At 42.0% G+C, this 144,179-nt stretch overlaps 4 protein-coding genes, 1 long non-coding RNA gene and 1 pseudogene across 32 annotated transcripts in view; 2 read left to right on the plus strand and 4 right to left on the minus strand.

Moving 5' to 3' along the window:
- Positions 1-625: 625 nt before the first annotated feature.
- On the plus strand, positions 626-19,971 carry ZNF559 (zinc finger protein 559). Its single transcript, XM_063599832.1, is given in 7 exon segments — positions 626-1,048; positions 1,512-1,597; positions 15,357-15,445; positions 16,060-16,186; positions 17,945-18,027; positions 18,540-19,314; positions 19,317-19,971. Coding segments are annotated over 7 exon segments (1,806 nt in total). The 5' UTR covers positions 626-998; the 3' UTR covers positions 19,913-19,971.
- A 153-nt stretch (positions 19,972-20,124) lies between these two features.
- Positions 20,125-59,053, plus strand: ZNF177 (zinc finger protein 177). Of its 20 annotated transcripts, XM_063599834.1 has the most exons (12): positions 20,125-20,645; positions 28,678-28,889; positions 32,523-32,587; positions 34,674-34,750; positions 41,685-41,771; positions 48,438-48,580; positions 53,171-53,278; positions 55,124-55,209; positions 55,815-55,941; positions 56,380-56,472; positions 56,930-57,012; positions 57,534-59,053. In XM_063599834.1, the coding sequence occupies exons 8-12, from the start codon at positions 55,177-55,179 to the stop codon at positions 58,641-58,643; spliced, it is 1,446 nt and encodes a 481-aa protein (XP_063455904.1). In that variant the 5' UTR covers positions 20,125-20,645; positions 28,678-28,889; positions 32,523-32,587; positions 34,674-34,750; positions 41,685-41,771; positions 48,438-48,580; positions 53,171-53,278; positions 55,124-55,176; the 3' UTR covers positions 58,644-59,053. The 20 variants fall into 20 exon arrangements, with proteins under 20 accessions (XP_063455904.1, XP_054959374.2, XP_063455903.1 ...); XM_055103399.2 differs by lacking the exon at positions 53,171-53,278; XM_063599833.1 differs by lacking the exon at positions 34,674-34,750.
- Positions 20,131-27,788, minus strand: LOC129394713 (UBX domain-containing protein 2A-like; annotated as a pseudogene).
- On the minus strand, positions 53,969-84,118 carry LOC106634069 (uncharacterized). 3 transcript variants are annotated; one of them, XR_008622063.2, is made up of 5 exons: positions 83,758-84,118; positions 64,078-64,327; positions 62,164-62,371; positions 60,380-60,597; positions 53,969-55,446 (listed from the first exon to the last, which is right to left on the minus strand). It is a non-coding gene; the product is annotated as an uncharacterized LOC106634069 (long non-coding RNA). The 3 variants fall into 3 exon arrangements; XR_010110820.1 differs by lacking the exon at positions 83,758-84,118 and having other exon boundaries at positions 60,380-60,738; positions 64,078-78,369; XR_010110819.1 differs by lacking the exon at positions 83,758-84,118 and having other exon boundaries at positions 64,078-78,362.
- A 5,303-nt stretch (positions 84,119-89,421) lies between these two features.
- ZNF266 (zinc finger protein 266) lies at positions 89,422-112,398 on the minus strand. 4 transcript variants are annotated; one of them, XM_008961904.5, is made up of 9 exons: positions 111,931-112,018; positions 111,619-111,682; positions 110,896-111,056; positions 96,878-97,031; positions 96,029-96,111; positions 95,317-95,443; positions 94,642-94,722; positions 92,480-92,568; positions 89,422-91,547 (listed from the first exon to the last, which is right to left on the minus strand). In XM_008961904.5, the coding sequence occupies exons 4-9, from the start codon at positions 96,900-96,902 to the stop codon at positions 90,102-90,104; spliced, it is 1,851 nt and encodes a 616-aa protein (XP_008960152.2). In that variant the 5' UTR covers positions 96,903-97,031; positions 110,896-111,056; positions 111,619-111,682; positions 111,931-112,018; the 3' UTR covers positions 89,422-90,101. The 4 variants fall into 4 exon arrangements, with proteins under 4 accessions (XP_008960152.2, XP_063455911.1, XP_063455910.1 ...); XM_063599841.1 differs by lacking the exons at positions 110,896-111,056; positions 111,619-111,682 and adding an exon at positions 112,109-112,398; XM_063599840.1 differs by lacking the exons at positions 110,896-111,056; positions 111,931-112,018 and having other exon boundaries at positions 111,619-111,659.
- Positions 112,109-144,179, minus strand: part of ZNF560 (zinc finger protein 560) — a 64,868-nt gene continuing 32,797 nt past the window's right edge. For 2 of the 4 annotated variants that reach the window (XM_055103412.2, XM_063599838.1), the window contains one exon: positions 141,727-144,179. This exon is cut by the window's right edge and continues 912 nt beyond it. In XM_055103412.2, the coding sequence (XP_054959387.2) occupies positions 143,331-144,179 (849 nt within the window). In that variant the 3' untranslated portion in view covers positions 141,727-143,330. Of the gene's footprint in view, positions 116,835-122,146; positions 122,757-122,976; positions 123,084-123,290; positions 123,397-141,726 lie in introns of those variants that run through there. The other 2 variants (XM_063599839.1, XM_055103411.2) reach the window with 2 other exon arrangements.

Here is a 144,179-nt window from a genome sequence, read left to right on the forward strand (position 1 = left end):
CGTCCTAATTCTTGTGTTTTTTGTCTTTTTTATAGGAATAGGGTTTTGCCATGTTGCCCAGGCTGGTCTCGAACTCCTGAGCTCAAGTGGTCTGCCTGCCTCAGCCTCCCAAAGTGCTGGGATCACTGGCGTGAGCCATCAGGCCCAGCCTCTATGTGCTAATTTTTGAACAAATTCCAATAGGAGCATTCTAGTCTCTGAGTGTGAGATGACCAAAAATCAAGCCCTTGTGAGGCTGAATAGAGTCGGGAGGCAGGGAACTTAAGGCTGTTTCAGGCCGACTTCCTAGAACTAAATTGAAAGGAAAACCCTCACTTTCCTCGCCTAAATAACAAAAGGACTAGAGGCTACTCCCTTTGACCTTTTCTGCCGGCAGATAGGAAATTGGCTGTCTGCAACAAATCAGACTGATGGCCGGTTGAGTCTTCATTTGCATAGAAGTGTAACTGTAACTTCGTAACTTCACCCTAGCCTTTGATTGGTTGCTTTTTGCAACCAATCAGATGTTTGCACAGGAGTGTGACCTTTGTAACTTCAGACTCTGGTTGGCTGCTTTCTGCAACCAATCAGACTGAACGCGGGCTACCGCTTCATTTACAGGAGGTGAGCATGAAGTGGCCAATGGGAAAATTCTAGGAGGTATTGGGACTCATGAAGATTCTGTTTCGGAGCCCTTGAGCTGCCGTTTGGCCAGTTCCCACACTGTGGAGTGTGCTTTCGTTTTTAACAAATCCCAGCTCTTGTTCTTTTGTTGCTTCATTCTTTCTTTGCTTTGCTGGGCGTTTTGTCTAATTCTTTGTTCAAAACGCCAGTAACCTGGACAGCTTGCAGTCAAGACCCCCTACCGGTGACACTTGCGCTCTTCGGGGAGGTAAACAGCATTTCCTCTCAGCTCTGGGTTGGAAAAAGCCGCAGCAGCTGATGGGCCCGGGAACCCGAGGCCCCGCCCCCTAGGTGGTCCTAGCCTTTGCGCGTGCGCGGCGTGTCTGCGTGGGCGCATGCGCATAACGGCCGCCATCTTAACAGCGCGTTCCCGTTGGCGTCTGAGGTAAGTTTTTGTTTCTGGGCGGCGTCCGGCGGTGCCCCGGTGCAGCCACGCGGGAGTAGAAGGGTGGAAAGGGGAGGTGCCCAGTGAAATGGAGCCTGTCCTGTGCACTGTCGGGCATTTCGAGCATCCTGTGGGCTCTCCCAAGTCGCGGCCCCTCCTCTGAGAGCCACAGTCAGGTCTGTCCTCAGGGGTCGAGGCGGCTGCACTGGGGCCTCGGCCCGGGAGGAGGCGGGGGGCACGGCCTTTCCATTTTCCCTGCTCCCCTCTGCAGAAGCCTCATAGGGCTCGGCGCGGCGGCTCACGCCTGTCATTCCCAGCGCTTTGGGCGGCTTAGGTAGGAGGATTACTTGAGGCCAGGAGTTCAAGACCAGGCAGGGCAACATAGGGAGACCCCCCCCCCCAACCATCTCTAATGGAAAAAAAAAAAGTCTCCACATCCAGCGTTGTGCCTTTTCTCTATAAGGAACAGCATCTCTGCCTTCCTGTTCACGGTGACCTTCGCTTGGTGTCCTCCTGGCCTCAGCAACCTGACAATTCTGTCGTGTCGCGGTGAGCACTTCATGCACTTGTTCTGGCTGTGGGTGTCGGGTCTTGAAGTTTAAGTTGTGTCGAGGTGGAAAGAAACCTTTTCAGGTTGTTCGAGAGCACATGGATCTGATACCTTCGAATGCATGAGTGGATGAATGCACATAACTGTAAAATTTACCACCGAGGAAAAACACAGGACTGCTCAACTGTGGTTCCAGGCCATCACCTAGATCTCACTCTAGCGCCCTGTAGATTCCCCCAGAGGTTCAAAACGAGGGCATCCCCAGGAACACAGTGCAGGCTGATTTACTAGCAGGAGGGATTGAATTGATAATGAATGCGAAGATAACTTTTGACAGGTGGGTTTTCTCCCAGTTACTCATTTGAAAGTCTTACCGAGGGCGGGGCAAGGTGGCTCACACCTGTAATCCCAGCGTTTTGGGAGGCTGAGGCTGGAGGATCGCTTGAGCCCAGGAATTTGATGCCAACCTGGAAAAAATAGGGCAAGCCTCTGTCTCTACTAAAAATAAAAAATTAGCTGGGCATGGTGGTGTCTGTGGTCCCAGCCACTTTGGAGGCCGAGATGCGAGGATCACTTGAGCATGGGAGGTCGAGGCTGCTGTGAGCCATTATTGTGTCACTGCATTCCAGCTTAGGCAACAGAGTGAGACCCTGTTTCAAAAAAAAAAAAAACAAATACTGATCTAGAGAACATCTGTAGCTCGAGTAAAACAAATGTCTTTAGTCCGGGCGTGGTGGCTCACGCCTGTAATCCCAGCATGTTGGGAGGCTGAGGCTGCCGGATCACGAGGTCAGGAGTTTGAGACCAGCCTGGCCAAACATAGTGAAACCCCGTCTTTACTCAACATACAAAAAATTAGCCGGGCGTGGGCGCCTGTAATCCCAGCTACTCAGGAGCCTGAGGCAGGAGAATCGCTTGAACCCGGGAGGCAGAGGTTGCAGTGAGCCAAGATTGCGCCCTTGCATTCCAGCCTGGGCAACAGTGCGAGACTCCGTCTCCAAAAAAAAAAAAAAAAAAAAAAAGTCTTTAACCCTTAACTACATTCACTAGTTGTTAAGATTTGTTTCATTTTTTTGTATATGTACTTTATCATGAGCCATTTAAATTGGAAGTGAGTGAACTTTCCCCTTTTATCTTAAGCGTGTATCTCAAATACCTCCTGAAAGTGAAGACAAGCTTAAAACAAGACTTCATTGTCCATCCCCACCCCCAAATCAAATCAGATTTCCCTAGCTGTCCAAAAGTCACCATAGTCACCATTATAGTTGCCAGGTTGTTTGCATGTTTTTAGATCTGTTAAATCTGTTTTTTAACTAGACTATTCACCTGATTTTTTTTTTTTTTTTTTTTTTGAGACGGAGTCTGTCTGTCCCAGGCTGGAGTGCAGTGGTGTGATCTCAGCTCACTGCAACCTCTGCCTCCTGCGTTCAAGCGATTCTCCTGACTCAGCCTCCCAAGTAGCTGGAATTACAGGCGTGTGCCACCACGCCCGGCTAATTGTATTTTTAGTAGAGACAGGGTTTCACCATGTTGGCCAGGCTGGTCTTGAACTCCTGACCTCGTGATCTGCCGGCCTTGGCCTCCCAAAGTACTGCGTGAACCACCATGCCCCGCCATTCACCTGAATTTTTAAAAATAAAATTTTGGCCTTTGAAGATTTCAGGAGCATTATCTTGTAAAATGCTGCCGTTCTCATGCAATGATGTTTTCCTGTGATTTTATTTGATTTACCTATGTCCTGTATTTCTTGTAAAGTGGATGTTGGGGTTACAGTGGTACTGTCTAATACAAATATAATGCAAGGCACAGATGTAATTTTTAAAAATTTTAGTAGCCAAATTAGAAAATGTTAAATGTATGTGTGATATCATTTTTAATATATTAAAAATGCAGCATATCCAGTTATCAATATGTTTTTGAAATTAGTGACTAATGTAGTCAGTTTAAAACTGAGACATTTCACACTTCTTTTGTACTAAGTCTTTGGAATCCTGCATGTATTTTACACTTACAGCTAATTTTTATTGGAAATTCTTGATCTGTATTTAGAGTTTATAAAATTAACTATTGAAAAAGTAGATTAACAAACCCAGGTTGTTCCAAACATACTTAAAAGTTTTTCAATAACAATTTTATTTTTAAAGTTGAATTAAAAGTAAATAAAATTAAGAATTCATTTCCTCAGTTGCACTAGCCACATGGGGCTAGTGGCTGTTGAGTTAGACTGGCCAGATCCAAGGCTTCCATTTTCTAGGTAATGTACTGGGCTTCATATTATATCCTATCAGTAGTCACATACTACAAGTTTGTTAGTGATACTACGCATTTGGTCAAGGTACTCATCTCTGTATAGTCATGTTTTTCTTACAGTAATCTATAAGTGATACTTTGGCCACAGGGGAATATTCTGTTCCCCAACAGCCTTTCACCCAGTGGTTTTTTTGGTTTTTTGTTTTTGTTTTTGTTTTTGTTTTTTTTGACAGAGTCTCACTCTGCCGCCCAGGCTGGAGTACAGTGGCGTGATCTTGGCTCACTGCAACCTCCGCCTCCCCGGTTCAAGTGATTCTCCTGTCTCAGCCTTCTGGGTAGCTGGGATTAGAGATGTGCGTCACCACGCCTGGCTAATTTTTGTAATTTTAGTAGAGAAGGGGTTTCACCCATGTTGGTCAGGCTGGTCTCGAACTCTTGACCTCAGGTGATCCTCCCGCCTCGGCCTCCCAAAGTGCTGGAATTACAGGCATGAGCCACCGCGCCTGGCCTCACCCAGTGGCTTTTAACATCACTCAGTCATCTTCTCCTGAACCTGTTTTTACATTGAGAGGTTAACAATTTTTTTTCCTAGTTCTGTCGTTCTTCCTCCATTCTTTAGCTGACAGCCTTAGGTGAAGAGGAGCTTTCTTTCACCACTTTCACTGCCCTCTATACTTTTTTTCTTTTTTGGAATGTCACAACTTATTCTAATTTTTTTTCTTTTCATTCACTGTATTATAATCAATTCCTGTCATTCGTATTGATGCTCAAACTGTCCCAAGTTTGACCAACGGTAATTTTTAAATTTGGCTCTGTGTCTTGTGACACAACTCTACTAATCTGAGTGCAAAATCAGACCCCAGTTCACTTTGTATTTTCCTCTTACAGACCTGGAATCAATGATTGCTCCAAAAAGTCATGTTCCTTTTAGACACTAAGGTCTGTGTGATAGGCCCACAGTGGACATCTATGGCCTTACAGTGGACATCTAGAATATGTATTTTCTTACATCATACATTTATACTCATATTCCTATTACAAACTTAAGAGGTTTTTTGTTTTTCCTTATGTTTGTATCTCTTATCTCTTATAATAAAGACCTTGACTCCTAATGACACTGATATATTATTTGTTGTAGCAACATTACCAGATGACTAGTATTACTACCATTACTTTATTTAGTATTGAGTTTCTTTATATTTCTTTTTGTCCTTACTAAGGATATAAAGTTAAAACATTTGCTTGAACTCAGTTTTTTTCTCTGTGTGGTTATATTATGAATTTGACATACTATTAGGCTTGTTTGTCTTTTTTTTTTTTTTTTTTTGAGACGGAGTTTTTGCTCTTGTCCAGGCTGTAGTGCAGTGGCGCAATCTCGGCTCACTGGAACCTCCACCTCCCGGGTTCAAGTGATTCTCCTGCTTCAGCCTCCTGAGTAGCTGGGATTACAGGCTCCTGCCACCACGCCTCACTAATTTCTGTATTTTAGTAGAGACGAGCTTTCACCATGTTGGCTAGGCTGGTCTCAACTCCTGACCTCAGGTGGTCTCAACTCCTGACCTCAGGTGGTCTCAACTCCTGATCTCAGGTGATCCACCTGCCTCAGCCTCCTAAAGTGCTGGGATTACAGGCATGAGCCACTGCGCCTGGCCTAAATGCATCAGCATTTTGATAGTCTCAGCGCAAAGTAGGGCTGTATAAAGGGGTCAGCATCCATATCTGGGTGCAAACAACACGGTGTCGCATTTCCTTGGAAACAGTAAATTTGAGTAGATGTGGAATGTTGTGTCAGAAATCTTTTCTTTGAAACTCAGCACCTGGGTTGTAAATGGATACTTCTTCTTGGTGTCAAAATATTACATAAGCCCTCCAGGTGAAAGTGGGATATTTCAGTCTTTCTGATATTTCTTACTGATAGAATTTCAAACAGCAAATTTCTAATAACTGATTTTAGAGAACAGAGTTTCACAGTGTGTAAAAAAGCAACAGTAACTCAAAGAAAAAAGTCATTAGAACTGCTTTGTTCTTTTTGTGGTGATTGTGCAGCTGTGTTTTTTTGTTTTTTGGGCTGGGGGTTTGAAGTTTTAAACTTTTCTTTATTATTCTTGTGCTTACCCAATACAGCTGTTTAAAAATCATAGTTTATTATTCCTGTTTCGTAAATGGAATGACCTTGAGCATATGTGGTGCCATAGTTTTTAATTTCTTTTATATTTATATACAATATGATTGATTTTTGTAGTTAGAGAGTCTTTGTTTTTCAAGGTCACTATTTTCTTATTACTATTTTGTCTGGGTGATCCAGTCATTGTTGAAAGTGGAGTATCGAAGTCCCCTACTGTTATCATATTGCTTTTTCTTCTTTCAGATCCATTAATATTTGCTTTATGTATGATGAGCTCCCTAAATATATTGGTGTATATGTACTTAAAACTTCTGTATCCTTTTGATAAATTGGTCCGTTTATTATTATATAATGACCTTTGTCTCTTGTCACAATTTTTGTCTTAAAGTCTATTTTGTGTGATGTAAGAATAGGGGCTCCTGCTGTCCTTTGGTTATCATTTGCATGGAATATCTTTTTCTAACCCTTGACATTTAGTCTGTGCCCCTTAAAATTAAAACGAGTCTCTTGTAGCCAGGAGATAGTTGGATCTTGTTTAGTTTGTTTTGAGACAGAGTCTCACTCTGTTGCCCAGGCTAGAATGCAGTGGCGTGATCTTGGCCTACTGCAACCTCCGCCTCCCGGGTTCAAGCAATTCTTCTGTCTCAGCCTCCTGAGTAGCTGGGACTGTAGGCATGTGCCACCATGCCTGGCTAATTTTGTATTTTTAGTAGAAACGGGGTTTCACCATATTGGCAAGGCTGGTCTAGAACTCCTAACCGTGGCGTCTCCCTGTTTCGGCCTCCCAAAGTGCTGGGATTACAGGTGTGAGCTACCGTGCCCCACCTGTTTGTTTGTTTTAACCATATTCAGCCATTCTGTGTCTTTTCATTGGGGAATTTAATCCATTTAAAGTAATTGTTGATAGATGATGACTTGTTATTACCATTTACTTCATTGTTTTCTGGCTGTTCTGTAGTTTTTATTCCTGTCTTCTCTTGCAGTCTTCCTTTGATTGATGACTTTTTGAATATTCCATTCTCCTGGTTTGCAAGGTTTCTGCTGATAAATCAATGGGTAGTATTATGGAGGTTCCTTTGTATGTAGTAAGTCATTTTTCTCTTGCTGCTTTCAAAATTCTCTGTCTTTGACTTTTGACAAGTTCACTATAATGTGTCTTAGTTTAGATCTCTTTCAGTTGAACCTTGTTGGGGGCTTTGAGATTCATGAATATGGGTGCCTCTGTCTCCCTAGATGTGGAAAATTTATAGCTATTCTTTATATAGGCTTTCTACTCATTTCTCTCTCTGCTCCCTCTGTAACTTCTTTAATGTTTCTGTTCACTTGGCAGAGTTCCACAGGTTCTTTAGGCTTTCTTCACTCTTTTTCATTGTTTTTTCTTTTTGTTCCTCTGACTGACTATAATCTATTTTTTATTTTGTTGATTCTTCTGTTTGATGATGTCTGCTCTTGGACCCCTCTAGTTAATATTTTAGTTCAATTATTGTACTCTTCAACTCCAGTATTTCTCTTTTGTTCTTTATCATTTCAATCTCTGGGTTGAATTTCTCACTTCATTCATGTATTATTTTCCTGACCTATAGTTATGTATCTCTGCTGTCATTTAACTCACTGATCTTTAAGATGATTGTTATGACTTCCTTCTCAGGTTATTCACAGGTCTCCATTTCTTTTGGGTTGGCTACTGAATATTTGTTTTCTTTGTGTCATAGTTTCTTCTTGATTCTTCATGCTATTTGTAGGTTTGCTTTGCTGTCTGTGCACTGAAGTAGTAGGTATTTCTCTCAGTCTTTATGGCTTAGTCTTGACTGGGAAAGACGTTCATCCATTAGCAGTGCTCCATATGAGACAAGATCAGGACTGACCCCTACAGAAGTATACCATAAGGTTGATGACAAGCACACCTTCTCTTCTCTCTCTCTCCACAGAAAAGCCTCTGTTTGTGATTTTTCTCAGTCATACAGAGCAGATGTAAGAGGATGTCTGCTTCATTTCTTTCTCAGATGATCAGCACCTCAGTATGAGGCAAGATGGCTACTGGCCCCTTGGAGAACCCTCTGAGAGGTCAGGAGGTCAAGTAGCCAATCTCACTTCTTCCCATGAAGAAATAATGTGCCACCATGTCCAGCTAATTCTTTAGTTTTCTGTAGAGATGGGGTCTTGCTATGTTGCTCAGGTGGGATGCAAGTGATTCTCTTGCCTTGGCCTCCCCAAGTGCTGGGATTACAGGTGTGAGCCACTACGCCTAGCTTCCTTTGGAATTATTTTTAACTTCATTTTAATTTTAAGGGGCACAGACTAAATGTCAAGGGTTAGAAAAAGATACTCCATGCAAATGATAACCAAAGGACAGCAGGAGCCCCTATTCTTACATCACACAAAATAGACTTTAAGACAAAAATTGTGACAAGAGACAAAGGGCATTATATAATAATAAAGAGACCAATTTATCAAAAAGATATAAAGTCAGCGCAACTGAGCTGAGCTGGTTTTGGGGAAGGGCTGATGAGGGTAAGTTGAAAATTGTTCTTACAGGTATACATGCAACTGTTCTCAGTTTGTGCTCCTCTGGGGTTGCTTGCAATTATTAGCTTGATTATGGATTTCTCTTCAAGGTATTTTGGTTCCAGTATTGTTACTATGTGTTTCCATGAGTGAACAGAGAGGTAGGGCTTCCTACTCTGCCATTTTACTGACATTCTCTATGATATATTACTTATTGAATCTTAAAATACAAATAAAGTAGTTCTGAATTGCTAATTCAGACCCCTGTGGAAAACAGATTTATTAACTGAGTTATTTTTGTGTCATTCTTTTATATTTAGGCTTAGATTATATGTTCAAAATACTGTTTTCCAAATTCACTTAGATGAGTTATTTTTATCTTTCAATATGGTTTTGTTATTCATTTGTAATACAGTTAAAAAGCAATCGTTTTTGTCACCTTAAAGTATAATGTTAGCTTTGGCGTTTTTGTAGATGCCCTTTATTAGGCTGAAAATTTTTCTTGGGCTTATTGAACTTCATTAAAAACAATCACGGTTAATGAATTTTGTCAAATTCCTTTTCTGCATCTCATGAGATCATCTGATTTTCTGGCCTGCTAATATGTTGCATTAAATTAATTTACATTTGAATATCAATCTGGCATTTCTGGGATATGTTCTAACTTGATGTATTATCTTTTCATATATAGAGGTATACATATGTATGTGTGTGTGTATATATATATATCACTGTATTCATTTTGCTAAAATTTTATTGAGGGTTTGTATTAACTCTCTGCTCTGCAACCAGCCTGTGATAGCTGAGGGCCCAGAGTGCCTTAAATGGATTTATCTTCACCCCTTTGCCCTGCCACTTGCCTTGGGGGGATGGTTGCCTCGGTCATCAGGGAGGCTACATGCACCTCAGTGATCCTGCCTTATCCCAGCCTTTGATATACTATGGTCTAATATTAGGTGAAGACTTGGTGAAAGTCTGTGGATGGATTCATCACTGTGAATTCTGTAACTGAGATGTCTCAGAATTCTAATGTGGTCAATCAGTCCACACTCTGCTGTCAAATTTTGGTAAGATTTAATGATGATTTCTTTATACCTTCATGTGTGGCAGATTCTTTCTCTCATCACTCATCCAAGATTGAGAAAAATCATGGGTATCTTCTTTCTTAGCAAAGCTTATTATTTAGGTGTATCTGCATTCTTGGCTCTCTGAGGTATTTTTAAAAGGTATGATTTTGTTAGTTATGTGGCTTGTGTTTTAAGAGAGAAGGATCAACCCTTGGAAGTTCTACATTCTAATATGAATGTATGAGAAAATGTATCTTGGTTTTTGTTTTGTTGGATTTTTGAGACAAGGTCTTACTCTGTTGCCCAGGCAGGAGTACAGTGGTGAGATCACGGTTCACTGCAGCATTGACCTCCCTAGGCTCAGGTATTGCTCCCACCTCAGTCTTCTGAATAGCTTGGAGTATAGGTGAGTGCTACCATACCTGGTGAAGATTTGTATTTTTTGGTAGAGACAGGGTTTCACCGTGTGTTGCCTAGGCTGGGCTCAAGCAATCTACCTACCTCAGCATGCCAAAGTGCTAGGATTACAGGCATGAGCTGCCATGCCCAGCCAGAACATTTAAAAAATAGATATTTGTAGAGTTATGCATCCAGGAGGATTTTTAGAAATGGGACTTCTAAGTCAAAGGGTAAATACATATATAATTTAACTATATCCTGCCAAATTCTCTAGTGTTTTTTCTTTTAATGAAGTTAAAAATAATTCCAAAGGAAGCTAGGCGTAGTGGCTCACACCTGTAATCCCAGCACTTGGGGAGGCCAAGGCAGGAGAATCACTTGCGTCCCACCTGAGCAACATAGCAAGACCCCATCTCTACAGAAAACTAAAGAATTAGCTGGACATGGTGGCATATGCTTCTTCTCCTAGCTACTTGGGATGCTGAGGCAGGAGGATTGCTTGAGCCCAGGAGGTCAGGGCTGCAGTGAGCCAAGATTGTGCCTACTGCACCTCATCCTGGGCAACAGAACAGGGCCCTGTCCCCCACCCCCACCCAGAAACAAGCCTGAGAATAACAGGAGATAATTCCTACGTATATAACTGACCAAAAAAAAGGCTAATATCCAAAATACATTAAGAACTCTTACACGTTAATTCCAAAAATTCAAACAATCCAATAGAAAAATTAAGAGGCTTGAGCAGGCTGTTCGCAAAACTGACTGTACTATGGATAATAAACATGAAAAATTGAAGTTTTTATCCTCATCAATAATCAGGCAAATGGAAATTAAATCTGCCACTACACATATATCAGAATGGCTAAATCCAAAAAGAGTTACAATACGAGATGTTGAAGAGAATTTAGAGAAACTAGAGTTTGTGTATACTTTTAGTGTGTAAAGTAGAAATATGTTTTGAAAAACAGTTTGGCATTGTGTTCCAAATTTGAATGTAAGGATATACCCTTAAATGTGACCATATAACATCATTATTTGAAATAGCCCAGAATTAAGCAACTCAAATGTCTGTCTATAAGAATACATGAATAAACCATGCTATACTGGTTAAGTGTCAGAAATACTTGGGACCAGAAGTCATTTGGATTTCAGATTTCTTCAGATTTTGGAATATTTGCATTATACTTCAGAAATTTAAAATGTTCCAGTGAGCATTTCCTTTGAGTGTCATATCTGTGCTCAAAAAGGTTTTTTGGAGCATTTTGGATTTTAGATTTTCAGATTAGAGATATTCAACCTGTATTATGGAGTGCTTTTCGGTAAAAGGAAAAGAACTATATGTGTAACAGTATGGATGACTCATAAACATAATATTGAATCAAAAAAGCTAGACATAAATGAATAGATGATTTCATTTATAAAGTTTAAAAACAGACAAAATTAACCTATACCGTTAGAAGTGAGAATAGTTTCCATTTGCGAAGAGGGGCAATGATTTAGATGTGTCATGTGTGCATCAAGGTGTAGAAATTAATGATGCATTTTACCTTTGTAATTCTACTCTTTTGTGAATATATATTTCAATTAAATGTTTAAAAAATTCAGATGTCATTTCCAAGTGTTTGAAAGAGATTAGCAAAATGAGTATAAAGAAAACATAACACTAAAAGCAACATTTAATGGGAAAAAAAGTAAAACTGATGAGTAAACCCAAGAGATAGGTTTTTTAGAAGTATAAAATTGGCTGGTCATGGCCGGGCGGGGTGGCTCATGCCTGTAATCCTAGCACTTTGGGAGGCTGAGGCCGGCGGATCACGAGGTCAGGAGGTCGAAACCATCCTGGCTAACATGGTGAAACCCCTTCTCTACTAAAAATACAAAACAAATTAGCCAGGCATGGTGGTGGGCGCCTGTAGTCCCAGCTACTCGGGAGGCTGAGGCAAGAGAATGGCGTGAACGCGGGAGGTGGAGCTTGCAGTGAGCCGAGATCATGCCACTGCACTCCAGCCTGGGTGACAGAGCGAGACTGTGTCTCAAAAAAAAAAAAAAAAAAAAAAAATTGGCTGGTCATGGTGGCTCACACCGGTAATCCAGCACGTTGGGAGGTCAAGGCGGGAGGATCGCTTGAGCCCAGGAGTTCAAGATCAGCCTTTCCAACATTGTGAGGAACCCCTTCTCCATTCCAGCCCCACCACCAATCTCTGCCAAAAAAATTTTTAATTGGCCGGGTGTGGTGGTGGCTTTTGCCTGAAGTCCTGGCTACTCAGAAAGCTGGGGCAGGAAGATTGCTTGAGCCCAGGAGTTCAAGGCTGCTGTGAGCTTGATCCTACTATTGCACTCCAGCCTTGGGAACAGAGTGCGGCCCTGTCTCCCCCATACCCCCAGAAAAATATAAAATAGACAAACTTTTGCACAATGTGTGATTCAGCATTTCATCCACCCCATACATTTTCTTTTTTCTTCTTTTTTGTTGAGACAAGGTCTGGCTCTATCGCCCAGACTGGCATGCAGTGGCATGATCTCGGCTCACTGCAACCTTTGCCTCCCAGGCTCAAGCCACCTTCCCACGTAGCTGGTACTACAGACACGTACCACCACACCTGGGTAATTTTTGTGGTTTTTGTAGAGACGGGGTTTTACCATGTTACCCAGGCTGGTCTCAAACTTGTGAGCTCAAGTGATCTGCCTGCTTTGGCCTCCCAGAGTGCTGGGATTACAGGCATGAGTCACACCCCAAATATTTTCTACCCTCTGCTAGGACCTATGAATATTAAAAGAAAAACTTCAGATAAATGTAATAGTTAAGCATTAAAGGATTCGTGAATCAGGCAGCACTCCAAAACCAGAAGGGTTCAGGGGGCTCTGCTGTAGCAGCATGCACAGTTGGCTTTTGTAGACTGAATGTGAAAGCAAAGTAAAGAAATTACTTAATTGGCTACAGCTAGGCAATAGCCTTAGCAGTATTCTGAGTTTCTTTAGTGAACCATTATTATTACTCTATTGCTTTGGATAAAAAGTTGAGTGTCAACTTTTTTAGGCAAGCCAGATGTCAGTTTTCAAGTGTCTTATGGTTATTTTCTTATATTTTCTTGCCAGAACCAGTTCTGAGTCTGTAAATATACATTTATATGTGTGTGTGGTAGGGGAGGTGGAGGATGATATTACTTATCCATTCATCTATTTTTTTCCATAGCACTTGTCACCAATTGACATAATACATATTTATGGCTGGACACAGTGGCTCACACTTATAATCCTAGCACTTTGGGAGGCCGAGGCAGGCGGATCACCTGAGGTTGGGAGTTTGAGACCAGCCTGACCAACATAGGGAAACCCTGTCTCTACCAAAAATACAAAATTAGCTGGGGATGGTGGCGCATGCCTGTAATCCCAGCTACTCGGGAGGCTGAGGCAGGAGAATGGAGTGAACCTGGGAGGCAGACCTTGCTTGCAGTGAGCCAAGATCGTGCCACTGCACTCCAGCCTGGGCGACAGAGCGAGACTCCATCTCAAAAAAAAAAAAAAACAAAAAAAAACTTATGTGTTTATTATCTGCTTAGCCCTTTAGAATGTGAGATACTTAAGGTCTAGGACATTTTTTGTATAGTTGACTGCTCTATCCTAAGTGTCTAGTACATTACCTCACAAAGATAAGGTCCTTCATAAATGTTTGCAGAGTGAATGAAAGCGTGAGCCAGAGATAAGGACTTGAAGGGAAGCCACCTGGCCTACATGACTGCCAGCTGGAGGAGCTAAAGATGTCTAAATTCAATAAGCCATTTGTGTTGGGGGTCCTCAAGACCACCACCCTCACGCTCAATGATGGAAGCACTCACAGGACTCAGAAGCTATTAAACCTACAGTTATGGTTTATTACAATAAAAGGGTACAGATTAGAATCTGCAAAGGGAAGAGATGAATGAAGTCTAGAAGAAACCAGGCTTCTCTCCCATGTAGTCACATGGACAGTGCTTAATTCTCCTAGTAAAAGTGTGTAGTATTCCTGCAAACTGTTGCCAACTAGGGAAGCTCACCTGAGCTTTGGTGTCCAGGATTTTTACTGAGGGTTAGTCCCGTAGGCATACAGCACCTGAATGACTTACTTCATACACTTATGCCCAGCCCCTCAACAGTTCAAACTCATGCATTATTACCAGAAGCCTCAGGCATACAAAAACAGGCCTTCAGCATAAATCATATTGTTAGCATACACAATCTGGTCACACTAGTATAGTTTGGCTCAATAGCTCAACCATAGAAAAATATACACTTACCAGGGAAGATATTCCATAAGCTAAAAGGTCATCTCTCACAAACTGAGCCAAGTGTCAGTCCTGAAGACAGATCTTTCTCAAGAGAGTGCAGGGTTTGGGCAACCCAGGCCTGTTGAGTTAACCTTTCCGTACATCATTTCATGACGATCTCATGGTCACGTTGGAGAATAAGAAGAACCTCAGGAGTTTAGGTTTGTGAGTCAGAGTAACCTGTATTCATATCCTGGCTCACACTTTCTAATTGGTGATGTTGGGTTAATTAGTGTCTGAGCTTAGGTTTCCTCAACTAATATGATAGTAACAAAAACTGCTTTGATAATTATATGAACTTATCCTACCACTGTTTCTGGCACATGGGTACTAGGTAAATGGGATTTGTTATTATTTATGTCCACGTGGCATAATACTCTAGTGGCACTCACATGAACAACTTCATCTTCTGCAGAGAGATGGCTAATGAATGGCGCTTGATGACAGATGAGTAATGCCTGTTGCTTAAAGATTGACAGTATGAGGCAAGACTCCCACTACTACTTAATCAAGAGGAATTGAGATTGATTTACCCATAAGTTCAGACAGTGTCTCGAAGAGACTTTGGGAACAAGATATTCAGGCACATTTCACTGTTAGACTCACAGGATGCTGGCCATTGATCTTTCCCTTTGTGGTAAGTCCGTATTGATGGTCCTTCGAGACCCTGCTTTAACCAGTCTGTGAACGGCTTGTCTTGTGATTAGGGTTTAGGGTCTAAGTGGCCCTGCTTTTGAGATACCTAGAAGAGGCTAAAGTAGATATGAATATTCTGTGGTCTAAATCCTGGGATTTGGGAAGGAGGAGTAAGTATGCAGGCTTTTGTGGAAGAAGTTCTGCTTAATCACATGATGAGTTTCGTTTTTGGCAAATAAGGAAAATGTTAACTTCTCTGGACTTTGTATTCCTTATAAAATGGGATTGTTAAACTCTCTCTCCTGGTCATCAAAGCCTGAAGCATATTTTCTGGCTTCAGGTGAGACAGGCTGCTCAGGCATTTTATTATAACGTGTGTGTGTCCACTTAGCATTGGTATGAGGTGGCTTCTTGCCTTGTGAGTATGGAAGCTATCAGCAGCCTGGATTCTCAGGTTTTATTTCTTCTTCTCAAGATCATCTTTCTCAAGATGTTTTCTGTCTTCATGAGTCAAAATTTGAAGAGGAAAGGATGGTGGCTGGGTGGTTGACAAATTACTCTCAGGTAAGTAGGAAATTGCTTTTTCTGTAGAAGCATATGCTTCTTGCTACCATGTAGATGTGTTTTCTCCTAGTGGAACAGAGCCCCTGCAAGCAAAGAGGGTCTGCTTAGGGACCACATCTCTCATCAAACTTCTTCGGACCACAGGGCCTCTCACATGGTTGACAGGTTTCACAGGGAAATGATTGTACTATCCCACTGTTTACTAATTCAGTCTGACTGTCATCCATGCTGATATGCTTTCATTTTGCTGTGATAGACAGGGAGAGAATGCACATGTGCTTCTCGGAATTTGTGCTGTCACTGGAGCATTTATTTGAGTGTCTATAATGTATTCAGGGTTGTGCTAAAACCTGTCAGTAGAGAACAATAAGAAGAAGTCACAATCTAGTTGTGCTGAGATATATTCAGTTAGGTGAAAGAGGTGCTCTTCAAGCCATATGACTAGATGAGATCACCGGTGAATATGTACAGACAGGGGAGAAGAAAGTGAGGACCATCAAGTGATAGGAGACCAAAGAGTCTTGTCAAGGCATGCCAAGACAAGGTCCCTCATTCTCCAGTCAACATAGTGGAGAACGTACTTGCCTGACGCCAGCATGTGTGTGATGGTTTAGGACTCAGTGACCTTTGAGGATGTGGCTGTGGACTTCACCCAGGAGGAGTGGACTTTGCTGGATCAAACTCAGAGAAACTTATACAGAGATGTGATGCTGGAGAACTATAAGAATCTAGTTGCAGTAGGTAAGGCTGGTACCATTCTTTTCATTTAGTTTTTTTCTGGAACAAATATGTCTTAAGTAACTATGTTCTAGACTCTGCTTGTTAATGGGCTGCATTGGTAAACAGGCGAAACATTGTTTCCATCTCATAGACCTTACTGCCTTGTGATTTTTGTGATGAAATTGAAGATCTGTTCATTGTTCTAGCTTTGTTTTCTCCATGGATAAAAGACTTAGAGCTTCTTGAATATGTATATGAGCTTAAGCCTGGGTTTCATGGGAAGGATTGCTAGTCCTTTTGGTGCACAGTGAATGAGAAAAGAGTATTTGAAGTTTAGGTTCACTTGAAAGTTTTTGTCATGAACATTGTGTTGTAATTTAAGTTATATCTGAGAGGGTTCAGAATGCCCAGACAGCAAAATCTTAGCTCTTAACATGGAAGCATTTGTTATCCCTTGCACATTCTTTACATTTTTTTTTTTTTTTTTTTTGAGACAGAGTCTCGCTCTGTCACCCAGGCTGGAGTGCAGTGGCGTGATCTTGGCTCACTGCAAGCTCTGCCTCCCGGGTTCACGCCAGTCTCCTGCCTCAGCCTCCCGAGTAGCTGGGACTACAGGCGCCCACCACCACGCCTGGCTATTTTTTTTTTTTTTGTATTTTTAGTAGGAACAGGGTTTCACCGTGTTAGCCAGGATGGTCTCGATCTCTTGACCTTGTGATCCGCCCACCTCGGCCTCCCAGAGTGCTCAGATTACGGCATGAGCCACTGTGCCCAGCCATCCCTTGCGCATTCTAACATCATTCATCTTTCCCTGAGACCAGGGTACTAGCTATTCAAACATAGTTTGACTTTTCAGGTGAAACAAGAAGAGTTAAAGACAGCGCAGAAAATTCTCCAAGATGAGAGAAAAGACAGATGTGATTATTTGTGAGAAACAGCCCTGATCTATGAGAGGTGCAGTCTGTTTATAAATATTAAGTAGGAAGGTTTTGAAAGTGTACTTTTTTGGGGAGAATATCAAGGCCAATTGGTTTCCGAGGTTCCTTGGGTACCTTAACTTCTCTTTCACTTTATCCATCTTGGAAACTTTCTTTTGCTCTAAGATCTGTCTCACTTCTCCTTTAAATTTATGATTTGCATTTAGCTCTGTATCCATTTCCTTTCAACTTTGTTTCCCTGGCTGTACCTCTTTTTTGTTCACTATAAAGTCTCAATGTTTAGAGAACCATTTCTTTTTTTCTCTCTCTGTCTCTAAAAAAAAAAAAAAAGTCTTGCTCTATCGCCAGTCTGAAGTGCGGTGGCGCGATCTCAGCTCACTGCAACCTCTGCCTTCCGGGTTCAAGTGATTCCCCTGCCTCAGCCTCCTGAGTAGCTGGGACTACAGGTGCATGCCACCTTGCCTGGCTAATTTTTTTTTTTTTTTTTTTGTATTTTAGTAAAGATGGGGTTTCACCATATTGGCCAGGACTCAATCTCCTGACCTCGTGATCCACCTGTCTTGGCCTCCCAAAGTGCTGGGATTACAGGCGTGAGCCACCACGCCCAGCCTAGAGAACTGTTTCTTAGTGAATCACCTACCAACTTGACCTCAGTACCTTACTGTTGCTAGACTCTTACTACATCCAAATTTCTCAATTTATGTTTCCCGTTCTTTAAAAAAACAAACTATATTTCAAGCCAGTGTTTGAAACTACAGTACATACTAGTCTTGCATTTTTAACACCCTTTTTAAAATCATTATTTCTCTAAGAACTTAAAATTTTTTTCATCTTATTTCAGATTGGGAGAGTCATATTAATACCAAATGGTCAGCACCTCAGCAGAATTTTTTGCAGGGGAAAACATCCAGTGTGGTGGAAATGGTAAGATTCAGAAGGTATAATTTATTGTCTTCCATGTTAGAGGAAGATTGGAAATTCCTTAAAATGGAAAAGCAGCACAATAACCTTGAGACATTTGAGACTAGTGTTTTTCACCCAAAAATAATCTGTCTCTTGGAGAGACTATGGATCATGAGTTTGACAAACACTCTAAACATCCCTCAGAATATATTTGTTTACATATTTCCTTCAACATTCCCATATAGGTATCTCAGATGTTTTTGATAAATAATTCACTCTTGGGCCGTTATCAGCTAAGCTCTATTTAGAAGCCCTCTGAAAGTAAAGAATATAACAGAACTTCCTGCAGTCACTTTGTTCCACTTGAAAACATTCAGGTCTGAATCATGCCTTGCAATGAAAATGGCAGGAACAAACAGTTTCAATTATACTAACTTATTTTCCATGTGTAACAGAATTCAGAGTAAAAGGGAGAATCTGAATGAAATAAATTTGGAAAACTTGTATGAACCATCATTAATTTTCACCAACAGGAGAGAAACCATTTTGGAGAGGAACTGTTTGACTTTAACCAATGTGAAAAAGCCTTGAGTGAACACTCATGCCTTAAGACTCACAGGAGAACTTACTTTAGAAAGAAAACCTGTGAGTGTAATTAATGTGAAAAAGCCTTCAGAAAACCCTCTATCTTTACTTTACACAAGAAAACTGATATCGGAGAGGAACTTCCTAACTGTAATCAATGTGAAACAGCCTTCAGCCAACATCTACATCTTGTTTGCAAGAAAACTAGCCAAAATCTACATCTTGTTTGCAAGAAAACTCACACTCAAGAGAAACCATATAAATGCAGTGACTGTGAAAAAGGCTTACCTTCCTCCTCACACCTCAGAGAATGTGTAAGAATTTATGGTGGAGAGAGACCATATACTCATAAGGAGTATGTCAAAACCTTTTCTCATTCTACAGCCCTTTTTGTACACATGCAAACTCAAGATGGAGAAAAATTCTGTGAATGTAAAGCATGTGGGAAACCCTTCACTGAGTCTTCATATCTTACTCAACATTTAAGAACTCATAGTAGAGTGTTACCTATAGAACATAAGAAATTTGGCAAAGCCTTTGCTTTTTCCCCAGATCTTGCTAAACATATAAGACATAGAACTAGAGGAAAACACTATGTTTGTAATGAATGTGGCAAAGAATTTACTTGTTTCTCAAAACTCAACATTCACATAAGGGTTCACACTGGAGAAAAACCGTATGAGTGCAACAAATGTGGGAAAGCCTTCACTGATTCATCAGGTCTTAAAAACACAGGTGAACTCACACTGGAGAAAAGCCTTATGAATGTAAGGAATGTGGGAAAGCTTTTGCTAACTCTTCACATCTTACTGTACATATGAGAACTCACACTGGTGAGAAGCCTTATCAATGTAAGGAATGTGGAAAAGCCTTTATTAATTCCTCTTGCTTTAAAAGTCACATGCAGACTCATCCTGGTGTAAAACCCTATGACTGTCAACAGTGTGGGAAAGCCTTCATTCGATCCTCATTTCTTATTCGACATTTGAGAAGTCACAGTGCAGAAAGGCCTTTTGAATGTGAGGAATGTGGGAAAGCCTTTAGATACTCCTCGCACCTTAGTCAACATAAAAGAATACATACAGGGGAGAGGCCATATAAATGTCAAAAGTGTGGGCAAGCCTTCAGTATCTCATCAGGCCTTACAGTACACATGAGAACTCACACTGGTGAATGGCCCTTTGAATGTCAGGAATGTGGGAAAGCCTTTACTCGGTCCACATATCTTATTCGACATCTAAGAAGTCATAGTGTGGAGAAACCATATAAGGAATGTGGGCAAACCTTTAGTAATTCCTCATGCCTTACTGAATGTGTGTGAATTGGGGCTGATACTTGGAAAGAATGTGGTAAAGCCACTACTTCCTCACACTTACTGAACATGTACTCATTCATAGTGGCAATGTACACAGTCATAAGGAATGTGGGAAGCCTTCCTTGGTGTCTCAGATCTTAACAATTCCAATAGAAGAGAAGACATATGAATGTAAGGAATGTGGGAAAATCTTGGCTCCTTCCATAGGCCTTACTGTTCATGTGTCTGTGCATCCTAGGAAACAAACTGAACGTAGGAAACCTGTCGATGCTTACATCTTACTGAGTCTGTTTGAACTCATGCTGGAGAGAAATGCTATGAATGTGAGGAAGGTGGAAAAGCTTTCATTATTTTCCTCGGGCCTTACTGAGCTTGTGAGCACATTGGATATAAATGCACGTCCTTTGGCTGTAAGGAATGTGTTGAAACCTTTCGCTCTGCCTTATACCTTAATATTCAGCTGTGATCTCACAAGTGTGAAAAATCTTATGAATGTAAAATGTGTGGAGATTCTTCTTTGTTTTTAGCTTCCACTTTGGGAACATGTCAAAGCACACATTGAGAAGTCCCATGAGTGAAAGAGATGTTGGAGTGAAAGAGATGTTGGAAAGCCCTTGAACTTGGTCGTTAGGAAACATCCACACTGAAGAGGAACCTGACTGTATGGAAGGTCAAAAAGGCTGTATTAATTTACATGCAAAAAGTCACACTAGAGGAATGCCATATCAGAATGCTTTTGGTAAATATACATGTTTTAAAGAGGTTATATATCATTAATAAAAATATCTAGCTGGTCTGAAGATCCTGAGTTATCTCAATTGTTCATGGTTACAGATGGAACTCTTTATTATTGAGGAGTTCCACTCTTTCCCCCATTTGTCACTACTACACTTCCCTAGTCTTTAAAACAATTTTAGGCTGGGTGCAGTGGCTCATTCCTGTAATCCCAGCACTTTGAAAGGCCGAAGCGAGTGGATCATTTGAGGTCAGGAGTTCGAGACCAGCCTGGCCAACGTGGTGAAACCCCATCTCTACTAAAAATACAAAAAATTAGCCAGGCATGGTGGTATGTGCCTGTAATCCCAGCTACTCGAGAGGTTGAGGCAGAATTGCTTGAACCCGGGAGGCAGAAGTTGCAGTGAGCTCAGATCACGCCACTGCACTCCAGCCTGGATGATATGGTAAGACTATCTCAAAAAAAGAAAAAAAAATTAAAATATCCTCAGAGGGTTTTTTAATGAAAAACTTAGTTATAAGGAATTGAGGAACATTTAGGGGTACAAATTTTCACTTATTGCATACAAGAAAATTGGTACTGGCCAGGCATGCTGGCTTACACCTTAATTCCAGCAATTTGGGAGGCCAAGGCAGAAGGATCACTTGAGCCCCGGAGTTCAAGACCAGCCTGGGCAATATAGTGAAACCTCATCTTGACAAAGAATAAATAAGATTAACTGGGTGTACTGGTTTGTGCCTATAGTCCCAGCTATTTAGGAGGCTGGGGCAAGAGGATTGCTTGAGCCTGGTCAGGGAGGCAGAGGTTGCAGTGAGCCCTGATCGTGCCACTACACTCTAGCCTGGGCAACAGGATGAGACCCTGTCTCAAAAAAAAAAAAAAAAGAAAATTGACGCCAGCAAAGAAAACCAAATAAATTATTTAAGTTTGCCTTTCTATGTGTCTTTAAAGACTAATGATGTTGAACATCACTTTCATATGCGTATGAGTCTTTGGTGAAGTGTACATTTAATGATCTTTTTTCACTGTTGCTGAGAATCTTTGGTTTGAATTATTGAGGCAGGTTCTTTCAGTAAGTTTGAGATATAATTGCCATGTAATAAACTGCACATGTTTTTAGCATACACTTTAAGTTTGGACACATACACATATGTGTACATACACACCATCAAGATAATGAACATACCTATCAAACCAGATGGTTTCCTCATGCCCTTTTATAATTTCTTCTCCTCACCCTTCCCTGCCTGTCACTCTCCTGATCCACTGATTTGCTTTCTCTTAGAATAGACGACTTTATATTATGTACAGTTTTTATATAAATGGAATCATATAGTCTGGCATCTTTCAGGATAATTTTTTCAGATCCATTTATGTTGTAGAGTCCATTTCACTGCTGAATAGTATTCCATTGCAAGGCATACCACAAGCTATTTATCCATGTGTTATTTCTACCTTTTGGCTATTGCAATTAAAACTGCCTTGAACACCCATATGCAGATTATTCTTTAAACATGTGCTTCTGTTTCTTTAAATAGTTAAGAGTGGAATGATCAGATCATATGTTAGTGTATGTTTAAGTTTTTAAGAGACTGCTTAACCTTTCTCAAGTAGTTATGCCATTTGACATTTCCATGAGCAGTATATAAGAGTTGCAATTCTTCTGCATCCTTGCCAATTATTGATATGGTCAGTCTTTTTTATTTTGACCATTTTAATAGGTGTGCAGTAGTATCTCATGGTTTTAATTTGCATTTCCCTAGTGACTAATGATGTTTTACATGGTTTCACGTGCTTACTGGCCTTCTTTAAGCCTTTGGGGAAGAGTCTGTTCAAATCTTTTGCCTGTTTATATTGGCTTTATTTTTTATTTTATTTATTTTTATTTTTCTTTATATAGAGACAGGGTTTTACTCTGTCTCCCAGGCTGAAGTGCGTGGCACGATCATGTGGTTTTGCAATATTTATTGAATTTTGAGAGTTTAAAATTTGTAATATATTTAATATTAAACCTATTAGTGTATTTGATATTAATACTTTATATTTAATATAATGTACATTTAAATATATAATAAAACATTTCATTTTAACAGAGGTAACATAAATACACTTCCCAATTTATGGAGTTTGACTTAGTATTGTTTTTAATTTACAATGGTGCAAACATATTATGCATTCAATACGTTTCTCAATTTATGATGGGGTTACAAATTGTCAACTTATGATAGTTTCAACTTACAATAGGTTTATCAGGACATAGCCCTGTCATAAGTTGAGGAGTATCTGTATTACAATATATTTAATATGTTGTACTTGTGGTTACAAGTACATGATGCACTTTGAGTTAAAATCTTTATATGGCACAAAGATTGGATCAAAATTCGGGGTTTTTTTTTTTCTTTGTATCTAATTGTTCTAGCATCATTTGTTGAAAGGACTATCCTTTCTCCACTTAATTGCCTTTGCTTCTTTCTTGAAATATTGGTTGTCTTTATACGTGTGTCTGCTTCTCAACTGTTCTGTTCCATATAGCTACTTATCTTTTATTCCAAGACTACCCTCTCTTGACAACCATAACTTTTGAAGTCCGATAGAGTTTAGTCTTCCAGCTTTTTCTTTTCAGAGTTGTCTTTACTATTTTAGGTCAGAGGTTGGCAAAGTTTTTTGTAAAAGACCAGATTGTAGAGATTTTAAGCTTTACATGCTATATATAGTTTCTGTTGCATATTATTTTTTCTATTACAGACCTTTTAAAATATAAAAATAGTTCTCACATTCCATTCAACCTATACAGTTACAGACTGTGAGCCACATTTGGTCTTGATGTGGCTGTACCTTGTTGACTTACATCTGTTACAGGACTTTCGTATTTCCATATAAAGTTTAGAATCAGGTTGTCAATTTCTACCACCACCACCCCACACCCCCAAAGTAATTCACTAAGATTTTGATTATCATTGTGTTGAATCTGCAGATTAATCGGTGTCTTCACAATATTGAGCATTTCAACCCATGAACATAATATATCTCTCCACTTATTTAGGATTTATAATTTTTTTCTCAGTAGTGTTTGTGTTTTTCAGTGTTTGGGTCTTCCTAGGCATTTTTTCTCTGACACTATTGCAAATGGTATTTTAAAAATTTCAATTTCTCTGCTAGTTCACTACTACTATAGAGGAACAGTTTTTTTTAACATATATTCATCTTGTATGCTGCACCCTTGTTAATTTGTTCTGGAAGATTTATATTAACATTATACTTAGAATATATTAACATTATAATAAGCTACATAATTTTATTTTTTTTATTTTTTAAATTAAAAAAAATAGAGATTGGGGTCTCGCTATGTTGACCAGTCTTGAACTCCTGGCTTCAAGCGATCCTCCCATCTTGGCCTCCCAAAGTGTTGGGATTACAGGCGTGAGCCACTGCACCTGGTCACAATTTTATTCTTAAATGAAAATAGATCTTTGATGTCATCGCCAGATTCATATTTGTTTTTTGTTTTCTTGAGATGGAGTTTTGCTCTTGCTGCCCAGGCTGGAGTGCAGTGGTGCCATCTTGGCTCACTGCAACTTCCACCTCCCGGGTTTAAGTGATTCTCCTGCCTCAGCCTCCCGAGTAGCTGGGATTACAGGCACCCGCCTCCAAGCCCAGCTAATTTTTGTATTTTTAGTAGAGACGAGGTTTCGCCATGTTGGCCAGGCTGGTCTTGAATTCCTGACCTCAGGTGATCCACCCACCTCGGCCTCCCAAAGTGTTGGGATTACAGGCATGAGCCATCACGCCCGGCTACCAAATTAATATTCAAATATATGTTGTCATTACAGAGTGATAACTAAGGACACTTTGAGGTTTAGGCATAGCTGTGGTAAAAACAGCTCTCTCCAGCTTTGCATCTAAGTTGTAAAATAATTACATTGATGCTTTTGAACCTGCCATGTATAATTTTTCAATGTATTAGCCATTTAATAACTGAGACAGCTAACATTTAAATAAATCCCTGTTTGGGAATGGTATTTGAACAAATAATATTGTGAACATATTTGCCAATTTATACTATATTAAGATTCTAAATAATACAGCTATTTAATATATCTTGATAATTAGTATTTGAAATAAATATATTTCTCTGAGTAGCCTTTTGTAGCCTTTTGGAAAAAGTGCACAGAATATAGTTTCCAGTCATATGCTACTTTTCTAACTTGCACTTATCTAAACATCTCATCAGGAGAGAGTTCAATAGTACCCGAACCAAAAGTCCAGTGAATCTGACTTACCCAGTCCCCAATTTGGTTTGCATGTCTGCTTACAACCATCATTTCTCTGCAGATTTTCCACTTAGTCTATCAAAAATCAATGGTGCAGCAGTTTTTTGGAGTCTCTGACGACAAAACTCTGTAAATCTGCTTCTTCCAGTGTGAGTGTCTCATCTAACAATCTGAGGATAGGACAAACTGTTGCCAGGGACAGGGGAGGACTTCTTTTGAGATCCTTGGTAGTTTTCAATGAAGTCTTTGATATGGCTTACCCTTCCTACTTGGTGACCCTGTCCTGAAAAGAGCTGGAAGACAGGCTTCGTAGACATACATATTTCATTTTTCTTGTCTTCAACTTTAACACCCACCTCTTCTTTATCAAAAATTCCCTGTAATTCTGAAGGTAATTCCCCCTTTTTGATGGAGTTCAGAAACTGCTGACTTGCACCATTTGAATAACTTCTGAAATAATTGTTGACGGTGAATCCATTTTTCCATAATTTTATGTTTACGTCTACCTGTTTCTTTTGTTAAGTGGGAGACAAGCATTTGGAACCAACCTTCTGAGCTTCCTCAAAAAGGCTATCAACAAACTATTCACAATTTGTTTATTGATCGTATCACCAAGACCTTGATTGTCAGGTCCTGTTTCACAAACCCAGTCTTTTATACTTTCGAGATTATCTACGTCTTTCATTCTCTTTTGCGTTACTCCGAGCACAGCCTTCAAGCCTAGGCCTCACTCAGCTCAGGAGCCACCAGCACTGTTTGGCTGCGAGCTCCGTTTGGCTGGAGCCCTTCAGACCCGGAGCGCCTCGCCCGAGACCACCTCCGGTACCCTGGCTGCGCTGCTGATATCCCGCCGGCCTCTCTGTCTCCACCAAGCGCCAAGCGTTCACCCACGCCTGCTGCCTGCAAGACCTGAGGAACGCGCATGGGCTTTTTTTTTTTTTTTTTTTTTTTTAAGACAAGTTTCACTCTGTATCCCAGGCTAGAGTGCAGTGGCATGAGCTTGGCTCACTGCAACCTCTGCCTCTCGGGGTCAAGCGATTCTTGTGCCTCACCTTCTGGAGTAACTGGGACTACATGCGTGCACCACCACACCCAGCTAAATTTTTCTGTATTTTTAGTAGAGCCAGGGTTTCACCATGTTGCCCAGGCTGGTCTAGAACTCCTAGGTTCAGGCGATCCACCTGCCTCGGCCTCCCAAAGTGGTGGGATTATAGACGTGAGCCACCGCACCCAGCTTCTGGCAGCTTTTTAGTAGGTTGTATCAGATTTTCTACTAGGACAATTCTGTTGTCTGCATATAAAATTTTTTACTTCTTCCTTTCCAATCTGTATGCGTTTTGTATTTTTCTTGTTACATTAACTAGAACCTGCAGTGTATTGTTAAATAGAAATTGAGAGACCAGACATTCTTGTCTTGTTTCTGGTCTTGGGAGTAAATCATTGAATCTTTTACCATTTAGTAACTATCTTTTTATAATCTTTTTTTTGATAACACCTATTGGGTGGGAAACAGTATTTGTAGTTTTTTATTTTTATTTCCCTGGTGGCTAAAGATTTTTATTATTTTTTTTTTCTGGGCTTAGCTCACCTGAAAACTAAAGATATTGATCATCTTTTCATCAGTTTGTTGACTATGTATCTATCTTCTTTGGGAGAATGTCTATTTAGATCCTTTGCCATTTTTAAATTGAGTTCTTTTTATTATTGGGTTTCAAGAACCCTATAAATTCTAGGTACAAATACCATATCAAATAAATCGTTTACAAGTATTTTCTTTCATTCTTTGTGTTGTCCTTTCACTTTCTTGATGATATCCTTTCGAGTGTAAAAGTTTTAAGTTTATTTTTTTCTTATGCTTTTGGTGTCAAATCTAAGAAACCATTGCCTAACCCAAGGTCGTGAAGTCTTTTATATTTTCTTCTAGGATTTTTATAGTTCTAGCTCTTAAAGTTAGTTCTATGATCCATTTTGAACTAATATTTGTGCATGCTGTGAACAGTGTATCCAGCTTCATTCTTCTTCATGTAACACCCAGTTACCCTAGCATATGTGTTGAAAAGACTGTTTATCCCATTGAATTGTCTTGGCACTCTTGTCAAAAATCAGTTGATCATAAATGTAAAGGCTTATTTATTTGTTTTGAGACTGGGTCCTGCTCTGTTAACCCAGATTGGAGTGCAGTGGTGTGATCTTGGCTCACTGCAGCCTTGACCTCCCAGGCTCAAGTGATCCTCCTCCTTGAGCTTCCCAAGTAGCTGGGACTACAGGTATACACCACCACGCCTGGCTAATTTTTGTATTTCTTGTAGAGACAGGGTTTCATTTTGTTGCCCAGACTGGTCTTGAACTCCTGGGCTCAAGCAATCCTCCTGCCTCTGTCTCCCAAAGTGCTGGGATTACAGATGTGAGCCACTGTGCCCAGCATTAAGATTTATTTCTAGACTCTCAGTTCACCTCCATTGTACATGTCTAACCTGTCCTGATTACTGTAGCTTTAGAGTAATTTTTGAAATTGGGAAGTGCGAGCCCTTCTGTGATCCTTTTTGCAATGCACGGGTTAAGGTTACTTTTGGAGGGGGTAGAAGGGATACGAATGTTTTAATTTTTTTTTGCAGGACAGTTGGTTGAAAACAGTCTTTTCTCTATTGGATTATTTGTACCTTTTTTGAAAATGAAATTGATGACTTATGTTTAAATCTATTTCTGGGATCTATTCAGTTCAGCTAATCTATATGTCTGTCCTTTTGCTAATACTACACTTTTTTTTTTTTGAGACAGAGTCTCACTGTATCACCCAGACTGGAGTGCAGTGGTACCATCTCAGCTCACTGCAGCTTCCACCTCCCAGGTTCAAGCAGTTCTTGTGCCTCAGCCTCCCGAGTAGCTGGGACTTGTGCCTGAGCCTCCCAAGTAGCTGAGACTATAGGTGCGTGCCACCACACCTGGCTAACTTGTGTTTGTAGTAGAGACAGGGTTTCACCATGTTGGCCAGGTTGGTTTCAACCTCTTGGCCTCAAGTGATCCACCCACCTCAGCCTCCCAAAGTGCTGGGATTACAGGCGCGAGCCACCGCATCTGGCCTGCGGATACTATACTTTTTTGATTATGGTAGCTGTCTAGTAAATCTTGAAAGCAAGTGGTGCGAGAGTTCCAACATTGACCTTAATTTTCAGAATCATTTGGGATGGTCCGTGTTTTTTGTTTTTTCACATAAAATTTTTTTTTTTTTTTTTTTTTTTTTGAGATGGAGTCTCGCTCTGTCACCCAGGCTGGAGTGCAGTGGTGCAATCTCAGCTCACTGCAAGCTCTGCCTCCCGGGTTCATGCCATTCTCCTGCCTCAGCCTCCTGAGTAGCTGGGACTACAGGCGCCTGCCACCACGCCCGGCTTTTTGTATTTCTTTTTTTTTGTATTTTTAATGGAGATGGGGTTTCACCATGTTAGCCAGGATGGTCTCGATCTCCTGACCTCATGATCCACCCACCTTGGCCTCCCAGAGTGCTGGGATTACAGGTGTGAGCCACCACACCTGGCCTTTTCACATAAATTTTAGAGTAAACTTACTGGTTTCCATAAAAAGCCTGCCGGGGTTTTTTTTTTTAACTGAGATTTGGTTTAATCTAAAGATGAATTAGAGAATTGGCGTCTTAATACTGGCTGTTCTGAACCATAGACACAGTATATCTCTGCCGTGGTCTGAATGTTTGCATACCTGCAAAATTTATATGGTTGAAATCCTAATCCCCAGTCCAATGATATTGGCAGGCGAGGCCTTTTGGAGATGATTAGGCTAATGAGGGCAGAGCACTAATGAATTAGATTGGTGCCTTTATAAAAGAGATTCCAGAGAGCTTGCTCATCTCTTCTGCCTTGTGAGGACACAGCAAGAAGTCACCATCTGTGAACCAAGAAGTGGGACCTCATCAGACACCAAATCTGCCGACACTTCAATCTTGGACTTCCCATTCTCCAGAACTGTGAGCAATACATTTCTGTTGTTTATAAGCCATCTAGTCTATGGTATTTTGTTCTAGCAGCCCAAACGGACTAAGACAATCTCCCCATTAATTTAGGTCTTATTTCTTTCAACAGTTTTTTGTGGTTTTCTGTATTGCACCATTTCATTGATGGTATTATAAATGCTAGTTTTAAATTTTCAATTTTTTAGTGCTAGTATATAAAATTATTTATATTTATATATAATTTATATTTAACCTTGAATCCTGCAAACTTTTTATAGTTATCTATTCCTGTAACTTTTTGGAATATTCTACATAAACAAATCTTATGCTCTGTATTAAGGCAGTTTTGCTTTCTCTCTGATATCTGTCCCTTTTATTTCTTTATATTTTCTTAATGTACTGGCTAGGGCCTCCAGTAGTGTTGAATGAGAGTGGTGAGAACACACATCCTTGTCTTATTCCCAACCTTAGGCAGAAAGCGTTCAGTCTTCTACCATTAAGTATGATGTTAGCTGTGGGTTTCTTTGAAGACAGCTTTATTAGGTTGACGAAGTTCCCTTCCACTGCTTGTTGACTGAGAGATTTTATTTCATTTTTTATTTTTTTAGCATTTATTTATGCATTTTAATTTTTTTCTTTTCTTTTCTTTTTTTTTTTTTTGAAACAGGGTCTCACTCTGTTGCCCAGGCTGGAGTCCAGTGATGCAATCATAACTCACTGCAGCTTCTAACTTTGGGCTCAAGTGATCTTCCCACCTCAGCCTCCCAACTAGCTGGGACTACAGTAGTTCACTGAGAGATTTTATTATGAAAACCTTTTATCATAGAACCATTTCTTAAGACCTCAGAGACCTTTAGTTTGGTGTTTGATAGAGTCTTATGAATAGATATCGTATGTAGAAGTTCAAATAAGGTGCGTTTCCATTAACCAAAAGAGCATCTCAGCATCCCTTTTGGGCATTGTTCCCTGCATTCTCACAGACAGTGGTCCAAGATAGAGAAGGGCCTAAGAGATTTTAGCCATGACTTTTGTCTAATGACACAAATCCAATAAAATTAATGGAGATAAATGGGAAAAGGTTTTTTATTGCAAAAAAAAAAAAAAAGTTGGCAAAAGCAAGGTCAACTTTGTCCAAACAAAATGGAAAGAAGTAGTACAAAATATAAAGAGACCTTTGAACCCCCAAACTGCAGATAGCAAACAGATGAAATAGGCCTATAAAACTACTCAGTTGAAAATGTTTACTTTTTATGGGAAAGCAAGTATGATTCAGAGTACAGAACTTCAGAAGACTCACTCCTGTGGAGCTGCACTGGTGCTTGAGAAACAGATAACATGTTCCTGCCTGAATTTAAGAATTGCTGTGGGTCAGGGGCTGCTGTGGAATCCCATTTCTCCCCACCCATGCCTTTTTAATAGGAATGTCTATTTTAACTATCCCATTCCTGTCCCAAACTCTGTATTGGTTTTGTGGGGAACAGATAACTTGTCTCTTTAGCTTACAAATGTTCAAATCTAGAGGAGCAGGAGTATATTCAAGAAACCAAACCCAAGGATGATTTTTATTTATGTTTTATTGTTATTTTTAAATATTTATTTTTATTTATTTATACTTTGAGACAGAGTCTCACTCTGGCACCCAGGCTAGAGTGCAGTGGCACAATGATCTTGGCTCACTGCAATCTCTGCCTGCCAAGCTCAAGCAATCCTCTACCTCAGCCTTCTGAGTAGCTGGGACTATAGGCACATGCCACCATGCCCAGCTATTTGTTTGGTTTTTTTTTTTTTTTGGTAGAGACAGGGTTTCATCATTTTTCCCAGGCTGGTTTCAAACTCCTGGGCTCAAGCTGTCTTCCTGTCTTGGCCTCCCAAAGTGCTGGGATTACAGGTATGAGCCACTGTGCCCAGCCACTTTTCAAAACATTTTTTGAGACAGGGTCTCATTCCATCACCCAGGCTGAAGTTCAGTGATGCAGTCATAGCTCACTGCATCCTTGAATTCCTGGGCTCAAGTGATCCTCCTGCCTCAGCCTACTGAGTAGCTGAGACTACAGGCACATGCCACCACACCCGGCATGTGTTTGTGGGGGGTAAGAGGGGTCTTTTTTGCTGTTCTTGCCAAGGTTGGAGTGCAGTGGCACAATCATAGCTCACTGCAGCCTTGACCTCCTGGGCCCAGGTGATCCTCCTGCCTCAGCCTCTTGAGTAGCTGGGACCAGAGGCATGTGCCACCACGCCTGACTAATTTTTTATAGAGAGAGGGTCTCTCTATGTTGACCAGGCTGGTCTTGAACTGCTGGACTCAAGGGATCCTCCTACCTCAGCCTCCCAGAGTGCTGGGATTACAGACGTGAGCCACTGCTCTTGGCCGTCTTTTCTGGATTGCACCTTATTTGGATGACCAGATCCTGGACATAAAACCAGAGTCTACTACCACGGGCATGAGACTTTGGTGTGGCCTTAGGAAGTAGTGAGAGTTTCTTGTACGTGGGAAGTATAAATATTAATAATTTGTAGCCACATGCAGACTCCGATGGTTTTAAAACACGGCCCTAAAATTCTTTGATACTTTTACCTCCCCCTTGTATCTGCACTGACCTTTGACTGCATTTCCCAAAGGAGTACAACATAAATGATTCCATGAGATTTCCAAAGCAAGGCCACGAAGGGCCATGCGGTTCCCTTCTGGCTGGAACATTCCCTCTTGAGATGCTTCCTCCTCTCAGAGTGCTTCCTCTTGGGAACTAGCAGCTATGCTGTAACAGGGAGGGGTTACATGTAGATGCTGCCATCAACAGCCACCAGCTGCTGTCTGTTTTTTAGCCATTTCAGGGAAAACATCAGATACAAGAGTGATAATAGAATCCAGATGATTCCAGCCCCCAGCCTTTGGATTCAGCATCAGCTGTGTGAGACTTGCCAGCTAGGCCCTGGACATTGTGAGGCAGAGAAAAGCTATTCATTCCTCCTGTATTCTGTCCAAATTCCTGCCCCATGATCTGTTAACATAATAGAGTAGTAGTGGTTCTGTACCAGCAGTTCTCAACCTTTTTTATCTTGAGACTCTTTTATACTCCAAAAATTGAACACCCCAAAAAGCTTTTGCCAATGGGCATTCTATCTGTGAATATTTAACATTTTAGAAATTAAGGCAGGCCAAGCATGGTGGCTCTTGCCTGTAATCCCAGCACTTTGGGAGGCTGAGGCCGGCGGCTCAACTGAAGTCAGGAGTTTGAGACCAGCCTGGCCAACATGGTGAAACCCCGTCTCTACTAAAAATACAAAAAAACTAGCCAGCATGGTGGTGTGTGCCTGTAATTCCAGCTACTCAGGAGTCTGAGGCAAGAGAACTGATTGAACCCAGGGGGCAGAGGTTGAAGTGAGCTGAGATCATGCCACTGTGCTCCAGCCTCCAGCCTGGGTGACAGAGCAGGACTTCATCTCAAAATAAAAGGAATTGGGGCAAATTTTAAAAATATTTTAGTAATATACATAACATGCTTTTTAAAAATAACTTTTCCACAATGGCAACAAAATAATGTGGAAAGAGCGGCATATTGCATGCTTTTGCAAATCTCTTTAATGTCTTAAGAGCTTAATAGATGACAGCTGAATTCTCATACTTGTTTCTACATTTTTTGCCATTAGTTGCTTTGATTAGAAAGTTTGGCTTTGCTGAGATACGTAGTTGGAAAAGAGAGAAGCATTTTCAGGTAATTTTGGATTTTCTTTGATATTACACCAAAACTCAAGAAATGGTAGTTTCTGAAAGATTAGTTGCAATATGGAATGAAATCCTGTTAAGGAATTGTTTCTATTCTGTTACATTAAAATCCATTTGTTTGTCTTGCACTATTTTTTTCTTTTCCTTTTATTTATTTATTTATTTATTTTTGAGACAGAGTCTCGCTCTGTCGCCCAGGCTGGAATGCAGTGGCGCAATCTCGGCTCACTGCAAGCTCTGCCTCCCAGGTTCACACCGTTCTCCTGCCTCAGTCTCCCGAGTAGCTGGGGCTACAGGCTCCTGCCACCGCACCCAGCTAGTTTTTTGTATTTTTAATAGAGATGGGGTTTCACCGTGTTAGCCAAGATGGTCTCAATCTCCTGACCTCGTGATCCACCTGCCTTGGCCTCCGAAAGTGTTGGGATTACAGGCGTGAGCCACTGCGCCCGGCCTTTTTTTTTTTTTTTTTTTTTTGAGATGGAATTTTGCTCTTGTTGCCCAGGCTGGGGTGCAGTGGTGCGATCTCCACTCACTGCAGCCTCCGCCTCCTGGGTTCAAGCAATTCTCCAGCCTCAGCCTCCTGAGTAGCTGGGATTACAGGCACCCACCACCACACCTGGTGAATTTTTGTATTTTTAGTAGAAACGGTTTCACCATGTTGGCCAGGCTGCTCTTGAACTCCTGACCTCAATCTACCCGCTTTGGCTTCCCAAAGTTCTGGGATTACAGGCATGAGCCACGGCGTCCAGCCCATATCTTGCACTTTGATTGGCTATTTTATCAATGCATGATTTTATACCTTAATACCTGACTTAGAAAATAGGGCTGGCACATTGGCTCTTGCCTGTAATCTCAGCACTTCGGGAGGCCAAAGTAGGAGAATCCTTGAGTCCAAGAGTTCGAAAGCAGCCTGGGCAACATAGTGAGACCCTCATTTCTAAAATGAAAGGAAATAGTCATTTACTTCATTATGCAGATCTTCCAAATGTTTACCCATTTTAAAGTACAGTGTCTAAAATAAACCTTCATGAACATGACCATTGATCCTATCAGAAAAGTTTTTATGCATTGAGACGCTTCTAAGGTGACAGATCTAAGCTTTCCAACTTTTGCTGTTCCTTCAAAGACATTTTTATTTATCCTGAGTGTGGGGCAGTGAGGCATTCAGTGACTGCGCAGTTCAGTGCTACTGCCTTATTTTATTTTATTTATTTTTTTTTTTGCGATGCTGTTTTGCTCTTTTTAGCCACAGGCTGGAGTGCAATGGTGTGATTCAGCTCACTGTAACCTCCGCCTCCCGGGTTCAAGCGATTCTCCTGCCCCAGCATCCTAAGTAGCTGAGATTACAGGCGCATGCCACAATGCCCGGCTAATTTTGTACTTTTAGTAGAGACGGGTTCCACCATGTTTATTACCAGGCTGGTCTCTAACTCCTTACCTCAGGTGATCCACCCACCTTGGCCTTCCAAAGTGCTGGGATTACAGGCATGAGCCACCGTGCCCAGCCCACTGCCTTAATTTCTGCTGAGGCACCAGCGCTTTTGCCCACTTTTACAATGTGTCATCAGTATAAATGTGGATATGGTGAAAAGGTCAAGAATGTATTTGTGCTATTATAACAATAGTTTTTTTGAGACAGAGTCTCGCTCTGTCACCCAGGGCGTGATCTCGGCTTACTGCAATCTCCGCCTCCTGTGTTCATGCCATTCTCCTGCCTCAGCCTCCTGAGTAGCTGGGACTACAGGCACCTGCCACCACGCCCAGATAATTTTTTGTATTTTTAGTAGAGACGGGGTTTCACTGTGTTAGCCAGGATAGTCTCCATCTCCTGACCTCGTGATCCGCCCGTCTCGGCCTCCCAAAGTGCTGGGATTACAGGCTTGAGCCACTGTGCCCAGCCATAACAATAGTTTTAATCTCACAGACCGCCTGAAAGTGTTTTGGGTCCCTCAGCAGTTTACCAACCCTGAGAACTGCTATTCTGTATCACTTAAGTTTGAGGTGGTTTTTTTACACAGCAATAATAATCAGAACCGAACTCATATCCCTTTTTTCTTCTTCTTTTTGATTATTAGTTTCTTCAGTGTACTAGATGGCTGACTGGGAAGATTCCAGGGTCCCAACAGGCTTCAGAGTTGCAAAGGCTCTAGAGGTACTGTTTGCTCACATAGAGCCTAGGTGTTGAGGGCTTAGACTCTGGAGCCCAGCTGCTGGAATGTGGGCCCTGCACCTGTTACTGTTGAGCTGTGTGTCTGGAGCCCTTCCCTTAGCCTTTCCTGGGTCTCATTCTCCATTGGTTAAATGATGTCATTAATAAGGCAAATGATTTTGTTGCTAAATGCCAGTGGAAACTTTCTAATAGTCATAACTGTCACAAGGTCTGATGACCTCACAGTTATTTTGCCCTTAACGGATGCCATAAAATGCCCGAAAAGCTTTCCCGGGGTCAACTCACTTCATTACAACTCCCTGAGGGAGTACCATTGTTAATGTCTTATGTGGTCTGTGTACTATGAAATATCCACCACCATCTCTGATGAATTCCAGCGCACCTTGTTTCACTCGAGTCTGTCCAGTCTTTAGAGTTAACAGAGGAACCCTAGTTACTGATTCCAGACTTTGACCTCATCCAAAATTAACAGCAGCCAAGTTGCATTCTTCTGGGTTATATATTGTTGGCCAAATATTCAGAATTATTGTGTGCCTCTGGGCAGAGAACTCACAGTTCAAAATATCTTTTTTGTTTTCCTTTGGTACAGGGTCTTGCTCTGTCACCCAGGCTGGAGTGCAGTAGTATGATCATAGCTTACTGCAGCCTCCACCTCCTGGGTTCAAGTGATCCTCCCACCTCAGCCTCCCAGGAGCTGGGACTACAGGCACAAATCACCATGCCCAAATATATATATATTTTTCAATCTCCTATTTCTTTCCTCTCTTGTTTTGGAAGTTACTCAGCAAGCTACATCTGTCTAATTGGATATGTATGTCCATATCCTGTTAGAATCAAGTATTTCAGAGTATAAGCATGATAGTAATAAAGCTCGCAATATTATCATTAAGCCACTTACTTTAGAGATCCCATGATGAACCCAAAATCTCCCCTATTGCTGACCCTGGAGACCTGTTAAGTCTAGGAGAAATAATATCAAGATTTAGACTGATCTTTTTTTTCCCAATCTCTTTGCCTCTGAGTAACCATTCTTCAAATTCAGAACCACACTCAGGGTAAAATATAAGTAAGGGCTATTTATTTTTTTGCCACTGTTTTGGCATCTGTAGACAATACAGTTTATTTAATTTCAGGTTTTCACAGTTATATACAGTCATACCTCGGAGATATGTGAGTTCGCTTCCACAGACCATCATAGTAAAGTGAGTCATACAAATTTTTTGGTTTCCTAGTGCATATAAAAGTTATGTTGGCTGGATGAGGTGGCTGTCACCTGTAATCCCAGTGCTTTGAGAAGCTGAGGTAGGAGGATCACTTGAGTCTAGGAGTTTGAGACCAGCCTGGGCAACTATAGCAAGACCCCATCTCTACAAAAAAAATGTTTTACATCAGTCAGGTGTGGTGGAGTAGCTGTAGTTCTAGCTATTCAGGAGGCTGAGGCAGGTGGATTGCTTGAGCCCAGGAGTTCAAGGCTGCAATAAGCTATGATTGTGCCACTGCATTCCAGCCTGGGTGACAGAGTAATACCCTGTCTCAAAAAAAAAAAAAAAAAAAATGCTGAGCGTGGTGGTTCATGCCTATAATCCCAGCACTTTGGGAGGCCGAGGTGGGTGGTGGATCACCTGAGGTCAAGAGTTCAAGACCAGCCTGTCCAACATGGTGAAACCCCATTCTCTACTAAAAATGTAAAAATTAGCCAGGTGTGGTGGAGCACACCTACAATCCCAGCTACTTGGGAGGCTGAGGCAGGAGAATCACTTGAACGCAGGAGGTGGAGGCTGCAGTGAGTTGAGATTGTGCCACGGCACTCCAGCCTAGGCAACAGAGCAATACTGCATCTTAAAAAAAAAAAATTATAGTCTATTGTGTGCAGTAGCATTATGTCTAAAAAACAAAGGATGCACCTTAATTGTAAAATACTTTGCTTAAAAATTCTGACAGAGAAACAAAGTGAGTATGTGTTATTGGAAAAATGGTGCTAGTAGACTTCATCAGTGGAGGATTGCCACAAACCTTCAATTTGTAATAAAAATAAAACCCCACACGTTATCTGCAAAGCACAACAAAATGAAGTATGTTACATGTTGATTTTCAGGAATTAGAAGAAAATGAGAGTATTGTTGTCATCGGAAATAAGAGGATTGTTTTGCCAAGCTACTGAAAAAAAAAAAACTTTCATTCCTTTGTCAACTGCAAGAATGGTAATATTTGACAAGAAAAACCCAACTTGTCAAATACTACGATTCTTGCAGTTGACAAAGGAATGAAAAGTTAATAGCATATGTGAGGCTGGACACGGTGGCTCACACCTGTAATCCCAACACTTTGGGAGGCCAAGGCGGGTGGATCACCTGAGGTCAGGAGTTCGAGGCCAACCTGACCAATGTGGCAAAAGCCCATCTCTACTAAAAATACAAAAATTAGTCAGGCATGGTGGCAGGCACCTATAATCCCAGCTACTGGGGAGGCTGAGACATGAGAACAGGTTGAACCCGGGAGGCGGAGGTTGCAGTGAGCTGAGATTGCGCCACTGCATTCCAGCCTGGGCAACAGAGGGTGACTCTGTCTCAGAAAAAAAAAAAAAAAAAGTATATATGAGCATTTAACAAGGCTATAGGTTTTGATTTTGAGCCCTGAAAACCCCCAGGTTTAGTTTCATTGGGAATTTGTATTCAAACATGTCTCTGCTCTGGATCCATAGGTGGCACAATTTTGCCAGTTTTTGATGCATAAATGGTGACAGTATCCTTTAACAAAATTCCTAAAGTCTTTTAAAAAAATAATTCTGAAAATCTGGCCAATGATAATACAGGACTCGGAAGAAAATACTACCCATTGAAATTGGAAAGCCTGTTTTCAATTTGGGGTCTGCTTTTTTTTTTTTTTTAATTGCTTTAAGAGATTAAGGATTTTAGACACAAACACGTCTTAAAGTGTTTTTAGATTTGCATGAACCTACTGTGGTTTAGTATAAATAAACCCCTAACATGACTTTTACAGATGCCTGTGAGGGTATCTTGGGGGTTTCTACACTGCCTACCCCAAACCTGACTGCAGTCAGAGCCAACAGGGCCCCACGTAGGCAAGGGGTATGTCATTAATTCTCAAATGAGATTCGTCCAAGCGGGAAATGCACATCTAGTGTAGTAGTTTTAGGCCAGCCTTTTTCAGAGCCTCAGGCTCTGCCTGTCACCTTGAAGACATCCATGTGGGTCCCCTCAGGGCTTCTCTTTGCCATAAAAATAAAATGATTGCTCCCACCAATGTTTGCGTCCATGGGAGAGGAGGTAGGAGCAGCAGTACTTGTCCTGTGTGTGGGGTGTGGGAGACACTTGAAGGGCTCAGTGGGAATTGTCAGCAGCAGGGAACAGAACAGGTGGTGAGAAGAGTCATTCCACTGAGTTTCTGGGCCTTTGACTCCCTGAAACTTCCTTCTCCTCTATCCAACCTCCCTCTCCAGAAAAAAAATAAATAAATAATTTAAAAATGGAATCAGTGTAATCAGTGAAGTAGCTGTATTCCAGTGAACAAGCAGCCTGCCCTTGCATCTGCATGCATGCAGCCTTGGCGTTTTCTCTAGAAAAAAAAGAGGTTCTACCTCGTGCATGAATACAGGTGGAGGCCAGGACCAGCATTAACAAAGGCTGTGTGTTTGCCATGGAGCTCAGGAGGGCTAACAGTCATTTTACTTCTGCCTCAGACCATCACACTTTGTCCCCAGAACAAAGCCAAGAGTCCTTGGTCAATGAGAGTGTGTAAATATCCTCACACTTCCCCTAGTAGTTCCTTTTTAGGCTGTAATCATGTGCTAAAGAAAAGAACCTAACTTCTTAAAATCTTTCCCTTTTTGGATGTAGATTGAAATTTTTGTTTTAAACACAATGGCCCTAATGTCTAAATCTAATGTTAGTAATTAATCCCTAGTGCTTTAAGGATCGTCTGTTTATAGGCAGTTATTTTATGGAGCTGGTCTCTGTGAGAGGCACAGACTGCCAGGAGGGGTTGAGATTTCCTTTAACCAGGATTCTTAGTTCTGAGTGGCTCCAGTGGATAACATTAACAATGATTCTCTGGCCGGGCACTCACGCCAGTAATCCCAGCACTTTGGGAGGCCGAGACGGGTGGATCACTTGAGGTCAGGAGTTCGAGACCAGCCTGGCCAACATGGTGAAACCCCGTCTCTACTAAAAATACAAAAATTAGCCGGGCGTGGTGGCAGCCGCCTGTAATCCCAGCTACTTGGTAGGCTGAGGCAGGAGAATTGCTTGAACCTGGGAGGCGGAGGTTGCACTGAGCCCACAGTGCGCCACTGCACTACCTTCTGGATGACAAGCAAAGCTCAGTCTCAAAACAATAATAATTTTTAAAGTAATGATTATCTTAACCATTCTTAAATCCTTCTGTCTAGTAGGAATCTTATTCATGGGAGTGTCTGGAAAAGGGACAAAGAGAGGCTATTGAGATTTTTTTAAAGCCTGGATTTGGGATGTCTGAACAGTGAATAACTCCAAAGCCATTTAAAAATCATCTTTTTTTCTACCACCGGACTGAGATTTTCAGTTTTAATTCCAAGGTTCCAATCATACAGATGTGAATCAAACCCTGTTGGGCCAAACAGGATCTCCTTTGTTGGCGGATAATTTCAAGTGCTCACAGAGTTTTTTTTTTAAATACCTGGACTTAATTGTTTAAACTGGAGTCCGGACCAAAACATCTCTGACCTCGGGGGTCTTCCTTTGGTCAGGAAGAGGGGAGGGAGCAATTGGACCCCTTTCCCTCTGCGACTGCAGAGTCCAGTTTTCCTCTGGGGACATTTGCTTTTTCCCTTGGGGAAGACAGTACGGATTCTAGTTCTGTGGACTCTTTTACTTAGCTTTGAGACCCAAGCAAGTTAATTGGCTTGTGCCTCTTATTTTACTCTAATGCAATGAATAAAGAGAGTCCCAGCCTTCGCCCTAAGGGAGCAGGAGCGCCTGCGATGCCCCGTTCCCAAGTCCTCAGGGCGAATCCGCCAAATGCGCGAGCTGGGCAGCCCACCCCTCTCAGCTGCTGGCCGGAAGCGGAAGTGGGTGTCCGTCGCCTCGCCATCTCCCATAGCTGTCGCCTGCAGCTGAGAAAGGGTTGCTGTCCCAGCAGGCCAGGTCCAGGTGCGCCCCACTAGTGAGGCCGGCGGAATCGGGAGGGAAGGGGTCAAGGGCACAGTGCGCAGCCCCGGCTGCTCCAGACCTTGCCTGCAGCTTCCCGCCCCAGCCTCCGGCTATCGCGGCGTTTCTTCTCAGAGGCCCCCGGCTTTGGTTCCTCCCGGCACTGCTGGGCTTGGGGCTGCCATTCCGGGCATTGGTTCCCGGGAGGAGGCAAGTGGGCTCATGTGGTCAGAGTGCGTCGGCGGGGCCTTTTCTCCACTTTCTGTACCCTTCTCTTTAAACGTCCTCCCCAGTAGGAGACTATTTTTTCTCAAGAAAATGCCCTCTTGGACCTCACTTTCCGTTGTTAGAAGGCATATCTTGGGATGTGCGTTATTGGTTTGCGGAGATCGTCCCTTTTTTTTATGTGGATGCACCCTAGTGCCTGATACACATTTGAGTTCCCATCTGAGTGGGCTTGTGCATGTTTATTCGTATTTGTGGACTTAGGTCTTCAAGGTTTATTTTTGAAAGTCAAGTTGTTGGGTCAAAGCATAAATGAATGTGTAATTCCTAGGTATGACCAGATCCCCCTCTATGGGACTTGTGCTTTTTTGAGCCCTCAGGGTGTGTTTTGTATGCAGCAAGCAGCAGACCTTAGTTTTCAGTTTACCTGTAGTTTCTTTTGGATGTTTACATATTGACATATCGTTTATGAATAAGAACTTTATTCTCCCTTTATAATCCTATTATGACCCACTCCTGCCCCACAAATTTACTGCCCTGCCTACGACCTCCGAAACATTAGAAGGAGCAATCCTTGCTGCCTTCCAGGTCTCAGAATGAAAGCTTTCAGCTTGTCACTACTTACATGTTTGCTATGTGTTTTTGATAGATTAAAGACATTCCCTTCTGTAACAGCTTTATTGACATAAAATCATATATTTCATCTCATTTAAAGTGTATAAATCAGTGGTTTTTAGTATATTAAGTTGTGCAACCATGACTACAATCTAACTCTAGAACATTTTCATTGCCCCAAAAGAGAATCCCATACTCATCAGCAGTTACTCCCCCATGGTTGGCAAGTTTTTGGGCTCTATCCTTGAGTTTTTTTATGTTGTCATACACCAGGTCAGATTGATTTAGGTAAAAACAACACTCTTCATTTAAGAATATACAGATGTTCTCCTTTTTCAGCAGTTAAGTCAAGGCCTCGGCGGTTTTGGAGGACAACTGCAGCTAGAGTCAACTTGGGCCTGGAGGACTGATGAAGTTTGTGATATGACTGTGATGCTAGCAGAGAATTCATTAGAGAGACTATGGAAGGTCCTGACAGAGGTTGAAATGCCTGCTATTCCAGTACCGAGAGCAATAGTGGAGGCAGAAAGTCTTAAACTGACAAGGGAATTAGTGGAATAACTCTTTTTGTCGTGTCGGTGTCATGAGGGGAACAGGGAGCTCTTCAGTCCTATTTGCAAATTGCATTTTGAGAGTAAGGAAAACTAGTGTGCATGTGCCTGTCCAATTAGCAGGTAGACACATGTAGGTAGAGGATCCACAGAGGAAAAAGAGACCTTGTGCGAGGCAAAACTGGAGATGCAAAGTAAAAAGATGAGGAGTGCTGAAAGGGGTGTCTTGTACTTAGACTCCTAGGGATCCAGCTAGGGCGGCAGTCATCAGAGGTTGTAATGGGGACTGATGAGGTAATTGCGTCGAGGGGGAGGTTCGATTTTCATGGTGTATGAGAAAACGTCGAGTATCTACAAGCAACCTTTCACTGTTATTTTCAGGGCTGGGTATAAGTAAGCAAGAAGAGGGCCTGGGAGAAGAGTCTGACGAGCAAGGGGAAGGTAGCCAAGGATGGAGTGAAATACAGGGTAAGTGTCTTCCTAAGCAATAATTACTGCTAATGTTTTTAAGTTTGCCACTACTGATAGAGGGCTTGTCTGTAATATGGAGCTGGAAGGCTCTAATTGTTTCAGTGATGTGTGTAGTTGGGCTTTGGAGATGAAGGGTAAAGGAACATCGAGAAGGTGAAAGTTTACCTAGGGGAATTCCAGTGGGTCTTTGCTGAGAGATACATAAAGGAGCAGCCACAGGAATAGTAGTTTGTGTTGTGAGAGGTCTAAATATGGGGGGAGTAGAGTTGATATAAGGAGAAAGGTTTTAGGTCTTTAAGAACACAGGCTAAGGGAGAAGGGGGGAATGGAGGGCAGAAGCTTGCCCATAGTGAAGGAGGCAAGCCCAGAGAAAAGAGAGAGTAGAGACATGGAGAGAAGGGGTGGGGGCTTCTTGTCCCCCAGAAAAGCAGAGAAGGGGTAGAGACACAGAGAGAAGGGGCCGGGGGGTTCTTGCACCCCAGAAAAGTGGAGAAGGGCTAGAGATATGGAGAGAAGGGTTCAGGGGTTCTTGACCCCCAGAAAAGCGGAGAAGGGTAGACACATGGAGAGAAGGGGGTCAGGGGGTTCTTGCCCCCAGAAAAGCAGTACTTGCCGCTAAGGGTGAAGGACCAAGGCAGGCATCCCCACGTGGTCAGACACCTCTGAAATGTGGGTGAATAATCAGGCAGGTGTCCCCGCATGATTAAACACCAAGGGAAGACTGTCTTTCCGAGTCCATGACCGGCGCCGGAGTTTTGGGTCCATGGATAAAACACGTCTCCTGTCTACGAGAAAAGGAAAGGAACTGAAATTGAGAGAAGGGAGAGATTGAAGTGTGGCGCCAAGATTGAAAGGAGAAAGAGGTTGAGGGATAGTAAGAGAGGTTGGAGAAGAGAGTAAAAAGAGGCCACTTACCTGATTTAAAATTGGATTGATGTTCCTTGGCTGGTCAGTCGGAGGACCTGAGGTCATAGGTGGATCTTTCTCACAGAGCAAAGAGCAGGAGGATAGGGGATTGATCTCCCAAGGGAGGTCCCCAGATCTGAGTCACGGCACCAAATGTACCTCTGTCGCCAGGCTAGAGTGCAGTGGTGCAATCTCGGCTCACTGCAACCTCTGCCTCCCGGGTTCAAGTGATTCTCCTGCCTCAGCCTCCCAAGTAGCTAGGATTACAGGCGTGCTCCACCACACCCGGCTAATTTTTGTATTTTTAGTAGAGACGTTCTTTCACCATGTTGGCCAGAGTGGTCTGGATCTCCTGACCTCGTGATGCGCCCACCTTGGCTTCCCAAAGTGCTGGGACTACAGGCGTGAGCCACCGTGCCTAGCCTCATTCCTTTTTTTAATGAGACAAGGTCTTTCTCTGTCACCCAGGCTGGAGTGCCGTGGTGCCCTCGACCTCCCTAGCTCGGCCTTCCACCTTAGCCTCCCGAGTAGGTAGGACCACAGGTGTGGGCCACCAAGCCTGGCTATTTTTTTTAATTTTTGGTAGAGATGAGATCTCACTGTGTTACCAGGCTGGTCTGAACTCCTGGGTTAATGTGATCCACCCACTACAGCCTCCCTAAGTGCTGAGGATTACAGGCATGAGTCACCATGCCTGGCCTTCATTTTCTATTGTCAAATGATAGTCCATTGTATGGATATACCACATTTTCATTTATCCGTTCATCGGTAGATAGACATTTGGGTTGTTTCTCCTTTTTGGCTAATATGAATAATGCTGCTGTGAATATTTCTCTTGGGTATATACCTAGGAGTGGAATGCCTTGTTCATGAGACGAACTTTTATGTTTAATCTTCTGGTGAAATGCTAGGCTGTTTGCCAACGTGGCAGCACCACTTCCCACTTCACTCCCCTCCACAAAAAAACAAGAGAATTTCTCCACATCCTCATCCACACTTGTCTTTTTAATTACACTCACCTTAATGTGTGAAGTGGTATCTTAATGTGGTTTTGATTTGCATTTCCCTGGTGTCTAATGATGTTCAGCATCTTTTCATGTGCAGTTGACCTTTTTATCTTTAGAAAAATGTACATTCAGATCATTTGCCCATCTTTGAATTGTGTTTTCAAAAGTCAGCTGAGGCTGGGCGTGGTGGCTCACGCCTGTAATCCCAGCACTTTGGGAGGCCCAGGCGGGCGGATCATGAGGTCAGCAGATCAAGACCATCCTGGCTAACACGGTGAAACCCCGTCTCTACTAAAAATACAAAAACATAGCTGGGTGTGGTGGCACGCGTCTGTATTCCCAGCTACTTGGGAGGCTGAGGCAGGAGAATCACCTGAACCCGGCGAGGTTGCAGTGAGCAGAGATCGCACCACTGCACTCCAGCCTGGGAAACAGACCAAGAGTGTCTCAAAAAAAATAAAAATTAAAAAAAATAAGCTGGCTGAATTAAATTCAGCCTGAAAGTTTTCAGGCTGAAAAAATTTATTTTTGAAATCATTATGTGATACTGGTTTTTATCACTTTGAGTTGATCATACAATTTTTCTTTTGCTCTATTAATGAAGCAAATTATATTGATTTTCTAATAGCAAGCATCTCTTGCATTCCTCTGGTAAACCTAACTTAATTCTGTTGTACTATATTTCCTATTTATTGACATTTTTTGTTTGGACTTATTTTCCTTAGAATATCTGAATCTATGTTGAAATTTGCCTATAATTTTGTTTACTTAAAGTGGCCTTGTCATGTTTGATATCAGTATGCCAATCTCAAAGAATATTCTTCCTTTTATACTCTTAATCACGGTAATCCCTTTGATAAGTTAAACTGTTTTGTGAAATTAGTTTAAAAGTGACCATATTTTTTTCCCTTGTAATATTGTAAACTGCTGTTAATAGAATAACCAAAGGCAAACATGACATTTTGAACCATACACAATTCTTTGCATAAAGGCTATATTAAATAAAACCTTCCAGATACCCAGCTCTTGCCTATAGAGTGGATAAGTTATCTATACCTGATACAATGCAAACATTAGTGACGAATTACATTGAAGTGTAGTTTAAGTAACCAGTCTTCATAAATATGCCTAATCTCTGGAAGATTTTCATCCAGACTGGAATTCTTTCTTCTTTGAGTGGCATAACTGACTGATAAAGCCTTTGAGCATGGTGTTTTTTGGTGAAAACCTAAAGAATCTAGTTTTGTTTTCTGTTTTAAAAGAATATCTGGGCAGTGAGTTAAGCTGGGACACCTAGCACCTTGCTGACGGCATCAGTCTAGATTCTTCTTTTATATTTTTTAAATTGTGGTAAAATACCTAAAGCCAAATTTGCCATTTTAATCATTTTTAAATGTACAAGTCAGTGGCATTCATTGCATTCACAGTGTTACTCAACCATCACCAGCTAGTTCTTTTTATTGTAATTTCTACACAGTCAGTTTTGGTAAGTTGTATTTCTGTAGGAATCAATTTATTTCCTGAAAGTTTTGAATTTGATTAAAGTTATTCATGTCTTGTTAATCTCTGCAACATTTGTAGTTGTGTTTTTCTCCTTTTTTCTTTGAAGAATTTTGCCCGATTTTTTTCCTAGTAGTTTTCAAAGAACCAGTTTGTAGCTTGAGTGATACTGTTGTTTTCTAGTTCATCATCGTATTTTCTGCTCTTCCCATTCCAGCTGCTTAAGTTAATTTTTAAGTTCACTTCTTTTCTAATATAAACATATAAAGCTTATTTTTTTCCTAAGGACCAGTTTAGCTACATTCTACAAGTTGTGGTACTTAGAACTAATCAATAACCATAGTATTATGTATTTTCTAATTCAATTCTTTTATAAAAGCATAAGTTATTTGGAAGTGTGATGTTTTCTGAATTCCAAATGTGTTACTTTTTTCTGTTTGCTTGAAAAATATGAAACCACTAATATTCAACCATATTTTAAAACTACCAAAACACCCATTTCATATAGTTCAATGTAATCTCGTTATTAACTTACAACTTAGTTACATTGTAATTAAGACATGTCAGAGAACATGTTTGTATACCAAATCTTTTTCTAATTTTTAATTTTTGTGGGCACATAGTAGGTATATATATTTAAGGGGCCCATGAGATGTTTTATATACCAAATTTGGAAGGTTTAAGACTGGCTTTACAGTATATTCACCATACAGTATGGTCAGTTTTTATAAACACTTCATGTGTGCTTCAAGAATCTATGTATACTCCATACATTCAGTAGTGTCCCTCAGTGTGCTATATTAAGCATACTCATTGTGTTGTTCAAATCTTCATATCCTTTTTTTCATATGATCTTTCTATTGCTGAGCAGTGTTTGAAAGTCTTATAGTGATGATGATTTGTGTTATTTATCCTTTAATTGTGCTAGCTTCTGCTTTATAAGTTTTATGAGACTAGAATTTTATATCTTCCTAATTGGTACTTTACATCCTCATGTCATTACCTCTAATAGTGCCTTTTGTCTCACAATCTATGAAATTAATTTAGCAAACAAACTTTATTTTGGTTAATATTCACCTGGTATATCTATCTTATTTTTGAGACTCAATTTTTATGTGTTGTGGATTTTAGTGCATCTAATGAAATAATATAGAGCTGGTTTATCTTAATTTACCAGGACAGTCTGTTTTTAAACTGCAGAATTTAGCCCATTTGTACACTTACTGTTATTGATACAGTCAGACATTTTTTACCATCTTACATTTTACATTGTGCTTTTCATTGGACCTATTTTTTTTTTTTGTTTCATTTCCCTTATTTTTCTTACCTTTGGAATTGAGATTTTTTTTTAACCTAATTCCATTTTCTCTTCTAGACTGTGAGTTAAACTCACTATGTCCATCCTTTGAATTGTTACCCTAGCTATTTTATCATGCATACTTAGTCTAAACCTAATCAATACTGTGAGTCCCCAGTGGAAGAATACAAGGAACATACAACTCAATCACCTCCTTCCCAATTTATATATTATTTAGTATTAGGATTGAGCTTATTTTTCCATCTCACGAATTTGGTATTATTACCATTTTATATAATAAAGGTTTGCTTAATTTTATCCATTTTACCTTTGTTCATTCTACTTAACATTTTGGGTCTTCCAGTTCCTATCTCCTGAAGTACTTTTAAGTTACTTCTGTGATGGTCTTTTTTGATGGGTAAGTTGTCTCAGGTCTTTATTTTAAAATGCCTTTATTTAACTCTCCATGTATTTTTCTTAAGCTTTTAATCATGAAAATTTTTAATTCTCCACAAAAGTAGAATAGTACAGTTGTCTCTCATATCCATGGGGGACTGGTTCCAGGACCCCCACATGGCTTCCAAATTCCACAGTCACAAATTCCTTATATGAAATAGCATTGTATTTGCATAGAACCTACACACATCCTCCCATAGATGCTATTTTTTCCCTCCCATTTACTTTAAGTCATCACTAGATTACTTACAGTACCTAGTACAATAAGTGTTATGTAAGTGGTTGGTTTGTTTTTTGTTTTTTTTTTTTAAGAGATGGGGTCTCATTCTGTTGCTCAGGCTGGAGTACAGTGGTGTGATCATAGCTCACTGCAGCCTGAAACTCCTGGACTCAAGTAATCCTCCCACCTCAGCCTCCCAAGTAGCTGGGACCACAGGCATGCGCCACCACGCCTGGATAATTTAAAATATATACATATTTTTGTAGAGACAGGGTGCTGCTTTATTGCCCAGGCTAGTCTCAAACTCCTGGCTTCAAGGCATCCTCCTGCCTCAGCTTTCCAAAGTGCTGGGATTACTGGTGTGAGCCACTGTGCCGGGCCATAAATAGTTATGCTGTATTGTTTAAGGAATAATGACAAGGGGGAAGGTCTACATGTTCAATACAGACACAAGCATTCATCTTTTTTTCCCACATATTTTTGATCTGTGGTCGAGTAGCCAACAGATACAGAGGGCTGACTGTATAATGAATTCTCATGTCCTTAACACCCAGCTTTGACAGTTACCAATATTTTGCACATCTTGCATCATCTAGCGCTGAGCTGTCCGATACAATAGCCACTAGCCTCATGTGGCTATTGAAGTTTAAATGCTCATTTCAAGTATTCAGTAGCTATCCGTACATGATTAGTGGTTACTGTATTAGATACTGCAAATAAATATTGAATAATGCTGGGTTTTCCCCCCAGATTTGTTTTTAAAGCAAATTCCAGACATCCTGTCATTTCATCAGTATATTACTAACTGTGCATCTCTAGTTGGTTCATCACCACTACTCCATTATCCCACCTAACAAAGTCTGACGTTCCCTGATTGGCTACAGAATATCTTTTTACATTTGGTTTGTTCAAATGAGAATCTTAACAGGGTCCCAACATTTTTTTTTTTTATTTTAGACCCCTTAAGTTTCTATTGTGTCTGTTCTCTTCCTCCTCCCTTTTCATTTTTTTAATCCACTGATTTATTGAAGAAATAAAGTTATTTGTTCTTAAAATGTCCCACATCATATATGGATTTTGCTGACTGGTTTGTTTTCATTGCTTAACCTGGTTATCTTTGTATTTCTTATAAAGAGTAGTTAGATAGTTTAACTGTCTAGCGTTTTAGGTTGATAAGTTATTTTTTTCTCAGCATACTGAAGACATTGTCCTGCTTTCTTCTGACGTCCATTGTTGCTGTTGAGATGTCAGCTATCAGTCTGTTTTTCCTTTTATAGGTGACCTGTGTTTTTCCCCTGGCTGCTTTGGAAATTATGGGAAAAAATCAAATACCAAGGAAGAAAAATCTATAATGAAATTAGATGTGGATTTCTTTTTATGTATTCAGCTTGGGGGCTTATGATACTTCTAGTACCCAAAGGTTAGTGTCTTTCACTAATTCAAGAAAATTGCTAGGTTTTCATCTAATAGTGCGATCAAAGTTCTGATCTGGTAGTTAATACTGGCACTGAATTTCTCATTTCAGTGAGTTTGTTTTTCATTTCTAAAAATTGTTTTTTAAACTAACCATTTTATAGTATCTTAATCCATATCCATTCAAATTTTTATTAATTAAGCTTTTATATATTTTAAAATATATCTAAAAGGGTAATATCCAAAGTGTTATGCTTTTTACCACCTGACACCTGTGTGTTAGCTATGTCTTACACATGGTACATTGTGTATTTGTGTTTCACAATTTCTTAAACTGTGCCTTCCTCAATTTACTTAGAACGTTGTATATAAGATTTTTTCTCAAGACCTGACTTAAAGTTGATTTTCCAGAGATAGGTTGATTTGCTTGCACTAGTTGCTTGGGGACAATGCCACTTAGGACCCTCTTTAAGTGAAATTATTCCCTTGAGGTTGTTTGAACTACAGAAATGAATTTGGACTGAAATCTAAAAGAGAGCACTTGTGTATACAAATCCTCAAGAGAGATTTGCTTTTTATTATACCTGATGGGTACAGTTCCTTGCTTCACGCTTTCATATGGAAATTTTACTTTCTTTTTAAAAAACTGTTCACTATGGATTTTCAGTCATACCTAGGAATAGAGTGCTATAAAGCCACTATGTACCTACCACCCAGCTTCAATGATTGTCACCATTTTGCCATTCTTATTACATCTGTTCTCTCCCTTGCTTCCTTTCATCATTGAGCTTTCTTTTCCTTTTTTTTTTTTTTTTTTTTTTTTTTTTTTTTTTTTTTTTTTTTTGAGATGGAGTCTCGCTCTGTCTCCCAGGCTGAGGTGCAGTGGCATGATCTCAGCTCACTGCAACTTCTGCCTCCCAGGTTCAAGCAATTCTCCTGCCTCCCCTCTCCAGTAGCTGGGATTACAGGCACCTGCCACCACACCTGGCTAATTTTTGTATTTTTAACAGAGAAAGGGTTTCACCATGTTGTTCAGGCTGGTCTTGAACCTCCTGACCTCAAGCAATCCACCCACCTTGGCCTCCCAAAGTGCTGAGATTACAGGCGTGAGCCACCACACCCTGCCAGTTTTGTTTTTCTGAAGCATGGTTTTCCAGCTTTCTTGAGGTATAATTGACAAATAATAAAAATTATATATGCTTAAGGTGTACAACATAATGTTTTGATCTACCTGTCCATTCTGAAATGATCATCACAGTCAAGCTAATTAACATATCCATCCCCTCACTTACTTTTGTAAGATGCACTCTCTTGGAAAATTTCAAATATACAGTACATCATTAACTATAGTCACCAAGCCATACATCAGGTCTCCAAAACTCAGCCATCTTATAACAGCAAATACATACCCATTGACCAACATCTCCCCATTTCCCTTGCCCCTTGGTAATCACCTTTCTAATGCTTCTAGGAGTTTGACTTTTTTAGATTCCATGTAAGTGAGGTCTTGCAGTATTTGTCTATGTCCACCTTATTTTACTTAGCATGATGTTCTCCAGGTTTCCTTCTTTTTTAAGACTGAATAACCCACTGTGTGTATATATATGACATTTTCTTTACGCATTCAGCAATCGACAAACACGTTGTTTCCATATAGCAGCTATTATAAATAATGCTGCAATGAATATGAGCTCACAGATACCTCTTTAAGATATTGATTTCACTTCCTTTGGTTATATACCCAGTAGCAGGATTGCTGGATCATATGGTAGTTCTATTTTTAATATTTTGAGGCACCTCCACTACTGCTTTCCATAATGGCTGTACCAATTTTCACTTCTACCAACGATGTATAAGGGTTCCCTTTTTCCACATCCAACACTTGTTATCCTTTGACTTTTTGATAATATCTATTATAACAAGTGTGAGGTAGCAGCCAACTATGGTTTTGATTGGTACGTCCCTAATAATGTGATGTTGGGCACTTTTTCATATACCTACTGGCCATTTTTATTTCTTCTTTGGAAAAATGTCTATTTAGATCCTTTACCCATTTTTTATTCCATTTTTTTCTATCGAACTGTATGAATTTCGTAAATATTTTAAATATTGTGCAGATTCTTTCTCCCATTCCATAAGGTTGCTTTTTCATTTTGTTCATTATTTCCTTTGCTGTGCAGAAACTTTTTAGTTTGATGTAGTTTCACTTGATTATTTTTGCCTTTCTTGCCTGTGCTTTTGGTGTCAACTCTTTAAAAAAAAATTTGTCAAAATTAATATCAAAGAGCTTTTCCCCTCTTCTAGAAGTTTTATGATCTCAGGTCTTACATTTAAGTCTTTAATCCATTTTGAGTTGTTTTTTGTTTGTAGTTTAAGGATCTAATTTCACTTTTTCACATGTGGATATCTAGTTTTCCTTACACCATTTGCCGAAGAGACTGTCCTCTCCCCATTGCTTATTCTTGGCATCTTTGTCCAAGATTAGTTGACCATACATGCCAGGGTTTATTTCTGGGCTTCCTATCCTGTTACATTTGTCTCTGTTTTTATGCCAGTACCATACTATTTCCATTATGGTACCTTTGTAATATATTTGAAATAAGGAAGTGTGGTGCCTCCAGTATTGTTCAAGATTGCTTTAGCTATTTGGAGTTTTTGTGTTTCCATATGAATTTTAGGATTGTTTTTTCTATTTCTGTAAAAAATATCATTGGAATTTCATAGGAATTGCATTAATTTGTAGATCACCTTTCATAGTGTGACATTTGACAATATTGATTCTTCCAATCCATGAACACTGGGTGGCTTCCCATTTGTTTGTGTCTTCTACTTTCACCGTGTTTTAGAATTTTCAGTGTTGAGATCATCTCCTTGGTTAAATTTATTGTCAGTATTTTACTCTTTTTGATATTATTATAAGTGAAATTATTTTCATAGTTTTTTTTTAGATAGTTTGTTAGAAATACATTTAATTTTTGTATGTTGATTTTTTTTACCCTGCATTACTGAATTTACATGTTAGTTTTAACATTTTTTCATGGTGTCTTTAGGGTTTTCTAGATACAATATCATGTCATCTACAAACATAATTTTACCTCTTTTCCAACGTAGACGCCTTTTGTTTTCTTGCATAATTGTTCTGGCTAGAACTTCAGTTGTATGTTGAATAGAAGTGGTGAGGATGGGCATCTTTGCCTTGTTCCCAATCTTAGAGGAAAAGCTTTCAATTTTTTATAATTGGCTGTAAGCTGTGGTTTTGTCACCTATGGCCTTTACTGGTGTTGAAGTACTTTCCTTCTGTAACTAATTCGTTGAGGGTTTTTATCACAGAATAATGCTGAATTTTACCAAGTGCTTTTTCTTCATCTATTCTAATGATCATATAGTTTTTATCCTTCATTCTGTCGATGTGATGTATCACATTGATTTTGCGTATCTTGAACTATCCTTGAATTTCTGGGATAAATCTCACTTGATCATGGTGTATGGTCCTTTTAAGGTACTGTTGAATTTGGTTTGCTAGTATTTTATTGAGGAGTTTTGCATCTATTTTCAGTAGGGATATTGGCTTGTAGTTTTTTGCTCTTACAGTGTTTGTCTGGCTTTGGTATCAGTGTAATGCTGACCTCATAAAATGAGTTTAATGAGGAGTTTGGTTGGGCTCCTTTTCCATTTTTTTGGAAGAGTTTGAGAAGGATTCTTTAAATGTTTGGTAGAATTCAACGGTGAAGCCACCAAGTCCTGGGCTTTTCTTTGATGGAAGATTTTTCCTCACTGATTTAATCTCCTTACTCATTATTGATCTTGTCAGGTTTTCTATTTATGATTCAGTCTTAGCAGGTTATATATTTCTAGGAATTTATTCATTTCTTCTAGGTTATCCAATTTTTTGGCATATAATTTTTCATTATGGTCTCATGATCCTTTATATTTCTGTGGTTATCAGTTGTAATGCCTTCTCTTTCATTTCTATTTTTACTTCAGTCTTGTCTATTTTAATCTTTAGTAGTCTGGCTAAAGGTTTTTGTTGGTTTATCTTTTCATACAACCAACATTCAGTTTCATCGATCTTTTCTATTGTCTTCCTAGTCTCTCATTTATTTCTGCTGCGATCTTTATTATTATTTCCTTCCTTGTACTGACTTTGGGCTTAGTTTCTTTTTCCTTCTACTGACTTTGGGCTTAGCTGCTGCTTTTTCTAGTAACTTGAGGTGTAACATTAAGCTGGTATAAGATCTTTCCTACTCACCCTTGCTCTCTTTGGTTTCCATTTACGTGGAATGTCTTTTCCCATCTTTTTACTTTCGGGCTACATGCATTCTTAAAGCTATAGTGAGCTTCTTGTAGGCAGCATATACCTTAGGTCTTTCTTTTTTAATCCAGTCAGCCACTATGTGTTTTGACTAGAGAACTTAATCCATTTACTTTTTTGTTTAAGGAGATAGGGTCTCTGTCACCCAGGCTGGAGTGCAGTGGCATGATCATACTCCCACTACTCTCAGATTCAAGCAATCCTCCCACCCTAGCCCACCAAGTAGCTGGGACTACTGGCAGATGCCACCACACCCAAATAATTTTTTTAAATTGTTTTCTGTAGAGATGCGGTCTTGCTGTGTTGCCTAGGCTGGTCTCAAACTCCTGCTCTCAAGTGATCCTCCCACCTCAGCCTCCTGAGTACATTTATACTTAAAGTAATTATTGATGGGTAGGTACTTACTGTTGCCTTTTTGTTCATTCTTCTGTGGCTGTTGTACAGATGTTTTGTTCCTTTCTTCCTCCCTTGTCTTCCTTTGTGATTTGATGACTTTCTGTAGTGATACGCTTTGATTTCTTTCTCTTTTCTCCATAATATAGGTTCTTGCTTTGTGGCTACTATGAAGCTTAAAACATCCTGTAGTTTTAATAGTCTGTTTTAAGCTGTTAACAGCTTAGCTTTGATTGCATACAAACAATTTATACTCTTACTTCCATTTCCCACATTTTATGTTTTTGATGTCACAATTTACATCTTTCTATATTGTATATTAACAAATTATTATAACTTTTTAATATTTTTATCTTTTAATCTTTTATACTAGAGTTATAAGTTATTTAGATACCACTGTTACAGTATTAGGGTAATCTGGATTGAGTATATAATTACCTTTACCCCAGTGGGTTTTATAATTTCATATGGTTTCATGTTACTAAGTGTCCTTTCTTTTAAGCTGAAGAATTTACTATTTCCTATAAATCAGCTCCATTACTGATGAAGCCCCTCATCTTTTGTTTGTCCAAGGAAGTTTTTATCTCTCCTTCATTTCTGAAGGCCATTTTTGGCAGGTAAAACATTCTTGGTTGGCAGTACAGTCATGCACTGTGTAAAGACATTTTGGTCAGTGATGGTCCACATATGTGACAGTGCTCTCATAACATTTTAATAGTGCTAACAAATTCCAATCACCTAATGACATAGCCAGTGTAACATTGTAAAGCACATTACTCACGTCTGTCATTTAAACCTGCTGCACTGCCAGTCATGTAACAGTAGTAAATATGGTTATGTACAGTAGATTATATACAGTACATAATAATAGTAATAAGTGACCACATTACTGGTTTATATATTTTTATACTATTTATTGTTATTTTAGAATGTATTCCTTCTACTTACTAAAAAAGAAAAGTTAACTCAAAAATAAGCCTCAAGCAGATGCTTCAGAAGACATTCTAGAAGGCATTGTCACCATAGGAGATGTCAGCTCTGTGCATGTTATTGCCCCTGAATACCTTAAGTGGGACACGATAGAAGGTGTCAGACAGTGATACTCAAGATCCTAACCCTATTTAGGCCTAGATTAATGCGTATGTGTCTTCGTTTACAACAAAAAAGTTTAAAAAGTAAAATCAGGGGCAGGCAAACAGGGCCTGCAAGGTAGGCTACTGAGTTAAGAAGACAGAGTCCTAGCTCTGCTCTAAGATTTGCAGCACTAGATTTTGATACTTCACATATACAGCTAAGTGTACTAAATGTTGTTCTGGAATGTCACCCTTTTATTATGAAATGCAAATATGCTCAACTTTATGGTCCTTATGAGTTACTCCTTATTGTTCTAAGTAATTTCGGGATATTAACTCAGCCCAACCCTATGAAATTGGTCCCATTCTAACAATGAGGAACGTGAGGGTGTGATATAAGATATTCCAAACTCATCTTGAAGATTTCTTAGTCTATACTAGCCTCAGCTATTTCTCCAGTGAGTCCTGGTTTCTGTCACGGGTAAATGATATTCAGAGACAGTTTTGCACTTTAGAGGCTCATTCCTCCTGAGGTGTTAGCAGTCATAAGCCTTTTTAGTGGTTCAGGCTAGAAAAAAGTCCAACAAGAAAAAATGAAAAATGCATACTGTATTTCTAATTTGAGGATATACTGTGTTCTTGGATAAGGAGGCAAATTGTAACTACACTCTATGTGTATGTTGTTACCCTTTAGTAAGAAGAAGCTTCCCAGCCTGCTAGTGTTGAACATCTAGCAGGCCTAGACTCTAATGGCTTCTGTCTTCTCCTCTAGCTCTGCCTGCTTAGGACTCTGCCCAGCCAGGAAGGAAACCTACAGGAGGAAGAATGGCTGCAGGGTGGCTGACAACCTGGTCACAGGTACACAAGAAATTTCTCTGTTTCCAAAAGCACACTGCCATTCCTGAAAAGAACACATCTCTTGCCCCTGACCTGAAGCTTCACAGCCCAATCTGAGCTGGCTTCATCTTCCGCAGCTCCCAGGCTGCTTCATGTGGAAGAGGGAATCCCTGGGAAAGGCTTCTGTTCCCACATTTGTTAACTTTCTGCAGATATTCTTCCATATTTTTGAGTATGAATTCCAAACTTTAGTGAGTGCTGTAAAGAAGGAAAATTATTTATCATTTCTCAAGTATTTCTTGCATTCCTACAGTATGCCCTGTCTATACTGGATCTGAATAAGACGAAAAGAGTCCTCACAACCTAACTGTGCAAAGATCAAGCCAACCATATTTTAGAAAAGCTGTTTTGACCATGACCCTGAATGAGATGGCCCAGGGAGTAGGATTTAAAGAGAGTTCTGAGAACTCAGCTTTAAGGCAAATTAAGAGAAGGCCTCTGATGCATGTCTGAGCTTCCAGTGCCCTGAGTCTCCTCTCCAGTCCTGTCAGCCTCACCCACCATTCTCCTGGTACATTGTCAAAAATGGTCATTGGCTGAGCCAGAATATGTATGTGATGTTTTAGAACTCAGTAACCTTCCAGGAAGTGGCAGTGGACTTTTCCCAGGAGGAGTGGGCATTGCTGGACCCTGCTCAAAAAAATCTATACAAAGATGTGATGCTGGAGAACTTTAGGAACCTGGCCTCAGTAGGTAAGGCTGGCCTCATTTCTTCATTTGTTTATGTAGCAAATAGTTCTTAAGCACATATTATGTTCCAGAATCTGTGGAAAGAATAGCAGTACAGTGGTTAACCCCAAAATGAATGGTCCCTGCCCTTGAGGGGGCAGTCCAGTGGCTTCCCATGAAAATGCACTGATTTCATTTTCTCTATCACTAATAGCTTAAGGTAATTTGCAATCTGTGTCTGATCTTGTGTATAGGTTTCAAGGGTCACTTCCATATAGGGCGTGGACCATGCTTTTTGGTTCTTGTGAAAGAAAGAGCTCGGCTCTGATTGTTTTGTTGTTCCTAAAGCTGCACTTGACTATTTTAATAATCCTTTAGTTAAAGCCAAAGTATGGCAATCAGTTTTGTGGAATATTTAATTCTCACACATTTCTCCCACATCCTTGCTTTCTGCGTGAGCAGGGTATCAGCTCTGCAGACACAGTCTGATCTCCAAGGTGGATCAAGAACAGCTGAAGACAGATGAAAGAGGAATTTTACAAGGTGACTGTGCAGGTGAGCCTTGGGCAGAACAGAGTGCAGCCTTGGCCAGTGAGGGTTAGTACATTTGGGAATGTCACTCAGTGAAGGAAAAGAAATCTGAGGCCATGACATGAGCTTCCTTCCTGTTTCACCATCTATTCAATCATTCATACGTTCATTTGGTCTCCGAGAAAGAAGTTTTAATTCCTCTTTAAATGTAATGTCTCCATGAATGCTTTTTGTTTAGTTCTCCCTGTTTTCCAGATAATACTGTCTTATTTCCCAACCTCCACAATCCTTTCTAACTAAAATACCTCCCATTTCTACTGCTTGTTCCTATCACTGGTGAATCACTGGTTGTGTCTTCTTTCTTACATTTCTCTACTTAGAAGATATTATTTGAAAACAAATCCATAGGGTCTCCCTCCCTTTTTCTTTCATTCCAACCTTTTCTCCCAATAATTACAAAAATTTTCCTGTGCTATTTCAGACTGGGAAACTCAACTTAAATCAAAAGATACAGTTGCTATGCAGAACATTCCTGGGGGAGAAACATCCAATGGCATAAACATGGTAAGACTTACTAGGAAGTATTCCTGGTCTTTGTAGTAGAAGTCTGGGAATCTGAATGAGTTAAAACATCAGCACCCAAAGCAGGGGTAAGAATTCAGGCACCAAGCTTTCACCAGAAAGCTGTCTCGGGAGAGTTTGATTTTCATGAAATTGGAGAAATCTGTAAACCTAGGTTAACACTTGCTGGCTCACAGAGAATAACCACAAGTAAACATCTATGTAAATATGATTTTAGAGTTAAGTATTTAGTACATAATTCATTCATTCTTCACTCAGTATTAGAAAAACTGTATTAAAGAAGCCCTTTGCTGGGAAGGAATAGAGCCTTGGACAGAGGAGTGAGCTTATTCAACTCGAAAAAGCTAATAGGGCAAAAGTCATACGCACGTACTGAAAATGGTACACATGTCAGTCATGATCATGTGCTTCCTATATATGGCAGAATCCTCATGGAAGAGAATTCCTGTGAATAAGGTGAAAGTGAAAAAGCCTTTAGTCACCACTTACTCCCTTTTCAACAGGCAGAAAATCAACCTGGTGAGCACTCCCTGGAGTGTAACCATTGTGGGAAATTCAGAAAGAACACTCGCTTTATTTGTACAAGATATTGCAAGGGAGAGAAATGCTATAAATATATAAAGTATAGCAAAGTCTTCAACCATCCCTCAACTCTTAGGAGTCATGTGAGCATTCAAATTGGAGAGAAAACTCTTGAATTTACTGATTGTAGAAAAGCTTTCAATCAAGAGTCATCCCTCAGGAAACACTTAAGAACTCCCACAGGACAGAAGTTTCAGGAGTATGAGCAATGTGATATGTCCTTCAGCCTACACTCTTCCTGCTCAGTACGTGAGCAAATACCTACTGGAGAGAAAGGTGATGAATGCAGTGACTATGGCAAAATATCTCCCCTTAGTGTCCACACAAAAACTGGTAGTGTGGAGGAGGGTTTGGAATGTAATGAACATGAGAAAACTTTCACTGACCCTTTGTCCCTTCAGAACTGTGTCAGAACTCACTCTGGAGAGATGCCCTATGAATGCAGTGACTGTGGGAAAGCCTTCATTTTTCAGTCTTCCCTTAAGAAACACATGAGATCTCATACTGGAGAGAAGCCTTATGAGTGTGATCACTGTGGAAAATCCTTTAGCCAGAGCTCTCATCTGAATGTGCACAAAAGAACTCACACTGGAGAGAAACCCTATGACTGTAAGGAATGTGGGAAGGCTTTCACTGTTCCTTCATCCCTTCAGAAACATGTGAGAACCCACACTGGAGAGAAACCCTATGAATGCAGTGACTGTGGAAAAGCCTTCATCGATCAGTCATCCCTTAAGAAACACACACGCTCTCACACTGGAGAGAAGCCTTATGAGTGTAACCAGTGTGGAAAGTCCTTCAGCACAGGCTCTTACCTTATTGTGCACAAGAGAACTCACACTGGTGAGAAAACCTATGAGTGTAAAGAATGTGGGAAGGCCTTTAGGAATTCCTCTTGCCTGAGGGTACACGTGAGAACTCACACTGGAGAGAAGCCTTATAAATGTATTCAGTGTGAAAAAGCCTTTAGCACAAGCACTAACCTTATAATGCACAAGCGAATCCACAATGGCCAGAAACTCCATGAATGAAATGACTGCAGGAAAGTGTTTGTTGCCCCTCATGCCTCCTTTCTCACTTTAGAACATATATTGGAGAGAAGCCCTGTTATGGTCACCTGGAAACAGCCTTCTGGCCCAACTCTGGATGCCTGTTATACTGGGACAAACCTTATAAATGTTATAGCTATGATTGTTTTTATCAGTATTTCATTCTTATATGTGTCACAACTGTAGATCCTATGAATATTTTAGTTATCTTTTCAGTTTAATTGCATTGTGAACAGAATACATGGTCTTCAATATGTAGATTGTGTGTGACATAGATTTGAACATAATTGCTGGACACTGACTGATGTACTGTGGCAGACAGAACTAGTTGCTGTCTCAATATCCATTCCTCCCTTCTTTCTTAAAGTAATAAAATTTACCATTTAGTTCAAGCTGGCAATGTGGACAGTTTTCACCCAGCTTCCCTTACAGCTGTGAGCGGCCAAATATGTTCACATCCCTAGCCCATGCAAAGTAGGCAGAAGTCACTGGATACAGCTTCTAAGGAAGCTCATGGAAATGGGAATATCTCATCTGGTGTTTTTTTCTTAACTATTTGCCCTTTGTCTTGTCCCTTATTATTTCCTAGAAAATATATACACCAAGAGGAGGACAGAGAAAGGATACTAAATGAAACAACAGGGAAGATACAATATTATCTGGTTGCACTAATCCTGTGCTGCTTATCTCTGGATTTCATGTTACATGAGAAAAATTAACTGCCACGTGGTTTAAACCACTCTTGTGGGAAGTTCCTCTTTCATTTCAGTCCCAACTGTTACATCTAATATATGGTCAAGTTTTAGGAATCGTTCAAGTATGGTTGAAAAATTGTGTTTTCTGAGGCAGAAGGATCACTTAAGCCTAGGAGCTTGAAATCAGCTGAGGCAACACAGTGAGACCCCATCTCTACCAAAAAAGGAATAATTAGGTCTCGCTGTGTTGCCCAGGCTGGAGTGCAGTGGTGTGATCTCAGCTCAGTGCAACCTCCGCCTTCTGAGTTCAAGTGATTCTCGTGTCTCATCCTCCCAAGTAGCTGGGATTACAGGCAAATGCCACCATGCCTAGCTACTTTTTTGTATTTTTAGTACAGGTGGGGTTTCGCCATGTTGGCCAGGCTGGTTTTGAACTCCTGATCTCAAGTGATCTGCCTGCCTTGGCCTCCCAGAGTGCTAGGATTACAAGTGTGAGTCACCGCCCCCAGCCAAATTGTTTTCTTTAAAAATCTCTCTCTCTAGGCCAGGTGCAGTGGTGCATGTCTGGGAGCCCAAGGCGGGCAGATCACTTGAGCTTACCAGTTCAAGACCAAGCCCAGCCAATGAGCCAAAACTCCATCTCTACAAAAAACAAAACAAAAAAAAGTTAGCCGGGTATGGTATTGTGTACCTGTAGTCCCAGCTACTCAGTAGGCTGAGGTGAGAGGATCACCTGAGCCCAGGAGGCAGAGGTAGCAGTGAGCTGAGGTCATGCCACTGCTTTCCTACCCGGGCCACAGCAAGACTGTGTCTCAGGAAAAAAAAAAAAAAAACTCTCCTTTTTTGGGGGGCACTGTAATTGGGTACATATAAGTTTACTCATTTTGTGTTTCTGGCAAATTGTGCTATTAGTGCCCATACTTTTCCCCTAATAACTAATGTTCATTAATTTACTACAAATGTGAGCTACTGACCTAGAAATACCATTTTCTCAACCTGTAAGGACAACCAGGAGCAACTTACTTTTTCTCAGCGTTACATCAGTTATACTGTTGCTTGCAATAACATCCAGCAGGTATGGTCATCTTTACATCCCACAACTTGTCCTCTCTATTGATGCCTTTATGAGTTCTTTCGTAAGACAGACGTGAATGTTTGTTGGGGAATAGACCCAAACATTCAGGCTAACCACCTGAAGTTTCTAGGGGTTCAGTTGTCTGGCGCTTGTCAAGATATTCCCTCTAAGGTGAAAGGAGAATTGCTGCAATTTGTACTACTAATCACAAACAGCACAATGCTTGGTCGGTTTTTTTGGTTTCTGGAGGCACCATATTGACACATATGACCCATCTGCAGATGACTATATTAGTGAAGTTTCTACCCTACAGAAAAGAAGCAATATGACAACACTTGGAGAATTTAGAAAAATAACACGTTCTCGGCCAGACGCGGTGGCTCACGCCTGTAATCCCAGCACTTTGGGAGGCCAAGGCGGGCGGATCACCTGAGGTTGGGAGTTCGAGACCAGCCTGGCCAACATGGAGAAACCCCATCTCTACCAAAAATACAAAATTAGCTGGGCATGGTGGCACATGCCTGTAACCCCAGCTACTTGGGAGGCTGAGGCAGGAGAATCGCTTGAACCCAGGAGGCAGAGGTTGCAGTGAGCCGAGATTGGACCGTTGCACTCCAGCCTGGGCAACAAGAGCGAAACTCCATTTAAAAAACAAAAAACGAAAACATTCTGGCAGTATATGAGGGCAGGATAACAAACTCAGACAAGGACAGAATGAAGCCTGAAAACCTTCAAAAATAATTTATGAAATAGAAGGAAACTGGTTTTTTTTTTTGTTTTTTTTTTGAGATGGAGTCTCGCTCTGTTGCCAGGCTGGAGTGCAGTGGCGCGATCTCAGCTCATTGCAAACCTTCGCCTCCTGGGTTTCAAGTGATTCTCCTGCCTCAGCCTCTGGAGTAGCTGGGACTACAGGCAAGGGCCACCACACCCAGCTAGTTAGAGATGGGGTTTCACCATGTTGGCCAGGATGGTCTGGATCTCTTGACCTCGTGATCTGCCCACCTCAGCCTCCCAGAGTGCTGGGATTACAGGTGTGAGCCACCATGCCTGGCCGGAACTGGGTATTTTTTAAAAAGAAACCATCATATCGCATTTAAATTTATCCAGAAATGCAAAGTTGGTTTTACATTAGAAAAATCAATAAATACAATTCACTTTTAAAATAGGCTTATTACTCATTCACTCATACTAATAATTACTAGGCACCTAGAATGAGGCAGTGTTCAAAGCATTTAATGCATTATTGAAAAAATAGGATAATCTCAGTAGATATAGAAAAAGCCATAAAGAGGTATTACTGAGAAAAATCTTTCAAAATATGATAAACATTGTATAAAAAAATGCAAAAATAAACAATAAATGAATGGTGGAAAATAGAAAATGAGTTTAAAATCAGGAAGATGACAATGGTATCCACTACTTAGTATTTTACTGGAATCTTAAGTGAGGCAGGCTAGGAAAAGATATTTAAAAACCTAAGGACCAGAAAGGTAGAAGTAAATCTGTCATTATTTATAATATGATTACCTAAATGGAAAATTTCAAAGGATCTATATTTAAATTAATGAAAATGTTTACTATCTTAATAAAGATAAACTTGCAACTTATACTCAGGAATAGAAATAATAAAATTTAAAAGTCAATACCATTTATAAGAGCAACAATGGTATAACATATGGAAGAATACATTTTAAACTTACCAAAATTGTGGAAGAATAAATTGTAAACTTACCAAATTGTTTTGAAGACAGTCATTAAAGATGACGTAAACAAATTTGAGACATTCATTGAAAGGTCAAATTCTGAAAAGACTCACTTCTCCCAAACTGATTTAGATTCCAAAAGTTCCAAATACAGCTCCACTTCCAGATTGGCTGCAGACATTTACAGGAACCCACATGAATAAACAGTGAACTAACATCTTCAAAGACCCTGGAAATCTGTGGACAAAAAAAGGAGTGAAAGAATTAAATGCCAGAGGATGAGCTCCTCCTAGAAGAGCAGAAATCAGTGGCTGGTTTCTTCCCTGAAGGCATTTTCCTGGTCTCGGAGAGCCAGGCCTGCCACAGGCAGAGGAACTTTACGGAATATGGAGAGACCAGGGGGCATTAATGGTCACAAGGCTAGTGTGACACTATAATATAAAATAGACTCTCTTTACCAGTGCTGCGTATCCCTATGATGATTTGCTGAGTGTGTAGCAACAGCTGGTGCTGGGCATTAACCAGGAAAAAATGGATATCCCTATTGGAGTGCTTAGATTCCACAGTCCTGTTAGAGGGAGTGGTCTGAAATAGTCATAGGAAAGATCTTACTCAAGATGTTTGAAACCCGAAGTGAACCAAAACTAATTTTTACATCCCAACCTCTGATTGCATCAAAGTTGAGGAGATTCTCACCTAAACTGCTTGGCAGAGGAAATGGAGTGACTTCCAGATGAAAATATTTTTCAATTTCTGCTGTTCTTTTAAGCATAATATCCACATACAACGTAAAACATCACATGATGTGCAGAGCAGCAGGTCAATGTTACCAATCATCAGGAGAAAAAGGTCCAACAAAAATAGACCCATAGATGATATGAGAAGTTGGAATTAGCAGACAAGGACTTTAGAATTGTTATAGAACCAACAGGTTCGTATGTCTGCTGTGTAGTAGCAGACCAATTACACAGACACGGATTAAGCAGAGAGTTTAATTACCACAGGGCGCCAAGTAAGGAGATAGGAGGAGACATCTATATCCCCAAGAAGTTCCAGGCTGGAGTTTTAAAGGGGATCAGGGAGGGTGAAGGACTGGAGAATTAGGGTTGTTGATGGTCAGAGCAAGCAGGATAAAGTCATCAGGATGTGGAAACTAGATTCTTTGGTAAGTCAGCTCGTGGTGCCCCTCAGACCAGCTGAGTCAATGGGGTCCTTCAGACCACCTGAAATGGTAGGTATATCAGCATGTAAAAAGTGTGAAAGAGTATCTCAAAGGAAAAACTTAATGTTTTATAATGGTCAAGTTATCAATAGAGTAGTTAATCTTGTAACAGGGTGATATGGTTTGCCTGTGTTCCTACCCAAATCTCACCTTGAATTGTAATAATCCCCACCTGTCATGGGAAGGACCCAGTGGGAGGTAACTGAATCACGGGGGTGGGTTTTTCTGTGCTATTCTCATGGTAGTGAATAAGTCTCACGAACGTATGATTTTATAAAAGGGCAGTTCCCCTGCACACACTGTCTTGCTTGTCACCATGTAAGATATCCCTTTGCTCTTCGTCTTGGGCCATGATTGTGAGGCCTCTCCAGCCATGAGGGTCTGTGAGTTCATTAAACTTCTTTCCTTTATTAGTTACCTAGTCTCAGGTAGTATGTCCTTATTAGCAGCATGAGAACAGACTAATACACAGGGTCTACATGATTCTAGGACAATAGGCACCAGTGAACTATGAAGAAGTAGGTCAGAGATTAAACTTCATTAATGTTGAATGTGCTATAAGCTTGGTTTTTCATTTATCCCTCTCTCTTCTTTCCTGATAATATAAAGTTTATAGGGGTAGTTTCAGAATTGCCCCTATAACTTATGATACGTTAAAACAAAAAATTTCAAATGGATGAAAATATATATAGAATTGCAGGCCAGGCGTGGTGGCTCATACCTGTAATCCCAGCACTTTGGGAGGCCAAGGTGGGTGGATCACGAAGTCAGGAGTTCGAGACCAGCCTGGACAACATGGTGAAACCCCATCTCTACTAAAAAAAGAAAGATCAGCCAGGTGTGGTGGCACATGCCTGTAATCCCAGCTACTCGGGAGGCTGAGGTAGGAGAATCACTTCAACTTGGGAAGCAGAGGTCGCAGTGAGCCAAGATTGCGCCATTGCACTCCAGGGTTGGGTGGCAGAGCAAGACTGTTTCAAAAAAAAAAAAAAAAAGAAAGTACATAAAATTGCAGTATCTAAGTGGAATCTCTAAAGTAGAAACAGACAATCTAGAGGTAAAAATTATAATTTCTGAAATTAAAAAAAAATTCTGTAAGTGGGCCTAAAAGCAAACTAAACACAGCAAATAAAGGTGGGGGAGAGGGCAATCAGTGAACTCAAAGATAGGTTAACAGAAATGTGCCTAACTTATGGACACGGGAAAACAATGAGTGTTTTCTAAAACTGATTAAAAACATCAAACCAGCAGAGTCAAGCTCAGCAAACCTAAGCAGGATAAATGCAAAGAAAACCACACACAGTTCACCATCAATCTGTTAAAAAAAAAAAAAAAAATCTTAAAAAAGAGAAAGATAGTACGTTCAGGATTTTAAAAAATGTGGCTGACTTCTCAGTGACATAACAGGGAGAAGAAAAATGTAATTGTATCTTTAAAGTGCTGAAAGAGAAAAACCTAATTATATGCTTTGCAAAAAAAAAATCTTCAAAAATACAAAATTCCATTTTGAGACAAAAGCTGACAAAATAAATTGTCAAACTTGTGCTATGGGAAATACTACAGGAAGTGTTTCATACTGAAGAGAAATAATCCCAGGCTGAGGTGCATGCAGATTGATGGGATGAAATTAAAGAGTATGGAAGGGCAAACAGGTGGACAAATATAAAATACTATTTTTTTTAATTTAAAGACTATTGATTGATTAAAGCAACAATAACTTAGTGTGAACTCAGTAATAAGTTCCAGGGTCTGTATGTCTGCTTTTACACCAGTACCATGCTGTTTTGCTTACTGCAGCCTTGTAGTATAGTTTGAAGTCAGATAGAGTGATGCCTCCAGCTTTGTTCTTTTTTATTACCCCCAGACAGGGTTTCATTCTGCCACCCAGGCTGGAGTGCAGTGGCACAATTGTGGCTCCCTTCAGCCTCAACCTCCCAGGTTCAAGCAATCCTCCTGCCTCAGCCTGCCGAATAGCTGGGACTACAGACACATGCCACCACACATGGCAAATTTTTGTATTTTTTGTAAAGATGGGGTCTCACTGAGTTGCACAGGCTGGTCTCAAACTCCTGGACTGAAGTGATCTCACCTAGGGCTCCAGTGATCCTGTCTTGGGCTTCCAAAGCACTGAGATTATTAAGTGTGAGGCACTGCACCTGGATCTCCTCATCTTTTTCTAAAGCCACAAGTCCTGCAGGGTACAGGAGCTCATGCCTGTAATACCAGCACTTTGGGAGGCCAAAGTAGGAATACTCCTTAAGGCCTCAAAGGTTTGAGAGCAGTTTGGGAAACAAAGCAAGACTGTCTCTACAAAAAAATGTTTTTAAAAATAAGCTGGGCGTGGTGGTGTGCACTTGTAGTCCTAGCTACTTCGGAGGCTGAGGTGAGAGGACTGCTTGAGGCCAGGAGGTTGAGGCTACAGTGAGCCATGATTGTGCCACTGCACTCCAGCCTGGGTGACCAAGCACAAGACCCTTACTCTTTTATAACAAAACAAAACAAAACAAGCCACCAGTCCCACTCACATAACCTATTAATCTATTAACCCATTAATCCCTCAATCTATTAATGAATTAATCCATTCAAGAGGGCAGAGCCCTCAAGACCAGTCGTCTCTTAAAGGCCCCACTTCTGAATACTGCCACATGGGAGATTAAATTTCAACATGAGTTTTTGGAGGGGACAAATATTCAAACTATAGCATTCCACCCCGGCCCTCAAAAACTCTTGCTCCTCTCACATATGAGTACATTCATTCCTTCTCTATAGCCTAAATGTCTCAAGTTATTCCATCACCAACTCAAAAGTTCAAAGTCCAGAGTATCATCTGTGAGCCTGTGAAATCAAAACAAGTTACCTACTCTCGAGAGACAGTAGTGGTACAGGCATAAGACAGACATTCACATTCCAAAAGGGGAGAATGAGCAAAAAGAAGTAACAGGCCCCAGTCAAGTCTGAAGCCCAGCAGGGCAGACCATAAATCTGCAAGCCGGAGAATCATCTCTTTTGACTCCACGTGCTGCCTCCTGGAAAAACTGAGGTCACAGTTTGACCCCCCAAGGCCTCAGGCAGCCCAGCCCCTCTGGTTTTGCTGGGTGCATCCCAAATGGTGGCTTATACAGTTTGAGGTCTTGTGCCTGAAGACTTCCTAGGTGGGCGTTGCATGCTGCTGGTTACTCCGCAGTTTTGGGGTCCTGATGGCATTCTTACTCCCACAGCTCCACTAGGTATTGCCCTGGTGGGGATTCTGTAGCAGCCCCAACGTCACATTTCTGCATGTGACCATGGCTCTGGTCGGGACTCCCCGCAGTTGCTCTATCCTTACAACACGTCTATGCTTGGGCCTCCAGGCTTTTGATGACATCCTTTGGAATCTGGGTGGAAGCTGCCAAACCTCCATTCTGCAAGTCTGCAGAATTAGCTGCACATGGATGCCACCAAAGTTTATGACCTGTACCTTCTGAAGGGCATGAGCTGCACCTGGGTCACTTAAGCCATAGCTGGGCAGCCACAGAGCACTGTGCAGAGGTGCAGGGAGCAGAGTTCCAAGGCAACTCAGCAGCAAACTATGGAGAATGACTGGTCTGTCCCCTGAAGCCACTGTGCCCTCGTAGGCCTCTAGGCCTGTAATGTGAGGGGCAACCTTGAAAATCTCCAAAATGCCTTCAGGGTCTTTCTTCCATTGTTTTGAGTAAAAGCACCCGGCTCCCTTCTGTGCTAATCTCTTCAGCAAAGGATCACTAGGGTACGACCTTAGTTTCCCCACCTGAACACACTTTTTCACTCTATGTGGCCAGGCTGAGAGTTACCCAGATTTTTCCATGGTGCTTCCCTTTTAACATAAATTCTGTCTTTTAAGTTGTTCTTTTGCTTCTGAATCTTGGCACAAATAGCCAAAAGTAACCATGCAACTCCTATGTGTTGCTTAGAAATTTCTACTGCCACATACCCTAGTTCATCACTCTCAAATTAGGCCTTCCACAAAGCCCTCAGGCATGGATCGAGTTCAGCCAAGTTTTTTGCCAGTTTATAACAAGGACAGCCTTTACTGCAGTTTCCAATGCCTTCTTTCTCAATTCCAGCTGAAACCACATCAGAATGGCCTTTACTGTCCATATTTCTATCAAAATTCTAGACACAGCCACTTAACAAATCTCTAAGGCGTTCCAAATCTTTACCTAGCTTTGTTTTCTAAGCCTTCATCAGAATCTAGGCTTTTTCTAGTCTGCTCCTCCAAATTATTCTACCTTCTGCCCCATTATACCCAGTTTCAAAGCTGCTTCCACATGTTCAGGTATTTCTCGTTGTCAGTAACACCCTACTTCTTGGTACCAATTTTCCAGAATTCCATGAACTCTCCCACCAGTTAACCCAATGGTAACTGGAACATATTCCAGCTAAGAAATTCAGCAGTTTATTAAAAATTAATGGATCTAGGCCAGGCATGGTGGCTCACACCTGTAATCCCAACACATTGGGAGGCTGAGATGAGGGGATCACTTCAACCCAGGAGTTTGAGACCAGCCTGGGCAACAAAGCAAAGCCTTATCTCTACAAAAAATGAAAAGATTTGCTGGGCATGGTGGTACATGCCCTGTGGCCCCAGCTACTCAGGAGGCTGAGGTTAAAGTATTGCTTGAACCCAGAAGTCAAGGCTGCAGTGAGGTATGATGGTGTCCCTCCACTACAGCCTGGGTAACAGAATGAAACCATGTCTCAAAAAAAAAACCTCAGCCAGGCGCAGTGGCTCATGCCTGTAATCCCAGCACTTTGGGAGGCCAAGGCAGGTGGATCACCTGAGGCCAGGAATTCAAGACCAGCCTAGCCAACATGGCAAAACACCGTCTCTACTAAAAAAAAAAAAAAAAATACAAAAATTAGCCGGGCACAGTGGCACACACCTGTAACCCCAGCTACTCAGGAGGCTGAGGCAGGAGAACCACTTGAACCCAGGAGGTGGAGGTTACGGTGAGCCAAGATCGTGCCACTGCACTCCAGCCTGGGTGACAGATCAAGACTCTGCCTCAAAAAAAAAAAAAAAAAAAAAAAAAAAAAAAAAAAAAAAATTGGGTCTAGACACTGAGCACCAATGACTACTAACACTCACAAAAGAGACACCATTGGACATTATGTACCTTCTGATCAAAGATCACATGTGCCACCACCTCCCCAAAAATGAAACTGAATCTTATCTCTAGATCCAACTATGATATAAAAAGAAATACGCTGACAACCCTATGAGAATGCAATTAGCAAAATCCACACTACACATAACTCTAGATCTTAATCCAGGTGCTTCAAAAAAAAAAAAAAAAAAACGGGAAAGACTAAAAAATGACATCCAAAAATGAGCAAAGATTAAATAATGTTTGGGGTTCCACATTTGGGTGAAAGGTAATAAATGATTACTATAAAAGTCATGAGAGTGGTTACTTTGAGGGAAGAAAGAGGCAGTTGTGACTGGGACACGGTAGTTGAGGCAAAGTTCTACATCTTGAACGGGGTCGTGGTTACAAGAGTATTTGTTATTTAATTCATGAACCACACATTTAGGTCATATGAATAAATAAACCTAAACCTGATCTGCCCTTACCAAAAAATACTAGGAAATACAAGAGGAAATCTTCCCCCAACTACCCTTATGAGGCTGGCATAACCATGCTATGTACCAGATAATATGGCAGAAAAAGAAAACCACAAAGCTATCTCACAAACAGATTGGTCAGGTACAGTGCCTCACACCCATAATCCCAGCACTTTGGGAGGCCGAGGCAGGAGGATGACTGGAGCCCAGGGGTTCAAGACTGGCCTAGGCAACATAGGGAGACCCTGTCTCTACAAAAATTTAAACATTGGCCAGCATGGTGGTGTGTGCCTGTAGTCCCAGTTATTCGAGAGGCTGAGGTGGGAGGATGGCTTGAGCCCAGGAGTTCAAGGCTATACTGAGCCTGATCATGCCACTGCACTCCAGCCTGAATGAGAGTAAGACTCTCTTAAAAAAAAAAAAAAAAAAAGTGTATGAAAAGTCAGGAACTATAGTTTCTATAAATATATGTTAATTACTTTTTCTGGCAGGGCGCAGTGGCTCACGTCTGTAATCCCAACATTTTGGGAGGCTGAGGCAGGCGGATCACTTGAGGTCAAGAGTTCGAGGCCTGCCTGGCCAACATGATGAAATCCCGTCTCTACCAAAAATACAAAAATTAGCTGGGCATGGTGGTGTGCACCTGTAGTCCCAGCTACTCAGGATGCTGAGGCATGAGAATCGCTTGAACCCAGGAGGCGGAGGTTGAAGTGAGCCAAGTTGCACTACTGCACTCCAGTCTGGGAAACAGACTCTGTCTAAAAAGTAAATATATATATACATACACACACACATACATTTTCAAAGTATATGTTCAATTTGGTTTTTTTTCAACCATGACCTATCTTTATAGGTGAAGCACCTCCAAATTAGCATCAGGGGGTCCAACTGTTAATCTAAAAAAAGTATAATGAATACACTACTACCCTGAAGTTTCAGACTTTTTGGCCATTATACATTATGTTAACAATTAGATCCATTGCTTTAAATTTAGTTATTTCATCTGAAAAGTTTTCCGGAGGCCAGGCATGCTGGCTCACACCTGCAGTCCCAGCACTTTAAAAGGCCAAGGCAAGAGGATTGCTTGAGCCCAGGAGTTCGAGACCAGCCTCAGTAACGTAGTAATACTCCATTTGTATATAAAAAAAAAACTTTTTTAAGAAGAAAAGTTTTCTGGAGATTGAAATGTATCCAATTTAATATCCTCTTTGCTCTCAGGTATTTTACCAATGTTTCTACAATGAATGAGGAAAGGTTTCACAACAAAACCAATCTTTGGCCTTTCCTCCTTCCCCCTTTCTCTTCCTTTTCAGCAGAGTGTCCTTTTGGAAGGTACCCCTGAGGTGTGGGGGACTGCAGGGGCCAGCATGTCCACAGCCAAGCTTTTGGGTAACACAGATGCAAGTGAGGATTTAAAAGCCAATGAGGATAATGGAAGCTAGCCTTCTCACTGAGAAGAGAGTTACAAACAGGAAAGGGGAAGGTGAGAATAATACCTGTCCTGATTAGTTGAAAATATTAGTGTAAAGTCCTGTTAACATATAATATAGGACTCAAATGTGTATACTTATATCCACAAATGTGTTTAGGTAGAAAAACACTTATTCTCTACTCCTGTTTGCTGAGAGGCCCTGAAAGCAATGAATCCAAGGTAGCAATGATAATACTTAGTGCCCAGAATTGGTTTCTAAATACCATTATCCTCTTAAAGGAACTAGAGCTCTTTGGAGAAAAGGCTGACTCCAGGGCTGGAGAAGGAAAAATATGAGATGAGCCTAGAACATCTTAAGATTGGAAAGTTCTCATGGAATGATGGGTCATGTCAAGGGGATACAGGAGGCAGCCAAGGGGCCTTCCACTGGCCAAAGCTGGGACAACTAGAGCAAAATAAGTAATGAGTACATGGGAACCCATGAATTCACAATGATACAAATAAATGAAGAAAGAAATAGGGAGGAAAAAAATCTCTAACCTAGAGCAGTATGACAAACGGGAAATCTGGAAGGCACAGACAGTTGGAAAGAAAAAAAAAATTGCCGGGTGTGGTGGCTCACGTCTGTAATCCTAACACTTCAGGAGGCTGAGGTGGGCAGGTCACCTGAGGTCGGGAGTTGGAGACCAGCCTGACCAACATGGAGAAACCCCATCTCTACTAAAAAATAAAAAATTAGCCAGGCATAATGGCTCATGCCTGTAATCCCAGCTGAGGCAGAAGAATCGCTTGAACCCAGGAGCCGGGGAGGTTGCAGTGAGCCGAGATCACGCCATTGCACTCCAGCCTGGGCAACAAGAGTGAAACTCTGTCTCAAAAAAAAAAAAAATTGGCAACTATTATAATAATAATTAATCCAGACAAGAATCATTACTGGTGGATGAGTTTCTAAGAGGAAAAAGATATTTACATAGTCTTAACACATTGCCCCCTCAAAGCATTTAAGTATAACCTACTTTTAATTAATGCAGTTTTGCAACTTTTCAGTCTAAAGAAAAACAAAAAATAATTTAAAAAATTAACGCACAGTGGAGAAACTTGCCAGACACTATCTTAACCAAGAGATAACAACTTACACCACTATTAGAAATAATGGGGAGTGGCCAGGCGCTGTGGCTCACACCTGTACTCCTAGCACTTTGGGAGGCTGAGGAGGGAGGATTACTTGAGGTCAGGAGTTCGAGACCAGCCTGGCCAACATGGTGAAACCCTGTCTCTACAAAAATACAAAAATTAGCCGGGTGTGCTGGTGTGTGCCTGTAATCCCAGCTGCTCAGGAGGCTGAGGCAAGAGAATCACTTGAACCCAGGAAGCAGAGGTTGCAGTGAGCCGAGATCACGCACCACTGCACTCCAGCCTGGGTGACAGAGCAAGACTCTGTCTAAAAACAAAAAGAAAAGAAATAATGGGGAGTCTTTGGTGGTTTGTGTTGTGGGTCTTTATGATCAGTGATGAGGTCTATTCATCTCTACTGTGAGACCACAGGGGTCAGTGGGGTTAGTGAGTGATATGGTTTGGCTGTGTCCCCACCCAAATCTCACCTTGAATGGTAATAATCCCCACATGTCAAGGGTGGGGCCAGGTGGAGATAACTGAATTGCAGGCGGTTTCCCCCATACTGTTCTTGCAGTAGTGAGTAAGTCTCTCAAGATATGATGGACTTATAAAGGGAAGTCCCCCTCCACAAGATCTCTTGCCTGCTGCCAGGACATTGCTCCTCAGTCGCCTTCTGCCATGATTGTAAGGCCTCCTCAGCCATGTGGAACTATGAGTCAATTAAACCTCTTTCCTTTGTGTATTACCCAGTCTCAGGTATGTCTTTATTAGCAGCATGAAAACACATCAATACAGTGAGGATTTGTGAGGTTAGTGATGAAGGTCTGTAGGGACAGTGATTAGGAGTCTCTGGGGTCAGTAACATGTACACTGTGGGGTTAGTGATAGAGATTCCTTAGGAGCAGTAATAGGGATTATACAGAGATCAATGGAGGAATCTCTGGTGCTATGTTGCAGCTCTGTGGGGTCGGTGATATATATGAAGCGGGGTCAGGGATGTGCAGTCTGAAATCAATGGTGTGGCTATGTGGGGGTCAGCGATGTGATCCCAAGGGGGCTTGGTGGAGATTCAGATGGTCAGTCATACTGGGGAACTGTGGAGTCATTGATGGAAGGTCTGTGGGATTGCTCATTGGGAATTTAGAGGTAAGTACTGTGGCGCCCATAGAATATTTACCAGGGATGGAAAGTGCATTAGTTAAGGTCAGTGATGGGGGTTGAGGATTGGTGATGGGGTGTAGGTGTGTAATATGCCAGTGGTCAATAGGTTAGATGACGAGGGCTATAAGGAATGCTATTCATTGTCTACAAGAAACCCACTTTAATTAAACAGACACATATAGATTAAAAGATGAATGAAGAAAGATATACCATGCTAATGACAATCAAAAGAAAGCAGGAGTAGCTATATTAATTTCAGACAGAGCAGACTTCAACTTTTTTAAATTACAGAGATGGGGTCTTGCTACATTGCCCAGGCTAGTGTCAAACTCCTAGCCTCAAGCGATCCTCCACCTCAGCCTCCCAAAGTTCTGCGTTACAGATGTGAGACCCTGTGCCTGGACCAGAGCACACGTCATATCAAGGAAAGTTATCCAGGATAAAGAGGGGCATAACTTAAAGAGACCAATATTCCAAGAAGTCATAACAATCCTTAATGTGTGTACACATGACAGAGCATCAAAATGAGGTAAAAGCTAGTAGAACTGCATGGAGAAATAGATAAAACCACTATTATAGCTGGAGATTTAAATACCCCTTTATCGCCAGGCACAGTGGCACACTTTGGGAGGCCGAGGCGGTTAGATCACGAGGTCAGGAGTTCGACACCAGCCTGGTCAATATGGTGAAACCCTGTCTCTACTAAATATGTAAAAATTAGCCAAGTGTGGTGGTGCACACCTATAGTCCCAGCTACTTGGGAGGCCGAGGCAGGAGAATCGCTTGAACCCAGGAGGCAAAGGGTGCAGTGAACTGAGATCACGCCATGGCACTCCAGCCCAGGTGACAGTGCAAGACTCCATCTCAAAAAAAAAATAAATAAATGAAAAAATAAATTAATTAAAAATAAATACCCCTCTATCACAAATGGACAGATCCAGCAGGGAGAAAATCAGTAAGAATGTAGTAAAACTCAACAGCATTATCAATCAACTGGATATAATTAACATATATAGATTACTTCATCCAAAACCAGCAGATTATACATTCTTCTCAAGCTCACATAGAATATTCATCAAGACAGGCCACACTGCGGGTCATGAAACACCTCTTAACAAATATGAAAGAACTGAAATCATACAATGTATGCTCTCAGATCACAACAGAATTAAACTGGAAACTAATCAGAGACAGCTAAAAAAATCTCAAAATACTTGAAGATCAAACAGCACACTTCTAAATAAATAGGTCAAACAAATCTCAAAAAAAGTTTAAAAAATTTGCACTGACAACAGATACAACTTAACAAGATTTGTGGGGTGCAACAAAAGCAGTTCTTCAGGGGAAATTTATGACACTGAATGGTTAGAAAAGAAAAAAGATCTGTGCCAATCATCTAAGCTTCCACCTTAGGAAACTAAAAAAAAAAAAAAAGCAAATTAAATCCAAAGTAAGCAGAAGAAAAGAAATAATAAAAATTCAAGGCCAGACATGGTGGCTTATGCCTGTAATCTCAGCACTTTTGGAGGCCAATGTGGGAGGATCACTTGAGGGCCAGGAGTTTTGAGACCAGCCTGGGCAACACAGCTAGACTCCATCTCTACAAAAATTTTAAAAGCCAGGCATGCTGGCACATGCCTGTACTCCCCTCTGTTTCGGTGACTGAGGTGGAAGCATCCCTTGAGTCCAGGAGTTTGAGGCTGCAGTGAGCCATGATCATGCCACTGCACTCCTGCCTGGACAACAAAGCAAGACACTGTCTCAAACAAAAAACCTCAAGCAAAAGTCAGTGAAATTGAAAACAGAGTAAAATCAACAATACCAAAAGCTGGTTCTTTGAAAGGATGAATAAAATAAACCTCTCATCAGGCTAACAAAGAAAAAACAGAGAAGACACAAATTACTAATAGCAGAAATTAAGAAGGGACATCACTACAGATCTCATAAATATGAAATGGGAGGCGGAGCCAAGATGTCCAAATAGGAACAGCTCCAGTCTACAGCTCCCAGCATGAGTGATGCAGAAGACGGGTGATTTCTGCATTTCCAACTTAGGTACCGGGTTCATCTCACTGGGGAGTGTCAGAAAGTGGGTGCAGCGCACCGAGCGTGAGCTGAAGCAGGGCGAGGCATCACCTCACCTGGGAAGCGCAAGGGGTCAGGGAATTCCCTTTCCTAGTCAAAGAAAGGGGTGAGAGACAGCACCTGGAAAATCGGGTCACTCCCACCCTAATACTGCACTTTTCCAATGGTCTTAGCAAACGGCACACCAGGAGATTACATCCCACGCCTGGCTCGGAGGGTCCTACGCCCACAGAGCCTCGCTCATTGCTAGCACAACAGTCTGAGATCAAACGGCAAAGTGGCAGTGAGGCTGGGGGAGGGGCGCCCGCCATTGCTGAGGCTTGAGCAGGTAAACAAAGTGGCTGGGAAGCTTGAACTGGGTGGAGCCCACCGCAGCTCAAGGATGCCTGCCTGCCTCTGTAGACTCCACCTCTGCGGGCAGGGCACAGCCAAACAAAAGGCAGCAGAATCCTCTGCAGACTTAAATGTCCCTGTCTGCAGCTTTGAAGAGAGCAGTGGTTCTCTCAGCATGCAGCTGGAGATCTGAGAATGAACAGACTGCCTCCTCAAGTGGGTCCCTGACCCCTGAGTAGCCTAAGTGGGAGGCATCCCCCAGTAGGGGGAGACTGACACCTCACATGGCTGGGTACTCCTCTGAGACAAAACTTCCAGAGGAACGATCGGGCAGCAACATTTGCTGTTCACCAATATCCACTGTTCTGCAGCCTTTGCTGCTGATACCCAGGCAAACAGGTTTGGAGTGGACCTCCAGCAAACTCCAACAGACCTGCAGCTGAGGGTCCTGACTGTTAGAAGGAAAACTAACAAACAGGACATCCACACCAAAACCCTATCAGTACATCACCATCATCAAAGACCAAAGGTAGATAAAACCACAAAGATGGGGAAAAAACAGAGCAGAAAAACTGGAAACTCTAAAAATCAGAGCGCCTCTGCTCCTCCAAAGGAACGCAGCTCCTCATCAGCAATGGAACAAAGCTGGACAGAAAATGACTTTGACGAGTTGACAGAAGAAGGCTTCAGATGATCAAACAACTCCAAGCTAAAGGAGGAAGTTTGAACCCATGGCAAAGAAGTTAAAAACCGTGAAAAAAAATTAGAATGGCTAACTAGAATAGCCAATGCAGAGAAGTCCTTAAAGGACCTGATGGAGCTGAAAACCAAGGCACAAGAACTACATGACAAATGCACAAGCCTCAGTAGCCGATTCGATCAACTGGAAGAAAGGGTATCAGTGATGGAAGATCAAATGAATGAAATGAAACAAGAAGAGAAGTTTAGAGAAAAAAGAATGAAAAGAAACAAACAAAGCCTCCAAGAAATATAGGACTATATGAAAAGACCAAATCTACATCTGATTGGTGTATCTGAAAGTGACAGGGAGAATGGAACCAAGTTGGAAAACACTCTGCAGGATATTATCCAGGAGAACTTCCCCAATCTAGCAAGGCAGGCCAACATTCAAATTCAGGAAATACAGAGAACGCCACAAAGATACTCCTCAAGAAGAGCAACTCCAAGACACATAACTGTCAGATTCACCAAAGTTGAAATGAAGGAAAAAATGTTAAGGGCACCCAGAGAGAAAGGTCGGGTTACCCACAAAGGGAAGCCCATCAGACTAACAGCTGATCTCTCAGCAGAAACTCTACAAGCCAGAAGACAGTGGGGGCCAATATTCAACACTCTTAAAGAAAAGAATTTTCAACCAGAATTTCATATCCAGCCAAACTAAGCTTCATAAGTGAAGGAGAAATAAAATACAGACAAGCAAATGCTGAGAGATTTTGTCACCACCTGGCCTGCCCTACAAGAGCTCCTGAAGGAAGGACTAAACATGGAAAGGAACAACCGGTACCAACCACTGCAAAAACATGCCAAATTGTAAAGACCATCGAGGCTAGGAAGAAACTGCATCAACTAACGAGCAAAATAACCAACTAACATCATAATGACAGGATCAAATTCACACATAACAATATTAACCTTAAATGTAAATGGGCTAAATGCTCCAATTAAAAGACACAGACTGGCAAATTGGATAGAGTCAAGACCCATCAGTGTGCTGTATTCAGGAAACCCATCTCACGTGCAGAGACACACATAGACTCAAAATAAAGGGATGGAGGAAGATCTGCCAAGCAAATGGAAAACAAAGAAAGGCAGGGGTTGCAATCCTAGTCTCTGATAAAACAGACTTTAAACCAACAAAGATCAAAAGAGACAAGGCCATTACATAATGGTAAAGGGATCAATTCAACAAGAAGAGCTAACTATCCTAAATATATATGCACCCAATACAGGAGCACCCAGATTCATAAAGCAAGTCCTTGGAGACCTAGAAAGAGACTTAGACTCCCACACAATAATAATGGGAGACTTTAACACCCCACTGTCAACATTAGACAGATCAACAAGACAGAAAGTTAACAAGGATATCCAGGAGTTGAACTCGGCTCTGTACCAAGCAGACCTAATAGACATCTACAGAACTCTTCACCCCAAATCAACAGAATATACATTCTTCTCAGCACCACACCGCACTTATTCCAAAATTGACCACATAGTTGGAAGTAAAGCTCTCCTCAGCAAATGTAAAAGAACAGAAATTATAACAAACTGTCTCTCAGACCACAGTGCAATCAAACTACAACTCACGATTAAGAAACTCACTCAAAACCGCTCAACTACATGGAAACTGAACAACCTGCTCCTGAATGACTACTGGGTACATAACGAAATGAAGGCAGAAATAAAAATGTTTTTTGAAACCCATGAGAACAAAGACACAACATACCAGAATCTGGGACACATTCAAAGCAGTGTGTAGAGGGAAATTTATAGCACTAAATGACCACAAGAGAAAGCAGGAAAGATCTAAAATTGACACCCTAACATCACAATTAAAACAAATAGAAAAGCAAGAGCAAACACATTCAAAAGCTAGCAGAAGGCAAGAAATAACTAAGATCAGAGCAGAACTGAAGGAAATAGAGACACAAAAAACCCTTCAAAAAATCAATGAATACAGGAGCTGGTTTTTTGAAAAGATCAACAAAATTGATAGACCACTAGCAAGACTAATAAAGAAGAAAAGAGAGAAGAATCAAATAGATGCAATAAAAAATGATAAAGGGGATATCACCACTGATACCACAGAAATACAAACTACCATCAGAGAATAAACACCTCTACGCAAATAAACTAGAAAACCTAGAAGAAATGGATAAATTCCTTGACACATACACCCTCCCAAGACTAAACCAGGAAGAAGTTGAATCCCTGAACAGACCAATAACACGCTCTGAAATTGAGGCAATAACTAATAGCTTACCAACCAAAAAAGTCCAGGACCAGATGGATTCACAGCCGAATTCTACCAGAGGTACAAGGAGGAGCTGGTACCATTCCTTCTGAAACTATTCCAATCAATAGAAAAAGAGGGAATCCTCCCTAACTCATTTTATAAGGCCAGCATCATCCTGATACCAAAGCCTGGCAGAGACACAATAAAAAAAAGAGAATTTTGGACCAATATCCCTGATGAACATCAATGCAAAAATCCTCAATAAAATACTGGCAAACCGAATCCAGCAGCACATCAAAAAGCTTATCCACCATGATCAAGTGGGCTTCATCCCTGGGATGCAAGGCTGGTTCAACATATGCAAATCAATAAACGTAATCCAGCATATAAACAGAACCAACGACAAAAACCATATGATTATCTCAATAGATGCAGAAAAGGCCTTTGACAAAATTCAACAACCCTTCATGCTAAAAACTCTCAATAAATTAGGTATTGATGAGAGTATCTCAAAATACTAAGAGCTATCTATGACAAACCCACAGCCAATATCATACTGAATGGGCAAAAACTGGAAGCATTCCCTTTGAAAACTGGCACAAAACAGGGATGCCCTCTCTCACCACTCCTATTCAATATAGTGTTGGAAGTTCTGGCCAGGGCAATCAGGCAGGAGAAGGAAATAAAGGGTATTCAGTTAGTAAAAGAGGAAGTCAAATTGTCCCTGTTTGCAGATGACATGATTGTTTATCTAGAAAACCCCATCGTCTCAGCCCAAAATCTCCTTAAGCTGATAGGCAACTTCAGCAAAGTCTCAGGATACAAAATCAATGTGCAAAAATCACAAGCATTCTTATACACCAATAACAGACAGAGAGCCAAATCATGAGTGAACTCCCATTAACAATTGCTTCAAAGACAATAAAATACCTAAGAATCCAACTTACAAGGGACGTGAAGGACCTCTTCAAGGAGAACTACAAACCACTGCTCAATGAAATAAAAGAGGATACAAACAAATGGAAGAACATTCCATGCTCATGGATAGGAAGAATCAATATCGGGAAAATGGCCATACTGCCCAAGGTAATTTATAGACTCAATGCCATCCCCATCAAGCTACCAATGACTTTCTTCACAGAATTGGAAAAAACTACTTTAAAGTTCATATGGAACCAAAAAAGAGCCCACATTGCCAAGTCAATCCTAAGCCAAAAGAACAAAGCTGGAGGCATCAGACTACCTGACTTCAAACTATACTACAAGGCTACAGTAACCAAAACAGCATGGTACTGGTACCAAAACACAGATATAGACCAATGGAACAGAACAGAGCCCTCAGAAATTATGCCACATATCTACAACCATCTGATCTTTGACAAACCTGACAAAAACAAGCAATGGGGAAAGAATTCCCTATTTAATAAATGGTGCTGGGAAAACTGGCTAGCCATATGTAGAAAGCTGAAACTGGATCTCTTAAAGACTTAAATCTTAGACCTAAAACCATAAAAACCCTAGAAGAAAACCTAGGCAATACCATTCAGGACATAGGCATGGGCAAGGACTTCATGTCTAAAACACCAAAAGCAATGGCAACAAAAGCCAAAATTGACAAATGGGATCTAATTAAACTAAAGAGCTTCTGCACAGCCAAAGAAACTACCATCAGAGTGAACAGGCAACCTACAGAATGGGAGAAAATGTTTGCAACCTACTCATCTGACAAAGGGCTAATATCCAGAATCTACAATGAACTCAAACAAATTTACAAGAAAAAAACCACCCCATCAAAAAGTGAGCAAAGGACATGAATAGACACTTCTCAAAAGAAGACATTTATGCAGCCAAAAGACACATGAAAAAATGCTCATCATCATTGGCCATCAGAGAAATGCAAATCAAAACCACAATGAGATACCATCTCACACCAGTTAGAATGGCAATCATTAAAAAGTCAGGAAACAACAGGTGCTGGAGAGGATGTGGAGAAATAGGAACACTTTTACACTGTTGGTGGAACTGTAAACTAGTTCAACCATTGTGGAAGTCAGTGTGGTGATTCCTCAGGGATCTAGAACAAGAAATACCATTTGACCCAGCAATCCCATTACTGGGTATATACCCAGAGGATTATAAATCATGCTGCTATAAAGACACATGCACATGTACATTTATTGCGGCACTATTCACAATAGCAAAGACTTGGAACCAACCCAAACGTCCATCAATGATAGACTGGATTAAGAAAATATGGCACATATATACCATGGAATACTATGCAGCCATAAAAAATGATGAGTTCATGTCCTTTGTTGGGACATGGATGAAGCTGGAAACCATCATTCTCAGCAAACTATCCCAAGGACAAAAAACCAAACACCACATGTTCTCACTCATAGGTGGGAATTGAACAGTGATAACACATGGACACAGGAAGGGGAACATCACACACCGGGGCCTGTTGTGGGGTGGGGTGAGGGGGAGGAATAGCATTAGGAGATATACCTAATGTTAAATGACGAGTTAATGGGTGCAGCATACCAACATGGCACATGTATACATATGTAACTAACATGCACGTTGTGCATATCTACCCTAAAACTTAAAGTATAATAAAAAATAAAAATAACAAATACGAAATGGATAATAAAGCAATTTCATGAACAATTCTACATCCACAAATTTGAAAGCCTAGATGAAATACATCAGTGATGTGAAAGAAACAATATGCCTGTATTAGTCCATTTTCATGCTGCTTATAAAGACATACCTGAAAGTGGGCAATTTATAAAAGAAAAAGGTTTAATTGGACTCACAGTTCCACGTGGCTGGGGCGGCCTCACAATCATGGTGGAAGGCAGGGAGGAGCAAGTCACATCTTACGTGGATGTTAGCAGGCAAAGAGAGGGCTTGTGCAGAAAAATTCCCGTTTTTAAGACAGTCAAAACTAGTGAGACTTGTTGACTATCACAATAACAGGATGGGGAAGACTTGCCCCATGATTCAATTACCTCCCACCGGGTGCCTCCCACAACATGTGGGAATTCAAGATGAGATTTGGGTGGGGACACAGCCAAACCATATCACTGCCAAAACTCACACAAGAAGAAACAGACAATCTAAATAGATCTGTATCTATAAAGAAAAAGAATAATAACATTCCAAAACAAAAAGCACCAAGTCCAGATGTGTTCACTAGTGAATTCTACCAAACATTTAAGGAAGAAAGTAAGAAAGTATGCCAGTTTTCTACAATCTCTTCCAGAAAAAGCAGAGGGAATACTTTCTAACATTCTGTGAGGCCAGCATCACCCTAATACCAAAACGAAAGACATTAAAACAACAGAGAACTACAGGCCAACACCATGGCTCACAAATACAGATGCAAAAAGTCTCAACAAGGTCGAGCATGGTGGTTCATGTCTGTACTCCCAGCACTTTGAGAAGCCAAGGTGGGTGGGTCACTTGAGTCCAGGAGTTCGAGACCAGCCTGAGCAACATGGCAAAACCCCATCTCTTTAAAAAAAAAACCAAACAAACAACAACAACAACAAAAACCAATCCTGTATTAGTGAGGGTTTTCCAGAGAAATCAGATCAATAGGATATATATAGGTATATACCACACCTTTTTTCTCCACTTCTTTTCCCCACAACACAGCAAGCAGATGACAATATTTGTGAGTCATAACAAGTTAAATGAAACAACATGGTTAACTTAACAAACTTCTCTATAAACTTTTCTTGATTCTCTAAAAACTGTCCAATTTTTTCCTTGCATAAAGCCAAATTAGACACAGAAAATGGCACATGTTCCCTTACTTCCACTAGCTACCACCCACAATGCACACAGGTTTCACTTTAGGGGCCGATATGGGGCCCCACTCCTGGTGATACTGGTTGGGCTTACTCTCTTGGGAAGTGGGAGGGATAGGGGCTAGTTTGCATAAGGGGGAGGCGTGAGTGATGACCTTGGGGTGGGTTCCTTCATTGAAAAACTGGTAGGAAGCCCCTCAGAATTGGGGGACTGAAGAGACCCTGGGGAAAACGTAAGCCTTCTAAAGGGAGCAGCTAGGAGGGGATCCCTTAGGCATGGCATTCTGGTCCCTGGAATTAACATGAGCCTGTAAAGAGCCATAAAAGCCTGTACATAAGGGACGTCTTCCCATTTTCCTTTTTACAAAATAAGTCTAATTGTAAATATCATTATAATGTATAGAACCATATGTAGGCCAAATCTGTTAGTTTTCTAATCTGTATTGAACCCAAACAGTGCTGCAACAGAAAATGAGTCTCTTCTTAAGACGAATTTGAACTTCCTCCAATAGCGTAAAAGACACTCCAGTGCCAAGTCCTCTGGGATGCTTGCTGTTGTCCCCAGGTCGACTAAGGATCGCTACAGGGGGTTTCAGCCTAAGTTTAGCAAATGTCTAGTTAATTTTCCCTTTTAAATTCCCACCTTCCAGAAAGGTGTAAATATAAATAGCAGGGTGTTATAAAAGTGGATTAGGAGCTAAAAATGGACAGTTGGATGTTGAACCTAAATTCCAGAGGGCTGGGCAGAGAGGAGCTAAACAAATGGTAACTGTGGAAGGGAGGAAAGGAAGGGGGTAAGCAGCATTGCCCAAAGGGAGACCTCAGAGGCCCTGACCACCTGAGAACTCAATAGTGGAGACACCAAAAAAAAATATTCATGTGGCACAGACCTGTTTTAGCTAGTCTTCAATTTGGTGGGGTGTCCAAGCCCACTAGACTCCAGAGTCTAGTCCCGCCTCCTACCTCAGCGTCAACTTACTTTTAGCTTATAAACCTTCGTATGTGCAAGGCGCGGTGGCTCGTGCCTGTAATCCCAGCACTTTGGGAGGCCCAGGAGGGCAGATGACGAGGTCAGGAGTTAAGCCTGGCCAACATGGTGAAACCCCGTCTCTACTAAAAATACAAAAATTAGCTGGGTGTGGTGGTCTGCGCCTGTCATCCCAGCTACTTGGGAGGCTGTGGCAAGAGAATCACTTGAACCTGGGAGGTGGAGGTTGCAGTGAGCGGAGATCGTGCTGTTGCACTCCAGCCTGGGCAATACAGTGAGACTGTCTCAAAAAAAGGAAATGACAAGAGATTAATTACTTAGTCAATCTAGGGCAATGGTGGTTTGTTGTACCAGACTTTGACATTTTCTTCAGTTTGAAAATTTCCAAATTAACAAGGTAAGGAAAATCCACTTGGAAAAGGCTCTTGCTGTTTATGGTCAACTCAATTCCCATTTGTGATACAAAAACAAGCCTGCATGTTCTCTTTTTTTCTCTGGAGATGCTTGTATTTTGAAGCTTAGAGATTTACAGGGTTCTGAGCTGAATACCGAGCTGATTTTCCGTGACAGTAAAATTTGCATTTACATGCATTCATTCACCCATGCATTTAATTGTGTCAGATGCCCGTACTCCCTAACAATGAGTTTCTAATTTCTCCACCTGTACATAATTTACCAAATATAAAGAACATCTCCCAAAAGAACAAATTCACCCAGTGTTCACCCAAACTGGCTGGAATCCCCTGGTCGGTGAAGCTGCTGGGGACGAAACAACCACGACTCCAGCAAGAGATTTTCTTCCTTCTGCAGAAAGTCTGCAAAGGCTGATGAAGAGGCTTGGGAAAGGGGAGACCGCGGACGAAAAGGCCCCACCGAAGCTCGCTGCCCGCACTCCCGACCCGCCTTTTACCTGGACCCAAGCCCCCAGCGGCGCAGGTGGGAGTCTGGGAAGAAGTGCGGTGTCGGCAGGAAGTCCCAGCGCGACGTCCGGGAAAGCCACAGGAGGAGGCGACCTGCAGGAGGCTACCCTTTGACCCCAACCCTACTCTCCAGTCCTCCTAGTCTGGTGGGAGCAACCTTAGACTGGTTGATGTGGAAGGAGGCGGGCCTGCACGCGGAGTACGGCATGCACTTCCGTTTCCAGGCATGAGGGCAACGGGGGAGCGGGGGGGGGGGTGACCTGGAATGGGCTGAGAAACAGGAGCCACGAGAGCCGCGTGGTGACGTTAGAAGGGCGCTACAGCCGCGACTTTCCAAAGCTAGTAGAGAGATCCCAGCGTCCCCCGGGAAAGGCAGAAGGGGCGGGGCGATACCAACACGGAGACAATGGGGCGGGGCGATGCCCTGGAGGCGGGATTGCCAGTGGGAGAGCCACCCTTCAGGCCATGCAGACCCCAGGTGAAATCTGCACAGGGGTCTCCTGGAGCCGTGGGAGGGGTTCCCCTTCTCGTTCAAGAGCGTTTTTATGTTGCCCTCTTTATGGATGGAAAACAGAGGCATGGACGGGCGGTTTAACTTGGCCACATTCACTAACCTAATGAAGAAGTCTCTGAAACTGGATCCTGGGTCGCTGGAGGCCTTACACCCTCCTCCAGGGGCTATGATAAATATCAGTCTACAAGCAAAGAAAACCTTTGGAATTTAAAGCCCTGTGTACTGTAGTTCTTCCTATATTTTTGACAACTAAACCAGAAACTTTATATCACACACATACACACACACACAAACCCTTTTTGGCATTTTCTAAATATCCGTGTGAATAAAACACCTGCCAAGACGTGGTAGGATTTAAAAGTGATTTGGGGCGGGTGTTTTATTCACGTCTGCAATCCCAGCACTTTGGGAGACCCAGATGGGAGGATTGCTTGAGCCCAGGAGTTAGAGACCAGCCTGGGCAGACCCCTGTCTCCTAAAAACATAAAAAAGTGATAGGGAATAAACGTAGAATTGCCATAGGTCATAATTTGTTTAATATAAAGCTGCTACGCTTTTAGGTCTGACAAACTTCCTCTCCCTGTGCGGTTGTTTCCTGATATAACCCACGTGTTCCTCATCTCACAGCTGCTGACTCCTATAAAAGCTAATGACCAACACCACAGTCATGTAAATAAATTCCCCCCTTCATTTTTTTCCCTAGCCAATCGACAGTCACGTGAAGAAAGACTGAAGGACAAACCCATGGTCCTTAAAAGGCACAGTCCCACAGGCCCTCTCTGTCTCTTCATCTCTCCAGTAACCTACCCACAGGTTGAGCACCATACTGTCTCTGGACTTCCTGTGGGCCATTATTCAGCACCCCTAACTTCTCTGGAATCTATAATAAACTTTTTCCTTTCATTGATTTTGGTTTCACTTTCTCATTGTGTCTCACTTAACACACTTGAACTTAACATCCTCCACCAGCTCTCCTAGAGAGTGGCTATCTCGGGCCGGACATGTTGGCTCAGGCCTGTAATCCCAGCACTCTGGGAGGCCAAGGTGAGTGGATCACCTGAGGTCAGGAGTTCAAGACCAGTGTGGCCAACATGGTGAAACCCCGTCTCTACAAAAAATATAAAAATTAGCTGGGCATGGTGGGAGATGCCTGTAATCCCAGCTGCTCGGGAGGCTGAGGCATGAGAATCACTTGAACCCAGGAGGCAGAGGTTGCAGTGAGCTGAGATTGTGCCACTGCACTCCAGCCTGGATGACAGAGCAAGACTCTTAAAATAAAAAAATAAAAAAAAAGAGTGTGGCTATATTGGCTTTTGGCCTTTCTCAAGAGAGAAACCTCAAGACCAAGTTGGAAAATAAACATTAATACTAAAAAATGATACCAGCGTATGATCCAGCAATTCCACTTCTGGGTATATTAATCAAAAAGTTGAAAGCAGGTACTGGAAGAGCTATTTGTACACCCATGTTCATGGCAGCTTTATTCACAATATTGAAAAGGTGAAAGCAAATCAAAATGTGGTATAGCCATACAATAGATTATCCAGCCTTAAAAAAGGAAATTCTGAGATGTGCTACAACATGAACCTTGAACATGTTATGCTAAATGAAATAAACTAGTCACAAAAAGTCAAATACTGGGACTTCACTTTTATGAGGTACCTACAGTAGTGGGGTTAACACAGACACATGTTGGAACAACTAAGTTCCTCTTCAAAGACTCAACTTTCTGATCATAAGTTATAAAAGTTGTACATCAATCCTACCCCCCTTCTTCTCTTCTGTTTCCACAAATCGCACATTTACCCTATTTGGAAAAGTTTAAGTCTTAGCCAATCGGGATCAGCTTAGATTGTGCAGTCCAATCCCAGCCAATTGGGGAACGACACAGAAACAGGAACTGCATTAAATTAAAAACTCCTTCCCTCCTTTGTTCATTGTGCTCTTGCGATTGTAACGGGCACAAGCAGCACCCTTCTGCAGAAGTAAAGGTGCCCTGCTGAGAAATTTTCTAGGGGGTTTCTTTTGGCTATGTCGAGCATTTGTTTCCAACACAGAGAATTGAATGGTGTTTGCCAGAGATTGGGAAGGGAGCAGTAGGGAGTTAGTGTTTATTGGGTTCAGTTTGGGAAGATAAACATTTTTTAGTGGGATGATGGTGACAGTTGCCCAACAATGTGAGTATACTTAATGCCAGCAAAGTGGACACTTAAAATGGTTAAAATGTAAACTTTATGTAATATACTTTACCACAATTCTTAAAAAGTGAATAGAGGATTATTAGTTTTATTTAATGAAGCCTCCAAAAACCAGAGATCTGGGGCAAAAGAAATTCAAAAGCAGTTTGGCTAGCAGTGCATTTTATACAGTCTCTGCTAAATAAAATACCCACTGATAAGTAAGGGGTTTGGAATTGTATTGCTAACATTAGATTTATACATTAGAAACGTGTGTTTAAAACAGACATTCTCTATCAACTGGCAAATAAAAGATTTTTAAAGTATTAGGTTTTAAAATAAGTATTAAATTAGATGCTGCACCAAAGAATATATTGGTTTAAAAAATTGCTCAGTGCCGGGTGCAGTGGCTCATGCTTGTAATCCCAGCACTTTGGGAGGCCAAGAGGGGCAGATCATCTGAGGTCAGGAGTTCAAGACCAGTCTGGCCAACATGGCAAAACCCCATCTCTACTAAAAATACAAAAAGTAGCCGGGCGTGGTGGCACGTGCCTGTAATCCCAGCTACTGAGGAGGCTGAGGCAGGAGAATCACTTGAACACGGGAGGCAGAGGTTGCAGTGAGCCAAGATCTCTCCACTGCACTCCAGCCTGGGCAACAAGAGCAAAATTCCATCTCAAGAAAAAAAAAAAAAAAAAAAAAGCTCAGCTGCTGTGTCAGAGAATTAAACAATGAGTTAAAAACCTAACACTAAACAGTATTTTTAAATGTCCTCATCCTGTCCTCACCCAGATTCCAAGCATCAAGGAGTCACGCTCTTGAGGAAAGGTGCACCTTGGCCAGGAGCTCCAGAAGCCACCTGTGCAGAAATTTCACCAGTCTCCAAGTCCTGCAGAGCAGTCACATGGCACTCCAGACCCACCGTGCAATCCACTGCCCCAAAAGTCACCATGGGATGAACACAGCTCAACATTGGTGGAAGGTGTGGGTGCCTTAACGCATTCATTAACCAATAACTGTGGGCTTTGCTCTAGAGACAGAACTAAAGCCCCCACCCTCTTCTACTCTGTTAGTGGAGCCTGCGGTTTTTATGGGCACAGGATGAGGGCGGGGCAGGCCATGAGTGGTTTTGAAAAAGGCAACATTTGAACTGGAAAAGAAGGATGTGAAGTTATCACTTTGGGCCAATCTGAAAAGTTACATACTGCACAATTCCAACTCTATGACATTCTGAAAAAGGCGAAACTATGGAGACAGTAAAAAGATGAGTGGTTGTCGGGCTGGGGAGAGGGAGGGAGGAATAGTGGGAGGACCGATGATCTGTGGACTTTGGGTGATAATGAAGTGGCAATGCAGGTTCATGAATTCTAACAAATGTATTACTCTGGTGGAGTATGTTGATGATGGTGGAAGCTATGCATGTGTAGTGGCCACAGGAATACAGGATGTCTTTGAACCTTCCACACTATTTTGCTGTGAACCTAAAACTGCTCTGAAACATGGATTTTTTGTTTTGAGACAGCATCTGACTCTGTCACCCAGGCTAGAGTGCAGTGGCACAATCTCAGCTCACTGCAACCTCCTTCTCGGCTAAAATGATTCTCCTGCCTCAGCCTCCTGGGTAGCTGGGACTATAGACATAAGCCACCATGCCCAGCTAACTTTTGTCTTTTTTGTAGAGGCGGGGTTTCACCAGGTTACCCAGGCTGGTCTTGAACTCCTGAGCTCAAGCAATCCACTCACCTCAGCCTCTCAAAGTGCTGAGATTACAGCTCTGAGCCACTGCACCAGGTGAACACGGATATTTTAAGAGTAATAAAACATTTTCAATTGGTCAGAGTTTTCCAATCTGAGAAGTCAACATTATTTAGCTGAACTACCACTCTCCAAAACCTCTTACACTAATAGGATTTCTCTCTACTGCAAAACCTTACTTAAGCAATCCCTGAGATAACAGCAAAGGGCTTTCCATGTTTCACAGACTGTGTAGTCTCATTGCAAGTTACTTCCTGCTGGGTTGTGAAGAGATTCTGACAGCTTTCCCATATTTCTTACATTCACATGGCTATGAACTGTGATACAGTAAGATATGAGAAGCAAATGAAGTACTTCCTGCATCCTTTTTATAATCACAGGGTTTTACCCCAGTGTGAATTCTCACAAAGATATTAAGGCTTGAGCAATGAAATAAGGTGACATCATATCCCTGGGATACATAGGTTCTTCCTCCAATGTGAGATTTCATGTTAACATTATGGCATGTGAGATATTTAAAGGTTGCCATACATTCCCCTACATTCCCAGGACATTTGCAGTCTAATTTTATTTTATTTTTTTTGAGACGGAGTCTTGCTTTGTCACCCAGGCTGGAGTGTAGGGGTCTTGGCTCACTTGCAGTCTAATTTTAGATATGTAAAATAAGCCTCGTGGAATTAGTAAAAGCTTTCCCACGTGCCTTACAGCAGAAGTGTTCTCTACACTGTGAATTTTTATTCCTCATGTAAGGTATAAACATTTAATGAAATCTCTCCACATTACTAATAATGGAGCCTCAGTCCACTCTAAGTCACTAAATGTTGGGTGAAGTCACATTTATGACTTTCATAGTAAAAGAAACTTTCTCTTCTTGATGGTCTTTGATTTTCACAGGGCCTATCACCACAAGAGTTGGAAGTGAGTATTAAGATCTGATGAGCACTTACAGACTTCTTCACATGTCCTACATTCATAGAACGTCTCTCCTGTGATTGCTTTTGTGTTTACACTAACACTAATGATAGCTAATGAACGGAAAAAATAATCACAAAAAAATTTCATTATGTTTGAAGAAAGCTTAAAAATTTGTGTTGGTCTGCATTCAAAGCCATCCTGGCCTGCGGGTTGGACAAGCTTGATCTAAAGCTTTTCCCAAGTTCCTCACAGTATTAGTTTCCTAGGGTTGCTGTACAAAATAACAGACTGAATGATTTAACCAAGAGAAATTTATTGCCTCACAGTTCTGGAGCCTGGAAGTGCAATATCAAGGTGGAGACAGGGTTGGTTTCCTCTGGAGGCCATAATGAAAGCATCTGTTCCAGGTCTCTGTCCTTGGCTTGTAGATGGCCATCTTCTGGTGGATCCACACAGTCTTCTCCATGTGTATCCTTCCTTCAGTTTCCCTTATAGGGACACCAGTGATGTCAGATTAGGGATCGAACCCAACAACCTCATTTGAAGTTACTCACCTGTTTGAAAACCCTATGTCCAAATACAGTTATAGTGTAAGGAACTAGGACTTAGGGCTTACAAATATGGAGTGGGGCATCATCCAGACCATACCATTTAAATTGCAGGGTTTCTCTCCAATGTGAGTTCACATACACACATTAAGGTTTGTGGGATTCAGAAAGGTATTCCCAGATTCTCTACATTCATACGGTTTCTCTCCAGTGAGATTTCTGATGTGTTTGGTAAGGCTTGAGAATTCAGCGAAGTCATTTCCACATTCCCTGATGCAGGGTCTTCTCCACTGTGAATTCATATGTGTTCATTAAGACCTGAGATACAAAGTTGCTTCCACATTTTTACATTCATAGGGTTTCTCCCCAGCGAGTTTTCATGTCTTCAGAGAGAACAGGGACACCTTTAGGTTTTCCCACATTCCTTATGCTGACAGTCTCTCATCCGCATGCCTTCTTTCATGATTTCGAAAGGAACTGGAAGAACTGAAGGCTTTCCCACACTCCTTACATTCATAGGGTTTCTCTCCAGTGTGAGTTCGTTCATGTAACTGAAACGAATTGGAGTAACTGAAGGATTTCCCACACTGTTTACATTTGTAGGGTTTTTCTCCAGTGTGGATCCGCATGTGAAGGTTAACACACGTGGGAAACTTAAAGGCTTTGCCACATTCCATACACGTGAATGGTTTTTTGGCGCTGTGGGTCCGCATGTGATTATTAAGACTAGAGGAATGCGTAAATGCTTTACCACATTCCAGGCACTCAAAGGGCTTCTCTCCAGTGTGAATTCTCAAATGTCCACTAAGATTTGAAGAAATAGCAAAGGCTTTCCCACATTTGACACATTCAAAAGGCTTCTCTCCAGTGTGAGTTCTTGTATGTTCACTAAGGCGAGAGGATCTGGCAAAGGCCTTTCCACATTCCTTACATTCATAGGGCCTCTCTCCACTGTGAGTTCGTGCATGCTTAGTAAGGTCTGAGTTCTGAGTGAAGGCTTTCCCACAATCCTTACATTTATAGGGTTTTATTCCAGTGTGAATTCGAAAGTGATCACTGAGGCATGAGGAATTTCTAAAGGATTTTCCACATATCTTACATTCAAAGGGATCCTTTGCAGTGTGAGTTTTTAAATGTTCAGTAAGTTGAGAAGATCTAGTGAAGGCTATCCCACATTCCTTGCATTCATAAGGCTTCTCACCCACATGGATTTTCATATGTTGACTTAAGCAAGAGGAAACAGTGAAGGCTCTCCCACAATCCTTACATTTATAAGGTTTCTCTCCAGTGTGAGTTTTTCTGTGCTGAGTAAGTTGACAAGACCTGGTGAAGGCTTTCCCACACTCCTTACACTCATAGGGATTGTCTCCAGTGTGAGTTCCCATGTGAATATTAAGGTATGCAGAATATCTAAATCCTTTTCCACATTCCTTACATTTGTAGGGTTTTTCTGACCTGTGAGTTTGTATATGCACAGCAAGGTCTGTGGAGTGAATAAAGCCTCTCCCACATTCCTTCCATTCATGGAGACATTCTCCATTGTGAGTTCTTAAATGTCCCTGAAGGTGTGAATGATTAATGAAGGATTTCCCAGAGTCACTGCAATCAAAAGCTTTCTCTCCTGTGCACGTTCTCTGGCAAACAACATCTGGGTTCAGGCTGAAGGCTTTTCCACACTGACTAAATACAGAACGTTGCTCTCCAGTAGAGGTTTTCTTGTGCAGAGTAAGGAAGTCTACTCCATACAGATGACACTCAAATGTGTTCTCACTATTTTGAGTTCTCACATGTGTCTTAAGGCATGAGTGTTCCCTGGAGACATCTCCACATTGCTTAACATCACTGACCTCCCCTCCGTTGTGGCTTCCTATCTGTTGATAAAGGAATGAATGATGATTAAAGGACTGTTCAGATTGATTAACAGATTCCACTCATCTGAAGAGAGGCACACTGTGATGATTATTATCATGTTTACCATTTTCATTACACACATATAAGTATGCCCTTTTGATTTCTTTCCAGCGGAATGACAAAAAACTCCTGCCAGGCTGTGCCATCTACTCTAATCTCAAATGTCTGTAGAGTTTTATGAAATTGTCTTAAAAACTCACTATCTAGTTACAAATGTGTACTTGAGGGGAACTCTAAAACACCTAAGTGTTGGCTGGGCGCGGTGGCTCACGCCTGTAATCCCAGTGCTTTGGGAGGCCAACGTGGGCAGATCACCTCAGGTCAAGAGTTCAAGACCAGTCTGGCCAACATGGTGAAACCCTGTCTCTACTAAAAGTACAAAAACTAGCCGGGCAAGGTGGCACGTGCCTGTACTTCCAACTACTCAGGAGGGTGAGGCACAAGAATCGCTTGAACCCAGGAGGTGGAGGTTGCAGTGAGCCAAGATCATGCCACTGCATTCCAGCCTGGGCGACAGACCAAGACTCTGTCTAAGAAAAAAACAACAATAAGTGTCAAGCTAGGTTTCAAGCATCCCCAAGTCATCATATTCTGAGTCTCTCTCCAGAGTCATTATCCCTTTTGGGAATGCTACTTATCTCAAAGAGCTCTCATTCTGCTAATTTTCTTTTTCTTTTAATGTAATTAAATTTAGTTTTTAGCGCCAAGATCTTGCTACGTTGACCAGGCTGGTCTAGAACTCCTGGCCTCAAGTGATCCTCCCACTTCAGCCTCCCAAAGTGCTGGGATTACAGGTGTGAGCCACCATTCCCACCTTTATTCTGATTTTCTATAATGGAATCCCCAATCATCTCTAAATGTGAAAACTAAGACGTATCCTTGTTAATCTTACCATTTGAATCCCACTGGAGGTTGGCTCCCCCAAAACATCCTGCTGAAGGGCTAACTCTTTGGCTTTAAGTTGCACTTTCCATTCTGAAGCTGAAGAGAAAAAGAAATGTAAGGGTTTGGAGACATACAGGGTAGACAGATGGAGCTGAAAATGAGAGGGATCATTTGTACTTGTTTTCTTTTTTTCTTGAGACGGTGTCTCACTCTGTTGCCCAGGCTGGAGTGCAATGGCGTGGTCTCAGCTCACTGCAACCTCTGCCTCTCAGGTTCAAGTGATTCTCCTGCCTCAGCCTCCTGAGTAGCTGGGACTACAGGCACATGCCACAACGCCCAGCTAATTTTTGTATTTTTAGTAGAGACGAGATTTCACCATGTTGGCCAAGCTGGTCTCAAACTCCTGACCTCGTGATCCACACGCCTCAGCCCCTCAAAGTGCTGGGATTACAGGCATTAGCCACCACACCCGGCCCCTGTATTTGTTTTCAAATTAAACACGGTAACAAAAAACAAACACAAAGACAGATTTGAAGATTGTATATCAAAAATTTGGCAATAATAAGGATATAGCGTCAAAATTTTACATAGTTTACTACAAACTGATTCTATGAAAATTATAAACTGATGGTGAACACAAAGAATATTACCATGGAAGGAAAGTTGAGGAATAGAACAAAAAGCACACATCAAAACAAGGAGCTTGTTTTTTGTTTTTGTTTTCTTTTGAGAAAGAGTTTCACTCTTGTCACTCAGGCTGGAGTGCAATAGAACAATCTCGGCTCACTGCAACTTCCGCCTCCCAAGTTCAAGTGATTCTCCTGCCTCAGCCTCCCGAGTAGCTGGGATTACAGGCACCTACCACCAAGCCCAGCTAATTTTTGCATTTTTAGTAGAGACGGGGTTTCAGCATGTTGGCCACGCTGGTCTTGAACTCCTGACATCAGGTGATCCTCCCACCTCGGCCTCCCAAAGTTCTGGGATTACAGACGTGAGCCACCGTGCCAGGCCTTTTTTTTTTTTTTTTTTTTTGAGACAGAGTCTTGCTCTCTCACCCCAGCTGGAGTTCAGTGGCACGATCTTGGCTCATTGCAACCTTCGGCCCCAGGGTTCAAGCAATTCTCCTGCCTCAGCCTCCCTAGTAGCTGGGACTACAGGAGTGCGCCACCACGCCCAGCTAATAGTTGTATTTTTGTAGTGATGGGGTTTCACCATGTTGGCCAGGCTGGTCTCAAACTCATGACCTCATGTGATCTGCTCGCCTCAGCCTCCCAAAGTGCTGAGATTATAGGCGTGAGCCACCACACCTGGCCCAAAACAGGAACTTTTAAAGAAGAAACCAACGGGTCCTATCACAGAAAAGAATGAGTAGACAAAGCGTAAAAGTATGAGAAGTTGAAGATTTCTTAACTTCTGAGAAAGAAATGGCCTACCTGGCATGGTGGCTCATGCCTGTAATCCCAGCACTTTGGGAGGCCAAGGCAGGTGGATCACTTGAAGTCAGGAGTTTGGGACCAGCGTGGCCAATGTGGTGAAACCCTCTCTCCACTAATAATACAAAAAATTAACCAGGCGTGGCACACACCTGTAGTCCCGGCTACTCGGGAGGACAAGTACTCAGGAGAATTACCTGAACCCGGGAGGCTGAAGTTGCAGTAAGCCGAGATCGCACCACTGCACTACAGCCTGGGTGACAGTGAAACTGTGTCTCAGAAAAAAATAAAAATAAAAAAAATAATGGCCTCAACACTGTGAGATGAAGCACATCTTAAAAAGTTTCCTCATTATGGCTAAGTGTGGTGGCTCACGCCTGTAATCCCAGCACTTTGGGAGGCCGAGGTGGGCAGATCATGAGATCAGGAGTTTGAGACCACACTGACCAACACGGTCAAACCCCGTCTCTACTAAAAATACAAAAATTAGCCAGGCATGGTGGCGCGAGCCTGTAATCCCAGCTACTCAGGGGGCTGAGGCAGGAGATCAGAAGGCTGAGGCAGGAGAATCGCTTGCACCTGCGAGGCGGAGGTTGCAGTGAGCTGAGACTGTGCCACGGCACTCCAGCCTGGGTGACAGAGTGAGACTCCATCTCAAAAAAAAAAAAAAGTTTCCTCATTATACTTATAAACATACTGAACTTATTGACCAGGGCGGTCGTTTGTGAACACTCACCTTGGAAATCACCTCTCTGCACTGTCCTAGATTCTTCTTGTTCCAGCCAAGAGATCAGACTGGGTTTGAAGAGCTGATATCCTGTGCACAAAGAAAGATACATTACCAGAAGAGGCTCATGCAAGAGATGATAAATCTTTCCACAACTCAGGAGATATAGTTCCAATGGAAGCAGTGAAATTATTTTAAAAGGGCTAAAAATGCAAATATCGTCTGTGCCCCCAAAAGATTGGTGATCTCTGATCCCTGAAGCCCAAATCCAGGCTGATGTACACACTTACAAAGCACTAAGACTTTTATCCAAATAGGAAGTTAAGTGAAACAAAGAGATCTTCATTCTCATGGGAAACAACTATACATCTCATTCTTCAACATTATAGCACATCAGATTCATGAGAGCTTGTTAAAACACAGATGACAGGGGCCCTGTTGCAGAGTTTCTCACTGAGTATGTCAAAGGTGGAGACTGAGAACATACATCTCCAACAGTGCTGGTGATGCTCTTCATCTGACACCACATTTTGAGAATCACCAAGTAGATGAAACCCTATTAGGGCAGGGACTATGTCTGTTATTTCCCATTGTGTTCAGAGTTGCTATCTCTGATGTGCAATACAGTAAGTACATAACATAATCTGTTCCATAGTAGGCTACAAGGGATGAGGCCAGTCTTACCTACTGTGGCCAAATTCTTGTAGTTCTCCAGCATCACATCTCTGTAGAGGTTTCTCTGAGTTGGGTCCAGTAAAGTCCATTCTTCTGGGGTGAAGTCCACAGCCAGGTCATCAAAAGTCACTGAATCCTAAACCATCACACACATGCTGGCTTGAGCCACAAAACATGTCTACCAGTGTTCACTGCAAAATGCAATACCTACAGAGTCTGAGGGCTCACATTGCCCACCCCAGGAGGTCCTCTCTATCCACACTCACTCACTGTCAGTCCCCTCCAGTGACACGGCTTGAATGGCACTTCTTACACATGATTGTATCTAACACAACCAGACTGGGAGGTCATCTGATTTCCCTCCACTGCAGCACACTCTTGAGCAGATGCTAGATAAACACTGATGAATGGATAGATTATCTCAAAGGATACTTTCATGTCCCTTACCATGTGTCAGAACACTCAACAAAATAAAAACTATGCAGTTGGGACCATGAGGGAAGACTAATTAATCAGTATTGAAATACTGGGATGACATTCAAGGCAAACCCTCACCAATATGACAGGCTCCACTCCTTCCGGGAATTCAACTAGGGACTCAGTCCTTGAAGGAGGCTTTATTTGCTTTAAGAAGCTCTGAAGATAATTCTGTGTAGAAGGAAATGTGTCTACCTGGTGATGCAAGTATGATATTTTGGAGAAGGATATACTTCCTGCATACCTGATAACAATTTGTCAGACAGTCAGCCACCACCCTTTCTACTTCTGTCTTTTCTTGAAGGCAGACTGGGTCCCTGTAAAGACCTCATGGAAAAGAAAGAAGGCATGAGAACCCAGGGCTGACGATAATTCCCACATTCACATACCCCAAAGTCATTCCATCCTACTGTGAGATTCCCATATACTCCTGCACACTCAAGAAAACACAGACATACACACTACCGCTATCAATTCCAGGGCAGTACTGCCTCACGTAAAGGCAAAAAAAAGGATAGTCAGCCATGCTGCCCACTGGGAAAAGGGTAACAGTCTTATTTTACAGATAAGGAAACTTAACCCTGGAAATACACAGCACCTCTTCCCAAAGCACACACAGCAGGGGGCTGATGAAGTATTCTAGCTGGGCGTGATGGCTCACACCTGTAATCCTAGCACTTTGGGAGGTCGAGGCAGGCAGATCACTTGAGGTTAGGAGTTCGAGACCATCCTGGCCAACATGGTGAAACTCCATCTCTACTAAAATTACAAAAAATTAGCCAGGTGTGGTGGCACACGCCTGTAATCCCAGCTACTCAGGAGGCTGAGGCAGGAAAATCGCTTGAACCTGGGAGGCAGAGGTTGCAATGAGCTGAGATCATGCCACTGCACTCCAGCCTGAGCAACAGAGCAAGACTCTGTCTCAAAAAAAAAAAAAAAAAAAAAGGAACAAAGCATTCCCTAGCCCACATCAGCACCTCAGAAATGAAGCTGCAGCGTGAATGATCAGGCACAGGCCACTGGACTCCATACTGTGTGGGGGGGGGGGACACCTAAAGCAGGGTATCTGAAAATGAACAGAAACAGGACTTACCATAGGACAAATCAGTGGCTGCCATCCCACAGGGCTGATGGCTAAATGTGCTTCAAAGCACCTTTCCTTTACTCCAAGGATCACTCCAGGACAGCTTAGGAATCTACACGGACAGAGGTAACCTCCATTCTCTTTATCCAGGGTTAATGGTATCCTGTTTGTATAAATCATTAATCAACAAGCATTACTTATCAGTCATCAGACATCATTAGCACTCTCTCTGCAGAGCATATAGAGGAAAAGACACTGAAAACGGTGTACACTACAAATAGTAGGAAGACCAACTTCCACTACTGAGGAACAGTGTGTGTCAGAAGTCACACTAGCAGCTTTATATACTCGCTTAATTATCATAACCACCCTTTACAGTAGATATCAATGACCCCTATTTGATAAAGAAAAAATCAGGCCGGGTGCGGTGGCTCACGCCTGTAATCCCAGCACTTTGGGAAACCAAGGCAGGTGTGTCAGTTGAGGTCAGGAGTTCAACACCAGCCTGGGCAACGTGGTGAAACCCCATCTCTACTGAAAACACAAAAATTAGCTGGGCATGGTAGTGCATGCCTATAAATCCCAGCTACTGAAGAGGCTGAGGCAGGAGAATCGCTTGAACCTGAGAGACAGAGGTTGCAGTGAGCCGAGATCACACCACCGCACTCCAGCCTGGCAACAGAGTGAAACTCTGTCTCAAAAGGAAAAAAAAAAAGAAAAAGAAAAAAAAGAAAACCTACATTCAGACAACACTTGGATTTGGTCCAGAATCATCCAGTTTGGAAGCTGTGAACCAGGACTTGAACACAGGCAATTTTGTCCCTGACACCCAATCTGTGGCTGCTCTTACTTTCCCACATGACCAGCGTTAGTCTAAACCTGCACAGTACAACACCATGGTCACCACCCACATGTGTTATTGAACACCCACTCCATATAAACCGAGTATGACCCAACAATAGAATGTATTTTAATAAAATTTATACAATTAAAATAAAATTTAATAAAAATTAATCACAATCTTTAATAAATCAAACACAGAACAACAGTGCAAATGCTGATTGACAGAATGGAATCTGAACGATGAAAATCACTGAAAACTGAACAGTTCATTATCCATGAACCAGATACACCCCCACAAGGACGCTACAGCCTTTATTCTACGAATGAGAAGGCTGAAACTCTGAGGTCACACTGGGTTACAGAAACCCCATGTCTAGACTCCTGGTGTAGATTGTACCCACTACCATGGGTTTCAAACTGGGGATCCTTAGGCTGAAGAGGGCCACAAATGTGTTTAATTTGGTGAAATCTAAACCAATTATGTTATTTTAAACATGAAATATAATTAATGTACAATTAAAAGTACAGATCTTACGTATTCAGTGGATGAATTCTGACAATCGCATACACTTGCATAATCAAAAGCCTAAACAAGATGTAAAACATGTTCGTCTCCCCATGAAAACCTTCTTGCCCCTTCCAGTCTATCTTTTCACTCTCAACTCCAGGTAAGCACTCTGTGATTTCCTTCATTTAGCAGACACAACACTGGACAGGTAAATTAGGCAGTGTGCTCATCTCTCGCAAATGTACATCCTATCTTCATTTTTCTCTACTATTTAAATAACATGAGATAAAAATTCTAAAATCTCCCACTGCAACTGTGGACTTGTCTATTTCTTCTTGTGTATCTGTAATGTATACTCCTTTATACATCTTGTAACAACATTACTGGGTAGATAGATACACACATTGAACTTTCCTATTTTTGGAGCAACAAAACCTTTTTTTTTTTCTTCTTTGGAGATGGAGTCTCGCTCTGTCGCCCAGGGTGGAGTGCAGTGGCATGATCTCGGCTCACTGCAAGCTCCGCCTCCAGGTTCATGCCATTCTCCTGCCTCAGCCTCCCGAGTAGCTGGGACTATAGGCACCCGCCACCACACCCGGCTAATTTTTTTGTATTTTTAGTAGACACGGGGTTTCACCCTGTTAGCCAGGATGGTCTCGATCTCCTGACTTTGTGATCTGCCCGCCTCGGCCTCCCAAAGTGCTGGATTACAGGCGTGAGCCACTGCACCTGGCCACAACAAAACCTTTTATCATAAGGAACTCTGCGAGTCTCTAGGAATGTTCTTGGATGATGCTGGGTGACACTGCAACTTGCTTTTCTTTGTGGAGTCTCTGTATCTCATGGGCAGCCTTAGGTATCTTTGGGTGCCAATGTTCCCCTTGACCTGGCATGGAGCCTAAAGGCACCCAGTGATGGCTGGACAGACAACTGAGATCCTTCTCAACACTGTTAAAGTACACCCAGACTACAGCCCCATCACAATTCATAACACAATATGCATCTGAGTTCTGAGGAAATGCATTGAACTACTCAAAGAATGCAAGGGTGACAGGAATACTGTCTCTTTCTATGCACTTAGCCACCACCCATGGCCTGTCTGCATACCAAAGACTGGTTTCCCCTGGCCACCTAATGTGGATATTTAGTGCTCTCAGTCTTGTATCCTTACTGGCACCCCAACTTCCTCTGCTCATGAGCACAATAGCCAGGGTTGCCTGCATTCCAGAGGGCTGCTTCCTGCTTTCCCCGAGTCCAATGACTAGCTCTAGCACCCGCTAAAAGTGCAGAGCAGAAGCACTACAGCCCCGCTAAAGGCTGACCCTGAAGGGGGCAGTACTAAAGGAAAATCTTCCGAGTGGCAGAACTTCAGGCAGTGTATTGGCCTGCTTCTGGGTCTGGAGTAAGAGTTGACAAGATGCATGCATACACATACACAGATTCATCAAAAGTTGCCGATGGCTTGGCTGGATGGTCAAAAATGTGGAAGGAACCAGAGTGGTAACAAGGAAACCTAGGAAAAGGTATATGGATGGACGTCTCTGAAAGGAAAGATTGTGTCCCACGTGAATGCCTGCCGTGATCCACTAGAAATAGGGCAGACAAAATCACGTGCTCTAAAGATACCTGTTACTTTTCCTAGCTGCACTTCAGTGCTTGCTCAATGGGCCCATTAAAAAATGTTCATGACAGCAGGGATAAAGGCTATGTGTGGGCTCAGCAATAAGGACTTCCCCTTACCAAGTCCGACCCAGCTAACATTACTGCTGGGCCTAATCTCCTGAAAGCAGAAATCAACACTGAGCATCCCATACAGCACCATTCCTTAGAGGAGACCAGCCAGCCATGCTGTAATGGGCCCTCTTCTATCAGGAAATTGTCAAAGACTCATCCCCACCAGAACAGACTCACGTTCCGGTGTGGATCTGCCTTTCGACTAGTTAGGCTTCTGCTGACACCACCACCCACGGAATCACAACATGCTTTATCAGTAGTCATGGCCTCCACACAACAGAGTTTCTAAACAAGCAAAGCATTTGACTGCCGAGGAAGTGCAACAATGGAAGCATGTCCTTGAAATCAACTGGTTCCATCACACACCCCATCACTCAGAAGCAGTGGATCTACATGAAAAGTGGAATCGCATACTGAAAACTCAGTTATAGGGCCAAATGGGGGAAGGGACAACCCTTAGAAAGGAATTCTGACTCATAGGTCAAGGTGTACGCTTTGAGTCATAAAGCCTTCCATGGTACTGTCTCCCAGAGTCAGAATACATGGGTCCAAGAATTGATGAGTAGGCCAGGCGTGGTGGCTCATGCCTGGAATCCCAGCACTTTGGGAGGCCGAGGCAGGTGGATCGTTTCAGGTCAGGAGTTCGTGACCAGCCCGGCCAACATGGTGAAACCCCGTCTCTACTAAAAACACGAAAAATTAGCTGGGCGTGGTGACACATGCCTGTAATCCTAACTACTTGGAAAGCTGAGGCAGGAGAATGGCTTGAACCCGGGAGGTGGAGGTTGCAGTGAGCCGAGATTGTGCCACTGCACTCCAGCCTGGGCGACAGAGCAAGACTCCATCTCAAAACAAAACAAAAAAATAGAATTGATGGGTGAAGGTGGAATTAACTCCACTGACAGAAGTTTGCTTTTATTCCCAGCAACTCAGAGCACTGCTGGTCTGGAGAGCTTCTTAGACCCTAGAGGAAAATGCCTCCCCCAGGGGGCACGGTTATGGTTCTAATGCATTGGAACAGGAGACTGCCACTTGGCCCTTTTGGGCTTCATATACCACTAAACCAAGAAGCAAAAAAAAAAAAAAAAAGAAAAAAGTTAATCTACTGGCTGGAGTGGTTAATCCCAATTATCAAAGGAAAACTGTGGCACTGCTAGACAATTGAGGCAAGGAGGATGAAGTGATGAAGTGTAGAACCTCCGAGTACTTCTATACTCCATAGAAAAGGTTAATGGAAAACCACAACTGAACGAAAGCAGGACAACAGAGGATTCGGACTCTGGGCGAACGAAGATTTGGATCGCTCCTCCCTGGTACAAAACCTGGAGCAGCTGAGGTTCAAGTGGAGGGCAGGGAAAATATGGAATTAGTCACTGAAGAAGTAAACCATGGACATCAACTACAACCTCAAGACCAGTGACAGAAACAAGAAATGTAGTTTTGCATGTTTTCTCTCTGCTTGTTATACGTATGTGTGTTTATATCCATGTGTTCGTTTATTTAAATGAACCATTTACTTCTATCTTTTTCCCACTTTTATTTTATATACACATTATTAGAGGTTACATTTATAATTTTGTCTTTAAGAAACAGAATAGTTAGAATGGGACTAAATTTGAGGAGTAATTGACATGGCGTGCCATGGGAATACAAAGGACTGTGTGAACTGCGCATCTGCTCCTTTGGGGGTGGGTGAGGACTTCTTCCCTCATATCTTCTTAGGTAGGAATATAGACTTGTTTAATTATTCCAAAGAAATTCCTATGTGTGTAGGAGAGTGCATATGGATGGTAAAGAACCAAAAGTGAAATATGCCAGTTAGCTGTTTATTTATCTCAGCTCCAATACCCCCATCGTCTTTGTCTTAGTTAAAACTTCCCCTGCCTGTGTAGCTGTTTGTTATACAGCCTGCTTGTTCCTCACCTCACTGGCCCCAAATCCAACACATCTCACAGCTGCTGACTACAGTGAAACTTAGTGGCCAACACCAGAGTCATATAAATAAGAACTTTCCTTTGTGCAACCAATCCACGACCCCCAAAGGAAGTCCTGAGGGATAACGTCCATGCACCTTAATAACGCAAGGCCCAACAGGTCCTCTCTCATTCCTATCCCACAGGTTGAACACCCGGCTGTCTCTGAACTTCCATCAGCCCCCGAGAGCAGCCTCCCATCCTGGGGATCTGTGAGTAGGAGGATGCTTCTGACATTTCATGTGTTTTGTTGTGCTGCCTCCTCTACATCTTGCCCGCCCAACACACTGGAATGTAACTCTCCTCCCGGTCTGGGTAGGGCTAGAATTTGCAGCCACTCTTCAGAGAGAGAGAGACCCCCTAGACCAAAACAGAGGAAAATATATTCAGTGTGGTGAACAGGGTGTGTGGTCACAACCTGAGGGACACAAGACCAGGCCTTCAGATTGCTCTTGGCCTGTTTACTACCTGGCCCACTCACATGGCTGATGCCATATGGGAGGGCTCCACAGCCTGCTGGGGTACCTCTCTGCTGCTGTGCATTGCTGCCTGTTGTCTCTGTGGAGCACTGCCAATACTCCCATCCCTAAATTGGGTGGGTCCTCCATAGTCCAAGCGCTCCCTAGGACTCACCAACTGCTAGCCTTAAGAGGGCAAGAGGGGCACGACAGTCACTATCCAAGACTGCTGTCACTTCCCCAAATAGGAACTGCTGGGCTGGAGGAAGCCAACTGTATTCCCAAGGCCTCACTCTGGCATAACAGGCTTGCTACTGAGAGGCAGAAGGGGTAAGGCAGGCGCTGGGCCAGTCAAAGGGTTAGCGGAGTGCAAGAGGAAGACCGGCATTCTGACTGCCCACTGTATGGATAAGCAGTACAGACGAGGCCACCAGACTTCCCACTCTGACAACAGTAGCAACCCCTTCACTGGGGAGATGACGGCACCTCGCTGGCAAGGTTGCTGTTGGGGTCTGCTATCCCCAGGACACTGCCTTCCATTGCATCTGTTGCTCTACGCCCCCACCCTGACAAGGTCAACTGGGCACCCTAGAGAGAAAGGCAGCTGCCTACAAAGGGGTCAGATGGGAAGCACAAATGGAGGCCAGAGGACCAGGGGCCACTCGGGACCACGGGGAGCTTGTCAGGTAAACAAAGGAAAAAATATTTTAGCCACCTGGAGATACAAGCCATTCTGAAGATTTCACTTAGAAGAAAAAAATAGAGGGAAAGAAACTGATTGTCTTGAGGTCTGGAGTTCCCAGTCCTCTGTTGCCTAGAAGAACTGGGCGCCTTACCCCTCCTTCTTTTCCTCTTATCAACCAGAGACAGAAATTAAGAACCCTTCAGGCAGTTAAAAGTCTAAGACCAAAAAAAAGGAAAAAAAGCCTCGAGATTTAGGAGGTTACAAGTTCAAGAAAAAAAAAAAAAAGAGGAACTTTTTGAACTTTAAGTACTAAACAAATGCCAGGTCTAACAAACATAATCCCGCTGGCCCTAGATTACTGAATGATTTAAACACAGACCATGAGACATGGGGAAAAAAATAAAAGGTAATTAGACTTTAACTAACATTTGGTAAAATGTACCAATTAACAAAACTGCATAGGCCTACTCAATCTGGGGCTCAAATTACACTTATACCTGGGGATCCCACTAAATTCAAACATTGTGCTCCCTAAAATCTTAAAAGGGTAACTAAATACAGGAGAAAAAAAATAGGTACGCCTCGCTTTAACTGTAGCCTTGCTTAAATCTCCCATAGTCATAGTACCCATGGCCCTAAAATATTCCATATTAGGTATAAATATGCTAACATAATAAATAACAAATTAAAATTAAAAGTGAGACTTTGACACTTACAAATTGGCTTGATAAAATGGGACCCCATGGATAATCAGTTGAAATATTTCACATGGCCCAATGTAAGTTACAACAGGGCCTCAAGGATGAAAACTTCTATAAAACCTAATTAATGAAGGGGTGATTATCCCTACTGCTTCTCCATTTGACAGCCCAATTGTGCCTGCTCTTGAATCTGAAAAAGAAAATAAAGGGCACCTCATGCTGGATTACTACAGCCTTCATACTGTGGTCCCATCCATCAAGGTGCCCACACCCAATATTATTAAAACTCCTGATTTTATTCAATAAACAACCAATAACTATTGTGCTTTTAATTATAAATTTGACCAACATGTTTGTTTTTTTTTTTTTTTCTGAGATTGAGTCTTGCTCTGTCACCCAGGCTAGAATGCAGTGGCACAATCTCGGTTCACTGCAACCTCCGCCACCCAGGGTTCAAGGGATTCTATTGCCTCAGCCTCCCGAGTAGCTGGGATTACAGGTGTGCGTCACCATGCCCAGCTAATTTTTTTTTTTTTTTTTTTAAGTAGAGACAGGGTTTCAGCATGTTAGGCCAGGCTGGTCTTGAACTCCTGACCTCAAGTGATCTGCCCACCTCGGCCTCCCAAAGTGCTGGGATTACAGGTGTGAGCCACCACACCCGGCCTGGACAACATGCCCTGTTCAGTGCCTATTTCAACAGCCTCTCAGCTGCAGCTTGCCTCTCCCTCCGATGGGACACAACACACCTTTTCCAGGCTACCCAACAGATCTGTCATCACATACGATCTTTGCAAACGAGATCTTAACAACATCCACCTTCTCCAGGAACACAGGTATGCACCGCACCGATAACAGCCTTCCCCAAGGAAACTCTTGACATGTCATTAAGGGGAAGTAATTCCAGTATCTTTTAGTAATTTTTGGGTTCTGGTGGCAACATATTCCTGATTTACAAATTATAATTTAAATTAAAATCAACAAGCACTCCTATTAATGCCTCGAAGAAAAAAAAAAGAAAACGGGGGTAAAAAATCAACTTCCTAAAAGGACTCCCTTCATGCTAGAGACTGGCAACTTTTTAAATGCCTGCTGGAGTCTCTAGACCACTTACGATGGTCATTAGCTGCCCCAGGCCGTCTAGGAGAGACTGCCCCTCCTGACTTCCTGTTATTCACCAGTAAAACAAGTGACTGGCCATCTACTGGGCTCTCCTGGAAACAGAGGATCTCACAGACCTGAGCCTGTGATCCTCCTATGCAGCTGCCCACTGTGCTCTGGGTCAGGGAAACAACCCCCCATAAGCTCTGCCTGGCCACTGAGGCCTCCTTAGGCCACGATGAAGCCAATCTCAGGCCCTTGGGTCTAATCCACCCGCAGGAGGCAGTGGCTTCCCCTGTTCTCAGTCCCTTGCCTGATGCCAGGGTGCTGAAGGTGGTCACTCCTCCCTCCCACAGGTCCCCTGACTACCTGGAAAGCCCCTGGGATTAACTAAGTGAACACTAATGGGAGTTCATAGACTGTGCAAAGGCCACTGCTGACCATTATAAGTGATGGGGCTCAGTGGAATGCTGCTGCCTTCCATCCCTTAGCCAGGATGTCCCTAATAAAGGACAGGACCCAAGAAACAACGTGCCTGGCCAAACTTCAGGCAGCTGTCTTAGCACTGGATGCCCAGGTCAACAAACCGACCCACCTTCTTCATGGTTACAATAAACTATTGGGTCATTACCTAAAAACTCTCCCTTCCAGGGTGGGAAAAAAAAAAAAACAAAACCCTGGGAATCTCTTGTCTGACAGATACCCAAAATATAAAGCAAAATCCCATACCTCTCCAAACACTAAAGGCACAATACGAGACCTTGCCAGGACACTACTTATTCCCTTCGGAGTTACAGACATTATTAGTAACCTACATATATGTTTCACTTCTTTTTTGTCAATTTAATTTTTTTTTTAAGAGGCAGGGTCTCGCTATGTTGCCCAGGCTGGTCTCAAACTCCTGGGCTCAAGCAATCCTTCCACTTCGGCCTCCCAAACTCCTGGGATTACAGGGGTGAGCCACTGTGCCCAACCCATGTTTCATTTCTTAAAATACATAATGCTAGCGCCTCGAAACATATATTCAATAGAACTTTCATTTCCCTAATAGGTCTCAGATAACTGGTTTCACTGAAAGACAGAAAAATGTCCTCAAATAACTACTTTTCAAATTCCAGTCCAAAAAACAAACTCCTGAAATTCTCTATCATGCTCTAGGGCTTAACTTATTTTCAATCTTGCCCCCATCCCACAAACACTGAAGGCCAAATCGAGGGTGCACAGTCGCCTGGGACTTACTAACATTAGATTGTCCCAGAGGCCCGGCAGCTGCTCATCTGATAGGGGACCCATCTGAACCTAAACTTCCACCAAAAGACAGAAACAAAAACATGTTGTCAGGTACAGCTACATATCATTCTGTTAACGGTTCGTCTTACTAGGTGCTTTGTTGGTTTACAACCTGGAGGGCCACATCTACTTCAACGGGTATCCACTTTATACCCCAGTGACATCCTAGACGACTTTGTCCTAGCCCAAAATATCACCGCTGGAAACAACATTGCCTCCAGCAACACAGCCCTGAACCAAGACTCTGATGGTGGAGATGACTCCACCATTACACTAAAACCTCCACACAGTGACATCCGTGGACTGCCTCTCCTAAAACACAAATGGACACAGAACATTTTTTTCTTTCTGAACTGTCTGCTTAGCCCCTGATCCTGGTAGAGTACTTGCATTCTGCTCAAATGTGCACACCCACATACCCAAGCCTGAAGGAAAATCTGGTAGGAGTTACTAAAATTAATGGAGATTACTGTTTTCCCCAAGAGGCACCTGCCTCATGGCGGTAAACTCCTTAACCCCAGGGAGGGGACCACCTACTCCATGATGCCTTCTAATGAAGAAGGAATTCATGAATTTTACAAGTACAATCAAAGACAACCAAAAATTTTTACTTTTTCCTGCAAAAGCTAAGTGTAGCGTAGCCCCTCCTCCTACCCCACCCCCCTACCCAGTAGCCTAAGAGACAAGAATACTAACTGCCTGTTTTTCCTTCTGTGCTCAGCCAGCCTTATCTGTACTTGCTAGTTTCACACTCCTTGAGGCTCAGTGAGTTCCTGCTTCACCTCCCTAGCGCAGCTGCAAAGTTACAAGGTTAATACAGAAACATGGTTTCCCAGGGATGTGGAACATGTAGTATAGATAAATGTAAAAGACTGATCAACTGCCTTCGTTCTCGCTTCTGTAAGTACGCTTCCTGTATCAGCAGCTCCCGGCCAGAGTGCTTTAAGGGTGGCTGCTTTCTTTGTCCAGGGCTCAGACTTTCCTGGATGCTAGTCCTCCTGAGCCAGGTGATCACCTTTTAAAGACCTTTCCTGAACTCACTCTGTTCAGTCTCTCCCATCTTTGATCGTCCCGCAACACTACTACCCTTCTCACTTTCTATCTTGACCTCCAGCCTTGCCTATCCAACCACAACCACTCCTGCCCCTTGGTTACCCACAATACCACTAACCTTTACATATGCTTTACTAAATCATCAGCTCATACCCTCCAACATAACTGCCCTACATCTATTTTTAGGCCTGACATAAGTTATTTGGAACCCAGTCAGACCCCATCACCTTTGGCTTACTTAAAACTTTCCCCTCCCTGTGTGCTGTTCGTGACATAGCCTACTTGTTCCTCACCTCACTGACCCCAAACCCAACACATCCCACAGCTGCTGACCATAATGAAACCTACTGGCCAACATCAGTCATGTAAATCAGTTCTCCCCACTGCTCAGGTCTACCTAATCCACAATCACGCTGGGAAAGCCTGAGGGATAAGGCCCATGGACCAAAACAAAGGCACAGTCCCACAGGTCCTCTCTGTCTCATTCCCCACCCACTGGTTAGCACCCGGCTGTCTCCTGACTTGCTGTCAGGACCTCAAGGGCAACCCTCTTCTCGCGGATCTGTGAGAAATAAAATGCTTCTGCTACTTGATGTGTTTTGTTGTGTTGCCTTTTCTGTATCTAACCTGCCCAACACAACAGAACACCTCTCCTCTTGGTCGGGACAGAGGTAGAATTTACAGCCACTCTCCAGAGACAGAAGCCTCAGGACCTAATTAGAGGAACATACTAAAAGGGGACATGGGATGGACACTGCACAAGGGAGCGTTGCCTGCTGGATACAATTGCGACACGGTGGTCAGCAGTGTGGGTGTGAGGGCATTGGAGGGTGCTCTGTCCACGCCATATGCCCAGAACACAGTCCTTAGGATACCACAAAACCCTGGCCCAGTCACCACCACCCTGTGGCCCTCCTAATATGGACGCCACATGCTCAAAGGACTCCCACTAGCAGAGGCACCCTCTGCACATGTGCCGACTGGCTTGATGGCTTGTGTCCCTCATGACACAGACAATGCGCATGCCAGGATGCATGCTGCTGCATGACCTGTACCCCAAAGGTTTGTTCCCAAAGGCCTCTGAACGTGAACACTGAAGTCCCAGGCCTTGCAAACAAAGTGGCATCCAAATTTCCTGTGCATAGCTGCCCATCACCATCAGTGTGAGTGTGCCCCAGAGGTGTGTTTGTCACAGCACTTCCAGGGCAGACACGAACCAGTCCAAGCCTCACAGCTACAGTGGTGTCCTGACTCCCCCTACAGGCTGACCCACCCATTGCAGCTGGCCTTTGCCTTGAAACACTGCTTCAATCTTCCCTAAGGACTATGACTAACTCCCGCCTGAGTAACCCAGCAAACTTCACCATCCAGTGGGCTACAGCCACACTGTGGCCAAATACTGTAATATGACCCCAGAGATCCCCACCTGCTGGCATTCATACCCCTGGATAACACCCTCCTGTTGAGCGCACGCACAACCTTTGACCAGTTTCTAACAGAAGAATAAGCAAAAATGAAGAGAATGCAGATGTAATTGAGGTCTCAAGTCAGTTGGGTTTTGTTTTGTTTTGTTTTTAGACAGGGTCTCACTCTGGTTGCCCAGGATGGAGTGCAGCAGCGCAATCTCGGCTCACTGCAGCCTTCACCTCCCTGGTTCAAGTGATTCTCCTGCCTCAGTCTCTCAAGTGGCTGGGATTACAGGCACCCACCACCATGCCCGGCTAATTTTTGTATTTTTTTTAATAGAGTCAGGGTTTCACCATGTTGGCCAGGCTGGTCTTCAACTCCTGACCTGAAGTGATCCACCCACCTTGGCCTCCCAAAGTGTTGGGATTACAGGCGTGAGCCACTGCACCTGGCTTACTTTTATCTTGATACACATACTGTATACATTACTGTTGCTGTAGGGCATGTATGTGTATAAACCTAGTATGTACTGCCAACAGTTTTTGAAATTGGTTTGCCAATACACTCTCCAAAAAGCAGTATATGCACATCCTCAGCAACTTTATATCAGAATCCCCATCAATGATTTCACTACATGCGGCTAGTTCACTGGAACCCCTAAGTGCCAAACAGAGAAAATGTATAGAATTTAAGTCTTCACTTAAAGTCATCAGCAGGTTCTTGGAAACTGAGACTTTAAGCGAAATGACATACAACAAAGCGAATTTTTTCACATGCTAATTGATATAAGCGAGTTAAGCTCCTACAGCATATTTCTGGTCACAAAAACATCACTAAACTTCTAAATAAAGACCCCAAACACTTCTAATATTAAATATTGAAATAAATGTGAAATATATATACATTTAAGAAAGACTAATAAAAATAGGCTATTTATCCAATTTTTGATGAATTGGTATGTGATGGCAGTTAACAGTGGTGGGTTAAATCAACAAATAAATGTTTCCAAAGCAAAAATTCTAAGGACCACCTCCTACCACCAAGAAGCTCAAAAACAATAACAAATGGGGCCAGCTTGCTAAGTGGTACCATTTACTGTTGTACAGTTGTATCATTATCAAATGTTTTAGGAATTTTTATTTTACAATAGTTTGTATTCATTCATTCATTCTCCAATCCACCTATTCCAGTTCCAGAATGAAAATGGCCAGAGCCCATCCTAACAGCTCAGGGCACACACACACATAGTGGGACAATTTAGACACACCAATTAAGCTAACATGTGCATCTTTGGCATGTGGGAAGAAACCAGAGTACCCAGAGAAAACCCATGCAGACATGGGAAGAACGTGCAGAATCTACAGAGTGGCCCTACTGGAATTTGATTTTTTTTCCGTCATCGATGTTATAATTAACAGACATTATTCTAAGATCTGTTGTATTTCCAGGCCATGTGGCCCCTTCACAGCTTTTTGGCAGCCCACATTGGCAGGTGAGTTTTCTGGTCATTTACTTACATGGATTGTATCAAGCCAACCCCCTAGGTGTATGAGTGTCTATAAGGAGTCACGCAGAGTGCTTACTCTGGACATTCCTTCAGGGAAACGAAGGACTAATTTAGGTAGGAGAAGGAACCCAAAAGTGAATTGAAAAAAACAACGAGAGAAGTTTTGTCTGTTTACGAATATACATATTTCCTAAGACTAATAATTAACATCAGTGAATTTTCATGGAGAGCTTATTTTTCAGTGATCAAGCACTGATTCTCATTAATCCCTTGAATTAATTTCTTATTCATGTAATTAAAACACATTCATGCTTCTCCTATTTTCCCTTGATTTACATCATTTGTCAGATATCACTTACTTTGGCCAGGCACAGTGGCTTATACCTGTAATCCCAGCATTTTGGGAGGCCGAGGTGGGTGGATCACTTGAGGTCAGGAGTCTGAGACCAGACTGGCCAACATGGTGAAACCATCTCTACCCAAAAAAAAAAAAAAAATACAAAAATACAAAAATTAGCCAGGCATGGTGGCGCACACTTGTAATCCCAGCTACTAGGGTGGCTGAGGCAGGAGGATGGCTTGAAAACCCAAGAGGTGGAGGTTACCGTGTTTCAGTGAGCCGAGATCCTGCCACTGCACTGGAGCCTGGGCAACAGCGAAACTCTGTCTCCAAAAAGGTATCACTTACTATTTCCTGTCATACATTTAAGGTTAAATTATCCCACCACATTGTTTCCCCAACCAAAGAAAGAATACTGACTCTGTCAAACCTGGGAGTAATCTTTGATGCACTCTTCTCTCTCACCATAGAAGTGGAGTCAGCCAATTCACAGAATGCTTTGCCCAGCTCTTATTTCCTTCCCCTTCAATATGGCTAAATCATACCATATTTTTGGTCTCAGCTTGCATATCACTCTTTTCTTAGCACTGCCTATTCCAAAGAAAAATAGAGAAAATAATTCTGTCCTCTACTTTACTTACAGACCCTCATCAATTTGTAATACACTTATTTGCTTGGTTACATGACAGCCTCCTCCACTAGTTTACAACCTCCCTAAGAACAGCCCTAGGCTGAATTTTTTTACTATGCCTTAATTAACCATTCAGACACTCATCCATTTACAGGATACACCAATAAATGAAGGATACATTTAAACACGGCACAGAATACAATCAGAACTACCAAAATGTATAACTTTCTGAAAGAACGAGTGACTGCGCAAAAAGACAATATAACGGATAAACAGTGTCTGCTAGTTTTAAAGAGACTAAAAGACATGAAACTTGGATACGTAATAGATCCCAAAACAATCAAAACCATATATTGGAACAAAGTGGAGAACTGTACCTTTTTACACAGGGTACATATTAACAACATTTAAAATTTTCTGGGTTAATAGTATTATGGTTTTAAAAGGACATGTCTTTATCCATAGGACACGTATTACCAAGCATTTAAACCTTAAGTGTCACGCCTGCAATGTTCAACTTACTTCAAAGCCTCCATTCCTTCTTCCTAAAAGCCCCTGTTTTGAAGCTCTGTGGGGAGGTACAGGCCTAGGAAGTTCAGATAAAAAGAATAGCTGAGTATTCTTGCTTTTCTTCAGTAGAAAGGCTTCTGGTCTACAAACGTTTATATTCACATAGAGAAATAACCACACCCCAGATACCTAAAAAATAGCTTTATGTTTCTACCTGAATGTAGTGTGTCAAAAGTAAATACAGGATGCGCAAAGAGAAAAACAAATTCTCAGATAAAACAGGAGGAAGAAGCCCCCGAAACCAACTTTCACCCCAGTACTCACCGCGACGAGCTGGACTCGCCAGGTACGGGAAATTGGGGGGATGAAAGACCACAGTCAACCTGATTCGAACGACGAAAACTCGTTGTTTCTGGAAAAAAAAAAGTCACAAAGAATTGCTTTGGAGGAGTTTGAAGCGGCAATCACCGTGTTTGCAAAAATCCTGAGGAAGCGCCCTTACGACAGATCCCGAAACGGCTCCTGGCCCAGGGCCGTCGCAGTGACAACTCGAGTGGCTTTTTGAACCTGGCGGCGCCAGGAGGACCCGCGCGGCCCCGGCGGACGCGAGCGGAGCAGGCAAGGTCTCTCTAAGGAGGCCCCTCGGCGGCCTGGGGCAAACCGGTACTTTCGCCACCCCTTCCACCGCTGGCTCCCACCCGTCATCCGACCTCGCCAAAGCTGTATTAAGCTCGAACGCCACCAGGAAGAAAACGGGTTTGGCGGCGCGGAGAAAGCGCCGGAAAACACAGCAGCGCTCCGCTGACGTCACTTCCGCCTCCAGCCTCAAACCTGGAGGAGCGCTCGGGAACTGCAACCTCAGCCGAGCTGAACAACCTCAGGCAGAGAGATTCTGGTTTACTCCCCAGTGGCTACGGAGACGCCTTGGAGGCCTTGGAGTCTGCTCACCTTGAGGGATGGAGGCCAAAAGGGGCCCAGAGCACAAGGCTGAGGTTAGAACCAGCCCTGCGGACGGGGCTAACCTAGGGTGGGGTCGGTGGTGTTGGCACAGTTAGAGGTGGGGGCTCCCCCACAGGATGTGCACAATGCTCACAAAAAGCTTTTATTCTCACCTCCTCCCACGTTCCTAGCACCCTCAAAATGATGCTTCCTTTGATAATCCTGCCAGTCCATGATATGGCCTATCTCCTCCATTCATTCAGTCTAGTTTTAGTTTTTTATTTTGTTTTTGTTTTTGTTTGAGACAGGGTCTCACTGTGTAGTCCAGGCTGGCGTGCTGTGGGGCGAAACTCATGGGCTCACGCCATCATCCCGCCTCAGCCTCCCGAGTAGCTGGGTCTACGGGCGCAGGCCACCACGCCCGGCTAATTTTTTTTTCCCCCAGAGTTGAGGTGTTACCCAGGCAGATCTCAAACTCCTGGGCTCCAACAGTCATCCCGCCTCGGCCTCCCAAAAGGCTGGGATTACAGGCGTGCACCACGGCGCCGGGCCCAATTTAACTTGAGGCCAATGTTTCCCCTTATTTCATTTATCTGGACGCCATGCTAAATTCTAATAGTTGATTCCTTTGTGTTTTCAATATGCTGATACTTTTTGTAAATGTTGATTTTTTTTTCTTTGAATAATATATTGTTTTCTGAGATCTTACAGTGAGTTCCAGGGCGTCCCATACCGCGTTGTAAAATAGCACTGATATCAGGCATTCACTTCTGCAGGAGTGATTCTAGTTTCTCCAGAAATCGTTTTTGCTGTGCTTTGTAGTGGGTGGCCTTTATGGAGTTAATAAAGTTATTTTGAACACTGTTTTACTAACATGAAGAACTGTTCATGTACATTATCAAATATTTTATGAATCTACTGAACCGGTAACTATTTTGCAGTTAATTTTTCAACTAAAAAAGGATTTTCTTTTTTAAGTTTCCTCTCTTGCATTAAGAAGTCTTCATAAACTCTAGATTACATATAGATTTCCTAATTTTCTTCTGCAGCATATTACTTTAAAAACATTGAAATCTTTCATACTCATAGAATGTGTTTCAGCATGTGGTGTGGGATAGTGGATACAATATCTCTTTCCTCCAGAAACATGGCCAATTATTGTAGTACCACATATTGATAAACTGTCCTTGATTTACTGATTTCAAATTCCATGTTTATTAAACTATAAATTCCTGTGTATACCTGTATCTGATTCTAGACTCTATGCCAGTAATACATTTACTTATGCCAATATCAAGATCATAATATTTTCATTCCAGTGGTTTTGTATCAACTAATAATATTCTGTGGTAATAATAATAATAATGGTAGCTTTTTTGTTTGTTTGTTTTTGAGACAGTCTTGCTCTGTCACCCAGGCTGGAATACAGTGGTACGATCTCGGCTCACTGCAACCTCCACCTCCTGAGTTCTAGAGATTCTCCTTTCTCAATCTCCCGAGTAGCTGGGATTATAGGCACGCGCCACCACGCTCAGCTAATTTTTGTTTTTTTTTTTTTTTTTTTTTTTAGTAGAGATGGGGTTTCGCCATGTTGGCCAGGGTGGTCTCAAACTCCTAACCTCAGGTGATCTGCCCACCTCAGCCTCCGAAAGTGCTGGTGTGAGCCACCGCACCTGGCGGTAGCTGTTTTTTATATCTTACTACCCTAAATGCTTAATAGACATTAAATTTTTATGCTCCCAATGATGTGGCTATTATTGTGATTTTTCCCTTTTGGTTTTTAGACCAGCTGTATTGAGATACAATTCACATATAACCAACATAGTTCACCCACTTAAAGCTATATAATTCAATATTTTTTAGTACATTCACAGTGTTGTTCAAACATAATTTTGGAACATTTTAATCACACTAAAAGAAATCTTTGAATGGGAAAGCCCATTTACCTCCTCTTTAAGCTCCAGGGAACCACAAACCTACTTTATCACTACAGATTTTTCTTTTGAAGACATTTCATATGGATATAATCATACAATTTATCTTTATTTTTGTATAGACAGGGTCTCACTATGTTGCAAGGCTGATCTCGAACTCCTGGGCTCAAGTAGTCCTGCCTCGGCCTCCAAAAGTGCTGGGATTATAGGCGTGAGCCACCATGCCCGGCCTAAAAATCATACAATCTTTTGTGAATAACGTTTTTCAAGGTTCATCTGTATTATAGCCTAGATCATTCTATTTTATTGCTGAATGATATTCCATTCTATGTATATACCATATATGATTTGTCTTCAGTTGATGGACATTTGGTTTGTTTCCACTTTGGGGGTGTTGTGATTAATGCTGCTATGAAAATTCACATATATCTTTTTGTGCATATTGGCTTTTATTTTTTGAGAAATCACAGCTCACTGCAGCCTCTACCTCCTAGGCTCAAGCGATCCTCCCACCTCAGCCTCCTGAGCAACTAGGACCACAGGCATAAGCCACCACACCCAGCTAATTTTTGTATTTTTTGTAGAGACAGGGTTTTGCCCAGGCTGGTCTCAAACTCCTAAGCTCAAGCAACCTGCCCGCCTCGGCCTCCACAAAGGCATAAGCCACCATGCTCAGCTGGTTTTTATTTCTCTAGAGTATATATCTGGGAATGGAATTGCTGAACCATACAGTAACTATCTAAGAATTTGAAGAACTGCCACACTGTTTTTGAAAGGGGCTGTACTGTTTTACATTCCCACCAGAAATGTATGAGGGCTCCAACTTCTCTACGTCCCTGCTAACACTTTAGTCTTTTTCATGTTAACTGTGTTAGTGGTATGAGGTGATACCTCATGATTTTGACTTGTATTTCCCTAACACTAGTGATGTTCAGCATCATTTAATGTGCTTTGTTAGCCATTTGTATGCTTCTTTGGAGAAACTTCTGTTCAATTCCTTTGCCCCTTTTAAAATTTGGTTTCTGGCCGGGCACGGTGGCTTGTAATCCCAGCAATTTGGGAGGCTGAGGCAGACAGATCACTTGAGGCCAGGAGTTCAAGACCAGCCTGGCCAACATCATAAAAGATAAAAAATCAGCCAGGCGTGATAGCACACACCTGTAATCCCAGCTACTCGGGAGGCTGAGGCAGGAGAATCGCTTGAACCCGGGAGGAAGAGGTTGCAGTCAGCCAAGATTATGCCACTGCACTCCAGCCTGGGTGATAGAGTGAGACTCTGTTTCGGAAAAAAAAAAAAAAAAAGGTCCGGGTGCAGTGGCTCACGCCTGTAATCCCAGCACTTTGGGAGGCCAAGGCAGGCAGATCACCTCAGGTTGGGAGTTCAAGACCACCCTGACCAACATGGAGAAACCCTGTCTCTACTAAAAATACAAAAAGTAGCTGGGCATGGTGGCACATGCCTGTAATTTCAACTATTCAGGAGGCCAAGGCAGGAGAATCGCTTGAACCCAGGAGGCGGAGGTTGCGGTGAGCTGAGATGGTGCCATTGCAATCCAGCCTGGGCAACAAGAGCGAAACTCTCTATTTAAAAAAAAAAAAATTTCATTGAGTTGCAAGAGTTCTTTATATATTCTGAAGAGAGGTCCTTATCATATATATGATTTACAAATATTTTCTCTCAATAGGTTTTCCTTCTCTTTCTTGATGGAATATTTTAGAATACTAAAGTATATAATATTGATGAGTGTCCTCTGAAGTACAAGTTTAATGTTGATAATTTTTTGTTTGCAATGTTTTTGATACTGCATCTAAGAAAACAGTACTAAATCCAGTATCATGAAACTTTTCTGCCTATACTTCTGGGAATTATTGTATGTCTTACATGTATGTTTAGGTCTTTGATCCATTGTCAGCTAACTTTTGTGGGGTTTTTTAATATTTTAATTTTTTTAGCTTAATCCCCAATGTGGTATCCGTTAACTTTTGTAGGTGGTATAAAGTAAAAGCCCAAATGCATTCTTTTGCAGTATGGTATCAATTTCTCCCAGAACCATTTGTTGAAAACATTCTTTTCATTCTTCATTGAATTACCCTGGCAGCCTTGTAGATCTGTTGACCATATATGTGAGGGCTTACTTCTGGACTCTCAATTCTATTCCATTAATTCGTATATTTATCCTTAAGCCAGTGCGACATTGTTTTGATTACTACAATTTTGTAACACTTTATGAAATCCAAAAGTGTGACTCCTTCAACCGTGTTCCTCTTTTTCAAGACTGTTTGGCTATTTGGTGTTCTTTCCATTTCTATATAAAGTTTATGATGAGCCTGTCCATTTCTGCTATGAAGCCAGTGCTAAATTAAAAAAAAAATAACATCAGTGGAACTTGTTAAAGCATAGTAAGGCAGACTTTATTCAGTACCATCACGTTAGGTATAGGGACCACTGCAGTAGGATTTTGCAGTGGAGGTGACAGAGTAGGCTAACTCTGAATATTATAGCATGAGCAAATGGGAATTTATAGTCAAGTTAAAGAGTAAAGGTCAGTGAGTGGAAAATTGCTAAGAGGAATATCAGGGGTATGGCGGATGGTGGATAAACTGACCTAACATGATGTCTGATCACTTTGGCCTGTAATTGGTAGATAGTAGAGAATCAGGAACCTGATTAGCTATAAGGGTGATCTGATACTGAGGGTGGTAGGTTCTTATTGTACTGACTTAGCAGGGTTCTTGCTAAAACTCAATATACAAAAGTGTACACATGGGCCTAAGAAAAGTTTAAGGAGCTTGACTATAGTTGAGTAAAGCAAAGACTCTGTCACCATCTGGAATTTTGATAGGGATTATGTTTAATCTATAGACCAACTTGGAGAGTACTGCCATCTTAAAAATAATGTTCAGTATTCTTGGTCAGGTGTGGTGGTTCACGCCTACAATCCCAGCACTTTGAGAGGCCGAGATGGGCAGATCACTTGAGGTCAGGAGTTTGAGACCAGCCTGGCCAACATGGTGAAACCCCATATCTACTAAAAATACAAAAATTAGTCGGGCATGGTGGCACATGCCTGTAATCCCAGCTACTCGGGAGACTGAGGCAGGAGAACTGCTTGAACCCAGAGGCAGAGGTTACAGTAAGCCGAGATTGCACCAGTGCATTCCAGCTTGGGCAACAGAGCAAGACTCCCTCTCAAAAATAATAAGTATTCTAATCCATCAACATGGGGTGACTTTCCATTACTTTTCGTCTTTATCAACATTTTGTGGTATTCAGTATGCAAGTCTCACACATCTTTTATCAGATTTATTCCCAAGTATTTTATTATTTTAATACTATAATAAATGGAATTGTTTTCTTTTCTTTTCTTTTTTTTTTTTGGAGATGAAGTTTCGCTCTTATTGCCCAGGCTGGAGTGCAGTGGTGCCATCTCAGCTCACTGCAACCTCCACCTCCTGGGTTCAAGCGATTCTTCTGCCTCACCCTCCTGAGTAGCTGGGACTACAGGCACGCGCCACCACACCCAGCTATTTTTTTTTTTTTTGTATTTTTAGTAGAGACGGGGTTTCACCATGTTGGCCAGGCTGGTCTCGAGCTCCTGACCTCAGGCCTCCCAAAGTGCTGGGATTACAGGCATGAGCCACCACGCCCAGCCAGAATTGTTTTCTTAATTTCATTTTTGGCTTGTGCCGTGATAGTATACATAAATACAACTGAGTTTTCTATGTTGATCTTGTTACCTATAACCTTGTTGAACTTGTTTATCAGTTTTAATAGTTTAGTGGATTCCTTAGGATTTCCTACATAAAAAATCACATCAGTAGATAAACTTCTCCATTCCATTCTGGATTCATTTTCCTTTCCTTGCTCACTTACTTTTTAAATTCCAAATGGATATGGAATTTTTCATCTTCCCTCACAATACTTTCCTCTCTCTCAAATGTAGTAATTAGTTGTGTTGAAAACATTCCTGATAATAAGCCATTCTTGCAATCCTAAAGTAAAACTGGTCATAGGGCACTATTTTTTCTCATAACTGGATTAGTTTTGCTAGAAATTTTATTTAGAAGATTTGCATACAGATGAGTTTTCTTTAAAATATCATTACCTAGGACTAATTTAATCTTACTAAGTACCACTAAATCTTGTCTTATCATATTTGAGTTGGATGCATTCACTTATTTGATTCTTACAATACCAAATCAGGCAGCTTATTGTAAAATTCATCCACAGTTTACAGAAGATCACACTGAGGTGGCCAGGCGTGGTGGCTCACGCCTGTAATCCCAGCACTTTGGGAGGCCGAGGCGGACGGATCACAAGGTCAGGAGATCGAGACCATCCTGGCTAACACGGTGAAACCCCATCTCTACTAAAAATACAAAAAATTAGCCGGGCGTGGTGGCGGGCGCCTGTAGTCCCAGCTACTCAGGAGGCTGAGGCAGGAGAATGGCGCGAACCCGGGAGGCGGAGCTTGCAGTGAGCCGAGATCAGCCACTGCACTCCAGCCTGGGCGAAAGAGCCAGACTCTGTCTCAAAAAAAAAAAAGGAAGATCAGACTGAGGCAAGAGAGGCCATTTAACTTCTACAAAATTACGTAGCCAGCAAGAGGCAGAGCCAAGACGTGTACTCTAGCAGTCTGACTCTATTCTGTACTTCACTTTGCTCTATGACCAGTACAGCTTTAAAAGTTTCCTCACCTTTTCAAATGTGTTGACCTCTGTGAAATGCCCTGAGATATTTCTTTTCTTTTTTTTCTTTTTTTTGAGACAGAGTCTACTCCATCACCAAAGCTGGAGTGGCACAATTTCAGCTCAATGCAACCTCCGCCTCCTGGGTTCAAGTGATTACTGTGCCTCAGCCTCCCAAGTAACTGGAATTACAGGCATGCATCACCATGCAGGGCTAATTTTTGTATTTTTAGTGGAGACAGGGTTTCACCATGTTGCCCAGGCTGGTCTCTAACTCCTGAACTGAAAGTGATCCGCTTGCCTCAGCCTCCCAATGTGCTGGGATTATAGACATGAGCCACCATACCTGGCCTGAGATATTTATTTTCATGCCCACCTGGCTGAAATTAGTATATATTTGGAGGACCAACTCCCCTTACCTAAAATTAATGTTTCAGTACTTCAACCCCTATCCTTTTCTCTTGTTTTCTCTTCATTAAGATAAAAGTCTCAGCCACGTGTGTGGCTCACGCCTGTAATCCCATCACTTTGGGAGGCCAAGGCAGGTGGATCACGAGGTCAGGAGATCGAGACCATCCTGGCTAACACGGTGAAACTCCGTCTCTACTAAAAATACAAAAAATTATCCAGGTGTGGTGGCACACGCCTGTAATCCCAGCTACTTGGGAAGCTGAGGCAGGAGAATCGTGTGAACCCAGGAGGTGGAGGCTGCAGTGAGCTGAGACTGTGCCACTGCACTCCAGTCTGGGCAACAGGGCAAGACTCTCTCTCAAAAAAAAAAAAAAAAATGGAGATATAAGTCCCTTAAGGAGGCCAGGCGCAGTGGCTCATGCCTGTAATCCCAGCACTTTGGGAGGCTGAGGCAGGCAGATCACAAGGTCAGGAGATCGAGACCATCCTGGCTAAGACGGTGAAACCCCATCTCTACTAAAAATACAAAAAAAAACTTAGTCAGGCGTGTTGGTGGGTGCCTGTAGTCCCAGCTACTCGGGAGGCTGAGGCAGGAGAATGGTGTGAACCCGGGAGGCAGAGCTTGCAGTGAGCCGAGATTGCGCCACTGAACTCCAGCCTGGGAGACAGAACGAGACTCTGTCTCAAAAAAAAAAAAAAAAAAAAAAAAGTCCCTTAAGGAGACCACAAGGATATGAAAGAGGCATGTGAATCCAGGCCTACACACAGTTCCACTACATGAATACATGGAAGCCATTCCACATTTTGAATCACCATGCGAGCACACACACACAGTTCCTGTGCGTGCAGATGGTGTGACCTGGGAGCTTGAGCAGCTGGCTGCACGCAGGTAACAAACAAAGAGGGCAGAAGTCTAAGAAAGTATTTCACATAGCCATCGAAAGAAACTTTAAGGTTGTTCCTTTTCTCTCAGCCCTTAAAAAATGTCATTTAATTTGCTCTTTGCCTTTATGGTGGTGTGTTTTTTTGTTTTTGTTTTTTGTTTGAGACAGAGGCTCACTCTGTCACCCAGGCTGGAGTGCACTGGCACGATCTCGGCTCACTGTAACCTCCACCTCCCAGGTTCAAGTGATTCTCCTGCCCAGCCTCCCCAGTAGCTAGTATTATAGATGTGTGCCACCACGCCCAGCTAATTTTTGTATTTTTAGTAGAGACAGGGTTTTGCCGTATTGGCCAGGCTGGTCTTGAATTCCTGACTTCAAGTGATCTGCCCACCTCAGCCTCCAAAAGTGCTGGGATTACAGATGTGAGCCATTGGTGGGTTTTTTTGCTTGTTGTTTTGAGACAGGGTCTTGCTGTCACCCAGGCTGGATCACAGTGATGTAATCATAGCTCACTGCAGCCTTAAACTCCAGGGCTCAAGTGATCCACCTTGGCCTCCCAAAGTGCTGGCATTACAGGGCATGAGTAACCATGCCCAGGCCTTTATAGTTTCTATAAGAAATCCACAGTCGGCCGGGAGTGGTGGCTCACACTTATAATCCCAGGCCAAGGTGGATTGATCATGAGGCCAGGAGTTCGAGACCAGCCTGGCGAACATAGTGAAACCCTGTCTTTACTAAAAATACAAAAAATTATATGGGTGCGGTGGCAGGCACCTGAATCCCAGCTACTCGGGGAGCTGAGGCAGGAGAATCACTTGAATCTGGGAGGTGGAGGTTGCAGTGAACCGAGATCGTGCTATTGCACTCCAGCCTGGAGTGTGAGACTCCATCTCAGAAAGAAAGAAAGAGAGAAGGGGGGGAGAAGAAAGAAAGAAACAAGGAGAAAAGAAAGAGGAAAGAAAAAGAAAGAGAAGAAGGAAGGGAAGAAAGGAAAGAGAAAAGAAAAAGGAAGAAGGAGGAAGGGAGAAAGGAAGGAAGGAAAAAAGAAGAGAAGAGAGAAGGAAAGGAGGAAAGGAAAGGAGGGGAAGGAAGGGAGGGAAGGAAAAAGAAATGCACAGTCAACTGAACTGTTCTTTTATTTATTTACTTTGAGACAGGGTCTCTATCACCCAGGCTGGAGCGCAGTGGCAGGCTCACAGTTCACTGCAGTTCTCTTATCTCGACCTCCCAAATAGCTGGGACTACAGGCACACGCAACCACACCCAGCTAATTTTTTTGTAGGGGTGGGATTTTTCCATGTTGCCTAGACGGGTCTCGAACTCCTGGGCTCAAGTGATCTGCCTGCCTTAGCCTCCCAAAGTATTGTTGGAATTTACAGGCATGAGCCACGAAATGTTCTCTTATAAGTAACATGTTATTACTTCCCACGCTAATTTCAAGATGTTCTACTTAACTTTAGCTGTCACAACTTTAATTATTATATGTTTTGGCTTATATTTCTTTGGGGTTATGTTTTGGGTTCATTAAATTTCTTGAATCTGAATATTTGTGTCTTTCATCAAATTTGAGAAGTTTTTCATCATTACCTTTTCAAAAACTTATTGCATCACACATCTTCTTCTTTTAGGACTCTAATATCATGAATGTTAGCCTTTTGTACTGTTACACAACCCTGTGAGGCTCTGCTACTAGTATGCTGAATAGTTTGGGTTTATATTCAGGGCACTTTGAATATTATAACACTCTGGGCCTTTAAGTCCTATGGAGAACGTAGTTTTTTTTTTTTTTTTTTTGGATGGAGTCTAGCTCTGTCGCCAGGCTGGAGTGCAGTGGTGCGATCGTGGCTCACTGCAACCTCCGCCTCCCGATTCAACCAATTCTCCTGCCTCAGCCTCCTTAGTAGCTGGGATTACAGGCATGTACTGCCACTCCCAGCTGATTTTTGTATTTTTAGTAGAGACGGGGTTTGACCATGTTGGCCAGGATGGTCTCGATCTCTTGACCTCGTGGTCCACCCGCCTTGGCCTCCCAAAGTGCAGGGATTAAAGGCATGAGCCACTGCACTCAGCTGATTTTTTTTTTTAATCTGGACAATTACCCAGTTGGGTTCAGCTTGCAAGTTTTAGTCAACACTCTGAGTTGTGGTTTCAATGGGAGCTTTATTTTCAAAGATTTTGTTGTACTCTTTGTGTCTCTACCTGGAGGCTAGACTACACGGAAGGTCATCTATCTCACATTCCAGCTCTCAAAGTCTATGGTATGTCTCATTGCCACCACAGGATTGCTTGGAGGCTGGAATCAAGTAAATGGAGAAAACAAACGAAGGTATTTATCTCCCTCTCTTTCTCACTGAGCATTAGAAACCACCCCTCCCACCCCCTTGTTGATATTACCAGAACCAGAGGGCTTCTTCTGGAGCTCTCCATGTTGGTCATGATGTGTGCCTCTGGTTTTTCAGCCACACTGAGTACAGACCAGATGAAACCAGAAGGGGGAAAACTAGTAAACTTACTGCCTGCTTGGTGGTACTTTGAACGCTGATTTTTTTGTCCATCTCCCTGCTGCTATTTACTTTTCAGATTCTTCACATAGCTGATGCATTCTGTCCAGGTGTTACACCTGCATTCAGTGGGACAGACAGGATAACTGCATTTACTCCACCTTTCCCTAAACCAGAACCAATTTTGCCAAGTCATACACACACACACACACACACACACACACACACACAAACACACACATAAAATATAGGATGCATTCTCTTGTTACTTCTGGTTTCTTTCACAACATCATGTTTGTGAGATTCATCCACATTAGGGGGTTTACCTGTATAGTAGGCAGAATTCTGAGATGGTGCTTATGAGTCCTGCACTCTGGTATGCCTTGGTATAATCCCCTCCTGTTGAGTGTTGGTAGGATAAACAGTTTCCTCCTAATCAAGAAAATATAGCAAAAGTGATGCAATGTCAGTCAACCCTGTATTACATTATGTGGCAACAATGAAGGAATTTTCCAGATACAATTCAAGTCCCTATTCAGTCGATTACACATTACACAAAGCGAATAATCTCCTAGAATATTCCTAGGAGAACTTGATTTACTTATAGTATAGAGATATCTAGAGATATTCACCTGACAAAATTAGATGAGTCCCTTCAAAGGGGAATCTGGATATCAGTGACTAAAAAATAGCAGACGGCTGGGCGCCATGGCTCACACTTGCACTTTGAGAGGCCGAGGTGGGCAGATCACAAGGTCAGGAGTTCGAGACCAGCCTGGCCAATATGGTGAAACCCCATCTCTAGATAAAAATACAAAAATTAGCTGGGCATGGTGGCGCATGGCTATAGTCTCAGCTACTCGAGAGGCTGAGGCAGGAGAATCGCTTGAACCTGGGAGGCGGAGGTTGCAGTGGGCCAAGATCACGCCACTGCATTCCAGCCTGGGCAACAGAGCGAGACTCCATCGCAAAAAAAAAAATAGCAGACATACTCTCTGTTGCTGGCATTGACAAAATAAGCTGTAAGGAATTCTACAGCCATAACAAAATTAATTCTACCAACAATCTGACACAGATTAGAAGCACATTCTTCTATATTTTAGCCCCAACCCTCTCCAGATGAGAAGGAAACTGTAAGAATTCTGCCACCATGAAAAAGCTGAATGTTGTGACACCACCAAAGGGTCACTCTCACTCTACAGCAATGGTCCCTTTCCAAAATGGAGGCACAGAGATGACAGGTGGAGAATTCAAAGCTTGGCCTGCAGGGAAACTCAGCTAGATCCAAGACAAGATTGAAAATCAACACAAACATAAAGCAATCAACAAAATAAGAAATAAACATCTTAAGAAGTAATTAATCAAAGCTACAGGAACTGAAAACCTCACTTAAGGAATTTTAAAATAAAATTGAAAGCTTCATCAACAGACTACACCAAGCAGAAGAATTTCAGAGCTTGAAGACTGGTCTTTCAACTAACCCAGTCAGACAAACACAAATAAAAAAATGTAAGGAACAAAGTCCCCAAGAAATATGGGATGACGTAAAGTGATCAAATTTACAAATTACTGGCATTCCAGGGAGAGAAAGAGAAAAAGTAAGCAACCTGGAAACCATACTTGAGAGAATAATTTAAGAAAATTTCCCTAATTGTGCTAGAGAGGTAGCCATCCATATATAAGAAATCCAGACAACACCTGCCAGATACTACATAAAATGAACACCACCAAGACATACAGTCACCAGCCTAAGGTCAATGCTAGAGAAAAAAGCTTAAAGGCAGCTAGAGGAAACAGCACATCAGGTACAAAGGGAATCTCGTCATCAGGCTAATAGCAGACTCCTCAGGAGAAACCCTACAAGCCAGAAAAGACTGGGGGCCTATTTTCATCATTCTTGAAGAGGAAACTCCAACCAAGAATTTCAAACCTGACCAAACTAAGCTTCATAAGAGTAGAATAAACATTTCTAGAGACAAGCAATCACTAAGGGATTTCATTACCAGTAGACCAGCCTTACAATAAATCCTTAATGGAGTTTTTGTGTGTGCATGTTGGGGGGGGAGGTTTGTTTGTTTTTCAGACATTTCACTCTTATTGCCCAGGCTGGAGTGCAATGACGCGATCTTGGCTCACGGTAACATCTGCCTCCCAGGTTCAAGTGATTCTCCTGCCTCAGCCTCCAGAGTAGCTGGGATTACAGGCATGCGCCACAATGCCTGGCTTTTTTTTTTTTTTTTAGTGGAGACAGGGTTTCTCCATGTTGGTCAGGCTGGTCTTGAACTCCTGACCTGAGGTGTCCACCCTCCTCAGCCTCCCAAAGTGCTGAGATTACAAGCATGAGCCACCTCACTTGGCCCCTTAACAGAGTTCTAAACATGAAGATGAAAGAATGATACATGCTACCGCAAAACAACCAAACCTAAGTACGCAGCCCACAGACCTTTTGAAGCAAAAACAAAATAGAAACTATAAAACAACCACCTAACAGCTTCATAATAGGATCATATCCTCACATATCAATATTAGCCTTGAATGTAAATGGACTTACCACCCCATTTAAAAGGGACAGAGTGGCAATCTGGATAAAAACAAGTACTATCCTTCTGAGACCTATCTCACACATATGAGACACCCATGGACTCAAAAAGTGGGAGAAAGAGCTATCATGCAAATGCAAAACAAAAAAGAGCACGGATCATTATTCTTTTGTTGGATAAAATAGACTTTAAACCAACAACAGGAAAAAAGGACAAAGAGCACTATATAATGATAAAGGGTTCAATCCAACAAGATGACTTAACCTTCAACATTGGAGCATTCGCATTCATAAAACAAGTACTTCTAGACCTACAGACAGCCAAACAAGAATAGTGGCAGACTTCAACACCCCCCTGGCAGTGTTAGATCACTGAGGCAGAAAACTAACAAATTCTGGACTTCAATTTGAAACTTCACCAATTGGACTTAATAGATATCCACAGAACATTCTACCCATCAACCACAAAATACATATTCTTCTCGTCTGCACACAGAACACTCAAAGACCACATTCTCAGCCATAAAGCAAGTCTCAATAAATTCATTCAAAATTTGAAAATCATACCAACTATACTCTCAGACCACAGTGAAATAGAAATAAAAATAAAGATCAATACCAAGATCTGTCAAAATCACACAATTACATGGAAATTGAACAACTTGCTTCTGAATGACTTTTGGGTAAACAGCTAAATTAAGGTGGAAATTTAAAAATTCTTTGAAATTAATGAAAGCAAAGAAACAAGATACCAAAATCTCTGGGATGCAGCTAAAGCAGGGTTAAGAGAAATGTTTAGAGTGCTAAAACACCTACAGCAAAAACGTAGAAAGTCAGCACCATATGAAGTGAAAAAAACAAAAAAGGAACATACCTCAAAATAATAGAGCCATCTATGACATAGCTACAGTCAACATCATACTAAATGGGCAAAAGCTGGAAGCACCCCACTTAAGAACTGAAAAGGCTGGGCACAGTGGCTCATGCCTGTAATCCCAGCACTTTGGAAAGTCAAGGTGGGTGGATCACCTGAGGTGAGGAGTTCGAGACCATCCTGGCTAACATGGTGAAACCTCGTTTCTGCTAAAAGTCCAAAAACTAGCCAGGTGTGCCAGTCTGTGCCTGTAATCCCAGTTACTCGGGAGGCTGAGGCAGGAGAATCACTTGAACCCAGGAGGCGGAGGTTGCAGTGAGCCAAGATTGCACCATTGCACTGCACTCCAGCTTGGGCAACAAGAGCAAAACTCTGTCTCAAAACAAAAAACAAAAAAGGCCAGGCATGATGGCTTGTGCCTGTAATCCCAGCACTTTGGGACACTGAGGCAGCTGGATCATTAGGTCAGGAGTTCAAGACTAGCCTGGCCAAGATGGTGAAACCCTGTCTCTATTAAAAATACAAAAATTAGCTGGACGCAGTGGCAGGCGCCTGTAATCCCAACTACTCAGAAGGCTGAGGCAGGAGACTCATTTGAACCCGGGAGGCGGAGGTTGCAGTGAGCCGAGATCGCGCTATTGCACTCCAGCCTGGGTGATAGGGCAAGACTGTCTCAAAAAAAAAAAAAAAAAACTGAAAAAAGAAAAGGATGCGCACTCTAACCACTGCTATTCAACATAGTACTAGGAGTCCCAGCCAGAGCAATCAGTCAAAGAAATAAAAGGCACGCAAATAGGACTATTTGTCTTCACTGATGATATGAGTCTGTACATAGAAAACTCTATAAGACTCTGACAAAAGGCCCCTGGAGCTGATAAACAACTTCAGAATTTAGAAAACTCAATTCGGTTCTGATTACAAAATCAATATATAAAAATCAGCATTTATTTGTTTGTTTATTTATTTTTAAAGATACAGTCTCGCTGTTGCCCAGGCTAGAGTGCAGTGGCACGATCTCGGCTCACTGCAACCTCTGCACATCAGCCTCCCGAGTATCTGGGATTACAGGCATGCAGCACCATATCCAGATAATTTTTATATTTTTACTAGAGACAGGGTTTCACCATGTTGCCCAGGCTGGTCTTGAATCCCTGCCTCCAAGTGACCAGTCTGCCTCAGCCTCCCAAAGTGCTGGGATTACAGGCATGAGCCACCACACCAAATCACCATTTCTGTACACCAATAATGTTCAAGCTGAGAGCCAAATCAAGATGCAATCTCATTTACAGTAACCACAAAATAAAATACCTAGGAATACATCTAACCAAGGAGGTTAAAGTTTCTGCAAGAAGAACTACAAAACACTGCTGAAAAACAATGGAAAAACATCCCATGGTCATGGACAGGAAGAATCAGTATCATTAAAATGGCCACAGTGCCTAAAGCAATCTGCAGATTCAACACTATTCCTATCAAACTCTCAGTGTCATTTTTCAAAGAATTACAAAAAAAAACTATTCTAAAATTTATACAGAACTGAAAAAGAGCCCAAATAGCCAAAGCAATCCTATGCAAAAAGAACAAAACCAGAGACGTCACCCTACCTGATTCCAAACTACACTACAAGCCTACAGTAACCAAAATAGCATGGTACTGTTACAAAAACAGACACATACACCAATGGATCAAGGTTAAAAAATAAAAAAAGCCACATACCTACAACCATCTGATCTACAAAGTAGACAATAACAAGCAATAGAGAAAGAATTCCCAATTCAATAAATGGTGCTGGGAATAACTGGCTAGCCATATGCGGAAGAATAAAACTGGATCCCTACCTTTCACCATATACAAAAATTCAGGATGGATTAAAGACTTAAATGTAAAACCTAAAACTGTAACAATCCTTGAAGAAAACTTAGGAAATACCATTCTGGATATCAGCCTTAGCAAAGAATCTGTGAATAAGTCCCCAAAAGCAACTGCAATAAAAACAAAAATTGATAAGTAGGACCTAATTTAACTAAATAGCTTCTGTACAGCAAAAGAAACTATCAAGAGAGTTAGACAACCTACAGAAGAAAATATTTTCAAATTATGCATCTGACAAAGGTCTAATATCCAGAATCTATAAGAAACTTAATTCAACAAGCAAAAAACAAACCCCATTAAAAAATGGGCAAATGGTTTGGCACAGTGTCTCACACCTGTAACCCCAGCACTTTGGGAGGTCAAGTAAGGAGGATAACTTGAGTTCAGGAGTTCGAGACCAGCCTGGCCAGCATGGTGAAACCCCCGTCTCTACCAAAAATACAAAAACTAGCTGGGCATGGTGGCGAACATCTGTAATCCCAGCTACTCATGAGGCTGAGGCAGGAGAATCGCTTGAATCCAAGAGGCGGAGGTTGCAGTGAGCTGAGATTGTGCCACTGCACTCCAGCCTGGGTGACACAGTGAGACTCCATGTAAGCCAAAAAAAAAAGTGGGGGGCAGGGCAAAAGAACATAAACAGGCAGTTCTCAAAAGAAGACATACATGCAGCCAATAAACATAGGAAAAAATGCTCATTACTAATCATTAGAGAAATGCAAATCAAAACCACAATGAGATACCATCTCACACCAGTCATAATGGCTACTATTTAAAAGTCAAAAAACATGTTGGCCAGGATGCAGAGAAAAGGGAACATTTTTATACACTGTTGGTTGGAATGTACTGTGGAAAGGAGTGTGGAGACTTCTCAAAAGAACTTATAACAAAGCTACCACTCTAACCAGCAATGCCATTACCAGGTATATACCCAAAAGAAAATAGATTTTTCTATCAAATAGACACATACACTCATATATTCATCACAGCAATATTCACAATGGCAAAGACATGGAATCAACCTAAATGCCAATCAACAGTGGAATGGATAAAGAAAACGTAGTACACATACACCATGGAATACTACGCAGCCATAAAAAAGAACAAGATCATATCCACTGCAGCAACATGGTTGAAGTTGGAGGTGATCATCCTAAACAGATTAACACAAGAACAGAAACCTAAATACTACATGTTCTCATTTGTAAGTGAGAGCTAAGCGAGTAATCATGGATACAACAATGGGAACAATAGACACTGGAGACTACTGGGCGGGTAGGTGGGAGGCTGGGGGAGGAGGAGAGGGTTGAAAAACTACCTACGGGCTACTATGCTCACCACTTGGGTGATGGATCATTCATATCACAAACCCCAGCAATACACAATTTACCCATGTTACAAACATGCTCATGTATGCCCTGAACCTAAAGGTGAGAAAAAATAATGTACTACAATGGAAGCAAAAATTAAAAATAGAAACTAACAAAATAGAACACTATAGACTGAACTGTGTATACCCTCTTCCCCCCACAATGTTCATATCTTCGAATCCCAACTCCTAAGGTGTTTATATTTGAATATGGGGGCTTCTAGAGGTAATTAGGGTTGGATGAGATCATGATGATGGGGCTCTCATGATAGTATTAGTACCTTATAAAGAAGAGACACAAGAGTGTTTGCTGTATCTGTCAGCCAAAGGCGAGCCAGCAGAATGAGAGATAATGAGAAAGCAGCACTCTACAAGCCAAGAAGATGCCCTCACCAAAAACCAACCATGTTGGCACCCTGAAAACATTTACAGCCTCCATAGCACTGAGAAAATTAATTTCTGTTGCTTAAGCCATCCTGTGATAATTTGTTATGTCAACACAACTTTACTACAGAAATCAAACCAAAAATATACTAATCAAATCCATTTATTTTGAAAGGAATTAACAAAACTAAGTAAATTCTAGCAACATTAATGTTTTTCATAAAGGAGAAAAGGCACAAGGAAATGATATCAGGAATGAAAAGGGGTATGCAAAAGGTATGCAACAGCAAAAGGCACAAATACTTAAAATATCAGAAAATATTATAAACATTGAGTATAAATTTTAAAATACAAAACTACCTATAAAAACTCTTGCCAAAACAGACTTAAGATGAAATTGGAAAATAATAAAAACTTTAAAAAGATGAAGTTGGAAACCTTACTAGTGCCTACAAAATATAAAAATAATTGAGTCCATGCTTTGAATTCATTCCAAAACATGAAAATAAAATCCCATAACAATGGCAACAAATAATCCAGATTCAGCTGATTCTGCCAGTGAATTGTGACTGATAATACTTGTAATAAGAAAGTACTGTATGAGTTAAAGAAAGGAGAAAATACTCCAACCTTCACACAAAAAACAGGCAATGATAGACTAAGAAAAGAATACTGCTTGGAACAGGCCCCAAGCCTGGACATAAACAGGCCATGAGAAACTGGCCATAAACAAGATCTCTGCAGCACTGTGACATGCTCGTGATGGCTATGATGCACACACTGGAGGTTGCTGGTTCACCAGAATAAGCTCAAGGAACACCTGGCCCACCCAGGGCGGAAAACTGTTCAAGGCATTCCTAAACCACAAACAATGGCATGAGCAATCTGTGCCTTAAGGACATGTTCCTGCTGCAGATAACAAGCAAGAGCCTGTCCCTTGGTTCTCCATAAATAATACATTCAGTTAATCTATAAACTGCAGAAACGATGTTTATCATGAGTTTACTGTCAATAAATAGGTGGGTCAAACTCTGTTTGAGACCGTCAGCTCTGAAGGCTGTTAGCCTTCTGATCCCACATTGCACTCTATTTTTGTGTCTGTGTCTTTATTCCTCTAGCATCGCTGGGTTGAGGTCTCCATGACCAAGCTGGTCTCAGCAAGTGGCACCCAAACATGGGGCTCGAACCCGGGTTGAAGGGTCGCCAGAGCGATGGTTGGAGAACGTGGAACTACGCTGGAGCACACCTGAGTACTCTTAAGCAATCCCCGTGGTGAGTAAGAAGGGGAGCTCGGAAGCATCAGGGTAACAATGGGACAAGGGTCAAGCAGGCACAAGGCTTATTTGAGTCTGCCTCGGCAGCTCCTCAGAAAAGGAGGAGTGAAAGTTAGCACTAGCCGACTTATGCAGCTTTTTAGTGTGGTAGAGAAATATTGCCCCTGGTTTCCGACCGAGGAAATATGGATGTAGAGGTCTGGGAGGAGGTAGGCAGCGCACTGAAAAAGGCATATAAGGATGGTGCTGAGGATATTCCTGTAACTGTGTGGTCAGTGTGGGCTCTGATTCATTCCACCTTGGAAGCTTTTCACACTGATGATGAGGAGGAAGGAGACAAAGAAGAGAGGGAGTGTGATAATGTTGTGGAAGAGATAAAAGAACAGATCCGTCAACCACTTAAAGAGACCCAAGAAGGGGAAGCTTGTCCCTGCCCCTCAGCACCTCCTCAATACCTTGAAGATAGGGAATGGCCTGACCCTCTGGATCTTTCTTTTCTGGAGGACACTGAGCGAAAAGTAGTCTCCCCAGCAACTGTTCGAGCAGCGCCCCGAGTGACCGCCCTCAGTTCTATTCAGGCAGGAATTCAGCAAGCTAGAAGAGAGGGTAATTTAGAGGCTTGGCAGTTCCCTGTTAGGATACATCCCCCAGATCAACGGGAATGTTATGGCTACATTTGAGGCTTTTCCCTTTAAATTACTGAACGAGTTTAAACAGGCTATCAATCAGTATGGACCACGTTCTCCTTTCGTGATGGGTCTGTTAAAGAATGTTGCTACCTCCAGTCAGATGATTCCCATTGATGGGACACTCTTACTCGAGCCTGTCTGGCTCCTGCTCAGTTTTTACAGTTTAAGACCTGGTGGCCAGATGAAGCTTCTACTCAAGCTGCCTGCAGTGCACAAGTTCAACCTCCAATTAATGTAACTACCGACCAACTTTTGAGAGTTGGTGGCTGGGCTGCATTAGACACACAAGTGGTCATGCAGGATGATGCTATAGATCAGCTTAGAGGAGTGTGCATTAGAGCTTGGGAAAAAAATCTCTTCAGGTGGAGAACAATACCCTTATTTTAGTGCTGTTAAGCAGGGGCCAAAAGAACCCTATGCAGATTTTATAGCTTGGTTACAGGAGTCTCTTAAAAAGGTGATTGCAGATTCAACTGCTCAGGATACAGTGTTGCGGTTATTAGCTTTTGACAATGCTAATCCCAAGTGCCAGGCTGCTCTGTGACCTATTAGAGGGAAAGCACATTTAGTTGATTATATCAAGGCCTGTGACAGTATTGGAGGTAATCTGCATAAAGCTACTCTGTTAATGCAAGCCATGGGAGGACTGAGAGTGGGTAAAGGAAATGCTCCATTTCCTGAAGCTTGTTTCAACTGCAGGAAACATGGGCATATGAGAGAGAATGTAGAAAAAATCAGAGGGTCCAACTGCCCATTGATGGAAAAAAGAAAACTGCTGAACCAGGTCTATACCTGAAGTGTAAAAAAGGAAAGCATTGGGCCAATCAGTGTCATTCTAAATTTGATAAAGACGGAAACCCGATTTCGATTAATGCCATGAGGGGCCAATCCTGAGCCACATTCCAAACCAGGGCATTCCTGGCTCAGACCACTCCCTCAACCCTGTATAATGCTTGTCCCCCGCCACAGCTGGTAGTGCCGCAGTAGATCTGTGTTGCACCAGGGCTGTGAGTCTCCTGCCTGGAAAGCCACTGCAGAAAGTACCAACAGGAGTCTGCGGACCTCTGCCAGCAGGAATGGTAGGACTACTTCTGGGAATATCTAGTTTAAATTTAAAAGGAGTGCAGGTTCATACAGGAGTAATTGATTTGGATTGTAATGGGGAAATTCAAATCGTTATATCTCCCTCCGTTCCTTAAAAGGCAGAACCGGGAGAGTGTATAGTGCAGCTTCTGATTTTACCATATGTGGGACTAGGAAAAAGTGAAACTAAAAGAACAAGGGGATTTGGCAGTACAAATAAACAAGGGAAAGCCACCTACTGGGTAAATCAAATTACTGATAACCATCCTACCTGTGAAATAACTATTCAGGGAAAGAAATTTAAAGGTTTGGTAGATACAGGAGTGGACATTTCAGTCATATCTCTACATCACTGGCCATCTGCATGGCCAATTCAGCCCACTCAATTTAACATAGTTGGAGTTGATAAAGCCCCTGAAGTATATCAAAGTAGTTATACTTTGCATTGTAAAGGGCCCGATGGACAACCTGGGACTATTCAACCAATTATAACTTCTATACCTATAAATTTATGGGGGCTCTCCCCCCATACATTTATTACAACAATGGGGAGCACAAGTTCTAATTCCTGAGCAATTATACAGCCCTCAAAGTCAACATATGATGCATGAAATGGGGTATGTCCATGGTATAGAACTAGGAAAAAATTTGCAAGGTTTGAAGGAATCTCTTCAAGCGGAAAGACAAAGTTCCCGCCAAGACTTAGGATACCATTTTTGATGGTGGCCATTGTTAAACCTCCAGAGCCTATCCCGTTAAAATGGCTGACAGACAGGCCAATATGGATAGAACAGTGGCCGCTGAGTAAAGAGAAACTGGAGGCTTTAAATGAACTAGTCAAAGAACAGCTTCAAAAGGAACATATAGCTCAAACGCTCTCCCCTTGGAATTCCCCAGTTTTCGTAATTAAGACAAAACCAGGTAAATGGAGAATGTTAACTGACTTAAGGGCCATTAATTCAGCTATATAACCTATTGGGGCATTACAGCCAGGACTGCCTTCTCCTGCTATGATTCCAAAAAATTGGCCTTTAATAGTCATAGATTTAAAAGACTTGTTTCTTTACTATCCCCTTAGCTCAGCAGGACTATGAACAGTTTGCATTTACGATTCCTGTGGTAAACAACTTGCAGCCTGCTACGCGTTTTAATTGGAAAGTGTTGCACAAGGCATGTTACACAGTCCAACAATTTGCCAGACTTATGTAGGGCAAGCAATTGAACCTACTCATAAAAGATTTTCACAGTGTTACATTATTCCTCATATGGATGATATTCTTTGTGCTTCCCCCACTTCGGAAATATTACTCCAATGTTACGATCACTTGGAAAATTCAATTTCTCATGCCAGTTTAATTATAGCTCCTGACGCAATTCAGACTACTACTCCTTACATCTACTTGGGGACCTTAGTAAATGTCACCACAATAGTGCCACAGAAAGTAGCCATATGTAGGATCAATTGAAAACATTGAATCAGACTTTCAAAATTTACTAGGGTATATTAATTGGATACCGCCTGCTCTAGGCATTCTGACTTATGCCATGAGTACTCTGTTTTCTATCTTTAGAGGAGATCCTAGTGTCACAAGCCCTTGGCAATTAACAAAAGAAGCTGAGGCAGAGTGCAGCTAATTGAAAAGCAAGTCCATAAGGCCCAAATAAATAGAATACATCCAGAGAATACTCTAGATTTGCTAATTTTTCCAACTCAGCATTCACCTACTGGTGTTATTGTTCAAGAGCGAGATCTTGTGGCATGGCTTTTCCTTCCACATACTAATTCACGGACTTTGACTCCTTATTTGGATCAAATTGCTACTATGATAGGAAATGGGAGAACTCGGATTGTTAAATTACATGGATATGATCCTGGAAAAATTATTATCCCTCTCACAAAGACACAAATACAGCAAGCTTTTATAAATAGTCTTACTTGTTAAACCCATTTAGCTGACTTTGTGGGTATTCTCAATAACCATTTTCCTAACATGAAACTGTTTCAATTTTTGAAATTAACTAATTGGATTCTCCTTAAAATAACTAAATCAAACCAATTGAAGGTACTGAGAATGTCTTCACAGATGGGTCTAGTAATGGTAAAGCCTCTTATTCTGGATCGAAAGGTAAAGTTTTTCAGACGCCCTATACTTCAGCTCAAAAAGCGGAGCTTGAGGCCATAATTGAGGCATTGACTGCTTTTAATATGCCTATTAATATGATTTCTGATTCTTCATATGTGGTTCTACACAGTTAGTTGAAAATGCTCAGCTACGATTCCACACATATGAGCAACTGATGACTTTATTTACCCAATTGCAAACAGCAGTTAGGAGTAGAATGCACCCTTTTTACATCACTCACATTAGGGCTCATATACCTCTTCCAGGACCTTTGACTGTAGGGAATCAAATGGCTGATCACCTAGTTGCTACTGCAATATCTAATGCTAGACACTTCCACAATTTAACACATGTTAATGTCTCTGGTCTCAGACACAGATACAGCATTACCTGGAAAGAAGCTAAAGCTATTAACCAGCGATGCCCAACTTGCCAAATGATTCCTTGAGGATTGGAACCTAATTCTCTTTGGCAAATGGATGTCACACATGTTCCCTCGTTTGGGAGACTAGCTTATGTACATGTATGTGTAGACACCTTTTCTCACTTTGTCTGGGCTACATGCCAATCAGGAGAGTCTTCTGCCTGTGTTAAACATCACCTTTTGCAGTGTTTTGTGGTGATGGGCATTCCAGCTTCTATTAAAACAGATAATGCCCCAAGCTATACTAGGCAAGCTGTAGTTACATTTTTCTCTATATGGAGTATTGAAGACATTATTGGTATCCCATATAATTCTCAAGGACAAGCTATAGTGGAAAGAATGAATCTCTCCCTAAAACAGCAGTTGCAAAAACAGAAAGGGGGAGACAGTGACTATAGGACTCCACACATGCAACTAAATCTAGCATTATTAACTTTAAAATTTTTGAGGCTACCTAAAGGCCGATTGTTACCAGCAGCTGAAAAACATTTACAGAAGACAGCTGCAAAGGCAGAAGTGGAACAATGGGTTTGGTGGAAAGACCCGATAACAAAAGATTGGGAAACAGGTAAAATAATAACATGGGGCAGAGGTTATGCTTGTGTTTCTAAAGGACTGAATCAACAGCCAATTTGGGTGCCATTGAGACATCTAAAGCCCTACTATGTTGGGGTGATCAGACCGAACACCAGGCCATGGGGGCTACGAAGTATGGCAGAGTCAAAGGAATGAGACAAGTTAAGAGTTCATAGGGTGGGTCCAGGGGGCCAACACTAGTATGGAGGCTGCGAAGTCCCTGAGCTCTGGGAGCCCACACTATTTATTGGTGATCAAAGAAGCAGGTGGTGAGGACGTGTGGATGTGGGGGTAGACAGGTGAGGATGTGGGGGTAGAAAGGTAGCTGTGATGGTTTAGCATATGCTCTGCTACTTGAGATAATGGAGAATAGGTTCTTCTAACTCAAGATACAATCAATTTATGAGCCACAAGGGGTTTTATGCCCTGGGCTTAGACTGTAGTGCAGCGGGGCAGCCTTCCATCCTTAGGCACAGAGCTTGGTGTTCCATAGGCCGCAAGGGGTTTTAGACCCTGGACCCAGGACATGTTCCAAGACTCTTTTACATTATGTCAGACAAGCATGCCCTGCCTCAGCCCTTCTACTGACACAGAAGTGGAACAACGGGTTTGGTGGAAAGACCCGATAACAAAAGGTTGTGAAACAGGTAAAATAATAACATGGGGCAGAGGTTATGCTTGTGTTTCTCCAGGACAGAATCAACAGCCAATTTGGGTGCCATTGAGATATCTAAAGCCCTACTATGAGCCAGATAACGAGGAAGAGGTTTTGGGAGGATCCCAAACACCCATTGGTGGCAGCATTGTCCAAGTTGATGCTGAGGATGACCCCCAACTGTCACGAGCAACACTCATCGAAAGCAGCCACCTACCTGGGGACAGATCAAGAAGCTGTCACAGATGGTGGAAGAAAACCTGAGGAAAGCAGGACAAGCAGTCACAGTGAGTAATTTTATGACAGCAGTGATCACCATTGCCATGAGTGTTCCTTCAGCAAGGACTGACAAAAAGAGCAATTATACTCATTGGGCATATTTACCTTTTCCACCACTTCTATGGCCTGTAACTTGGCTGGACCCCCCAGTGGAGGTATACACTAATAATAGCTCTTGGATACCTGGTCCTACAGATGATAGAGGCCCATCTCACCCACACAAGGAAGGAACTGTTATGAGTATTTCTTTAGGATTTAAACATCCACCCATCTGTTTGGGAAAGGCCGCTAGTTGCCCACCCCCTCAGTATCAATCTTGGCTGGCAATAATGCCTAGACATAATCACTCTATGGCACAGTTACACATGCTTTCTGGTCTCAGTATTTACCATAATGAATCTGCTCCTCTAATTGAGGCATACCGCCCTCAAAAACCTATTTGTAAACAGGATTGGACCCGGTCAGAAAAAATGAATGTACTCATTTGGGAAGATTGCATTGCAGGACAGGCAGAGGTGCTGCATGATTCCTATGGAATCATTATTTATTGGTCCCCTAAGGGGATGTTTAGCATGAATTGCACCTCTGTCTGCATGTGATGGCCACAGTATGTTCAGCTGGTCTGAATAAAACGATCAGATGGTAAAAATGATAAGAAGTACCGCAAGAGTTCCTATTATCTGGAAACATGGCGGTATAGTGGCACCTCAAATGATATGGCCCACTGTAGGAGCTAAACATAAGGATTTGTGGAAACTATTAATAGCTCTTGATAAGATCAAGATTTGGGAAGGAAAATATACTATGCTGTCACAATATAATCCTAATTACATTTTAGAACTTGTTGAAAATAATACAATTTGGATACAAAGTTGTGTTCACCCTCCTTTTGTTGGTAATGGGCGATCTAAAGTTTGACACCCCTAATTATCATGTAACTTGCCAGGAAGGTAGATTGTCCTCTTGTGTGAACTCTTCCTTGTTTAATACTAATCATTCTATACTAGCAGTGAGAGCTCAAGAAGGAGTTGGTTACCGGCGAAGCTTTCCCATCCTTGGGAACCCTCTCCCTCTGTACATATTATTACTGAAATTCTTCAGAAAATTCTAAGAAGTTCTCAGTGTTTCATTGCTACTTTAATCTTGATTATTATGGGACTGATTGCTGTCACAGCTACTGCTACAGTAGCTGGAGTGGCACTACATTCATCAGTGCAGACAGCAGATTTTGTAAATAATGGCAAAAGAACTCTACTCTGCTGTGGAACTCTCAAACTAAAATAGACCAAAAGATAGTTAATCCAATCAATGATCTCCAACCAACTGTAATGTGGCTGGGAGATCAAGTAGCTAGTTTGGAACATGGAATGCAGCTGAAATGCGACTGGAATACTTCTGACTTTTGTATCACTCCTCACCCTTACGATGAATTAGACCATGAATGGGAAAGAATAAAAAAAAGTATCTGGAAGGACACTCTACAAACTTGTCTTTGGATGTTGCAAAATTAAGAGAACAAATACTTCAAGCATCCCAGGCACACCTGACCTTAATGCCAGGAACTGGAGTGCTTGAAGGAGTTGCAGATGGATTGGCAGCCATAAATCCTATGAAATGCATAAAAACACTTGGAGGCTCTGTGATTTCTATGATGGTTGTCCTATTAATCTGTGTTGTTTGTCTTTGTGTAGTCTGCAGATGCAGATCCTGACTCCTGCAAGAAGTAGCTCACTGTGATAAAGCCACCTTTGCTTTTATTGCCCTGGTAAAACAAAAAGGGGGACATGCTGGGAATAGGCCCCAAGCCTGGCCATAAACAAGCCATAAGAAACGTCATAAACAAGATCTCTGCAGCACTGTGACATGCTCGTGATGGTTATGATGCACACACTGGAGGCTGCTGGTTCACCGGAATGAGGGCAAGGAACACCTGGCCCACCCAGGGCGGAAAACCGCTCAAGGTGTTCCTCAACCACAAACAATGGCATAAGCAATCTGTGCCTTAATGACATGCTCCTGCTGCAGATAACAAGCCAGAGCCTGTCCCTTTGTTCTCCTTAAAGAATACTTTCAGTTAATCTATAAACTACAGAAACGATGTTTATCACAGGCTGTCAATAAATAGGTGGGTCAAACTCTGTTCGAGGCTCTCAGCTCTGAAGGCTGTTAGCCCCCTGATCCCACTTTGCACTCTATTTCTGTCTATGTCTTTATTCCTCTAGTGCTGCTGGATTGTGGTCTCCATGACCGACCTGGTCTCGGCAAATATTACATGCCAATGTTAATAATATTTTTAAAAAATCTTTACACTATAGGTATATAAAATATTCTAGCAAAAAAAAAGTTAATCCATTATACTCAAATTGCATTTTTCTGGAATTACAAAGATAATATAACATTGGAATGTCAATCAGTTATCTTTCCACATTTTAAAAAAACTTTTATTTACTTACACATTTAAATATTAGGTATCTATCAAGGGCAAGTACAGTCAGTCCTAGGTACCTGAATTTTCTGAGTAAGGCAAGATCATCAAAGAGGAATCAGGGAAAAGCATTCAATAAATTCTTAAGCCATTCATGGGAAAGATTCCCTAAGCAATGAAAAGTAGAAAAAAGCCTTGACCTTTTAAAAATCTACAGCAACCAATACAGTGATTAATAATGATGGAAAACATCTGCCATTAGGATTAGAAATAAAAGTATGCTTGTTTTACTACTTCTAGTTGTTATTCTAGTATTTTCTGCCTAGACAAGACATAAATGACTGAAGGTTACAAGTTAAGTCAGTTACAGATAATATGAAATGTGGAAAACCCAAAACAATACATAAAACTAGGATGTTAAAGAATGTTGAACAAGGCTTCTAGTAAAATTCAGTATACAAAGATCAAGTGACTTTATATAAACAATCAGAAATCAGCTTCTAAAAAAAATAAAAAAGGAAATCAGCTTCTGAAGCTAGGCAATTTCTAGGCTGTGAGACTAGGGTATCATTTCTTAGTGATACATCACTATTAGTCCAAGCACCAGGATGAGGCCAACCTACAGTATTGACCTCACCTATGACCCACAAGTGCTCATACTCCAACAACTGTGAAAAAGTTTCAGGAAGAACTTACAGGTTTTATTTGAGACAGTCAGGATGGCATCTAAGGACAGTCTATGAGGTGACAGAAGTCACACAAGGCAATTAAGACTAATCTGCGTCTTTTGTGTCACTGGTAACAGTTAAACGCAACAAAGATGGGTTAAAATAATCACACTTATACCACAAGAGAACCACTCTAAAACCCGTTCCTCTCCATAAGAAAACATGTAACATGAAAATGCACGGACCTTGATTCAGTTTTTTTGGTTTTGTTTTGTTTTTGAGACAAGGCCTCTGTCACCCAGGTTGGAGTCCAATGGCACGATCTGAGCTCACTGCAACCATGACCTCCCTGGGGTCAGTGAGACACCTATCTCAGCCTCCTGAGTAGGTTGGACTACAGGCACGTGTCATCACACCAGGCTAATCTTTATATTTTTTGTAGAGATAGGGTTTTGCCATGTTGCCCGGGCTGGTCTTGAACTCCTGAGCCCAAGTGATCCGCCTGACTTGGCCTCCCAAAGTGCTGGGATTACAGGCATCAGCTATTACACCCAGCTGACTCAGGATTGGTAAACTTACCTGAAGCTTTGGATTACCATTACACTGGCTGGATTAAGAACCACAGAAAGAATCACCAAGAAACAGCCTTAATTGCTGCACATGATATAACAGAAATATTTAAATTTGTACCACTCAGACTGGAACCTGGTTATGCAGCTTGTGTGTGTGTGTGTATTCCAGGGCCACGTTTGGGAAGTGCCAGTGATGGTGTCAAGCACAGCAGAATATCATGATCATCCATGTTCACAGGAGTTTTTCTGTTTTCATAGCACATGGGCAAAATGAAACCCCAGAAATAGGTCATACTGCCAATCATAGCAGTTAATTGAGTCAGGCATATATGACTGCTTTGCCAAACAGTGGCATCAAAGACAACATTCGTGGTTCCCACCACCTCTCTGCACTGCCTGATAGTACAAGAGTTCCCACCTCTCCAGGTGAAGGGTTATGGGTGTCCCTCCACGGCCATGAAATCACAGTATCTTAAGTTACTATCTGTTAGTGCAACCTTTCTCCACTCAGACCCTTCTTCAACCCTGACCATTTATCTGAAAAGATCAGGTTTGAAAAGAGGAACAAGAGTATTTTTACATTTTAAAGCTGTATTATAACTTTTACACCTTGGCCAGTGTGAGCCACTACAGGTGGACCATGTCTAAAAATATGACAAACCAAAAAGAGAATCTACACTGTTAAAACAGGATTGTCTGAATCCTGAAGGCCCACTTTAGGTCAGTTGTAACCCAGAGGATGTATAGCAACTAGAATGGTGTTGCTATAGGAGAAAGACATACCATGCCAGGAATGAGCAGCGGGGTATAAGAAACTCCCAAAATAGTTCTATAGAACCACCCAGAAAGCCATGTCTTTGACAGGTTTCAGAGAAGCAATTCTGATATTCCATACATACCCAGTTTCTCATAAGTGTGAATGCCCCTCATATTCACTAAAGGATGAAGAATATAAAAAATTACTTTCCAACATTTATTACCTTCATGAAGTTTTTCTCCACTATAAAATTACAGGTAAACACCAAAGTATTTGGCAAGAATAAAACTTCTGAACATATCTTACATCAAACATCTTACATAAAAAGGGTTTATCTCCATTCCAAGAACCCAAGGAAACAGTGAAAGCTATTTCTTTTTTTTTTTTTTTGAGATGGAGTCTTGCTCAGTCACCAGGCTGGAGTGCAGTGGCGTGATCTTGGCTAACTGCAACCTCCGCCTCCCTGGTTCAAGTGACTCTCCTGCCTCAGCCTCTCGAGTAGCTGGGATTACAGGGGCGTACCACCATGCCCAGCTAATTTTTGTATTTTTAGTAGAGACAGGGTTTCACCATGTTGGCCTGGATGGTCTCGATCTCTTGATCTTGTGATCCACCTGCCTCAGCCTTCCAAAGTGCTGAGATTATAGGCATGAGCCACTGCGCCTGGCCAGTTTTCTATGTTTCTAACATTGTACAGCTTCAGGATGAACTCTTACACAGTGTACTGTCAGCAGATTCCAACAGTTCTCCCACATGCCTTTAACTTTATGGAGGATCATCAGAGTGTAAGTTCTTTCCTATCTTTGAAGTGAACAGGGACAAATGAGCACTTTGACACAGTGCTTACATTGATGTTTTCTCACCAGTGTGAATTACAATGTGACTATTAAGGCATATAGACTTCCAAAAGGATTTTCCTCATTCCTTACATAAAATGGGTTTCTTGGCCAGGCGCGATGGCTCACACCTGTAATTCTACCACTTTGGGAGGCCAAGGTGGGCAGATTACCTGAGGTCAGGACTTCAAGACCAGCTTGGCCAAAATGTTGAAACCCCGTCTCTACTAAAAATACAAAAAATCAGCCAGGTGCAGTGGTGCGTGTCTATAATCCCAGCTACTCGGGAGGCTGAGGCAGGAGAATCGCTTGAACCCAGGAGGCGGAGGTTGCAGTGAGCCAAGATCGTGCCACTGCACTCCAGCCTGGGCTACAGAGTGGGACTTCATCTCAAAAACAAAAAAACAAAAAAAAACATGGTTTCTCTCCATGGTGTTTCTACACGTTCAGTAAGATGAGAAGAATGCCAGGTGCAGTGGCACACGCCTGTAATCCCAGCATTTTGGGAGGTGGAAGCACATGATCACATGAGGTCAGGAGTTTGAGACTAGCTTGGCCAACATGGTGAAATTCTGTCTCTACCAAAAATATAAAAAATTAGCCAGGTGTGGTGGTGCATGCCTGTAATCCCAGCTACTCAGGAGACTAAAGCAGGAGAATTGCTTGAACTTGGGAGGCAGAGGTTGCAGTGAGCCAAGATCATGCCACTGCACTCCAGCCTAGGTGACAGAGCGAGACTCGTCAAAAAAAAAAAGAGAGAGAAGAACTAGTGTTTTCCTACATCCCTTACATTTACAGGGTTTCTCTACAGTGTGAGTTTGTACGTATCTAGAAAGATTCAACTGTTCAGGCTTTCTCACATTCCTTACATTGATTGTGTTACTTTCTCCTGTGAATTTTTACATGTTCAGTTAGGCTTGAGGAAACAGCAAAGGTTTTTCCACATTCTTCACATCCACAGGGATTCTCTCTAGTGTGTTTTCAAATGTGCAATACGAGCAGAGAAAGAAGCAAAGGCTTTCCCACACTGGTCACATTCAAAGGGTTTCTCTCCCATATGAGTTCTTAAATGTTGAATACGTCCTGAGGATGTACGGAAGGCCTTCCCACATTCCTTACATTTATAGGGCTTCTCTCCAGTGTGAATTCGCACATGATTAGTAAGATCTGAATGACAAGTGAAGGCTTTCCCACAGTCCTTACATTTATAGGGTTTTATTTCGGTGAGAGTTTTTAAGCGATCATGAAAGCACATGGAATTTCGAAAGGAATTTCCACATGCATTACATTCAGAGGTCTTCTCTGCTGCATGAGTTTTTAAGTGTTGAGTTAGTACACAAGACCTACTGTAAGCTTTTTCACATGCATTACATTTATAGGGTTTATATCCAGTGTGAGTTCTTAAATGATCAACTAGCCTGGAGGTGACAACAAAGGCTTTCCCACGGTCCTTATATTCATAGGGCTTATCTCCAGTGTGTCTTCGTAAATGTTTAGTAAGATCTGAGCGTTCTGTGAAGGCTTTTCCACATTTCTTACATTCATATGGCTTCTCTCCACTGTGTCTTCGTAAATGTTTAGTAAGGTATGAGCGCTCAGTGAAGGCTTTCCCACATGTCATACATTCATAGGGTTTCTCTCCAGCATGTGTTCGTAAATGTTTGGTAAGATATGAGCACTTAGTGAAAGTTTTACCACATTTCTTACATTGATAGAGTCTCTCTTCTGTGTGAGTTCGCATGTGAATACAAAGACAGGCAGAAGAGGTAAATGGTTTCCCACATTTGTAACACTTAAAGGGCTTCTCTCCAGTGTGAGT

Source organism: Pan paniscus, chromosome 20 (genome assembly GCF_029289425.2).
Source record: "Pan paniscus chromosome 20, NHGRI_mPanPan1-v2.0_pri, whole genome shotgun sequence".
NCBI classification, from domain to species: domain Eukaryota; kingdom Metazoa; phylum Chordata; class Mammalia; order Primates; family Hominidae; genus Pan; species Pan paniscus.

What these genes read in the sequence shown, in the direction of transcription:
- ZNF177 (XM_063599834.1), top strand. Translation starts at nt 55,177, where the DNA reads ATGGCTGCAGGGTGGCTGACAACCTGGTCACAG. An exon ending in GGCTGACAACCTGGTCACAG is followed by an intron (nt 55,210 to 55,814) that starts GTACACAAGAAA and finishes GTGATGTTTTAG; the next exon opens with AACTCAGTAACCTTCCAGGA. An exon ending in TAGGAACCTGGCCTCAGTAG is followed by an intron (nt 55,942 to 56,379) that starts GTAAGGCTGGCC and finishes CTGCGTGAGCAG; the next exon opens with GGTATCAGCTCTGCAGACAC.
- ZNF266 (XM_063599841.1), bottom strand. Translation starts at nt 96,902, where the DNA reads ATGGCAGCCACTGATTTGTCCTATG. An exon ending in CAAGAATTTGGCCACAGTAG is followed by an intron (nt 94,723 to 95,316) that starts GTAAGACTGGCC and finishes CTTTGTGCACAG; the next exon opens with GATATCAGCTCTTCAAACCC. An exon ending in CCTCCAGTGGGATTCAAATG is followed by an intron (nt 91,548 to 92,479) that starts GTAAGATTAACA and finishes CTTTATCAACAG; the next exon opens with ATAGGAAGCCACAACGGAGG.